This window comes from Hylobates moloch, unplaced genomic scaffold, assembly GCF_009828535.3.
Source record: "Hylobates moloch isolate HMO894 unplaced genomic scaffold, HMol_V3 SCAFFOLD_5, whole genome shotgun sequence".
NCBI classification, from domain to species: domain Eukaryota; kingdom Metazoa; phylum Chordata; class Mammalia; order Primates; family Hylobatidae; genus Hylobates; species Hylobates moloch.
Genome location: NW_026652280.1, coordinates 117221280 through 117365458, shown reverse-complemented (window position 1 = coordinate 117365458; position 144179 = coordinate 117221280). Strand labels below are relative to the sequence as shown.

The 144179-nt window shown below is 43.1% G+C and overlaps 3 protein-coding genes, 1 long non-coding RNA gene and 1 other non-coding gene across 10 annotated transcripts; 3 read left to right on the top strand and 2 right to left on the bottom strand.

Moving 5' to 3' along the window:
* The first annotated feature begins 798 nt into the window (after window positions 1–798).
* LOC116468361 (cytochrome c oxidase assembly factor 5-like) lies at window positions 799–1023 on the top strand. Its single transcript, XM_032151972.1, has one exon. It carries the CDS (start codon window positions 799–801, stop codon window positions 1021–1023), a length of 225 nt encoding a protein of 74 aa, XP_032007863.1.
* Window positions 1024–29245: 28222 nt separating this feature from the next.
* Window positions 29246–85243, bottom strand: LOC116469634 (uncharacterized). The gene is made up of 4 exons (XR_004248305.2): window positions 84873–85243; window positions 64476–64593; window positions 35258–35378; window positions 29246–31448 (listed from the first exon to the last, which is right to left on the bottom strand). It is a non-coding gene; the product is annotated as an uncharacterized LOC116469634 (long non-coding RNA).
* On the top strand, window positions 36139–36245 carry LOC116469941 (U6 spliceosomal RNA). Its single transcript, XR_004248392.1, has one exon. It is a non-coding gene; the product is annotated as a U6 spliceosomal RNA (small nuclear RNA).
* Window positions 85195–124459, top strand: RBM15 (RNA binding motif protein 15). Of its 6 annotated transcripts, XM_032155058.2 has the most exons (5): window positions 85195–88146; window positions 91404–91514; window positions 92172–93746; window positions 101710–101865; window positions 105935–106262. In XM_032155058.2, the coding sequence occupies exons 1-2, from the start codon at window positions 85284–85286 to the stop codon at window positions 91472–91474; spliced, it is 2934 nt and encodes a 977-aa protein (XP_032010949.1). In that variant the 5' UTR covers window positions 85195–85283; the 3' UTR covers window positions 91475–91514; window positions 92172–93746; window positions 101710–101865; window positions 105935–106262. The 6 variants fall into 6 exon arrangements, with proteins under 6 accessions (XP_032010949.1, XP_058295464.1, XP_058295463.1 ...); XM_058439481.1 differs by lacking the exon at window positions 105935–106262 and adding an exon at window positions 124449–124459 and having other exon boundaries at window positions 91404–93746; XM_058439480.1 differs by lacking the exon at window positions 105935–106262 and adding an exon at window positions 109896–110651 and having other exon boundaries at window positions 91404–93746.
* On the bottom strand, window positions 109031–135689 carry SLC16A4 (solute carrier family 16 member 4). Its single transcript, XM_032155056.2, is given in 9 exon segments — window positions 109031–109969; window positions 109972–110019; window positions 121602–121695; window positions 123039–123250; window positions 124928–125431; window positions 127038–127199; window positions 127724–127867; window positions 128889–129021; window positions 135564–135689. Coding segments are annotated over 9 exon segments (1515 nt in total). The 5' UTR covers window positions 135651–135689; the 3' UTR covers window positions 109031–109838.
* Between the last annotated feature and the right edge of the window lie 8490 nt (window positions 135690–144179).

Sequence of the window (144179 nt, the reverse complement as noted above, 5' to 3'; positions counted from 1 at the left end):
TGGCCACCCAAGAAGCAGTCTGGAAGCTGCTCAGGGAGGAAGGTGGCAGGGCCATTTTGTAGTAGAGGCCAGTTCTGGCAAACACCTAGAACACAAGCTCTGCATGAGGCTGGGGGAGGCCGGGTCAGTCCTGCAGCCATTAGAATTACAGTAGCCCACTCTTCTGGGTGGCACTGTACAGGACCATCTTATCCTATTCTTGCTATCATCTGGGGAAGCAGCCAAGACAGGTGGCATGATCTCCACTTTCCTCCTGCATTCAACAAACATTTCCTGTGTCCCTGACACGTTAGACAACCGGGATGAAAACCCAAGGCTCCAAGAGGCTATGAAACCCACCTACAGTTACAAAGCTATTAAGGGTGGAACCAGAGGAGCACCCAGATCTCTCCAGTCCATGGATTCAGAGGGATATGAGCCCAAAGAATCTTTTAGAGAATATTTTGTATCACCCTCACGCTTCAGAGAAAATAAACTGAGGCCCTGAAAGAGCACATAACTTGGTCACTCAGAACTTGTAGTGGAGCAAGGCCAAGATTCTTTTGCCCACTCTTCCCATCACCCACAGCTCTTTCCAGATGTTCCAGCTTTTACTGAACATCACGCTGTGTGAGGCAGTGGATCAGCTAAGAATTACATTTAGTTGTGATTAATGAAGACCTGACCACAGTGACTTAAACAGGGGCTTACGTCTCACTCATAAAAGTCCAGAGGCGACGGGGGCCTTGCTCGCTCCCGGCCCGGTCGCAGTGGTTACAGTGGAAGAAAGATGAGCCGCAGTGGACAGGAAGCGCTGTCATGCCCCAGTATTACAAGGACAAGCTGGGGGGCTGCGTGTGTGCGGGTGTGAAGGAGGACCTGGGCGTGTGTCTGTTGCAGTCCAACTGTGTGGTCCAGGAAGGAAAATCCCCTCTGCAGTGTTTGAAGGAAGGATACTGCAAAGCTTTGAAATACTCATTTTTTGAGTATAAAAGATCAATGTTGGATACCAGGTCAAGAATCAGAGGAAGAAAGGGATATTGATACATTATGTAGAAGCCAAGATGAAAACAACAAAGGATTTTCTCTGGTTATTAACACAAAGAAGCCAAAACAGGAAACATACTTTTTACTACATCTGTTTGGTTGGACCAGTTTTCCCCTCCGTGGAACACTGAAGAAAATGAATGAGTTCTGTTTTTGAATATGTATAAAGTAAATGATTCTCTTGATCCAAGTTATTTTTAGAAGAAAAACCTAATTAAACAGTTATGGGTTGGGAGCATAATAAATGTGTTTTGAGAATTGTTCTAAAGCACAGAGAATGGAAAGATTGTTATTTGCAAACTTGACTCTTCAGTCAAATTACACAATTTGTACAGGCCACTGATGTGACTGACACAGTTGATAACATGGAGCCTGTCCAGAAGATGTCAATTGGGAAAGTTTAGGGTAAAACTTTTTCTTTAGTTCAGCCTTTCCTGTCTAGTTCTAAAATAAATTGTGTTTGATTCCCTTCCCACCCCCCCCAAAAAAAAAGTCCAGGGGCTGGGTGCGGTGGCTCACGCTTGTAATCCCAGCACTTCTGGAGGCCAAGGTGGGTGGATCACGAGGTCAGGAGATTGAGACCATCCTTTCTAACATGGTGAAACCCCGTCTCTACTAAAAATACAAAAAAAAAAAATTAGCCAGGCGAGGTGGCGGGCGCCTGTAGTCCCAGCTCCTCAGGAGGCTGAGGCAGGAGAATGGTGTGAACCCAGAAGGTGGAGCTTGCAGTGAGCTGAGACAGCGCCACTGCACTCCAGCCTGGGCGACAGAGCGAGATTCCATCTCAAAAAAAAAAAAAAAAAAGTCCAGAGGCAGATGTTTCAGGGCTGGTATGGCAGCTCTAACCAAGTCATCAGGGATGCAGCTTTCTTCTAGCTTTCTGCATCACTGTGTTTTGCACACAGCTTTAACCCTAAAATGTCCAAGACTACTGCTGGTGTTTTAGCCATCACATCCACATTTCAGACAGGAAAAGTGAGAACAGAAAGGAACAAAAGGACATGACATGCATGCCTGACCTGTCTGCCCCGTTAGGAGTCTTTCTGCAATCCCATCCAAGTTCTACTTATAATCCTTTCACACTTGCCAGTAAGGGAGGTTAAGAAATGTCGTCTTTTACCTGGGCACATTGCTCTGCTAAAGGGATTTGAGCTTGTGGTAGGAATGAAGAATGATATTGGGAGCAACCAGAAATTTCTGCCATAGACACTTTCCTAGGCACTATATGGAGATACTATTCATGTATCTAGAATCTATATCTAGATTTGTATTTCTCTTAAGATTTATGAAGGGTTTTTGTTTCCTGCTTCTTTCTTTTTGAGACGAAGTCATGCTCTGTTGCCAGGCTGGAGTGCAGTGGCGCGATCTTGGCTCACTGCAACCTCTGCCTCCTGGGTTCAAGCAATTCTCCTGCCTCAGCCTCCTGAGTAGCTGGGACTACAGGCACACACCACCATGCCCAACTAATCTTTGTACTTTTAGTAGAGACGAGGTTTCACCATGTTGGCCAGGATGGTCTCGATCTCTTGACCTCATGATCCACCCGCCTCGGCCTCCCAAAGTGCTGGGATTACAGGGGTAAGCCACAGTGCCCAGCCATTTCCTGCTTCTTAAAATTGTTCTGTACTTTCTAAATTTTCTTCAGCATGTATGTGTTGATTTGACAATGAGAGAAAAAAACCCATCCATCCTCCTTCAAATCACTCACACAGATGACTATTAACCCTGCCCAGAGTCACCTAGGCTATGCTGCTTTTACGAGGATGGCACAAAAATTCTTAAAACAGGATTTGAGCAAAATATCAATTCTATTCAGCTTGAATGAAATCTATCATATTACCCTTTGAGGAGGCATGGAGCAGAAGTGGTGAATCCTCCAAGGTGCTGATGAGAATCACAGCTTCATGCACAGCCAGCTCCCCAGCCCTCAGCCTCCCCTCCTCCTGCTCCCATCTCCTCTTGTCTGGGAGCACCTCCCACACAAGGTCTTCTCCACACTGAAATCCAATGCCCTCAGGGGCTGCTGGGCTGCATGCCCATCTGGACTCAGAGCTGAATAGCAGGGGTGGATGCTGTGGCTCTGCGGGTGAGGCTCAGCCTTTGCACAGGCTGTCACAGATGGCTCTGTTTATTTGTGAATCGGAGGCGTCCTCCTCAAGCACCCAGAAGGTAGGTCAAGGACCTGGAGGAGTCTCCTTTTCCCCACAGTAAACCAAAGGCTGGGCCCAGGCATCATGACCCCTACTGTCCCCAAGGAAATTGTTCAGGAATGAATCATAGGCCAGCTCAGCATGTGACTAGGGCACACGGGGAACCCACCGGAAGACTTTCTCTCAGTGTGCTGCTTGTCTAAGGCATGATGAACAGGTGTTTGAGAGGGGACGGTGGACAAGCAAGGATCAGTCTATTCCATATGGAATTGAAGCATGGGTGCTTAATTCATGAGATGAGCCCAGACATTCCTCCTTATTCCAGAATCTTTCTTCCCCTTCATCTTACTAAATGGACATCAATTTTATTTGGGGCTGTAATGTGCTCAGTTGATACCTGATCTCTCAGACTCTCTTGCAGATGTTCACAGTGCTGGACCATGAAATGTAGGTTCAGGGCTCTGGGAAGGGTATGTGTGCCGCAGAGAAAGGCCCAAGAGGCTGCATTTGGCCTCACCCTTCCCCTTCTTCCCACCTGGAGGAGAAGATGCCTGGGAATGAAGCAGCTGTCTCACACTCCTGAAAAGGAAAGCTCCATGCTAGGATGGTGGGGCAGGAAGCTAGAAGGATCTGAGGTTCTTCTTGACTTTCTTGACAACATCTCTGGACTATCTACTTCCTGATTTCTTGTTACATGACACGAATAAAAGCCTCATTTGGGTAAGCCAGCATGGTTGGGTTTCTAGTACAGGGAGCCAAATACAATTTTAAGTGATGCCTAAAGATTGTCAAAGAGGGTGCCTTTTTGTGTGATTGCAGACCCGCCAACCAATGTGCATTTCCTGTCCAGGTTCTGTCCTCAGGCTCACTTCCTCTTAGGTTAGACCTGGCCAGGCTGTATTGTCCCGGCAGAACGCCCAGCAGGCCTGGGCATGCATCTCAGATGAGGCTGAGCTCTTTGACTGTTCATCTGTATTTATCACTATGGGGGAAAGTGAAGAATAAAATACCATGGATTGTTTTTACTCCTCTCAAGAGACAATGTGGCATACAAGAAAATACATCTTGGCTGAGAAGTCCCTGAGAATTAAAAATTTGATCCTCCTGAACTAGGAACAGGGGGGCTTTTCCCTCGCTTTATCAAACCATTTATGGCATAAGGGTGCTTCCCACTGATAGCCCCATGGATTGCAGATCTTGAAAATCCTTTGGGATCTGTAAGATCTTAGGACTTTGTAAAGAGGAATTGATGATCTTAAACTAGATAGCATGAGAAAAAAAAGGAAATGATGAATATATCATCTATCAGGTTTCAGGTTTTTCTCAATCAACCAACATCTTTTCAAATGCCTACCATGTGTCTATATAACTTTCACAAAATGAACAAATGTCTTTAAAAGATTCCTGCAAAGAAATTCGGGGTGGAGATAATATCAATAGTAAAAGCATAAAAAACAAAAAGAATATTTCTGGGGTGACCCTTTTCTTTCTTTATAAGTTCTTTGTTAGCCACTTTATAAGGCAAAAGCAATGAGAATCCAATCAGATCTGAAAAGAAGTTAACAGAAAAATGCAACATTTAAAAAACAATTCTCTCTTTGGGAGGTAGAAGTGGGTGGATCACGAGGTCAGGAGATCGAGACCATCCTGGCTAACACGGTGAAACCCCATCTCTACTAAAAATACAAAAAAATAGCTGGGCGTGGAGACGTGCGCCTGTAGTCCCAGCTAGTCGGGAGGCTGAGGCTGGAGAATCGTGTGAACCTGGGAGGTGGAGCTTGCAGTGAGCCGAGATCACGCCACTGCACTCCAGCCTGGGTGACAGAGCAAGAGTCCGTCTCAAAAAAAAAAAAAAAAAAAGCAAAAACAATTCTCTGAAACACGGTTGCCATTTATTATTGTTAATGAAGGATATTGTCCTAAGAGTTTTTGTTTTGAGATATTAGCTAATAATAGCAGAAAATTTCCCAATTAGTAAGATATTTAAAAATTAAGCATCTAGACCATGAAGAAAAACTTTCTCAATTTTTTCATTGATGCTTAAAGTCATTACAATGCTTAATCCGGTATTTAACAACATTTCATTAAATCTAATGATAAACATATGCATGAATCCTTTAGTGTTCTTAGTAATTGCAAAACACAAAAAGCCATATGCCTTTAGGGAAACACTTGCTTTTTCTACCATGAAAAATGGCTGAAATAAGACATGAAAAACAATATGGCAATAAAAAAGGCAATCTATTGTCAGCAGGCATTATTGAAAGATGCATAAAAAACATTGCTGAAAAAATTTTAAATGAATATTAGGACAAAGTATGCCTGATAGGAAATCTGCTATATATTTGATTTAAAGTATAGAGATTTCTAACATCTCAGTTAATGGGATTTGCTACATTTTGTTGAAATACGAGAATTATATGAGAAAGCACTATTTTTGAGCCACTAAAGGGAAGATGAGTGGGAAAAGAGTAAATGACTTCCTTAATAAAAATGCTTTATAGAAAAAGTATTGACTGGAATAAAAAGAGGGATCTGGTGTGGTTACAAAGATAGAACCATACTTAATATTCCTCTACGGGGCAGCAAAGAAGTTAAAGCCATATGTGCACAAAACGCTGTGTTGTCATTGATGATGTTAATTTTATAAAAAGAAGGCCTGTAAAATACAACAGAATTTTTATAACACTTTGTAATGGGATATGGAGTGACCAAGGAGGTCTTTTGATTCCCATAAAGGTTTACCAATTTTCTCATGGCAAGTACTTAAGATTTATCAAAATTAAAAAGTTACTTGTTTTTCTTATACAAAACAACAAGCATTCCATTTTAAAGGTGACACTTTATCATCTTTTAAAAATTGACGACATGCTAAGGAAAAAACATTTGAAAACAGATGTTTAGATGTTTCCATCATTACACAATTTTGCCCAAAGCACTGTTTTGTAATATCTTTAAATCTCTCATACCTGTACACTTAAAAAAGGATTGGAAACAAAATTTTCTACCTTATTTTAAAATCTTGTGAATGAGGCCATAGGTTTTGATTCCATTTTATTAGAACTATAAAGACATAATTATATAATAAATGCTTATAAAATATAAAGTTATAAAAATATTTCTGTTTGCTTAAAAGAACAGACTCTGGGTGCTATAGCAATTATGTGATGCTTATTGTATACTGCCTTAGACCTCTGGCTTCTTATCTTGAACGCCTGACCTCAAGCCATCCTTGAGTGCTGGGATTACGGGCATGAGCCGCTGCACCTGGCCAACCTCTGGCTTCTTATAGAGTACTTTGTCTTTTGATGCAACTGGGAGTTCAGTGACTGCTTCTTCTTCTTTCTGTGCCTTTCCTCTTCCCTAAATTCCCCAACCCTACCCTGCCCCCGTGCCTACCTCTTCGATCTGCAGCCGCTGCATTTGTGAAAGTGAATTTAAAGTTCAGGCCAATAGGGAGTTTCCAGTTCTTGTATCATACATTTTAAGGTCCATTTACTTGACCTACTCTGGCTCCCAGAAGCCCATAGGATCATCTCTAATTTCTTAGCAATACAGCTGTCCTTCTGCCTCACTGTCTCTAGCAACCTTGTCAAACCCATCTTTCCCCAATACTTCTCCAGAAGCCCTTCCTCTCCCCTACTAAGTGGAGGTCTAGATTTGTGACAAGGTACTTCTTAGGTCCCATTTCTTCCGCCCTGACCCCCTCCTTTTGGTCTTTTCCTCCTCTGAGGGCTTTCCTATAGTGCTTACCTGCACAGTCAGGACTGATAATCAGCATTTGTCATGATGAGGATGTCCTGTCTTTCCCGCCTGTCAAGCCTTGAGCACCTGTGGTGAGACTCCACGTAACCCCATCACCTAGGATAGCCCTGCGAACAACAGAGGATGCTGTGCACAGGCCCTGTCAGGAAATGCTCATTGGTGACAGCATGACCTCTGGTGTCTGTTTCATAACCTGTTTGCGTCTGCCACTTGCACATTTTTCTATGGTGGAGGGAGTTGCCATGTGCTGTGGTTCTAGAATGGTTGCCTGCCTGGTGGCAAAGGGGACATGTGGGGTCAGCAGTGGTGGGGCTTTTCAACCTGTTTGGGGGGCAGCCAGCTATCCTGAGCCCAGGAAACTGAGGGCTGGATGCTGGCTCATCCCTTGGGTAAGAGATACGGTAATAACAGCTGTTCTGGGCCAAAATACATTTAGTGACATCCTGGGAGATTTTGGTGCATGAGCCATGCTTTAAAAATACATGAGAATTTAAGGTTTTTTTTCCACACCTGCTGGGGAAACATGTCCACACATCTAGGCTAATATTAGTGCTGTTGATTTCCGAGGGTTGACATTTCCTTGACTAAGATTGCTGCTGGATATAGAATGACCGATATTCACTTTGGCATCCTTCAGCCAGAAAGGATGATCAAGGTTAAATAGGAGCACGTCTGGGCAACACAGACAGACAGACACCCAGAAATATGTAGGCCACTCCAAACAGGGTCATCATCTGACCCACAGTGTTGCTGGGGCTCAAAGTGGCCCTTACATAAAGGACTCCAGTTTAGAGAGTACATTTCATATAGGAGACTGATTGATAGGTTCAAAAATCCAGTTTTATACATAGAATAAGAAACAGCTCTTCCCGTGGGAAAGACTACTTTGGGGAACAAATTAAGGCCTAGAAGGCAACCAGCCTTCCTCTCTAGAAAAAAACAAGCTCTAGCAAGCTTTCAGTGAGGGGGGGAGCTGAATGGGGGTCTCCATTTGGGGAGAGTCCTTCTCAAGCATCTCTACCTCTAGGCTTTTTCTCTCCTCTGGGTACAAAGCTCCCCCATTCTCCCTGGTCAAATGGATGGGGTGGGGGAGTCTCTTTCCTGTGTTATTCTTGGTACAACTGAGGAATTCCAAAACGGACTTTGCATACAAAAAAAAGAAAGGGTGTTTTTTTAACTGAACAGCTGTCTTCTGGCCCCGGGCAGTAAAGCCAAACACTGACATTGGGACTGCAGTGAAAGAAACCGAGGCATTTATTGTAGGGCACCAAGCAAGGAGAATTGGGCCACTAATGCTTAAGCCCTGAAGTCCTCAGTGGCTTACAGGTAAGAGTTGTTAAAGGCAAGGAGACAGAGGTTACAGGCAAAGTCATAAATCAATACATATAGTCTGTGCATTGGTTTGACCTGAAAAGGCAAGACATCTCAAAGTGGGGGAGAGAGGAACAGGTCATAGGTGGATTCAAAGATTTTTTTGATTTGTGATTGGTTAAGGAGGCTTTGTCTAAAAATTTGGGAGCAGCAGAGAAGAATATTAGCTCTGGTTCATGGGCATGACCTCCTCCAAGCCCTTCAGGAAGAAATTTAGAAGAAAGAACAGAGGTCAGAGTTCAGTCCTTAGTTCCCCCTTATCTGAGATCGACATGCCAGCAGATCCATTTAGTAGGGGTCCAGGTTTCTGAAAAATAACTCAGGGACATATGTTCAGATGTTATCTTTAGTTTCTAAAGGGAACCAAACATGGCTCTAACTTCCTCGGCTATTGTTTTAAGTCACTGTTACCTTCCTGCTTACCAAGTTGCTTATTTACTTCTCAAGGCTAGCTAGGAGCCTGCAATTTTCCTGGAAGGAACTCAAGATTTTTCTTTATTTAGACCCCTAAGAGGGATCCCTTCTCGTCTCTGGAGAAGGAGGGGGCGAAAGAAGGGAGAGAGTGGGCCGGGCCGGGTGCAGTGGCTAATGCCTGTAATTCCAGCACTTTGGGAGGCCGAGGCGGGTGGATGGCTTAGGGTCGGGAGTTTGAGACCAGCCTGGCCAACATGGTGAAACCCCATCTCTACTAAAAATACAAAAATTATCCAGGCATGGTGGCACACACCTGTAATCTCAACTACTCGGGAGGCTGGGGCGGGAGAATCACTAGAACCCGGTAGGTGGAGGTCACAGTGAGCTGAGATTGTGCCACTGCACTCCGGCCTGGGCAACAGAACCAAGACTCTGTCTTGGAAAAAAAAAAAAAAGATGGGGGAGAGTGAAAGAAAATAAAGTACAAAACCACTTGCAATCAAAACAGAATTTATTGATGCTATACTAGTAACTTCTTTTACCCTGTCCTTCCTCCACACTCTTTGAGCATCTTCAGAGAAAGATCTCCTTTATAGTGTTCAGGTTCTTCCTAGGCTAGAAGCCTTGGAAAAATAAGTTTACAAGTGGCTGATGAGTGAACAGTAGAACTTTCAGGCTCCCTGAGTTTCCAGCAGCAGAAATAAAATATAAATAAAATAAAATAGAATAAAATAAAATAAAATAAAGTAAAATAAAGTATTCTCCACCCAGAGGATGGCCCCTAGCAGTCAGGTTTTAGGCTGCTAGAAGAGGGCTCCCAAAGGAGCTTTTAGAGAGGGCTGGCCAAGAAGCCATCCAGGCCCCTGTTCCCAGGCAACACTGAGGAACTCTGCACTCCTCTGGGCTGCTTGAGTTTCTTGCATTACAACAGTACTTAAGTCAAAATGTTAACCCTCTCTGGTTTGGAGAGAAAGCCCCAGTAGTCATCATCTTCCATTTTAGCACCAGGGAGCCTGTTGTGGGGCCCCGAAGAGGAACTCAGAGCCAGGGAAGGGGCCCTTGGATTTGGGTAGGACAGGGTAGGTCCTGCCCAGCACTAGACCCTCTCCTCCTGAAAAGACGGAGAGACTGGGCTGGTGGTGCTCCAGCCCCAGAGAGGCCCTTGGTTCCTTTGTTGACCCTCCCAAGTGACTTGTTGCACCTACCTTCCTACCTTGTTTGTCATTTGTTCATTCATCCATTCTTTCAGCACAGATAGACCCAGCCTACCATGTGATAACATTAAACCTCAGAGCACCGCAGGAATACAAAATAAATACCTGTAGCCTTGTTCCCTTTTCACATAGAGAGCTAGGGACAGGTGGGGACTGCCTCTTGAAGTTCCATGAAGGCGGAAGAGGCACTGTGGAGCATTTAATAGATGCAGCCATTCTTCTGCTTAAGTATAATTCACCCAATTCCCCTGACAGCCCTGGAAATAGGGGGAGAAACAATGGGCAGGGAAGCAAGTTAAGTGGCTGATCAGGGACACCAGTACTGGCTTTGTGGCAACCAGATTCCAACACTGTTGCATGGGGAGAGAGTCTCAGCTGACTGAAAGGATCGGATATTGAAACGTTCATAGCCACAGCACTGAAACTGCACCCTGGAGAGCTGAGTGAGGAGGGGAGGGGCTGGGGTGCAGAATAAACCTGGTCCCACAAATAAATCCAGCCCCAGGACATCACTTTCCTAATGAGAAGCAGCAAGAATTTCTGCAAGGTTCTCGGAAGATCCTCTGGAAACAGTCACTCATTGTTGGTAACTCTCACTGAGTCCTTAGGAACAGCCAGGCTTGCTCTAAGCACTTTACATGGGATAACTCCTTTAGTCTCCCTAGCAACCCTAGGAAGTAGGTACTATTACTATTCCCATTTTGCTAATGAGGAAAGGTAAAATGACTTGCCCAAGGGCACAGAACCCATAAGTGGCAGGGCTGGGATTTGGACCCAGCCTAGCTCCAGCCGCTGCTCCTAGCTATAAGTCTGCCACAGCTGTTGTTGCCATCTTGACCCAGATTGGCCCCCTTGCTCTTCATATGGGCCCCATTTCTTCCCCTTAAGTCCTTGACATTTGTACCCCAAGGGACCCGAATACCAGGAGAGACCTAAAGTCTGTATTCCCCGGACCTGAGGACCCCATGCCTTGATGTGCCATTGTCATGGGGATGTTTGCTCCTTCTGATGTCTCCTTCTTAGCTCCTGGTTAGTTCTCCTGAAGCATCCCACTTTCTCACTTTGGCTTGCGGGGCAGGCTGAGCAAACACCATCTGCCAAGGGGCCTGCAGCAAAACAAACTGCAGCAGCCCCAGAGGTCTTGCAGCTTCCATTTAGCAAGCAGCCCACACGCCTCTGTGGGCAGATCCCTTGGGGAGAGGGCTGCTATTCATCACTTGTTTGGCTGTGGGAGGCTCAGGAGTCTGTGTAGGGTGGGCTTTGCTGGGGAGAAAGGTGCTGGTTTTCTGAGAGCTGAGGAGGCCACTGGGAAGGCTTGGGGCCCCGGAGGGCTGCTGCTGGACTCCAGGTTGCTCAGGACCAACGTCTTTTCTCCATGCTGATGCAGAAGAACGATGTGCTTGCTTGTTTGCTATTTATACTGCAGTTGCTGTCTAGGGGTTTTCTTTGAGGGGAATGAATAGACTCTGAGGCTCTAAGTACGTTTCTGGCTCAGTGCTGTGCTGCACACACCTCAGTTCAGCTGATATGAGGCCCGTCCTTATTCCCCGCTGCCTCCATGTCCTTCTGGAATCCGTACATTCCAGATAGCGCCACTCCCCCAATGCCTCCACCGCCCACATGAACACACTCCTAAGTACATTTAGAATCTGGCTCCTGCTTCCTTCCCTGGCCAGCAAAACTTCATTTCAGGCTCTCTTAGGATTAGGTTATGCCCCTAGCCATCAACTTATTCTGTTGCTCTTAGCAAAATGCGACCCTCTACATTCAGTCATTCTTAATCCTCCTTGCCCCACTTCCTACGTATCTCACCACCAAGAAGGGACTGAAATCGCCTTTGCAGAATTATGAGTAATGAGAGAAATCTAACATGACGGACTCCATCTTGCTTCTAACCTCACAGGCTAAATTGGTTTTTTGCTTATTCTAGTCGGGAGGCCAATATAACTATGAGAGGAATTTTAACTTTCAGTGAGCCGAGATCGTGCCACTGCACTCCAGCCTGTGTGACAGAGCAAGAGTCCATCTCAAAAGAAAAAAAAAAAAAGAGAAAGAAAGAAAAGAAAAAAAAGAAACCCTAGCCTTGGAATTCTTGGGAAGACAGGCTTGAGAAGCTTCTCTCGTTCTGCTCGTGTGGCTGGCCCTGAGATTATTAAACTCTTTCTTTGCTGCAACAACCTGCTGTTATTGTTTTCTTCAGGGCAGCAGGCAAGAAGAACCCATCAGGCTGTGACAGGGCCATCTTTTCAGAAAGCAAATCTCCCTGGGCCTTCCTGTAGCCTGGTATTTTGTTTTTTTCATTCAGGTTTATTAAAGTGCAATTTACACCAAGTAAAATACAACTCAAGATTTTTGACAGACACGTCAGTTGAGTAACCACCACCATGATCAAGATACAGAACAATTCCATCACCCCAAAACATTCTCTCATACACCTTTAAAGCCAACAACTTCCCCCATCCCCAGCTTCTCACAACCACCGATCTAATCTGTGGTGGTTTTATTTTTCTCCCCTCTGGTTTTGCCTTTCCCAGAATGTTACATAAATGAAATCTGGAGTCTGGCCTCTTTCACTCAGAGAGATTCAGCCATGTTGTTGCAGGCAGCAGTAGTCCATTGCTAGATAGTATTCTGAAGTGTGGATGTACCACAGTTTATCAGTTCACCATTTGAAGGACATTAGAGTTGTTTCAAGTTTTGGGCAATTATGAATAAAGCTGCTATAAACATTCATGTAGAATTTTTATGTGAACATATGTTTTCATTTCTCCTGGTAAACACCTAGGAACGGGATTTCTGAGTTGTAAGGTAAGTATATATTTAACTTTTTTTTTTTGGTTACCAGATCTCAGGCAAGAGGATATATTTAACTTTTAAGAAACTGCCAAACTGTTTTCCAAAGTGGCTGTATTATTTTGCATTTCTCCCAGCAGTGTGTGACAGATCCAGTTATTTTGCATTTTTACAATGTCAGGTATTGCCAGTTTCCCCATTCCAACCTCCCTCCATTCTAAAGATGTGCTACATGGCACTTTTGTGATCTATTTTTGTGCTTCTTTTTCTCAAGTGGCAGTCCTAGAAGGCAGGAAATGGGATTTGTTTATTTCTATATTGCCTACACAGAATATATCGGGGTAGGAGCTCAATATATCTTTAACACATATATGAATGAACACATGAAGCTTTCTAAGTTGCTTGGCAGTTTCTAGAGGACAGAGCTACAGATGCTCCATCTTTCTCACCTGGAAAAACACTGATGTCCAACCGGCTTCCCTTGGTCATGAGCAGTTCCTGATCTACTTCTGTCTTCATCCCTTCTCGAAGTCATGCCGCCCTCAGACTCTCCTCTCTGGGTCTTTTCTGTTTGGATGTTGCCTGCTGCATTGGCCTCATTCCTCTGGAAATAAGCTGAATGCAGAGAGGACCTTCCCCTCCAGTACCAGGTTATGGTCAGCAGATCCCCCAGGGAACAAGCTACTGGAAAGATTTAAGGACTGCGTGATTAAGAGAGGGAACAGCCATGAAGAACAGTTGCATCTGCCTGAAGATCAAACCAAAGCTAAGGAGTTGGATGAGGCTATACTAATAACCTCAGGGTGGACTTAGAGGCAGCCTGATGACCCTGTCCACACAGGCACTGCGAGTCCTACAAGTTGTCCCCATATGTGTCTACTGAACTTCTTTAGGGAGATAAGCTGCTGACTGGAGGGTGTGAGCACAAACCAGGAGGCTGAGCGAATGACCTTCAAGAAAGGAACAGGTGCAAGGGAACTGGTTGTGAGGAAGATAAATAGAAGCAGTATGTGCGGGGGAAACAAGGCTACAAAGGTGGGAAGGGATTGCCTCCAGAGTGGGCCTGGCTCTTCTCACCCAACCACACTGCATCAGAGGTGAGCAGCCTATCAGGGCCTGAGGGTCTGAACACAGGATGCCTGGCCTACCCTCTCAGTCACATTGCATTTTTCAGCCCCTGCAGACTGGTCTGCGGTGTCCTCAATTCAGAGGTACACATTCCAGGACATTGGAGGAGTCTATTGAGGTGGAAGATCAGCTCTTCAGTAGCTTTAGATCCTGGGGGGCTGAATGGAATCCTCTTGAAAGATCTTTTCAGGAAGGCTTGGAAGCAAATGGAAGGATCCTGAGGATGACAGTTCTGGAGAGGGTAGAAATAGAAAACAAACAAGCAAGGAATGACTCTCCAGAGTCAAAGGCATGCAATTCTCCTTGTGTGAACTAGCAAGGGCCAGATGCCACTCAGACCCTGGAGAAATTGAGCAAAGAGAAAAGAGAGGTTAAACCTTCAGAGGTGGGAAGGTTGTGAGAGTTCAGGGCATATTCCTAGAGGTGAGGACAGCTGAGCACTGACGGTGTGGTTGGGTGAAAGCTGGGTAACAGAAGGTCAAGAAGAAAAGAGCATTAAAGATCATCTACCCCAAATTTCCTCTTTATACAGGGGAGAGATCTGAAGCTTAGGGTGGGGAAGGGATAGCCCAAAGTTACATTACTAGTTAGTAGTAGAGCTAAAACTGGAACCCAAGTCTCTGGACTCTTGAGAATAGTTTTGAATCCTGGCAGCTCATTAGAAAAATCTAGTCTAGAAAATTTCTCTTAAAGAGCAAAAAGCTAAGAATGGGAAGCAAGACTCATGTGAACCCAGATCTGTTTGGACTGGTTTATTCCTATCCCAAATACCTGCACTTGTGTAGCCTCTGATTACAGGGGCTTAAGCTTGTGAGTTCAGTGCCAGCAGACAACTTTCTCATTCTTTAGAGGGCCATTCCAACAAAAAGTGGGCTAGCTGCCTCTGGAAACATTTAGGTCCAAACATTTAGGAAGCAAACAATCATGTGGGGGCTCTTTCTAGTGCAGGGTAGGGAAGAAGGGGGTTGGGGAGGAGACTGTCCCCATCGCATGCTTTGGGAATCTTCCCTCTTGCTGCCAACTGTACAGTGACTCTGAAAAGCAGCTGAAAGAGGAGGAGGAGGAGGCTCTGTTCACACATGAAAGGCTAAGAGTCACTTAGGTTATAACACACACTTACCCATAATTACCCCATATTCCTCTAAATTGTCCACACCATGATGGACAGATCCCCCCTTCCTGCCACAATTTTCCCTAAAGTTGTGGACCTTTGATGACCTCGAAACTGATCTAACATAGTAATTTTGTTCTGGGGTACCTGGCCCACTCCATCTCCTTCTGTGATCTCTCTTGGATTGTAAGCCCTACTGAAGGGACCAGCTGGACTGCCTTATGTGTTCTATGTGACCATCCAGCTACAGCTGGTTGGACCAGAATCAGATCCTGTCTCAATGTTGAACAATCTATTTGCTGGTCAGCAGCCAATCAGATTCACCCTCTTGAGAATTTCAAGTATGTGCTGCACAGCCAGAATGCAATCAGAGCTCAAAGGTTACTGAGAGTTGGGAACTTTACCTACAATCAATGCTGTAAACAGGCTGAAGTTATTAAGAGGCAGACATGTTTCTTGAACAAGCCGCAGAGAGAAAAATGGCCCAAATGTATAAACAGATGAGACTATAGAGACACCATAGAGGCCCCAGAGAAAGAGAATCAAAGAGAGGGACTATAAGTCCTTTCAAAGAGGGCTTGGATGGCTATGAAACCAGAGCTCTTAAGGTTATATTAAGATTGAAATTTTCCATAGGATGCTGTAGTCACACAATAGTGCTGTTTTCTTGAGGAGACAGAAGACTTAGCCACTCATAATCTTGACATTTCATTCATAATAATCCATGATTGGAGGTGTGGGAAAGTCAATAGGTATCTCACAGTTTAAAAAGGGAGACAGAGGAAAAGAGAAAAAGAGGGGGTGGGGAGAGAGAGAGAGAGATAGAGAGAGAGAGGATACCTTGAGCCCTAACAGTTCAGATTTCCCAGATTCAATTTTCAAAAGGAGACCCACTGCACTTTATTTCCACGAGCTGTCTTAGAACTTTACAATGACTATCTCATTCATTTTGGTTTGCTTTTCTGTCCTTTGCATTGCAGTAAATTCATCCTAAAATTCATTTATCTTCATGTAATCTGATTTCCTTCTATTATAAAAATGCTCACTCCCAAATCTCCAAGGGATAGTCCTGGAGTTGGTTGTGGTGTCTATCTAAATCTCCACAGATCCCCTGACAATTGGCCTTGGCAGAATGAAAGACCATTAAGAAGCTGAGCAAGGAGAGGAAAGAGGAAAGCTTCATCTCTGTAACTGCATATAATGTTTCCTGGAGAAAATGAGCCCAGGAGCTGAAAGAGGGCATCTAGTTAGAGCTACAGTGTGCCTTTCATTGACCTGGTGTGGTCCCTAGAGAGAAAGTGCTGTGTCTTTCCTCAGCTGGTTCCTTTACTCATTTATTGTACATAGATATAGGCCTGACCCTGGACTTGTTGCTAAGGAAGCAGATAAAAACAACACTAAACCTTCACTAAGTCATGAGTTTCTTCTCATGGTTTAGTGTAGATACTTTGGCATTCTATTGGTACTGCAACAAAACGCTCTGCCTTCTATGAGAGTTATTCATCTCTGTGTCAGTCTCTTCTTTGAGACAAAGAGTCTGGAAAGGACAGGGACCCTGGGTTATCATCTCTCCTTCCCTCCGCTGAAACAAATCCCGAGCCTGGCATTCAAAAAGTGACCGGAGAATTGGCTACCAGGTTTGGGCTGTGGATTTGAACTGTGTTGCTCCACCCTGCCCACTGATGGCGACCCTGTCCCTCTCCAGCAAATCATGGAACTATGTGCTCCTGGTCACAGTGGGAGGCTAAGGAGCATTGAGGAATGTGGGTGAAACCACTTAAATTCATTTTGGGGGAAGAGCTCAAAGCACATGCCCACTGGAAATGGGTGAGTGGTGTCTGTAGGGAGGTGCCCTGGAACTTATAGATAAAGCCACTCACCTAGGAGTAGAGCAGGTAGCAAAACTCGTTGTCCTAAGTTCTCTGGATGCCCTGAGTTTTCTGAGGGAGTCATCCAAATTTCAGAGTCTGCACTGGTGGTAGAGAGGACTCAGAACACTCCCAGAACCAACCCAGGAACATAAGGAGCTTCCTTAGGACTAAAATGTTATTAAGAACTTAATGTGGAAGTCATAACCAGAGCAATCAGGCAACAGGAAGAAATAAAAGGCATCCAAATTGGAAAAGAAGAAGTCAAATTATTTCTGTTCACTGATGATATGATCTTATATCTAGAAAGCCCTAAAGACTCCTCCAAAAAACTCTTAGATTTGATAAATAAATTCAGTAAAATTTCAGGATACAAAATCAACATACAAAAATCAGTAGCATTTCCACATGCCAATAAAAGTCAAGCTGAGAAGCAAATCCAGAACACAATCCCATTTACAATAGCCACCGAAGAAAAATTACCTAGGAATATATTTAACCAAGGAGGTAATACTATTCAGCCATGAAAAAGAATGAAATCTCAATGAGGAAAACTACAAAACACTGATGAAAGAAACTGTAGATGACATAAACAAATAGAACAATATCTCATGCTCATAGATTGAAAGAATTAATATTGTTAAAATGACCATACTGCCCAGAGCAATCTACAGATTCAACGCAATCCTTATCAAAATGCCATTGTCATTTTTCACAGAATTTGAAAAAACAAGCCTAAAATTCATATGAGACCTAAAAAGAGCCCAAATGGCCAAAGCAATCCTAAGCAAAAATAGCAAAGCTGGAGCCATTACACTACCTGACCTCAAATTATACTACTGGGCTATAGCAACCAAAACAGCATGGCATGGGCATAAAAACAGACACATAGATCAATAGAACAGAATTTAAAAACCCAGAAATAAAGCCACATATCTACAGCCAACTGATCTTTGAAAATGTCAACAAAAATATACACTAGGGAAAGGATAGCCTTTTCAATAAACGGTGCTGGGGAAATTGGATTGCTATATGCAGAAGAATAAAACTGGACCCCTGTCCCTCACCATATACAAAAATCAATTCAAGATGGATAAATACTTAAATTTAAGGCCTGAAACTACAAAAATACTAGGAGAAAACCTAGGGCAAACTCTTCTGGACATTGGTCTAGGCGAAGAATTCATGACTAAGACCTCAAAAGCACAAGCAATAAAAACAAAAATAGACAACTAGAACTTAACTAAAAAGTTTCTGCACAGCAAAAGAAATAATCAACAGAGTGAACAGACAACCTGCAGAATGGAAGAAAGTATTTGCAAACTATGCATCTAGCAGGAGACTGATGTCCAGAATTTATAAGGAACTCAAACAACAAAAAAAGCAAAAAACAACCCCATTAAAAAGTGGACAAAGGAAATGAATAGACATTTTTAAAAGAAGACATACAAATGGCCAAGAAGCATATGAAAAAAATGGTCAACATCACTAATCATCAGGTTTTAATGCAAACTAAAACCACAATGAAGTATCATCTTATACTAATCAGAATAGTTACTATTAAAAAGTCAAAAAACAGATGTTGGTGAGGATGCAGAGAACAAGGAATGCTTATACACTATTGGTGGGAATGCAAATTAGTACAACCTCTATGGAAAACAGTATGGCTATTTCTCAAAGAATTAAAAATAGAACTACCATTTGATCCAGCACTTCTACTACTGGTTATCTACCCAAAGGAGAAGAAATCATTATATAAAAAAGATACTTGCACTTGTATGTTTATCACAATAGCAAAAACCGGGAATCAACCTGAGTGTCCATCAATGGAGGATTGGATAAAGAAAATGTGATATGTATATACCGTGGAATACTATTCAGCCACTTAAAAAAGAATGAAATCGGCTGGATGCGCCTGTAATCCCAGCACTTTGGGAGGCCGAGGCAGGTGGATCATGAGGTCAGAAGATCGCGACCATTCCGGCTGACATAGTGAAACCCTGTCTCTACTAAAAATACAAAAAATTAGCCAGGCATGGAGGCACATGCCTGTAGTCCCAACTACTCAGGAGGCTGACGCAGGAGAATCACTTGAACCCGGGAGGTGGAGGTTGCAGTGAGCTGAGATCACGCCGCTGCACTCCAGCCTGGGCTACAGAGTGAGACTCCACCACAAAAAAAAAAAAAAAAAAAAAAAAAAAAAAAAAGAATGAAATCACGTATTTTTCAACAAAATGGATAGTACTAGAGACCATTATCTTAAGTGAAAAAAACTCAGAAACAAATACAAATACCACATGTTCTCTTATAAGTGGGAGCTAAATAATGTGTACAGCGGGACACAGAGTATGGAATGATAGACATTGAAGACTCTGAAGGGTGAGAGTGGAGTGAGGGATGAGAAATTGCTTAATGGGTACAATGTACATTATTCAAGTGAAGGTTACACTAAAAGCCCAGACTTCACCACTACATAATATATCCATGTAAAAAAACTGCACTTATATCCTTTCAATTTATACAAAAAAAAAAGGACCTTAGTGCTCTGTGACCTTTATACGTGAATAATGGGTTAATAGAAATAGCTGGGTTTTCACGGTGTTCAGGCAAACAGGACACCAGGACCAGGGAGAAAGAGAATTTCGGTGTCTCCAGCTTTTTCAGAAGGAGAGGGAGCCCTGACTAGCCCCCATGGGTACCTGGACTTCTTGGCAGGACTTTTTCTGGAGTGAAGACATAGGTACCTAGCTCCCATGGTATAATATATTGACCATCAAAAGCATAAACCAACCTCCTATGCCCCACATTCTGCCTCAGGACCATCCAGTCCAGCCTGTTTGAGTTCTATTTCTCATAATACTTCTGATTTACCATCAATCTCTTAGGAGGCTCATTGGCATGTGTTAGTCCTATAGTGCATCTAAATGCAAGAGCATCATCTTCAGGCAGAGAGAGCAGGACATTTTGTATTCAACACATCTTAGAACGGCCCCAGGAGCTTAGCATCTCATGCAGGAATAGTGTATCATGTCACCAAGCCAAAAACAAACTAAAGACTGACAAACATGGACCTTCAAGGGGAAGACTGCAAAAGTGAGTTGATCACAGACAGTTGCCCCCAGAAGTTCTCAACAGTGCTGAGAGCTGGGTCATATGTATATACCAATACCACCCACACATTTTTCATTATTAGAGACTCAAATTTTACCAAATTGCAAAGGACATGTAAACTGTCTTCTTCTGAAGCCTCTGCTTTCAGCATTACCTTCCACCCCACATCCCGCTGAAATCTAAATTTAGCCATCTGTTTTCACCATTCCAATAATCACAGGGACTTTGGCTTACTTGATAGGGGTGATAATGTAAGTGAAGTCAAGAAAGAACACACATCATTAAAAATGTTCAGGGCCAGCCAAATGCCTTTGAAATCACTTGCTTTTTAGCTGGAAATGTGAAATAGCATAGCAGCAGCAGGTCTTGATTCCCTCATCAGGAAGATAATAGAAATGTAATGCTATCCCCTGTGTCACTTTTAATGCCACGGGCAACTCTGGGCTCTAACAAATTAGCATTGGGAAGTCCTTTTCTTTAAGAAGGAAGAAAATAAGTTTTATTGGTGAAATGGACAGCCCACCACATTTCTTATTCCATCACCTTACCTGCCCCTGAGATAGCTCATCTGCTACCAACCTTGGAGCTCTTCCTCTCCAGATGAAACTTAGGGCCTTCGTCTTCCTTCAATACCAAGATCTATAAAGTCTGACTTGCAAGTCAGTGGCACTGCCATGGGAGCTGAGAGTGACAGTGCTTCTCTCTCCAAAACCTGGTACACTCTGTTCTAAACCAGATTCCAGGAAGGTTGGAGTGGGAAGTAACATCATAAAAGGCCCCAGACCAGTACCCCCGGGACAGGGGACAGGAGCACAGCCTTCATCCAATTAAATGTAGGCTAACTCTAAAAGGTTTTATATAGCTGTGCTATAAGTTGCATGATCTCACTAGGTGCAGATTTATAAGACCCTTTCTTTTTGTGTGGGGTGTTATTAGAAGAATTCTTGGGCTGGGCATGGTGGCTCATGGGCCAGGCACACTGGCTAATGCCTGTAATCCTAGCACCTTGGGAGACTGAGGCAAGATTGTTTGAGCCCCGGAGTTTGAGAGCAGCCTGTACAACTGGCGAAACCCCATCTCTACAAAAAATACAAAAAATAGTGGGTGTAGTGGCATATGCCTATAGTCCTAGTTATTTGGCAGGCTGAGGCAGAAGGATCACCTGAGCCCAGGAGGTCCAGGCTGCTGTGAGCCATGATCGCATCACTACCCTTCAGCCTGGATGACGGAATGAGATCCTGTTTCAAGAAAGAAAAGGAAGGAAGGAAGGAAGGAAGGAAGGAAGGAAGGAAGGAAGGAAAGAAGGACGGAAGGAAGGAAAGAAGGAAGGAAGGAAGGAAGGAAGGAAGGAAGGAAGGAAGGAAGGAATGGAGGAAAAAAAAAGAGAATTATCCAGGGAGAGATCCAAGAAAGATTACCTTTCTGGACCTCAGTTTCTTTATCCATAGATTGAGATGATATGAGTCAGTGGTTTTGAACCAGGGGTGACTTTGCTTCCTGGGGACATTTGGTAGCATCTGGAGATGGAGGTGTTTTGGGTTGTAACAATGAGAGGGAGTATGCAGTGCTACTATTATCCATGGATGCTGCTGATCAGCCCACAATGCACAGGCTCTGTGTGCCCTAACAACAAGCAAGTATTTGGTTTAAAATATCAATTGTGCCAAGTTGAGAAACCCTGGAGTAGATGATTTCAAAATTCTCTCCCAGCTATAGGAATATCTTCCCTTTGGTGTGAGTATTAAAAACCCACATGAACATGTATAATTGGGATCCCTGAGTTTTAATGGCAAGGCCCAAAATTTATTTCAGATACCAGGAAGGTGCCCTGCTTCTGTGCCTATGTCCTGAACTCACCTTCCTAGCCAAGCAGACTCAGGGCCATCTGCTGCCATCGTATCTGTCACCCCAGGGTCAGCAGAACACCTATCATCATGGAAGGCATTCCCAGCTAGAGAAGCTTGATGGGAAGTGGGAACAGAGGTATCACTTGTGACTGGGCTTTTCTCACTGCCAGGTTCCTCTCATTATCTGGTGAACTCTGTTCCTGTCAGCATGCCACTCAGGGGCCCAACTGCAATCTTCCTTCTGTCTCATGTCTATTTCTTTCCTCTTCTGGGACTTAGGTCTGCCAGCTCTGAAGACTCACCTTCCCCAGGGGTGGGGAAGCTCTTCATCACTCCACCCCCCAGGCTTGGATTCATAGTCCTAAAGAGATTCAAGCTGTGGGCTTTTCTTCCAGGATATAAATGCAAGGAAAGGCTTGATGTGCATATCAGTGAAACATCTGTGCCACTTCTCTTTCCTGCACCCATGGCAGACATCACTAATCATCACAAAACTTTTCCCCATTGAGCTGGAGCATGGCTAAACATGGCTCTCTACAAAGCCACTTCCAGTTGATAGAGACGGCATTCTGATTTTAACTAACTCGCCATCCTGTTCTCTGAACCATCCAAGTGAAGATAATAAGGGTTGGGAGACATAATGAATGAAATGAGATTCTCAACTAGATTGTAAGTTCTTTGCGGGCAAGGGCAAGTTCTGTCTCATTCACTTGTCTGTCCCCAGTATAGACAGGAGAGGCCCAATAAACATTTGTTGAATGAATGAAGAGCCTCCCAGCTTGTGGTCTCCCTGAGATGCACACTCCCCACCTGGCTCCCTAAAATTGGAATGGACTCCAATTCATAGCTTGCCATCTGGACTAATGCTGGATAGAGTGATCCTGGGAAAGGAGAGATTTGAAAGAGCAAAGATGATATAGTGAGCTCTGCTCTCAGGTGTAAAAGGGGAATGCAGGACTGATGCTTTCCATTATTTCTAAAAGTGTGATAATGGCTGTGAGAGAGAGCTTTGAAAGAATCTGGTACCTGTGTCACTTCCCCATGTCAATTTTTTTTTTATTATCCCCTTCCTGGTTCCCTGTGGGCTTTCGGATTTTTTTTTTTTTTTTTTTTTTTTTTTTTTATTTTGAGATGGAGTCTCACTCTGTCGCCCAGGCTGGAGTGCAGTAGCACGATCTCAGCTCACTGCAACCTCTGCCTCCGGGATTCAAGCGGTTCTCCTGCTTCAGCCTCCCCGAGTAGCTGGGATTACAGGCACCTGCCACTACGCCCAGTTAATTTTTTTGTATTTTTAGTAGAGATGGGGTTTCATCGTGTTGGCCAGGCTGGTCTCAATCTCTTGACCTTGTGATCCACACGCCTTGGCCTCCCAAAGTGCTGGGATTACAGGCGTGAGCCACCACACCCGGCTGGAATGTTTAGGCTATCATTTATTGAGTGCTGTGTTCCATCAGCTTTGTAAACATTGACCCACTAGATGACCACAATAGGTTGGTTCTCTTTTTAACCATTTCACAGAAATCGAGGCACAGAGGGGTTAATTACATGCCTATGATGCCCAGCTAGAGCGTGACTAAGTTCAGATTCATACCTAGGCCAGTGTGCCTCCAAAGCTGGTCTTCATAAAGCCCTTCAAACAGAGAGATTCTGCATGCTTGTGCTTGGTGGCCACAGGGTGGGAGAAGATTGTGTCTGTCTCTCTGCCAAGGTTGAAGACAAAGAGACTCTGGGGGAGGGAGTGGCAATGGGAGAAGCTAAGGGAAGGTGTCTTCCCTGAGACCTTAGGGAAGGCGGAAACAAGTCCCGTGAAATTGGCCTGGATAGGAAACAGGTCCTCAGTCTACAACTCTGCGAAACCCCTGAGGAGAGAGGCCCAGCTCAGAGGCCCAGGTGAGTCTAGCCTGGTCCGCTGCCCACAATCCCCTAATCTCCTGCTACACCATCTCCTAGTTATCTCCCCCAACATTTGGGTGGCCAGATTTAGCAAATAAAAATACAGGATGGCCAGGTAACTTTGCAATTCAAATAACAACAATTTTTTTTTCAGTATAAGTATGGCATATTTGGGACAAATACTAAAAAATTATTTGTTGTTTATCTGAAATTCATATTTAATTGGGTGTCTTGTATTTTATGTAGCAATTCTATCTACCATCCTTGGCCACCTTCCACACCATCCCTTGGTCTGCTGCCCTGCTATTCCCAGTGGAAATTCCTGGCCCCACGTAGACCAAATTGCTGTGTCACATTCCCTACCCAGAGCTGCCCAGTGATCTTTACCCAGCTTAGTTTCTCCAGGAGCCCTCCTCGAAGCAAACAGTTGTATCCCTGAGGACAGGACTGTGAGCATCCTGCCCCAAGTCACTCAGATCCTCCTGGGGGTATTAGGTTCAGGCTCCCTGTAGTGGTGGCGGTGGTGGTGCAGGGGCTTCTGGATAGCGAAGTAAAGAAGCTAATGAGACAATAAACCTTGCCTCATAGTTTGGAAAACTTCATCACTTCTCTGGCTCTGGGCCAAAGCAATCATTTTAAGGTGGTTGGAGCGGGGAAGGGGGACTGAGAGGAGGGTGATTTGCTGTGGGTTTCTCCTCCCAGACTTGCCAGCTGCAGACAGGATATGGTTAATGAGCTGTGGAAGCAGAATTCACCCAGGAAATGATGTGGGGCCACCCTACACCTGTTCCCGAAGGCTGTGGTGCTCCAGGCTTGGAATGAGTGAAATCTGAAAACTTACTACCTATTTGGGGGCTCCCACTCCTCTCTTCAGACGTAAATACAGAGATGGGAAAGGGCTTGGCAGGAACCCATGGATTGAGGAAGATAGCAATGGGGGCGGGAAGGGGGAAGGGGAATTAGAGGAGCTGTGCTTTCTTTATCTGACTCCCCACATATGTAAACACACACACACACACACACACACACACACACACACACACACACTGCACTTACAGCTCAGGAGCTGGGGAGCTGAATTCTCATGCCTATCCTGTGGCTCATGGTGAGCCAGTTGCTTCCCTTGTCTAGGCCTCAGTTTGCTCATCTATGAATTTTAGGAGAAGGGCTAGAATCTCTCCGGCCCTGCCTGCAGAGGTCCAGGAATTTGGTATCCCCACCTAAGTATGAACTCTCTGAGAGCAGGAACTTGGCTTCAATCTCATGGATGACTGATCACCCAGAACCCAGCCAGCCTCAGGGAGGGTCCAGCAATGCTGGCTTCTGCTGCAGCTGCTGTCCCTAGACCTGAAGACTGGCCAAAAACCAGAGGCATTTCCCAATGTGTGAGCCGGGGCCTTCCCAGGCTGCACTGGCAGAGGCTGCAGGGGAACCAGGAGCCTAAATTCCCAAGCAGGCAAATTACCCACTGAGCACCCTGCACCCTAGTGCCTCGGGACCAGTCCAGGAGACAGGGCAGAGGAGGACACATCTGCCAGGTGGCTCCCAGGGTCCCACCCCCGAGTCATTCTCATACTCAGTGCCACTGTTAATGCCTTCCGCTTTAGCTTAATTAAGCCATCTGCCCACATTAAATGGTAAATTATCTCAATCACTTCCTAGATCCCAGAGGGGAGAAAGAGATGAAAGGAAAATATCATCCCTTGAGTGGAGCTGGAGGACTCTGCCCCACCTGTGATGACTTCTCCCTGAGTGAGAGACAGCCTCCAGTGTTTACAAATCCTTCTGTGTCCTTGAAAATCTAACTCCACCTGTCATCTCTCTGCTTCTTTCTCTTCCCGTAGGGAGGAGTGAGGCTCTTACATGTCTGACCATGGGTAGGAAAAAAGATGAGAGCTTTTCTGTTTTTCCTCTACTTAGGGCTGCTTGAGTGTCTGTAATGTTGCTCTCTTCCAATAAGCCTGTTATTTTTGCACCCCCGTCAGCTCTCAGTTCTGCTGAGGAAGCCCTGTGCTCCCACTGAAGTGAACTGTGAACACCACTCTGCTCTGCAGGCACGTGGCCAGAGGCTGGAGGATGGAGGGATCTCATTACAGGCATCTGTGGGGTAAGTGAGGAGATGTCTCCCAGGGTAGAAGCACCTTCTTCGAAGGGTTGCTATGGACCAGGGGATGGCCCTTGCTTGGCTTTGCAGTTCCAGACATGGGATTTATAAGCATGCTCGTAGTTGTTCAGGTTCAAGAACCATTGACTTACAGTCACTAAATCCCTAAGAGACTGATGAACCTGAGTCCAGTAAAAAACTGGGGGACATGACTTAAGAGAGATTGACTCACAGTCACTAAACTTCTAAGAGACTGAGTGTCTTAGTTCATTTTGTGTTGCTATAGCAGAATACCCAAGGCTGAGTAATTTATAAAGAAAACAGGTATATTTAGCTCATGGTTCTGCAGGCTGGGAGGTTCAAGAAGCATGGTGCTGGCATCTGCTTGGCTTCTGTGTGGGCTTTCTTGCTGCATTAAGACATGGTGGAAGATCAAAGGGGAAGTGCACATGTGCAAAGAGGTAAATTTCAAGGAGTGTCCTGGGTCTATTAAAGCCCACTCTCAAGGGAACATTCCTGTGAGAACTAGTTCAGTCTCACAGAGAGCAAGTGCTGACTACCACCAAACCATTTATGAGAGATCTGTCCCCACCTGTCACTGGGCCCCACTTCCCAACACTGCCACATTGGGGATCAGTTTCAACATGCATTTTGGTGGGGTCAAACTCAAACCATAGCACTAAGGAGCCCAAGATAAATGTAAAATGGTGACTATTCCTACCAAGTATTCCCTTTTTGGTACCAAGCTTACCCAGAAAACTAATAATCAGAAGATTGCTTACTGAGTTCAGAACAAAGAGACTTTAGGTCAGGGGATAGGAAATTGTGATTAACGATGTCTGGTCCAGAGCCACTTGTCTCTCTCAGTGGAAGTGGAGACACACTGACTGGTTGTATTATTTGACTGCCCCTTTTCTGGACGCCTAGCAGACCCAGATCTTCAGTTGCCCTATGCTTCCTTCAGTCAGACTGGGGACTACTGACTGGGCCCCAGCTCTCTTTAGCTACATTTAGTCCTGATGACCTTTTTTGGACTTGGGTACTTCCCAGTCTCTTCATAATGCATTTACAAAGCATCATTTAGAGTGGGTCTTTTCTATGAACTGTTAATGCTTAGCTGTTGTACTTTCTTGAAAATGACTTAAGTCCCAGGTTCTGTCAATCTCTTTCTGTAGCTCCCTAGCTACATAGTTATTTTATGAATCATAAGTCATGCCCCTGGATCTCAGACAGACTTCATATGCTATTTCAGGACACATTGGGCTTCTGCTGAGGCATCACTCAATGGAGCCACTTGCTAACTGTGTTACTTTGCGCACAACACTAAGCCTCCATGAGCCTTGGTTTCCTTGGGATACAATGGGGATATTAATGATGATTTCACAGGGATACAAAGATCAAGGGAAATAGTCAAGTGTTATATCTTGATCATATATCAAAATGGGCTGTGACCTCCTTACAGTGACTGTCATCAGTCAGGAGCCTCAAGGGATGCTTTCCCAGACAGAAATAGCCTTGGGAATATGCTTAATTTGTTTATTCACAAAACATTTATCAAGCACCTACTGTGTGACAAGCATGGTACTTGCAGTGAGAGAATAAATTTTCTTAAATGCTGAAATAATTACTTTACCATGAGAGGTGAGGATAGTACGTTGACAACTAATATTGGGAACTTATTGTGTGCCAGAGAGGGAACTAATTGCAGGTATCATTTTATTGAATTCACACAATAGTCAAATGAGGTAGACACTTTTTACTACCCCCATTTTGCAGATTAGCACACTGAGTTAATCAAATTCTTTAAGGTCAGACAGCTTGTATGTGGTATAATCTGAGTGGCTGCAAAGATCATGCCCTCAACTAAACTCCAGAGAGGGATAGATTACAAGTGCAAAATCAAGACTGGTAAAGATTAGACCCTCTTGCAGTGTGTGTGTGATTTTCTTGCATGGTTATTAAATGTAATGTGTTGTATTCAAACATGACTGTGAGTTTAAGGCCACAATGTTTGGGTGGGTAAAAGGAGGCTCTCCTTCAATAGGGTGAATAGTGATGAAAGAGCCCATAATGGAGACAAAGAGGATTCTCAGACTATAATTCAGGAAGCAGAGGGAATGCCCCATGTAGGTGTGGCCTCCTGGAAGGTTAAGTGCAAAGGCAGCATCCACCACTTTGAGGTAAGCAGGAATCAGGAAGTGGGAAAGGGGCGGTGGGCCAGGGAGACCTGCCATCTCTCTTAATGAAATCCCAGACCTCCAAAACCAGCACATAAGCGGACCTGGGCCTCACTGCGTCCAACCCAGGGATTCATACTCCCCTCAGGGATGTTCTGACAATGACTGCTGCCTCTCTCATTGGGCTTCATGTCTAAAGGTCCAGCCCTTCTGCCTAAAGGACAAAAGATTGTCTTTAAAGCCTATTGCTGAGTGGGCAGGGTGTCTTGAAGTCGTGTTCTATGGTCATATTCTATTGCCTGCATTTATTTTTTCTCTGTTATTCCTAAGCCTTTAGTCAAGTCTCATATAACTGGCCCAGCCTGATTTCACCAGACAAAAAGAAAGGTCTTGTGCTCAAGCTCTAATTGGAGCATTAAAAAGATTGCAGGCTCCCTTCAGCCTTGTGGAGAGAATGTATTCCAGGTTAGAGTGTCATCTGCATCCTCATCAGGAGATATGCTGGAATGGCCTTGTCACCACAAGACTGCCATGAAGCCTGTGAAGTTCATGGAATCACTTTAAGGCCCCAACCCACCCTCAGGCCCCAGCAGCTGATGCCCCTGCTCTCAGATTCCCATAATGGTTCCAGGTGGTGACCATTACCCAGTACCATACTTTCCAGACTGTGCCCATCTCAGGGGCCAGCTTGATAAATTCATCCCTAGAGTTTGTCAAGAATGCAGAGCCTCGAGCCTACTCCAGACCTCCTGAATCAGAATCTGCATGTTAACAGAGCCCAGATGATTCAGAAGCACATGGAAGTTTGAGAAGCACAGATCCAAGGCAAGAGCTCTTAATCTGGGCCCATGAACTCAATGGAGGAAAAATAGTATTACATCTTTATTTTTTTATTTTTATTTTTGAGACGGAGTCTCGCTCTGTCACCAGGCTGGAGTGCAGCGGTGTGATCTCGGCTCACAGCAACCTCCGCCTCCTGGGTTCAAGTGATTCTCCTGTCTCAGCCTCCCAAGTAGCTGGGATTACAGACACACGCCACCAGGCCCAGCTAATTTTTGTATTTTTAGTAGAGACGGGGTTTCACCATGTTGGCCAGGATGATCTCGATCTCCTGACTTCGTGATCCGCCCATCTTGGCTTCCCAAAGTGCTGGGATTACAGGCATGAGCCACCGCGCCCGCCCACATCTTTATTTTTACCAATCACTAATGAAACATTAGGATTTCCTTCCATTTTAGATGTAGGTTGCAAATCACAGAAGTATTCACGATACTTTTGACTTTGTCACCGATAGAAATTATGGATATTTTTGTAACACATTACAGTTGTTTTAGACATCTCAAAAATAGCATATATATTCACCACTACTTCAAAATAACAATAGCTATTAGATATGAAGTTATATTATACTATCTAATAGTAACCAAACTTACTATATCACAAAATTTGAAAAATGTTTTTGATAAGGATTTCAGAAGACTTGACTTCCCTTATTATCCCATGTGTTTTACTTTCTGCATTAGAAACTTTATTCTGAGAAGGGCTCACCAAGTTGCTGAGGGATCCATTACACTAAAAAGGCAAAGAACCTCTGCTCTAAGAATCACAGCAGGGCCAGAATAGTGTTTGGAGAATTTCAGACATGTGGGTTGAGCATTACTCAATCTGGAAAGCCCCAGAAGTCACATGCCCCCACAGATAGGCAGCCTTCAGAGCAGACCTGACTGGCAGCTAGAGGTCTGCTTCGATGGCTTCTTCATTCTCCCTTCATTAAAAAGTGGGTTTGATAAGGCCCACGCTAAGGAATAAAACCAAGATTCCAAGTAGGGAAGATTGCTCTTGTCAGCCCAGCAAGAAAATCAGCGACCCAACTGAAAGAATATCAAAGATTATTCCTTTTATCAGCCCCTCTCGATTTCCCTGCAGTGATCCACAGAAAAACGCTTAAAAGGAAAACCACCTGTGTGTCTGTCTTTAGGGGCAGAAAAAGGAAGGAGCCAGTAGGGACACCAGCTCCCTTTGCAGCCAGAGGGGTGAGGAGAGTCCTGGGGAATGAGAGTGGGTGGTGGTAGCTTTAAAAAGAAGATCCTGGCTGGGAGCAGTGGCTCATGCCTGTAATCCCAGCATTCTGGGAGGCGAGTGGATCACCTGAGGTCAGGAGATCGAGACTAGCCTGGCCAACATGGTGAAACCCCATCTCTACTAAAAGTAAAAAAATTAGCCGAATGTGGTGGTGCACCTGTAATCCCAGCTACTGGGAGGCTGAGGCAGGAGAATCACTTGAACCCAGGAGGTGGAGGTTGCAGTGAGCCGGGATAGCGCCACTGCACTGCACTCCAGCCTGGGTGACACAGTGAGACTCCATGTCAAAAAAAAAAAAAAAGAAAAAAAGAAAAGAAAAGAAAAGAAATCCCTTTATGCTGTGTTAGGCATAAGTAAAACATAAATAAATAAAAATAAAAAGAAGATCCCATGGTGAGGGAGCAGCATCCCTAGACCTGAGGGAATGGTGGGGGTGTCTGGGTGAGATGTGACCCTGAGGCCAACAGCAGGCCTGACCTCGTTGGTCCCCAGAATTCTCTTGAGGAGAGGGAAGTGGCCACCCCTGAAAAAAGCTCCTCTGGCAAGAGTGTAATGGAAGGGATAGCAAGATCGGGGTCAGTGCTTCTCCCTGGGTCCTCAGCTGGAGGCAGGGTGGGTACAATGAGCCATTCCAGGAGCTGGGATGGACCAACAGCCCTGTGCTCTTTGGGGGCCTTGAAAACATGGTCCTATAGGGCTCCTGGCAAGATGCTTTGGGCCAACAATGGGGCTCTCTAGGGTAAGACTAACCTCACGCTGTCCTTTATGAATAATGATAGTAACTTCACAAACTGTTTAATATTTTAGAATTTTCAAAGTTGCCTTAAGGCAACCTGATATGGTAGTGGAAAGAGACCAAAACTGAAATCTACTTCCTCCCATGAAAAAAAGAAAAAAGAAAGAAAGCCATAGCCAAATTTCTTTGGCCCTCTTGAGCTTCAGTTCTTTCCGTCTGAAAGGTGGGGATAATAATAGCTGAGGAACCTGCTCAGTGATTTGTGTGCAGATCAAATGGCGCATGGGCACGAAAGATGAGGGCTTTGCCATGGAAGTGGAAGGTCCTGTTTCATCTGAGCACTGTCACCTCCTGTATGAGTTTCCTAGTGCTGCTGTAATAAAGTGCCACAGTCAGTGGCTTAAACCACGGGAATGTATTGGCCGGCTGTTCTGGAGGCTGCAAGTCCAAGACCAAGGCATTAGCAGGGTTGGTTCCTTCTGAGGGCTGTGCCTCTTCCTTTGCTTCTAGTGGTGGGCTGGCAACTGTAGGAGTTTCTCAGCAAGTAGAGGCATCGCCCTGACCTCTGCCTTCATCTTCACATAGTGTTCTTCTTGGTAGGGTGTCTATGTCTAATTTCTCCTTTTTATAAGGACACCAATCATACTGGATTAGGGGCCTACCCAAATCTAATAAGACCTTATCTCAACTAATTACATCGCAACAACCCCATTTCCAAACAAGGCCATAGAATGAGGGAGGGGTGGGACTTCAGAATTTGAATTTGGGGCCAACACAATTCAGCCCATTACACTCCGTTAGCCCACTGATGCTCCTTGGCCATAGGTAGCCCAGAACACACAGGTCAGGTACAGAGGTTAGAGCAGGGTGGAGAAGTTCCAACTCTTCTAGGCAGATTCTGCTCTCAGATGAATTGAGGTCTCCCACCACCTCTTTTATTAAACACTTAAACATTTATTAAACATCTACATTATGCCAGATATAGAGAATATAAAATGAATAAATTATTGTCCTTAACTTCAAGGGAAAAGAGAGATAGACATGTAAACAAATCATTGCAAGGCAGCATGATTCATACAATGAGAGATTTATGTGGCAAAAAAGACAGAGTCCAGGACAGGATTGTCCAGGAAGGCTCCTAGGAGGTGGTAACATTGGAACTAAATATTGAAGACAACTAGGGATTTTCCAGGCAGGCAAAAGGCAGAGACATTTCAACTAGACTGAAAGCACCACAGCACAGAAGTGTAAGAGCCTGGCATTGGGTAATAGTTTGGCTGGGCTAGAGATGGGAGCAATGGGAGACAGAAGTCAGAGGTAGGTTAGGGCCAGGTTAAGGGGGTTATCCACCAACCTAAAGAATGTAAACTTTAGAATGGAAATCCTATAGGACCGCCATGGAAAACTTTCTATGCTGTAAGTTCTGAAAAGTCAATGATCTCATTGGTTGTGGGAGATGAGGCCAGAGTACTAACATAGCAGACACTCAATATATATGCAACAAACACATGAATGAATGAGTGAATTAATGAATGGTTTTAAGCAGCAGAGTGGTATGAGAATCTTAAGAGTAAGGTGCATATGGAAGCAGATAAACACAGTCAGGATAATTTGCTGTACACCAGGCAAGTGCTGTGAGGGCCTGAATAGCCTCCAAGAAGAGCAGAAACACATGGCCTTCAATGGGATGGGAAAGGGGGGAAAAGGTGAAACTAATGGTACATCTGTAGGGGTCTTAAGATGGGATTTTTTTTTTTGAGACAGGGTCTCACTCTGTTGCCCAGGCTGGGGTGCAGTGACATGATCTTGGCTCACTGCAACCTCTGCCTCCTGGACTCAAGCAATCCTCACACCTCAGCCTCCTGACTAGCTAGGACCACAGGTGCACCAAGAATACAAAAATCAGCCACCATGCCCAGCTAATTTTTGTATTCTTTGTAGAGGTGGGGTTTCACCATGTCACCCAGGCTGGTCTCAAACTCCTGGGCTCAAGGGATCCTCCTGCCTCGGCCTCCCAAAGTGCTGGGATTATAGGTGTGAGCCACTGCGCCCCGCCTTAAGGTTTGAATTTGGAGGAATTCCTGCCCCAGACCTCAGCCATCTCTGGGGTGCTACTTCCCAAGGGAAAGGAAAGAAGAGGCTGTAGGAGGCGTTCTTGCTGAGAAGCACTGAAACCAGCAAAGAGCAGGAGGAGCTAAGAACAGAGCTCAGCTGCCCCAAGGCCAAAAGGGAGATAGATGCCCGACTGTGGGCCTGAGCTAAGCTTGGGGAATTTGGAATGCAATAGAAGGAAAAAGGGGGCTATAGTGGGTTGAATAGTGTCTCCCCAAAATTCATGTCTACCCAGAACCTTGAAACGTGACCTCATTTGGAAACAGGGTCTTTGCAGATGTGAAATGAGATCATAATGAATTAAGGTGGGCCCTAAATCCAATGATAGGTGTCATTATAAGAGACAGGAAAGGACACAGACACACAGGGAGGAAGGCCATGTGAAGAAGGAAGCAGAGATTGGAGTTGTGCTGCCACAAGCCAAGGAAGGCCAGGAGCCACCAGCAGCAGGAACAGGCAAGGAAGGGTTCTCCCCCAGTGCCGTCACAGAGAGCACGGCCCCACCAACACCTTCATTTTGAACTTTTGGCCTCTGGAACTATGAGAGAATACATTTCCCATTGTTTTAAGCCCTTGAACTTGTGGTACTTTGTTATGGCAGCCCCAGAAAACTAATACAGAGTCAGAATACAAGGGGCTGGTGAAGGTTAGCTCAAATGGTCAACCATGGAGTAGGGACCCAGGCAGGAAAGGAAGGGACATCAGGAGGGACTGGTAGTCTCACAGAGGTTTAGGGCTGAAGGTCTTGAGGAAGAATGACAGGTTTGGGGAAAAGCTGAACGAACAGATTTCTATCCTGAGGGTGGTATATTTAAAATTAAGATTTTAGATGTATCTGTTGGACAAGAAGTTGTAAAAAAAAAAAAAAAAAGATTTCAGAGGTGGAACAGTTCCAGGTGATTATAGATGTAATCAGATTAATCTCTTTTTTAGTGGAGAAAAGCTACCTGACCAACAGATTTACCCAACCTGGCAAGACAATTTATCCTCCTTGGAATCTGCATTTTAAATCCAAGGACTAAAGAAGGGCCTATGTTCTTCTGAGAAATTACTATTAGCTCCCTTCATGTCGAGGCATTTCAGATACTGCCTGGGAGATTTTTGTTTTAGGAAGGTCATAGGGGTAGGGGACAAGGTCTCAAATCTCAGCCTGTGTGTGAGTCTTCCCAGGCCTGGCCCAGGCTTTCAGAGAAAGGCACTCCCCAGAGGTTCTCAGAAAGGTATGCTTGTCTGGAGACCCCTGGGACATTAGATGGCGGAGAAAATAAAACCCACCAAAATGGCAAGGCAAAGCTGGGCCATTTGAGGAAATTCAGAAGGAAAAACTCCAAACAGAATCTTAAGGTAATAAAGTGACACCTCTAGTGCAAGCAAGAGAAATTCTCAGAGTTGCCCTGGGGCCAGGAATTACTCAATTAAATAGCAAAAGCCCAAAGGGAAATGGAGAAACAGTACCTCTTCCTCCTTTACCTGAAGCTCTGCTCCCCCTATTCCCTTCACCCCATATGCCCTCTGCTAGCAGCTTCTCCCCGCAGGCCCTACCCTTAGACCAGTCTGCCATCACATCCCAGCTGTCAGTACGTTCCTCCTTGCCCGCGAGGACATGAGCACTGATGGATCTTCTCTCCTCCTGCTCCTCTCTGGCCCTGGTCCAGGCTGTTTCCTATCACTTTCTCTCGGGAGCTTTCTAGCTGAGCTTTCCTATCACTTTCCCCCGGGGCGGGGAAGGGTCTCATTTCCACCTTCTCAAGATATTGTCTCCTATTATATATTTATTTTTTCTTTTTTAGCTATCTCCTACCGAGAGGGTGGTCTCCTACTATTTAAACAGAAAAGAGTGTTTGTTTTGAGGGAGAGTGGACAGGCAATAAGGAAGCTACATTTCTTTCCTTACACAGCGCCTGAGCCAAGAGGACTCTGGCCCTAGTGTCCACGTGACCAGAGCATCCTCATGCCTGCCTCTTCAGCTCCTGCACTGTCCCCCAAAGGCCCTTGCATTTGCCAGCCCAAGACTGCCAGGGGCATAACCCTCTGACCATATCCTCACACTCTCTACCTTTAGCTCACTCTCCTCTCCCTGTGGCATCCTGGGCACCACTTCTTCCTCTCCCTCTCCCTAGCCCTTTCTCCAAATCCCCCAAGTGGGAGGGATAGGTTGGGAGCAGAAGGCAGTTTAGCTTTCACAAGCCCGGTGCAAGGATCTGCTAAGAGCTATTCCAACGACCATGTTTTCCAGAACAGATTTTCTATTTAATCAATGAAGGTGTTTCTCTCCCAGCAGACAGCTAATCTCCAAGAGCCTCACATTCATCTTCTCTTGGTATTTACTCAGATGGGAAAAGTGGCTCCTCTTACCCTTACTGCCTGAAGATCATTCTTCCTTTCCCCAGCTTCTCCCCATTCACATCGGGGAATTGTACTATTCGACCAGCTCTCTCCTGTGGGAAAAGTCAGAGGCGAGTGAGAGGATGGTGACCTGGGGAGGCAAAGTGACAGAATATGTCAAAGAGCAGTGACAGTCTCTAGGTTGTAAGCTGCCTGGGATGGCATGGGGGATGGTGATTATATTGAGTCACCACTGATGAAATATTTATTGAGCTGTGAAGGAAACACTCCAGGGTAAAGCAGAGAAGCAGTAACTGATTTAAGATGCAGAAGTTCAAGTACTCACACCATTGCCTCACTGTGCAGGGACAGCAAGTTCTTTACCTTCTCTGGGTGTCAGCTCATAGGCCTGGGCTGTCAGGGCTGGAAGGGAGCAGAGATAACCTTTATTGGAACCTCACCTATTAAAGATGGGGCATTGGTGGGTTGCTGATGAGAGAACCTGAAAAAACCTACTCCTCTACAGCAGGTCAAATTCATGACCTGAAGCTGAATACTTCCAGCATGTTTATTCAGGGTGTAGATGGGAATAAAATATCTTTGCAGTGCTCTGTTCTCTCTGTCTTCCCAGACATCTGACACCCTAAAAGCCATCCACAGCTATGGAGCCTGAGTGACACCTTGATTTGTGTTGTCACTTGACCAAGCCTAAGGACCTCCAGCTCAGTCCCCCACCTTCATCCCACCCCCAGATGATAAAATTCAGACCTCTCTCCTGAAAGGCAGACGTTAAACATTCAGGACTGTTTCTGGCCGAGGACTTCTTCCAATTAAAACCCCCACCGTGGGCTGTCTCCCCTCATTTCATTTTTCTAAAGGGGCAGAGGCTCTTTTAAAAAATAATAAAATGCGTGCTCGCTTCGGCAGCACATATACTAAAATTGGAACGATACAGAGAAGATTAGCATGGCCCCTGCGCAAGGATGACACGCAAATTCGTGAAGCGTTCCATATTTAAAAAAAATAAAAATAAAAATAAAATAATAATAATAATAATAAAATGCAATTTATGTGATTTACTTTTCTGATCTCTTTGAGAAACAGAGAAATATAAAAGTGTGTTCTTAACTCCAGAACCACTCTTTTTGCATAAATACCTCATTGGGCAGCTTTCTAAGTGTGATTTTTCTGAGTCTCCCTTTATTGGATCTGCCGGAAGACTTGTCGGGGAACCTATAGTGAGGGTACTTCTTCCTATTTTTCTTCTGTTTTTGGAGGCATACACATTATGCATAACCAAAACAATGGCTCAATTGTGTTTAACTTTGTATTTTGATTGTTGAGAACAAAAACAAAAAGTATCAATGTGTATGTGGCTGTTTGTAGTGAATTCATTGCAGAATGAGGTTGTCCGCGTCCTTTACAAGCTAAGGGGCAGGAGGACCCTCTCTTATTCTTATTCCCTCCTTCAAGAGCAGTAGAGAATTTAAGCACGAGCCTATTTGTGAAAGAATATTTTGCTTAAGTGCCATTCACCTTAGTCTTGGAATTCCTTCCCAAACATCAGGTGTTCTTTCAGCTTCCAAACTAGCATATGTATCCATTAGTCTGACAGATCACCTGAACACCATTAAGAGGTGTGGTGTTTTTGCTTTCATTTCTCCTGCTGGGGTAAGTGGCGGTTCATGTGTCATTCAGTATCTCACATACTCACACGAGGCAGGGGGGAGGGGGAAATGGGGAACTATAGCAATATTTAAAGATGCTTTGGAAACCAACCATGAACACATCAACACCACGACGTCTACGATTACTTGCTATTGGCCCTCGGACACATTTAAGAGAAAGAGACAGTCACTCTTTTTTTCTTAAATGATATACACATAGACAGTTATTTTTATTCTATTATAATTGTCTTTTATCTTTATCTAGTGCTATGTGGAAAGAGTTTGCATCATAGATTTTTCCCAGCCTTATAATATACCACAAGCTCCTACTTCCCTGCTCCTCTCTAATCAGTATCCTTTCAAGAGTTCTTTGGTGAAGCCATCTATCTGAAACTAAAATGAACCAAACCCATAATTCACTGGTGGTTGGAGAAAACCATGGCTAAAATGATTGTGGCAGGTCTCAATCTTGGGAGTTTTTAAGAAGGAATGTGCCAGAGGCCTTTCCCAAGAATGGAGTTTTGTTTTGTTTTGCAGAGGCACTCAATGTGTCTAGTGCTTGCTGGCCACAGCAGTTACTACCACAGAGCCTTCTGGGAGGGGCCGTTGTGTTGAAGGAGGCTCCTGCCTGAGGGACAGCATCAGGCAGTAGGCTCTGTAGAGTGAGAACCAGGTGGACGCTTTCTGTGCCCAGCTCAGAGTCCTGCACTACGTCAGGACTGCCCAGGCCAAGGGCTACTGGCGCAAGTTCCACTCATTCCACTCTGTGTGGGGGGCCTTGCACCTCTCCTAGAAGGGCTCTTGGAGAAGGAATTGGAGTTATGTACAAATGACCTAAATGGGAAGCTTTTCTTTCTTTTCTTTTCTTTTTTTTTTTTTTTTTAGACGGAGTCTTGCTCTGTCTCCCAGGCTGGAGCGCAGTGGTGCCATCTCGGCTCATTGCAAGCTCCACTTCCCGAGTTCACGCCATTCTCCTGCCTCAGCCTCCTGAGTAGCTGGGACTACAGGCGCCCACCACCACGCCCAGCTAATTTTTTCTATTTTTAGTAGAGATGGGGTTTCACCATGTTAGCCAGGATGGTCTCAATCTCCTGACCTCATGATCCGCCCGCCTCGGCCTCCGAAAGTGCTGGGATTACAGGTGTGAGCCACCGCGCCCGGCCAATGGGAAGCTTTTCTAGATGAGACTGGATTAAATTCCATGTGATTTCTCTTTCCCTTTAATTCAGGTTGGGACTCGTTTCTTTCTGGTGGATCACAGCTGCCCAGATGTTGCAATTGATTTTTATGTTTCTGTAGAGAAGTATGTTTCTTTAATCTTCAGGATTTTTTTTTGCCACCAAAAGAAATCATGGAACTCTGTGTTTCCTCTTGATTGTGTCTTCCCAGTGTTGACAGTTAAGTCCTTAGTGTTGTAGGTCCCAGCCCACCAATACTATATCAAACACTGTTATGCACATAATGCAGCACCATGATCTAAGTTAAATACTACTTTTTTATTATTTATACTACTATGTGTAATATACATCAACACTTTTGCTATATAACCTAAGTGATAACCCTCTTTTAGTTACCTGCCAAACTCTGGACTTGGTTTATATTGCAGTTAACACAGTTACAAAGTCTTAATGGTGTCTTTTTTTCCTTTGTAATGGAATGTGTAAATCAACGTATATACATTGTGTGGTGTTCCTCTTTCTGGAGTTTCATGAAGATTTACACATGGCATTCCGTGTTCTGTATAGATCTGCATACCTTTGTGAATTCATCTGTTAACCCCTCTTCCTTCCAGAGAGCACTGGCGATGGTGGTTAATTCCTTGTATTTTCTCTGTCTCCTAGTGGTTATTCTTTTTGGGTTTTTTTTGGTTTTTTTTTTTCACTCTGTCGCCCAGGCTGGAGTGCAGTGTCGCAATCTCGGCTCACTGCAAGCTCTGCCTCCTGGGTTAACGCCATTCTCCTGCCTCAGCCTCCCACTACTGGTTATTCTTGAATTAAGCACAGACTTGTCAGCTCAGTTGCTTTATCATGAATAATGTGTGTGACCTTGCAGTTCTTCCACAGTTCAGCAAACAAGTGCTAGCTTCACTGACCAAAAATTAAGGAAGGAAAACACAGTTTTAAAAATGATCCATCTTTTAACAGCTGAAACCGATGTGTCTACAGTGCTGCATCTTGCTGTTGTACTTCTGAAATCAGACCTGTGTGAATGATCATTTCTGACTTAACTGTGAGATGCTCACGAGTACCCTTCCTGTTGTTTTGTTAGTGTCGAAATCAAGACTATTTATCTGGAATATATACAACAGTGTTTTTCCACTGTATTTCATTTGCAAAAGTTGAGAACTGCTTTCTCTACCTTTTGCAAAATAATTGATATTCCATATTGGATTCTCAAAGACTTCAATATGGTGAACCTATTAAACCTAGAAATTTTATTCATCCTTTCATTACTGTGGCCTGAGTTCCCCAGCCCCTCTCCTCCTTTTTTTAGATGAGATTTAGCACGCTCTTAGTTATTTAAACATGCAACATTTCTTGAGTGTGTATGTTGTGGCCATCTGAGCTCATAGCTGATTCAGTAACCAGTTTCATGCTGTGTCATTCACACTACTTAATACAGCCATGGTGAAAATGTGGACAAAAAATGTATCCATGTGTGTCTGGGAAGCATATACACTTGTACGTTTTCTCTGATTCTGTAACATTTCTGAGTTTTGTTTTGTTTTACAGAAAAAAAGTGATAAAGCAATCAGAAGACCAAGAGGTTTACTATTGATGCTTAGGGTCGTCTGACCTTGGCTGGCCAATAGACCTACACAGCCAAATTAATTTATGAGAGTAGTAATTTTTCAAAAGCCAATTTTTTTTCTGTATTTTCTTTATGAAACTGCCAATATCATGAATAGAAAGGGAGAATCATAAAGGAGAAAGAATGTGATGTTCAGTTATGTTCGTGTGAACCTAAAGAAACAATGTGGAGGCAGGTGCCATCAGCTGAACTCTAGGGACTTGATGGTGTTGCTTGAAAGGCATCCATACCTGCACTTTGCATTCTTTGTATGTAATCATACTACCAAAGACAAACTATTTCATCATTTATTGTAAATAACACCCTTCCCCAGATCTACCATAAAGTTTCTATGATGTATTGTCTTCCAGTTGCAATAAAAATTACAGAATTGCATTAATTGGAAAAAAAAAAAAAAAGATGGGGCATTGGACTTGGAGAGGCTGAGCTGCTCCAAACTGTAATTCTAGATGGATGGAGGCAGGGACAGCATCAAGAGCCAGCCTCCAGTCCCTGGCCACTGTCCTGTCTATCTGCTAATTAGTTTGGGAAAGACCTGAACCTGTTTGATCAGCAAAGAAGCCATTAGCCTTCCTTCCAAGTAGCTCCAAAAGGAGCAGCTCAGATGAACATTAGGAGGCTGGGTGAGGTCCCAGCAGGAAACAGAAGGATCCTCAACTGGGATTATGAAGGTAATTGCATAAGAGAACCATTTGCAGAAGTATGGCAAGGTTAAGGGAATCAACAAGGAATGCTGAGACAGGTAGGGACCAGCAACAACAGGAAGCTCTTCCTACTCAGCCTGAGGAGATGCATGGAAGAATGGAGTCCTCAGGACCCAGAAAGTGTTGGAGCCATGCAAAGGGGCTGCCCAGAAGGAGCTGTAGTCGTAGAATTAAAGCAAGGCAGGGAAGGAGGGAGCAGAAGAAACACCCTGGCCTGTCTCATGCCTTTGATCTCCTGCCAAAGCTTCCTGTTAATCTAACCCAAACTTGAAGACAGAAGACAGGAGAGCCCTGTGATACTATCCACAGAGATTTGTCTCCTGGAGCATGGGGGAGGCAGAAAATGGATCTTGGACTGGGAGCAAAGCAAAATTGCAAAACCAGCAGATGGGTTGTTGTAGATGGTGCACCCCAGTAGAAATAACAAGTCCTTGGAAACCAGCAGTCAGTATGAATCCTGAGTTTCCTGCTTACTAACTGTGTGATCTTGGGCAAGTCACTTTACTCTCTGAGCCTGGGTTTTCTTCTTGGGGCTAATTATACCCTGTTGATGGAGCAGTTGTGAGGATTAAATGAGACACCTTATGGGAAAGTGCCGACCATGTACAAGGTTCTTATAAAGATTATTTTTCCTTCCCTTCAGAGCCCCCCTTCCAAACTCTGCTGGACTGGAGGCACTGGAGTAGAGTGGAATGAAAGAAACACACAAACTTTGGATTCAGACCCTGGCTCCACAGCCACCAGCTGCATGACTTTCCACAAGTCACTTAACTGCATGACCAGGGGCAGGTTATATATCCTCTCCAACTTTGTTTTCTTAATGGTAAAAAGGGACTACCCAACTTATAACATTGTTGTGAGGATTAGAAATGATGTAAGGCACCTACTTCATTGAGAGTCTTTGCTGGAGAAAAGCAAGTAGGGAATGGGACCAGGGGAGATAGCTAATTCAGAGGGGATGGGTTCATGGCATAAGGATGGCTCAGCCTACTTGGCAAATGCCTTTGCACACACATCCAGACATGAGGTGCAGTTGAACACTCGGCCTGTAACTCTTTGGCCTTCCCCTATCAGGTTGCCCAAACAAGAGGATGGCCTGTCCTCCAGCTTTCTCACCCTCACCTTGGGCTGCCTGATGCCATGTTGAGACTGACTGGCTTTCAGTTAGATGAAAACAGAGGGAAAGGGGGAGTGTAGAGTGTGTCTAGACCTGACACTGTACGCCCCAATCATAATTTGCTGAACCCTTATTATGTGCTAGGCATTGTGGAGACTTAACATAATTAGCTCACATCAATTTCGGCAATATCTGAAATTAGCCAAATTGAAATAGTAACATTAGTAGTACTGGAAGTTAAAGCTCAGAGAGGTTAGGGAACTTGGCCAGCATCACACAGACAGTAACTGGCAGAGTCCACATTTGAAATCAGGTCTGATTGTTCCCAAAGCTCAAGCTTGGGCGGCCATGCCAGGTGGCCTCCCGGAAGGATGGCTCATATGTTGAACATCAGTGCAAGGGTTTAGGGAGAGGATGGGAAGACAGGAGTGAGGAATGAGCCTGGAACAGATATGAGAACAGCATTGTCTGCCATTGCCGGTCACTTCCCTAGGAGGCTTGGAGACAGAATTTCTGAGGCTCCTTTCCCTCTGATATTCTGTGAGCCAGACCCTAACTGCCAGGGTCCTGGAGAAGAGAGACAAAAATCCCGCTTCCCAAGGCCCCAGAAGCTGGCCTCTTTCCCTCCTCCCCATCCTAGTTCCTTAGGGCTCAGATCACCTTTTCCTACCCTGAGCTGCAGAAAGCCTCTTAGCTAATGGTTTAGTGTGCCCCAGAGGGTGCCTAGAAAAAGACGGTGGACTTTCAGATGGGGGCCAGGAAGGAGGGGGCTTTTCCTTACATCATAATGCCCAGTGCTTTTGAGCCCTTAATCTGTCAGCCTCTCAGGCGAAATCTGTGGTCGTAAGTGTAAATGGACTGGCCAAAGGGTTGTGGGGAGCAGCAGCTGGACTGCTACAGCCTCTTTTGGCCTCTTCAGAGCATACATACTCTTCTTGGGACTTCTGCAGCCAGGAAATGTAGGAGCCCAGAGCAGTGAAGGAGCTTAGCCATGGGGTGGGGGAACGCACAGCCCTGGGTGCCCCTCAGAACTGGATCCCCCAGGATGTTCATTGGTTTCTTCACGGATTCCACAGTTTTTGAGAATTTATTTTAGGTGAGCACTGTGTAGGCAAAATCAGATAGTGTCATGCCCTCGAGTTGCTTAGATATCGTAGGGGAGATAAAACGTGCAACACAAAAATACCAAAGCACTGGGCACAGTGGCTCATGCCTGTATACCCAGCACTTTGGGAGGCTGAGGCAGGAGGATCACCTGAGGTCAGGAGTTCAAGACCAGCCTGACCAACATGGTGAAACCCTGTCTCTACTAAAAATACAAAATTAGCCGAGTGTGGTGGTGCACGCCTGTAATCCCAGCTACTCAGGAGGCAGAGGCAGGAGAATCACTTGAATCCAGGAGGCGGAGTTTGCGGTGAGCCGAGATCGCGCCATTGCACTCTAGCCTGGGCAACAAGAGTGAAACTCTGTCTCAAAAAACAAAAAACAAAACAAACAAAAAAACAAACCAAAACAAAACCCAAAGCGTGGAATGTTATCCAAACCTCTTCTTGGCATTTATAAGTGTTTAAAGGGATCAGAAAGACAGCAGGTAGGGGGAAGGGGATGCTTCCATAGCACTTACTATATACCAGTCACTGTTCTAAATGCTTTGCATACATTAACTCTCATAATCCTCACAACCACCCCATCATTTTACAGATGAAGGAACAGGCATAGAGAGGCTAAGTGACTTTCCTCAGCGCCTAAGGCTGGTAAGTTCATTTTACCAAGGCTGTGTGGCTCAGAGTCTGTGCTCTTACCTAGGTTATTGTGCGGGGCTCCTGCCTTGCCCTCAGGTCTTATAACCTGATTGTTAAAACACAATGATAAAAAACAAGCACTAATATTTTCACCTGTATTATGCTCAGTTGTTAAAAATCAGTATATCTGCAACATGTTAATATGTGTCATTGTTAGATTATAAGCTACAAAGAATCTCATTCAGCTATACTCATTGAGTGTCTGCCAACAGCCAGGCACTGTTGTAGCTACTTAGCATATTCTAGGTCAATTTACTTCTTGCAACAGCCTTGGGAAATAGGTAGCAATTTCCCCCTGGGTTCCAAAGGAAGAAAATGAGAGACAGACAGCAAAGATATTTGCTACACCAGTAACTCCTGGAACTAAGCTTTGGACACAGTTCTTTTAACACCAGTTTTAACTTTTACTGCTTTTAATTTTAAAGATGAATATTAATATGGTTAATCTTCATTATAAAGAACCACATACGGTGTAGCCTATACCTAGTATTTTTTTCATTTGTTTTTGCATGTGAAGTAAGCTTTATGTGAATTTTTTTTTTTTTTTTTTTTTTTTTTTTTTGCACCAGCGTCTTAACTCCTAATATTAAAGAGCATGGAATTTGGGCTTTGAGTTTGGCTCTGAGTTCAAGTTTTCTGGTTGTCGGTATAAGGATATAAACTTGGGCAAATCTCCTCAAATCTCAGTCTCCTCATCTATAAAATGGGGATTATAATAACCAACTCCATGAGGTTATTGTACGGATTACATTAAATTTCACACAGAAAGAGCCAAGAATTGTGTATGATACCCTATATACCCTATAGACTCTCAGCAAACAGCAGCTATTCTTTATAGACAGCTACATAGCATGGGTCCAATAAATATGTCATGGAGTGATGGGTCTTACGTAGTCCTCTAATACTCAGCTTCATTTCATCCCATCAGTATCGTTGGGAGATAGATATTTTCATTTCAGAGATAGATATCCCGCATCTAGTAGATGATGGAGCAGAATCTCAAATGCATATCTCCTAACTCACCATTCCAGTGACCTCTCTGCCTTCCCTCATCTGTTCAATGGAGACAATGGCAATGCTAGTCTTACTGTCCATTGTGAGCCTGGGAGATTTGCGTGATGGGACAGTTGCCCAGAAGGATCACAAAACATTAATGGTGACCATATGGTGCTGCCTCTCTGATGGTGAAGACAGGTGAGTGCCTCCAAGGCACATGTACCAAGGTACTGTCCTAGAAATATCAATCCTAAGAGGTGTTAAAGCCGGGCGCGGTGGCTCACGCTTGTAATCCCAGCACTTTGGGAGGCCGAGGCGGGCGGATCACGAGGTCAGGAGATCGAGACCACGGTGAAACCCCGTCTCTACCAAAAATACAAAAAATTAGCCGGGCGTGGTGGCGGGCGCCTGTAGTCCCAGCTACTCGGAGAGGCTGAGGCAGGAGAATGGTGTGAACCCGGGAGGCGGAGGTTGCAGTGAGCCGAGATCACGCCACTGCACTCCAGCCTGGGCGACAGAGCAAGACTCCGTCTCAAAAAAAAAAAAAAAAAAAAAAAGGTGTTAAAAAAAGTTTCTTAGCCAAATTTGTTGGCTATGGCCACTGGCTATGGCCAGTCCTATCTCAGGAAGCCCCTATTTGGTGAATAAGTCCTGACTTAGAAAATTCCTAGGTCTGCAGCTTAGTTAGAAATTCAGTATCTGGAATCTGGCTGTTGCAACCAGGTGTATGTGGTTTGAGTGAAGGTTTATTGGTTAAGATATTGATGATGGCCCACTACCTCCTTGGGTTGAGAGGAGATAGACACCTAAGAGAGAAGAGACTCCTGTTCCCCTCACCCTATGGGACCCCCATTTAGCATTAGCTGTGTGAGCCCTGTGATTCAGAGTGTATCTGTGTGAGGTTGGATTTACTAGTTGATCTTACTCTAGTCTTTGTCTAACCAGTTGCCTTCCATCCTACACTTGGTCTTCGCCGAAAGACCGAGAAGCAATGCCTTCTAACCTTTATCTGAGATAAGTAGATGTTCTCCACCATCCGGAGCACTATCTTAGTGTTCTGTATCTGCTTGCCCTAAGCCATGTTGACCTTGAGTTCCCATACCTTTCTTCTTGGAATATCACAACATTCATTAACATATTAGGGCTGTAAGAAATGTGCTTTAGTTAATCACGGGTCTCTTTATCCTACAACACCTATTAATAGCCTACAGCCCATAGAACACACTTTGGGAAACACTGTCCTAACGAAAGAGAACCCAGGTTCCATTGCCTAACAGAAGGGAACCCAAATTTCACACACCCCTTCATGAGCCTCCACTTCTGAGTAATCATTAAGAAGGCATTAAAGCTTACCATGTGCAGGGGTCTGTGGGAGAGCATGGAGATGTGGGAGGCTACAAAGCTGTGCTGAGCCCCCAAGCCTGCTCTCGAGGAATCCACAGCATGATTGAGAGAGATAAAACACCCACACAATCAAGGCTGAAGGAGGCCGAGCGTGGTTTAGTGCCAAGAATGGTGTAGGGAGGGCATCAACGTTGCTCTAGGAGAATTCACCCAGGGAGCAGACCAGAGGAGAGAGAAGGAGTTGGGAGGCAAATTGATGATAGTCCTGGCACCATGGGGGTTCTTTCAAAGGGGAAGTTGGTCCCAACTTGGAACCAAAGAAAGCAATCCCAAGTGAGGCTGAGAACCCGGCCAGGTACGCCATCAGGTGTGGAGGAGGAGGCTTGGCAGGGCTCTGGCTGAGCAAGCAGCAGAGCGGTGGAGGAGCAGCCACCACCAAAGCCCTGCACAGCAGGAGCATCCATGAATCAGATGTCTCGGCTGCTCATGGGGATGGAGGAGGCTGTGGAAAGTGGGTCCCAAGAGGGCAGTCCAGAAATGGGGGAGAACATGTTGGCCCCAGCTTTGGAGTCTCTGACTCTAGGTTCATGAAGGGCAGAGTGGGTAAGGAGAAAGGGCATACGCCAGTTGTCCATGAGACTTCTTTGCATGGCTCTGTAGACCAGAAAACAAAAAATAAAACAGCGAGACAACGAAATTGAAGTCTGAGCTCAGCTTCATCCAATAACTATGTATAGAGCACCTACTCTGTGAAAGAGACTGCACCAGCCCCACCTGGGTCTCTGCCCTTGAGAGTAGAGGGCTAGGGGTAGAGGCCACATGTGGGAAACAATAGCTTAATACCAATTTGTAAAAAGTGCTTGGTAAACTCTACCAACTGTAGGTCCTGCATTCATTCCCTCATCTGGCTTTGGGCAAGAGAAAGCTTCCTGGGCTGGTGACCAGGGTGGACTTCATTCCATTTAGCCAAACTGATATGAATGAACCCAACATGTGCTGGTTGCTAGGAGTGGGTTCAGGGACAGATAAGGAAATTAAAATTGTAGGCTTCACTTAGGTGCTGTGACAAAACCAAAAAGATCCTACAAGTGTTTGATAGGCCCTTTTTGGTTCTGTCAAAGCACCTACACCTGGCGTTAGGGAGACAACGGCTATGCCACAGAGGTAGTATGCCCGAGCAGATCAGAAAGGCAATGTGGAGTAAGGGCGCTGCCTGGAAAGAAGAGAAATCGGCTCACGGGGAACTGTGAATAATCTTGGCCAAGCCCAGAGGATTAGGCCTTCCATAGGACCATCACAGCTCAGTGTGGAGTAGAGGAGAAAAGGTGAGTATCCCAGCCTGGTTAGAGTGTGGGCTGGAGAACAGGAACAAGCATGACAGATCTTCCAAGGCATGCTAAGAGGTCTGGCCTATACTGGGGAGCCATTGAACATCCATTGGTGGATGTTGCATGGGGCAGGATACCATTATCTTTGCCCTTTAGAAAGAGCTTTCTGGGCTGGGTGCAGTTGCTTATGCTTGTAATCCCAGCACTTTGAAAGACTAAGGCAAGAGGATTGCTTGAGCCCAGGAGTTCTAGACCAGCCTGGGCAACATAGCAAGACCCCATCTCTATAAAAAATACAAAAATTTGCCAGGTGTGGTGGCACGCACCTGTAGTCCCATCTACTCAGTAGGCTGAGGTGGGAGGATCTCTTGAGCCTGAGAGTTTGAGGCTGCAGCAGTGAGCTATGATTGTGCCACTGCACTCCAGCCTGGATGACAGAGTGAGACTCTGTTTCAAAAAAAAAAAAGAAAAGAAAAGAAAAAGAAAAAGAAAAGAAAGGAAAAGAAAAGCTCTTTCTGGTGCCTCAGAGAGCTGGTTGGTGCTGCCAGAGGCAGAGGACTCTGGTGAATCTTAAACTGGGACCTGAGGGTGGCTTCAGTTCTGGCATATGGAGGGAGTGGGTTAGCTTTCAAGGCTGGGAGAAAACCCTGGCCTTAAGGAAATGTTGACTCTGGGGATGGAAGTAAGAAGCAGGCTAGACCCCACTTGGCCCCTGGTCCACGGCTCCCGTAGCCACACTGTGCTCCATCTCTTTTCTATCAACTTCCTTTCACCACTTTCAAATACTGTTTTGGGACCAGCCAACCTTGTATCCTGTAGAGAGGATGAAAGCCAGCTGTCCCCCAAAGGGGAGGGAGGATAACAGAGGAAAGAACTATGAGTCAACAGAGGAGGGGAAGGATTCAGTGTAGGTTCTGCCCCTCTAGCTTGGTGCCTGGGCCAAGAGGTGGGTGGGGGGAAGTCTCAAGGGTAAAGCAAGCTCCAGGGACTCAGATGTTGGCTTTGAAGCACTGGCAAGGCAGCCCTGGGCCTAAAAGTCTCTCAGGGACCAGAAATGGACAGTCACGTCTGTTGATAATGTTCTCCTTCAATATTTTGAAGTGACAAGAGGATGCAAGATGATGACAATAGGCTTCGAAGCAGAGCTGATTCAGCTGATGTGGGAACCACATATTAACATGTCAGAGATGACATGTTAGATTCAAAATGAAGCAGGGTCTCCAGGACACCGGATATTAAAGCATTTATAGTGTAGGTAGTCTGGGTATGGAGCAAGTGAGTGGCATTAGACAGTCTGGGCATGTAGTAGGTGAGTGGCAGATGAAATTACATTTCTCATCCTTGTGTTATGACACTTTTCCCCAAGCATCTTGCAGAATGCTACCACATCAGGCCTCAGTGCCTCAGGTCCTCCTACTGATAGTGGGGTGGTGCCAAAAGCCCTATGCCTGGAAACCAAGGGCAGAGAACACAAGGCTCAAGCCCCTTTTGAAGCTGCAGAACTAGGACCATGAAGATTCAGTAATGCTTCCTGGCTGCCTAGCACTCTGCCCAGTCTCTCTTCCCTACACTGTGCTGCTCAGTCTCAGAGACCCACAGGGAAAAATGAGAATCTCAGAGTCCAAAATCTGCCCAAGCCCAAGGGTAGAACTACATTGCCATCCACCAAGGTTCATCCACAGGGCAAAGCTGGAATGAAGCTGAGGGCCCAGGAGTGGTAACAGGCAGAGAATGAGGACATTCAGCTGAAATGACTATCAGCTACTCTACTTCTACTGGGCTGAAACTATGCCTGTGCTGTCTAGTACAGTAGCCACTAGCCACATGTGTCTGATTGGATTTAAATTAGTTAAAATTGAATGCAATTACAAATTCAGTTCCTAAGTCACACTAGCCACACTTCAAGTGCTCAGTCGCCACATGTGGCTAGTGGTTACCTTATTGGATAGCACAGGTGGAGAAGATTTCCATCACTGCAGAAGGTTCTGTTGGATAGGTCTGTGGCACTCCAAAGTAAGATCAACACTAAAATCAAGCCTCACCTCTTACACCATGTACAAAATAGGCTTTTCTGTCTCCATTTCCCTTTTCTCATGTATAGCCCTTCCTCCTTTCTTTCTCTGGGCACCTCCTCCTCAGATGCCTAGGGCTCCCTGCTCCATTGTGGCCAGACCTTTGCAGGCAGTGATATTCCTTGCCTGCTGACCTCTCGGTTAGCTCCTCCTCCTAGACCTTGGCTTCCTGGCCCCCTTCCACAAAAGTGGAGCACAGGAGAATTGCACACGGGGCATTGCAGTGTGGAGTGTATGTTCTGGGCCCCTGCCTTTTTTCCTCCCCTGGTGACTTGGGCTGGACCTAAGGTTGCCTGAACCCACCTCATCTGAGCCCAGAGCTGGCCCTAGGTTACCAGGCCTCTCTTCAGAGGGTCCTCTAGACCTTGAGAGCACCCTTCCCCTTGGCCAAGAGCTTCCCAGTTCTTTGAGCCTCCAAGTCAAATACTCCTAGCACTTCTTCCCTGCAGGACACCATGCTCCTAAGGTGAGGAGATGGGTGCCTACTAATGCTACCCCATGGTAGCATTGGGATGTTGTCCAAGCTCCCCGTGTCTTTTCCATCTGTTCCGTTCTCAGGTGCTTCTTCCCAATCCTCTATCGCAAAATGTCCTCTGTGCTTTTAGGCATGTGACAGAGATTGCTGATTGATCACCAAATCCATCTCACCTTCTCTGGCATACGGCTAGGCTTCATTTCCCAGGCTGCCTTGCAGGTTAGCTGTGTTCTTGGGAATGAGTTTTGGTCAGTGGAATGTGAGGTGATGTGTGCCACTTTCAGACCTGACTATAAAAACATCCCAGTGTGGTCTCAGTGTTCTTTCCACATCTGCCGGACACCAAATCCCAGGGCAGCCTTGGTTGGAGACGGCGAAACCATGGCCACCTGGGTCCCTGAATAACCGAGTAGAGCACAAGCCCATGCTACCAACCCGGACCTGCCCTGGAGTGAAAGGAGCCAGGAGACAAGGCACACTGACATGTATACATATATGTGCACAGGCTGTCATCACGTCCGGTTGGGGGTGCTCCTCTGGGCTCCTGGCCTGGTACTATTTCTAGTTAACAGGCAGGGCATGTTTGCCTCAAGGATCTGTGGATGACGGGCCTTCTGCTTCCCCAGACACCTTCCTGTCCATGTCGCCTTTCAAGTTAGTCCACAAATTGCTTTGGACAATCTTGCTCAGATCCTGAGGCCAGAAAGAACATTTCTTTCCCTGCAGGCTGATGACTTGGCTCTTGCCTCTTGGCAAGCTTCTTCCTCTCACTGTGGAGAATGGGGCCAAGTGATGGTCAGAGGAGGGACCAAGGACTCCAGCTGAGACCAGATCTGATTCTAAGTGGTCAAAGGAGCCCGTAACCTTGGCCTTCCCTGCATACCTCTTGCAGATAGAAGCCCCTGTGTCAGCAAATTTTGATTTAAGTTTCAGAGACTAGATTTGATGCACAGAAAGACCCTGCTCGATTTACCAAAGAGGCACAGGACAGAAGGCCTTCCTCAGGCTGTCTCTGGCAATTTCCCGCGGTCCCACCCTGGGGATGAGAGGGGCAGTAGTCTCCCCAGACTGTGTCCATAGGTCTGGGGGTCCTTCCACTTCCACTACTCTGTGATGCCTGCTGGGTGGGGTCTTCGGTGAGGCACATGCTCCAGCTAGTCTAAACTGCGTTAAAAGTAGTTTCTTAAACTACCTTAGTCAAGTGCTCATCAAGCCACAAATGAACAGCTGCCTCCTGCCTTGAGCCCGATGCCTGGATTATTCATCCTTTTTGGCTTTCAGATCCTCTTTTTGGATCCAGACAGATACTGCTCCTTCCACAGCCACCTTAGTTTGTAATGTCATCTTCCCAGTCACCCCCTCCCCACTCCTGGCCCTTTTCTCTTTTTGGTTGGGCGCATCTACCTCTTCTCCAGGCCCCTCCTTTCATCCTGGATAGAGTCTCTGGGGCATGGCTCCAGGCTTCTCTTGCTTCTAATCGGTTCCTTTCCCCCTTATCCCAGCAGCCTCACATTCATTTTTTTGGCTCCTCTCCATTTTACTGAGCTTTCCTTAAAATATCTCCTTCCTTTTTATCTATCTCTGTTCCATCCCCTTGGAAGTGTGGTCTTTAGTAGGCCCTTGTTTCTCGTGCCTCCTGGGGCTCTTTCCTTCCTCATTATGACCATCCACCTTGTCCAGGCACCACCCTGCAGCTACTAGAATACATATCACTGATGGAGTGTGGAATATGTGCCAGGCACTATGTAAATGCTTTGCCTGCATTTTTTCACTTCATTTCCTCACAATAACCCCTTGACAGCAAATACTATCACCCCCTTTTAGAGTGAGGAAACTGAGGGAGAACCACAGAGGTTGAGTAATTTGCCCAGAGCCACAGTCCGTGGGAGGAGGAATTCCAATCCAGCTCTCTCATGCTCCCTGCTCACCCTGCCTCCCACACACCCCAAGTCAGCAGATATTTATGAAAAGCCTACTGCACACAAAGTGCTGTGGGTAATAGTTATGTGGGGAGGAAACAGAAAGAAAACAAGAGTCTGTCTATGCCCTCAATGAGCATCGCCTAGGGTAGGAGACACGCATATGTATGTATAACACTACATGGAAAGCCTAAGGGTTAAACATAAGCACAGTTTCTGAGCGCTTAGGAGAGGGAGTGGCCTAGCATGAGAGATGGGAATCTCCCTACCGGAGGCTCTTGCTTCCTTGAATCAAAAATCTAAACATGGAACGAGAGTGCATTTCAGGCAGGGATGCTCCAATCACGACAGGAGAGCAGGATTTGTTGCAGAGCATCTTAGATGTTCAGTACTTGAGCTCTGCATCAGATTCCTGATCACGTTGGCCTTGGACAAGGAATCTAACATCTCGAGGTATCAGTTTTTCATGTGCAAATTGGAGGATGCATACTACCTGCGTCATAGGAGTGTTGGGAGGATTAATTGAGATAGCACATTTTGAGTAAAGAATTGAGCATAATAACGGGTATGTTTTAAGTGCTCAGTGATTATCATTCCCATAACCTTTCTTCTGGCCACAAAGTTTCCCACTCCTATGCAGTGAAAAAGGGCATTTATTGAATATCTCCTTAGAGTGAGGTGGCTTCACATGGGTTAATTCATTCAATTCTTAGAACAAAGCTGTAAGTTTTGTTTGGTGTAGTTGGTTGTCATCGTTTTAACAAATGAGGGAACCCAGGCCCGGAGGGCTCAGCAATTTGCTCAAGGTCATCTGGTTAAGAGAGCCTTCATCAAGACTCCAGTGGCTCTGCGTGGCTCTGCAAGGCCATGTATTTTCCCTCTGCATGAGTCACCAAAAAGTCCTGGAGTGGAGTCACCAAGCGGAAGTGGAGGCATGAAGATCCAGGTGGACCTCAGAGTACATCAGGCCCCAAGATGTGGGCCTGTGGAAGGAGAGAGCCTAGAGGACTACTTTAAGTTAACATGCTGGGCATTCTCCTGGTGACCCTGTGAATACTGAGCTATTTTCCTGCTCACAGTGGGGATAGGAAACCAGAGCATCTGGTTTTCCCTGAAAATGTCTACATTTCCACCAAAATCTGGCCAGTCTGCATGTGGTAAAGGTAGGAGGATGTTGTCTATCCTTGCTACAAGGTAATAGGAGGACACTGGGAGTTGGCATCTTGCTGTAATAGACACAGGATTCGAAGATAGATAGACATGGATTCAAATCTCAGCCCCAAGCCTTGGAAGCTGGGTGACCCTGCATGAGGCACTTCTGACTGGCCCTTGCTTTTCTGTCTCTAAACACGGATGATCATAATCATACCAGTCTCCACTGACTCCAGACAGTGGTCATTAGAGCCAATGAGTCAACACATGGGAGTACACTTTACAGAGTCAGTTATAACCGGGCATTAGCTGTCAAATGAATGAGTTGGGTATCTAGGAGAGTTCACTTCCTGAGGAAGGAAATCCGACCAATCCCCTGCCTGAGAGCCGAGAGCAGCCAGCTCTAAGGCACCTCCTGGGGGATCTTGCAGCCCTCTGGCACTGAGTTCTTTCTTTTCCAACTTCCTACCCCCACATGTTTATAGTCCACACCACATCTAGTTTTCACGGTTCAGAAAGTCCTCCAAGCCAGCCCATCTGAATCCTTTAATGACACCCCCACAGCTGTTACCCAGCGCCACACACAGAGCAGACGCTGAATCACTGCTTATTGACTGAATCAGCAATGGGGTACCTGCTTCTGCCCTGTTTGCTTTCCTTTGCAGAGCCTCCTTCTATCAATACTTTCCCCCTCATGTGGAATCCATCCTCACACAGGCCTTTCAGGAGGAAACTTCCCCTGGGTCCCTGACCAGTGTTTCTTTTCAGAGCTTCATCATTTCCCAGGTGGCTGAGGTTGTAGATTTCAAAGCAAGGCCACAGAATGTAAGCTCCAGGCTGGTTTTCACTGCTTCTGCCAGCCCTGCTCCTTACCCTCACACGTCCCTGAAAAGCTTTGGCTGGAACCAGATGCCAATAGGCTAAGGTCCCTGTTGCCTGGCCCTCCACAGCATCCAAACCAGCAAACCAGGGGCTTCCCTGGGGCCGAGTGACCTTCTCTGGGAAGTGGGCCAGAGCTCAGCAAAGTGCTGCCTCTTCAGCCACTGTGACTGTGTGAGGCCTGGGCTGAATCCCAAAGAACAAGGGCCCAGCTCTGCGGCTGAGAATCTCAGTAGGGGCAGGGCTACAGGGACCTCCATGGTCAGCAAGCTCAACCTTGTCATTGTCCAGAGGAGGATACTAAGGCCCAAAGAGACTTGGCAATGTGGATAAGGTAGCAATCTGAGAGCAGAGATGTGCTAGGCCATGGTCCCCTCTCCCGCCCAGGGCTATTTACACCACCCAACAGCTCCTAGTGCCTGAACGAGAAGATTCCAAAGCCCAGCTTCCAATTCTTTCCTTTTTTTAAATTACTATTATTATTATTATTATTATTATACTTTAAGTTTTAGGGTACATGTGCACAATGTGCAGGTTGGTTACATATGAATACATGTGCCATATTGGTGTGCTGCACCCATTAACTCGTCATTTAGCATTAGGTATATCTCCTAATGCTATCCCTTCCCCCTCCCCCCACCCCACAACTGTCCCCGGAGTGTGATGTTCCCCTTCCTGTGTCCATGTGTTCTCATTGTTTAATTCCCACCTATGGGTGAGAACATGTGGTGTTTGGTTTTTTGTCCTTGCGATAGTTTGCTGAGAATGATGGTTTCCAGTTTCATCCATGTCCCTACAAAGGACATGAACTCATCATTTTTTATGGCTGCATAGTATTCCATGGTGTATATGTGCCACATTTTCTTAATCCAGTCTATTGTTTTTGGACATTTGGGTTGGTTCCAAGTCTTTGCTATTGTGAATAGTGCCACAATAAACATACGTGTGCATGTGTCTTTATAGCAGCATGTCCTTTGGGTATATACCCAGTAACGGGATGGCTGGGTCAAATGGTATTTCTAGTTCTAGATCTCTGAGGAATCGCCACACTGACTTCCACAATGCTTGAACTAGTTTACAGTTCCACCAACAGTGTAAAAGTGTTCCTATTTCTCCACATCCTCTGCAGCACCTGTTGTTTCCTGACTTTTTAACGATTGCCATTCTAACTGGTGTGAGATGGTATCTCATTGTGGTTTTGATTTGCATTTCTATGATGGCCAGTGATGATGAGCATTTTTTCATGTGTTTTTTGGCTGCATAAATGTCTTCTTTTAAGAAATGTCTGTTCATATCCTTCACCCACTTTTTGATGGGGTTGTTTGTTTTTTTCTTGTAAATTTGTTTGAGTTCATTGTAGATTCTGGATATTAGCCCTTTGTCAGATGAGTAGGTTGTGAAAATTTTCTCCCATTTTGTAGGTTGCCTGTTCACTCTGATGGTAGTTTCTTTTGCTGTGCAGAAGCTCTTTAGTTTAATTAGATCCCATTTGTCAATTTGGCTTCTGTTGCCATTGCTTTTGGTGTTTTAGACATGAAGTCCTTGCCCATGCCTATGTCCTGAATGGTATTGCCTAGGTTTTCTTCCAGGGTTTTTATGGTTTTAGGTCTAACATGTAAGTCTTTAATCCATCTTGAATTAATTTTTGTATAAGGTGTAAGGAAGGGATCCAGTTTCAGCCTTCTACATATGGTTAGCCAGTTTTCCCGGCACCATTTATTAAATAGGGAATCCTTTCCCCATTGCTTGTTTTTGTCAGGTTTGTCAAAGATCAGATGGTTATCCACCATGATCAAGTGGGCTTCATCCCTGGGATGCAAGGCTGGTTCAACATACGCAAATCCATAAATGTAATCCAGCATATAAACAGAACCAAAGACAAAAACCACATGATTATCTCAATAGATGCAGAAAAGGCCTTTGACAAAATTCAACAATACTTCATGCTAAAAACTCTCAATAAATTAGGTATTGATGGGACGTATCTCAAAATAATAAGAGCTATCTATGACAAACCCACAGCCAATATCATACTGAATGGGCAAAAACTGGAAGCATTCCCTTTGAAAACTGGCACAAGACAGGGATGCCCTCTCTCACCACTCCTATTCAACATCGTGTTGGAAGTTCTGGCCAGGGCAATTAGGCAGGAGAAGGAAATAAAGGGCATTCAATTAGGAAAAGAGGAAGTCAAATTGTCCCTGTTTGCAGATGACATGATTGTATATCTAGAAAACCCCATTATCTCAGCCCAAAATCTCCTTAAGCTGATAAGCAACTTCAGCAAAGTCTCAGGATACAAAATCAATGTACGAAAATCACAAGCATTCTTATACACCAATAACAGACAAACAGAGAGCCAAATCATGAGTGAACTCCCATTCACAATTGCTTCAAAGAGTATAAAATACCTAGGAAACCAACTTAGAAGGGATGTGAAGGACCTCTTCAAGGAGAACTACAAACCACTACTCAATGAAATAAAAGAGGATACAAACAAATTGAAGAACATTCCATGCTCATGGGTAGGAAGAATCAATATCGTGAAAATGGCCATACTGCCCAAGGTAATTTATAGATTCAATGCCATCCCCATCAAGCTACCAATGGCTTTCTTCACAGAATTAGAAAAAACTACTTTAAAGTTCATATGGAACCAAAAAAGAGCCCGCATCGCCTCGTCAATCCTAAGCCAAAAGAACAAAGCCGGAGGCATCACGCTACCTGACTTCAAACTATACTACAAGGCTACAGTAACCAAAACAGCATGGTACTGGTACCAAAACAGAGATATAGATCAATGGAACAGAACAGAGCCCTCAGAAATAATGCCACATATCTACAATTCTTTCCTTTTGAGTTGCTCTTTGGCTTTCCCAAGGAATAAGATGGCTGTTTAATTTATTCATCCTTCCAATTTCAGATTAAGAGGGACTGGAAAGAACAGGGGCTATAAGGTAAATACTATTATTGTCCCTATTTTATAGATGGGGACACTGAGACTTGGAGATATCAAGTATCTTGCCTAAGGTCCCACAGCCTGTACATGGTGGTGCTGGAATTGCAATGCAGGTGACTGGCTCTATCACATTATGCTGCCAGCACTACACACCTGGTGAATTACCCCTCAACCTGAGAAGCACTTGCTGCTCCTTGGAGCCCTAAAGGTTAGGCCGGAGTGAGGAAAACTCTGTCTCCCACCTGGGGTTGGGTAACATAAGCAGTGGCTAGAGTTTAGTAGAGAGGATGTAGCCAAAGAGAAATCCCCAAGGAGGCAGAGAGACTCCAAGATTTGAGCAGCTCACCATAGGGATCCAGCCACTTTATCCAGATGGTCACAGATGAGGATTCTAGCAGCAATTGCAAATGACAGGAACTTTCCTTCTCCTGGTTCCACTGTTCTCTGAGCCTTGGTTCTATTTATTTTTTAATCAGTGAAACTGGGAACTCAAATTACTTGTCCAAGATTCCTTCCTCATCAATAGCAAACAAGTATTGAGCAAGGTGCTGAGCCTTTACATAGCAGCATCAGCACCCACCATCCCTCCTGGACAGGAGTGGGCAACAAAGTCCTTGCTTCAAGGTCTTAGATTAGTTGAGAAAACACATTTTGAAGAGTGCATAAACTGGTCCTTGACTGCAGGTTCAAGGGGCCCTTCTAAGCGTCAGAGTCCATAAGGGGAACAGGAATTTGGGGAATGGCTCCTTCCCATTCCATCCTCCAGTTTCTTCCCATTCCAGGCCTAGTTCACCTCCCTGATTTCTTAACCCTCAGACTTCAAGAGGCCACGTGAGCCTTCACATACTTCACATCTTTCTGCAGCAGGACTCTAGGGGGCCAGAGAAGCCTGGGGAGAGGTGGCCCCACGTGCTTTACCCAGAACAGCATTCCTTCAGGTTGAGTTCACCCTGCCCAGACTGGCAGCATGGTGGGCATCCACTCCTCACTTCCATTCTCAAAAAAACATCTGCTTCAACTGTTATCCCAGGCACACAGTCCCCCGACCAGGATGTGAGAGAGCTGGGAAGGAGAAAGAATCGCAATCTGCACACTTGCTTCATTATTCCACTTAATACTCACAGTAGTGCCACCAGTTTATAGAAAAGGAAATCAAGTCTGAAAATGACTTACCCAAGGTCCTATGACATATAGATGGAAAACCAGGACACAAAGGCAAATCTGACTCCAAACCTGCCTCCTAACCACTCAGATATCAGATTTGGCATTCACCCATTCATATCCAGCGAGTTAGCCTTTTATGCACTTCCAAATGGGGGTTTCAGCCCAGCCTAAGGAGAGCCTCAAACTCCTTTAGTGAAGTCCGGGCATTCTCTGAAGCAAACGGCCCCACCCATCCACCGTGACAGGCCTGGCCTCCCAGGGCTCCTCTGTGACGCATAGACTGGGCTGTCCCTGCTACTTGAAACACTTTGCTGGGAAGAGATCCCTCCAGCCTTCTCCCTGAGCCATTGCATGGTATCAGCCTCATCCTTCCTTCCTTCCCCATGCAGGAGGGAGCGACTTTGCCAGTCCAGAGGTCTGAGGTCTCAGCCTTGCCAGGTGACATCGGGGGCCTCATAGCCCTTGCTGGAGAGGCCCAACATGCCCACAACCCTCGGAATGTTTGCAGCTTGGCAGAACTGAGTGACCCAGTTTCCCCGGCGAGGAAGCTCACTTGGCTAGTGAGCTGTGCAGGGTTTGGCATCTGCACGTCTCTCCTGCCCTCTGCTGGTCACCAGGCAGGAGGCTTGCCAGGGCAGGCAATCCCACGCTGCGTCCGCTGTGGGAATTGACTCTCAGGCCTGTAAATATTTGCTGAATTAACTGAATGAATGAGTGTATTGTGTACAGTTCTAGGCTTTAGGGCCTAAAGTGGCCGAAGAGACAGGAGCTACTCTGGGAAAAGAGTGAATTCTGCTGAGCTGGGCCTGTATTCCCAGCAGGCCTCCCCCTATATTTTCCTCCTGCCTCCCTGCATAACCAGCCCTCTGCTCCCTCACAGGCCCTCCCCTCCCTTACAGCGTGCTGCCATCCTAGGATGAATTAGATCGTCCCAGGCCCAGGTGAACTAGTTTCATCACCACCTGACTCGTTACATTTCCTCTACCACATTCCCATGGAGTGGTCTCAAATCTCTGTTTGAATGCCTCCAATGGCAGGCACTCACTATCAGGTAGCCCTTTCCACTTTCTGAGGGCTATAATCAAAAGAATGCTCTTCTTTCTTCACACTAAATCAGCCCTGACACTTCCACTTAGAGACCCAGTTCTTACCTGTTGGTCACTCAGAAGTCTGACCAGGCCACCCTGTGACAGCCTTTCAACTCCTTGAAGACGGCAGTCATATTCCTGAGACTTCTCTTCTCTCCCCACAAACACACTGGGCTGTCTACTTCCTGCCATTTATCTTAGTAAGTCTGGAAGTCTCAGACAATGACTCTCCAGTGGTGGAATTCTAAAAGATGAAGTTATTTCGTCTTCTGCACTTGAACTTAGCCAAAAGGCCGAGAAGCGAGTCTGAAGACCTTCTGAAAGGCAGCTTTCTGTCTACTCTAGGAGAAGTCCTAAATCACAAAATGGGATAATTATTTGGTCACAGCTTGCAAATTTACAAAGCTCTTTCATAGGCCACCATCTCAGTGTGTAAAAGTATTTTCATCCCAATTTTAGGGATGAAAACAGCAAGGCCTTACAGATGAAAAATGCTTTACTGGTGATCATACAGGAAGCAAAAGCTAAGTGGTACTCAGACTCAATCTTCTGATTCCAAGTCTACTATTCTTTCTACAAAGGCATTGCTTCTTCTGCCTTTTGAGAACATAAAAAGAAAAAAAAAAGGCAGATAACAAGTATTGAGCCCTTACTATATGCCAGACATTGTTCTAAGGGGCTTAATATTTATTAACTTCATGTTCAAAATGACGTTGTAAGGTATGTACACTTATCATTATTCTAATTTTATTTTCCAGGGTTAGTAAATTCAAAATCCAGGACACTAACCAGTGCAATTCAGCTCAGAACTGACACTTAACCACATCACCATGGCTCTCCATGCTTGCTTAAGTTTATACATACATCCATCTTTGTTTCTCTCCTTGTCTCTCATTTATCTGAGCAATGATACTGTGGAGAAAGTTAAAGAAGAGATCCCCAGTGATGGGAGTGGGGAGACTTTCCTTCCTTCCAAGGCAATGAACCAGAGGCAGTGAATCCTAGCTCTGCCACTTTTCAGCAAGTGACCTTGGGCCAAGTTATCCAACCTCCCTCCTCTCCTTGGTTTCATCATCTGTAAAATGGAGGTGCCACCAGCACCGACTTCACTGGGTTTCCGTGAGTTATGAGTTAATGTTTTTGTAAAGCGGTTAGAGAAGTGAATTTCTATTACTAAATTTGGACCTTCGGCTGTTTGAGGTGACTGGGGCAAAGTCTAGAGGGTGGGTGAAAGCAGGCACCGTCCTGTGGGAACACAGAAGGAAAGAGCCATGGAGCCCAGACGGAGGATGGGCTGGGGGAGGTGGAATGGAGAGAGAAACTGATGGAGAACCGGGATGACTTTTGGTGGGATCTGACCCTTTCATGGAGTCACAGTTTCTCTGAGTTAAAAAGTATCTTTCTAGGGCATCGAATCCAGCCAAGCAGTGCAGCAGGCACAAGTCTCCAGTCTCAGCCAGAGGCCTTGGAAGATGAAGAATTCCATTTCCTAAGACTGGGGGCACACTGCATTAAAATAAATGACACTTGGCAGGCTGGAGTTGAGGGAGGTTCTCTCCGGCCTCTTGAAGAAACTAGACAGCAGGGATATAAGGTCCAGATGCCTTTACACCTGGCCTCAATTTGGTCTCATATTCTGTTCTCAGGAACAATACAAATCTGCAGCAGAACTGCATGAGTTCCAAGCTGATGGCACACTGATAATAATAGCTAACACTTATGAGGGATTCCCATGCACTAGATGCAATTCTGAACGCTCACTTGTGTTAACTCATTTAATTTTTACATCATTGCTTTAACGGTATTAGCCCCACTTTACCCAGGAGGAAATGGATGCACTGGGAAGTTCAAACACGTGATCATCATCGTGCAGCAAGCTGTGATCCAAATCAGAGGATGAGAACCAGACCCTCTGACTCCAGGAGCAGTATTCTTAACTATTATAAAAAGCCAGCCATAGGCAGATCACTTGAGGTCAGGAGTTCAAGACCTCCCTGGCCAACATGGTGAAACTCCATCTCTACTAAAAATACAAAAATTATCCAGTCGTGGTGGCAGGCACCTGTAACCGCAGCTACTCAGGAGGCTGAGGCACGAGAATTGCTTGAACCCGGGGGGCAGAGGTTGCAGTGAGCTGAGATTGCACCACTGCACTCCAGCCTGGGTGACAGCAAGACTCCATCTCAAAAAAAAAAAAAAAAACCAGCCATTATCCTCATTTCAGAAATTATTGAAATTGTGTATTAAAGAATATTCATTTTGAAAAAGTAACCAAATCTTTAAAGGCTTCAGAGAAGAAGATTTCTCTTGTAGCTTGTGGCACCATTTTCTCAGAACCGGACGGGGCCACCAGTAGCGTCCTTCACTCCTATAGCACATATCCGGGTGCTTGTTCCATGCAGGCATGGTATTAGGTTCTGGGGATGCTGACACACACTCAGTCACTGCCCTAATGGGGTTTTACAACCTGGTGAGGCAGAGAGATACTGGTCAAATAGTCACACCAACATATAATCCACAACTACAATAAATGCTATGAAGGAAAAGTCTAGAATGCTCTAAGAGTGCATTATGGGTAGCAAGAACTGCCCTAGACTGGGGAGCGGGGTCGGGGAGGGATGTGTCAGGGAAAACTTTGCCTCTAGGTTTTTATATAAAAGAATGTCTTTGGGCTGGGTGCAGTGGCTCACGCCTATAATCCCAGCGCTTTGGGAGGCTAAGGAGGGAGGAATGCTTGAGCCCAGGAGATTAAGACCAGCCTGGGCAACATAGTGAGACCTTGTCTCTACGAAAACAAAAAATTAATTAGCCAGATGTGGTGGCACATGCCTATAGTCCCAGCTACTTGGGAGGCTGAGGTGGGAGGATCACTTGAGCCCAAGAGGTTGAGGCTGCAGTGAGCTATGATCAGCCACTGCACTCCAGCCTAGGTGACAGAGTGAGACCCTATCCCTTAAAAAATATATATTTTTTTCTAAGATTATTTCTGAGTTAGTGTAAATAATGGACATGGACTCAAGTTTCACTTAGAGTTTCAATACTTAGACACAGGAAATCTTCTCCAAGAAACTTCTGAGACTGCATAGTCCTGGGGTAAAGAGGGTCAAAAATGCTTCTGGGGTGTCCATAGTGAGCTGGCATGAAGGAATCTTCATTGATCCCAGGAACTTACAGTGCTCTGGCTCTTGTTTCTAGAAATGACAATCCCCACACATTCACAGCATGCCCCACCCAGCCTTTAGTAACAGAGTGATGTTAGGAGCCCTGGCTGGCTCTGGAGCTAGATGGACATGTGTGGTAAATTCCTTAATTTCTAGAGTCTTCAGTTTCTACTCTATAAAATGGGTTGATAATAATATCTACTTCCAGGGTTAATGTGAGACGTAAATGAGATAAGACATAGGAAGTACCTGAGAATTATGTGGATTGCAGCAAGTGTTCAATCAATGTTAGCTAGTATAGCCTCCAACTCTAACTACAAATGGGCAGGATAGTGAGATGAACCTGTATTTATCTCAAGATGTAACATGGAATTTCATTTCTTTCTAAGCAAACCATTGCTTATTTCTACACCATTGTTTCCTTCTTTTCTTCCTTTCCTATTTACCTGCCAGTTTACATTATCTAATTTTATAAACCTTCATGGGAAAAGGTCACATGACAAAAAATTGCTTGGTATTTCCTATGTGAAAAGACAAAAGAGAATCAATATGGAAACTGAATTCCGTTCAACATTCCCAACGGTTATTTATAAAATTTACCCAGAGGGAGAGAAAGAATTCTAAATATAAAAATCACATAGAAATTTCCATTTAGGGAGCTCCAAAATACTTTATTTTTAATGTATTATTATGATTGCAGAGGCTATTGTTAAATTTCAGATGCTGCAGTAACACTGTGGGGGTGGCAAGAAAACCTGCAGGTGGATTTCTCCCACAACATCTCTGGGGCCCGGGGAAGAGGGGGTCTTCAGGAGTGGCTTTCAGAGCTCAACCACACTCTAAGAAGCTACCTTGATGGTGGCTTCGGGCAGTGCACTGCAGAAATGCTTTTCTCTCTCCCCAACTTGGAAATGAATCTATAAAGAAAAATATGACTCCTCAGGGGATTCCTGCCTAGGTGTGTCCTATGTGTGTGTGAAAGCTGCATCCAGATTCCTGACCCTCTGAGGGCAGGAAAGCAGCTTCTGCTCCCCCAGTCTCTAATAGAACACTCTATCACTTATCTCCCTCCCTCGACAATGGCTGGAAGGCTGCCTCTCCAGGCAAAAGTAATTGCTAACCATAATTATACTTGACATTTGGACAACACTTTATAGCCACTAATTAGTTAAATGCACACAGCACCCTGTGAGAACCAGAAGGATCCCAGCTCTACTTCGTGGAGGGGAAAGGCTGGGTGGGGAGTAGGACCTCAGGTGCAGCTCGAATCAGAGAGGCAATGTTTCCAGGCCCTGCTGCCACTCCCTGCCCAGCACCACGAGCTCCGGGCAGCTATTAATAACAAGGATGTTAGGCCGGGCGCGGTGGCTCACGCTTGTAATCCCAGCACTTTGGGAGGCCGAGGCGGGCGGATCACGAGGTCAGGAGATCGAGACCATGGTGAAACCCCGTCTCTACTAAAAATACAAAAAAATTAGCCGGGCGTAGTGGCGGGCGCCTGTAGTCCCAGCTACTCGGAGAGGCTGAGGCAGGAGAATGGCGTGAACCCAGGAGGCGGAGCTTGCAGTGAGCCGAGAGCGCGCCACTGCACTCCAGCCTGGGTGACAGAGCAAGACTCCAACACAAAAAAAAAACAAAAAAAAAACAAGGATGTTAGTTTTCTTCTCCCTCAGAAAGACAATGAGGTGAAGGTCCCCTAAAGTATTTCTTCTGCTATGGTAATGGTAATACAAACAGTACAGTCAGCAATCTCTGCATCAATCCGAAGCCCTGGTTAACTGACTACCAAGCACCTTTTGAGCTCTGACCATACATATATCTGTACTTCACCTGTGCTGAACATCGTGGGGAAAAGGCAGGCCTCCATTCCTTCCCTCAAGGAGCTCATAACCTAGCTGCACTGGAGTGGGGCAAAATAGCGGCCATGAAATAATCAGAGGGTAAGTCAACAGGAGAGAATGATGTGGAACGAAGTTTGCTGAAGACTGAATGAAGGAAGGACTTGTTGCTCCAGCTCCTGGGAGTGCCGTGAGTGGACAACCAGCAGCTGTCAGCCACTCGGGGATTTCCTCAACTGCAGAGAGCTGCCTTGCCCAAGCTCATGCTCCTTTCCATGGTGGCCCATCCAGTGACTGGACAATGCAGAAACATAAAGGCTCATCCATCTTAGCCCATTGTGGGACAACTCTGAAGGAACATTCTAACTCCAGAGCTCCCGACTGAGTCAGCTGAGGCTGTGTTGGGCCTGTATTGCAGCTCCACTTTTTATCCTTCCCAATTCTAATTCCTTCTCTTCCCTGCCACAGGTGTCCATCTCAAAGTAACCCCTTAAGAAAAACCCTGCATGCTAAGCTCTGCATCAGAGTTCACTTCCCAGGGAACCCAATATTAGAAATTTAGATAAATGGACCTCAGTTAGGGGCCCACTCCAGAATTAGGGAAGTGGGATGTGGAACCAACATAAAGGAAGAAGAAAAAATAGGATTTTGTAGCAGATTATTTTCAGAGAGAGAAAAGTCAAAGATAAAAGGTTTTAGTCAGCCTGTGCAACACAGAGAAACCCTGTCTCTACAAAATATACAAAAATTAGATGGGCATGGAGGCATGTACCTGTAATCCCAGCTACTCAGAGGGCTGAGGTGGGAGGATGGCTTGAGCCCAGGAGGCAGAGGTCACAGTGAGCCGAGATGGCACCACTGCACTCCAGCCTGCGTGACAGAGCAATTCCCTGTCTCAAAGAAAAAAAAATAGAAAAATGTTTTAGTCTGTTTTTTAAAAAAGTTATATTACAATAATAATAATAATAATAATAATGGGATGGAGGTTTATTGTGATAAATTCTCCTTTAGACTTGAGTTGACAACAAAACTTCCAAGTGGAGATATCTTGGGGGCAATTGTGTATATAAAATAAGTCAATTTGGGAGCTATGTCGATTGTTTTTTCCCAAGATGGCCACAACACGTGTTCCCATCCCACATGTTCTTCTATACTGTTAACTGACCATTGCCCTCATCAAGAAGTGGAGTCTAATTCTTCCCACCCCCCTTGAATCTGGACCACTTGAGACTGCTTCAACTAATTGAGTACAGTAGAGGAGATGTGTGACTTCTGAAGCTAGATCAGAAAAGGCCATGCAACTTCTGCCTGGTTCTCTTGAAATGAAGCCATATGTCATGTAAGAAGTCTGACTACCTCCAGACTACCCTGCTGGAGAGGCTGTGTACAGCAGATGACAGCTGGAATCAACTGCCAACCATGCATCTTTATTTATCTTAGCACAGACAAGATAAATAAAGCCCCAACCAACATCCAACTACAACAATGAGGGAGACCTCAAGTGTGAACCACCCAGCAAAGCTCTTCCCAGATTTCTGACCCACAATTGTTTTAAGCTACTAAGCACTGGAATAATTTGTTATGTAGCAATAGTAAGGGGGAAAGGGTCATTAGCAGAGAAAAGAATAGAACCTCATCATTCTGTCCTGCACAATACCTTCCTGTCTTCCAGTCTTGCTCCACCCCACTCTGCCCTGCTTCATCTACCCTACCCTATCACTATCTACCTTCCACATAGCCACCAGGGATCCTTCTTCAGCAGTTCCCAGGTAATCTGATCAAATCACTTTTCTTGAAAACCTTCCATGGTCCCTAACGGCCTGTAAAGGTCCTCAGATTTCAGTGTGCATTCAAAACCATCTATGTGATACACAGTATGTATCAGTAATCATCTGTGTGATGGTTAATTTTTGTGTCAACTTTATTGAGCCACAGGGTGTCCAGACATTTGGTCAAACATTATTCTGAGTATGTCTGTGAGGGTGTTTCTGGGTAAGACTAACATTTGGCCGGGCGCAGTGACTCACACTGGTAATCTCAGCACTTTGGGAGGCCGAGGCAGGCAGATCACTTGAGTCCAGGCGTTCGAAACCAGCCTGGCCAACATGGTGAAACCCCATCACTACAAAAAATACAAAAAGTAGCCAGGTGGGCATGCTGGCAGGTGCCTGTAATCCCAGCTACTCAAGAGGCTGAGGTATAAGAATCGCTTGGACCTGGGAGGCGGAGGTTGCAGTGAGCTGAGATGACACCACTGCCCTCCAGCCTGGGTGACAGAGTGAGGCTCTGTCACAAAACAAACAAACAAACACCTAACATTTGACCTAGTAGACTGAGTAAAGCAGACTGCCCTCCCTAATGTGGGTAAATCTCATCTAATCAACTGAAGACCCAAATAGAACAAAAGAGCTGAGTAAAAGGAAACTCCTTCTGCCTGACTACTAGAGCTGCACACGGGTCTTTTCCTGCCTTCAGATTCCCACTAAAAAATGGGTTGTTCTTGGGTCTCAAGCCTGCCAACTTTCAGAATAAAACTAACATTGAGGCCAGGCACAGTGGCTCACACCTATAATCCCAGCACTTTGGGAGGCTGAGGCGGGCGGATCACCTGAGGTCAGGAGTTCGACACCAGCCTGACCAACATGGAGAAACCCCGTCTCTACTAAAAATACAAAAAATTAGCTGAGTGTGGTGGCACATGCCTGTAATCCCATCTACTCGGGAGGCTGAGGTAGGAGAATCACTTGAACCCAGGAGGCGGAGGTTGTGGTGAGCTGTGATCACGCCATTGCACTCCAGCCTGGGCAGCCAGAGTGAAACTCTATCTCAAAAATAAATAAAAGAAACTAACATCATCAGCTCTCCTGAGTCTCAAGCTAGCTGATTGCAGATCTTGGGACCTCTGAGCCTCTATAATTGCATAAGCCAATTCCTTATAATAAATCATATACATATGTATACACACACACAGAGTCATGAGCCACATAATGACATTTTGGTCAATGATGAATACTGTTTTATAGGACAATGGCCCTATAAGATCATAATACTGTATTTTTGCTATACTTTTTCTAGGTTTAAATATGTTAGATACGCAAATACTCCTGTGTTACAATTGCCTACAGTATTTAGTACGTTAACATGCTGTACAGGCGTGTAGCCTAGGAGCAATAGGCTATCCATATAGCCTAGGTATATCGTAGACTATGCTCTCTGGGTTTGTTTAAATACACTCTATGATGTTTACAGAACGATGAAATCACCTAAAGACGCTTTTCTCAGAATGTATCCCTATTGTTAAGTAACACATAGGCTCCAGGAATTTGCTTTTTAAAACAAGATCCCCAAAACAAAAACAATAAATAAATAAAAATAAAATAAAATGAAAAAAAAAAAAACAAGATCCCCAGGTGATTTTGATTTTGATTCTGACACCAGTTGACAAACCTTAACCTACAGAATACAGTCCTTCAAAGCCCATTATTCTACACCCCCTTTTGTTAAACATAAAAATCTCACTACCATCCTCAAGAAGACAATGGCTTTGCTGCAGAACCTCTGGAACTTCTATTTTTACCTATATTTGTCCAGTTTTCCTAGTTTGAGCTTTAATTTCTGTAATTCATATCATGAAAACAATAATTTTATTCTCATTCTTGTTATATAAATGTATAAAATTGAATCTATAAGTTAATATTTTATGTAATGTGGTTTTAAATATGCATGTTTGTAAAATTTATAAGTTAAATTGCAACAGTAGGAATACATTTTTCATATGCAATCCCCCTTCAGATACACGTTGTTCCTTTCACCATCACCTTCCATGACTCCAGAGACTGTAATACTCTGCCTCACTGGGTTGAAAACCACTACTTTAGCTAGTGAAGGCTCCCTAGAGATCCCTGTTTGTGCTATTATCTCCACCTAGAAGACTACTTGTTTCTTTGACAAATATTTGTTGAAAATTTAGCACATGCCAGGCATGGTGCTATGCAATACCCCCTCCCTGCATAGAGAAGTAATCGATTCTTTCTCTGAGGGCCACAGGCCCTGAGTGTGCACTTCTATAACAGCCTCTCCACTCCATGATATAGTTAGCTGACTCCTTCACTACACTGTGCAGCCTCTAACATCAGGGACAACATCTTGTTCATCTTTGTATCCTGTCACTGGCACAGTGCCCAACACCCAGTAGGAACTCAATTAATGTTGATGGATGAGTTAATAAACCAATGATGATAGTCCAGTGTCTGGCACCGCATAGATGACCAATAAATATTGGTTGAAATGAAATTGCATTGAAAGTGCAGGTCACAGAAACAAAGGCAGGAAGAATTTAAAGAAAGAGGAGTTATGACACTGTCAAAAAGATACCAAAAGATCAAAGAGGGTAAGCACTGGGGTGAAAAAGAAAGAGAAAACATTGGATTTGACGAAACAAGTTAATATTAAGTCCTAGCATTAGCAGCGACGGACAAAACATTTATCACAAAACCAACAAGATCAGTATTTAATTGTCTTCAGCGTATTCGTGGTACTTCTTTAAATCCAGTTACTAGTTATGTAAGTTCCTGTGAATGCTGCAGGTTTATTATGCCTCACTCTTCACTGCATAGCCAGTTAAAATGCTCACACACAAAGATCTTCTACTCACACTTGAATTTTAGATTTAACAATATAATTGTATTTTCTATGAAAAGATGAGACCACCAGCTAAGGTGTGATCGCCCCAGATACTTTCTCTCTCCATTCATTCACCAACAAATGTTTACTGTGCTACATACTGTGCTGAGTAGAGTCCATTCTTCAGCTAACTGTGCAGGTTCTATTTGTAGAACTTGTTTGTGCTTGTGGCACCATTTAAAACATCTTAAATCCTAGACTTGCCTGGATTCCCAAGGCAGCTTGACTCTTGGGAAATTTCTCTCTCTCTCTTTTTTTTTTTTTTTAAAACAGAGTCTCACTCTGCCACCCAGGCTGGAGTGCAGTGGCGTGATCTCGGCTCACTGCAACCTCCACCTCCTGGATTCAAGCAATTCTTGTGCCTCAGCCTTCCAAGTAGCTGGGACTACAGGTGTGCACCACCACACCTGGCTAATTTTTGTATTTTTAGTAAAGACGGGATTTCACAATGTTACCCAGGCTGGTCTCAAACTCCTGACCTCAAGTGATTCGTCTGCCTCGGCCTCCCAAAGTGCTGGGATTACAGGCATGAGCCACCGTGCCCGGGCAATTCTTGGGAAATTTCTCTTAGTACACATTTAGAACACTTCCTGCCATTTGCTGCTTCCAGAAACAGCACTAGCATTGGCATCCAAGTTGTCTTTCTTGAGTAGAAGTGTTGCCCCCAGTATGTCCTGGTTTATATCCTGTGGTCAAATAAGTTGAGGGCTTCTTTAGTGCAGGATTTGACAGTCTTTTATATGAAAATATGTGTAGGGGGGGTAGAGATGGAGGCTTAAATAATATGTTATAAAGTGTTTTCTAAAGTCGTTTGACTTTTTACTCAACTTCATTTTATAGGATATTTGAAAATATTATCATAGATTACATTCATTCATTCACTCAGCAACAATTTTTGTTTGCCAGTTATGTGCCTGGCAGTGTGCTGAGACTGGATAAAATGGTGACTAACCAGACATACTGTCCTGACATTATGAAGACTTGGGGGGAGATACACATGAATCAAATGCACTAAACTGTAAATCAAATAATCATAAGAAATATAAAATTGTAATTTTGACAGGTGCAATAAAGAAAAGTCACATTACATGGCCAAATGAGAGCCTATAATAGGCAGCTTCAGTCTGGTCAGGGAAGGCTGCTCTGAGGAGGTGACCTGGGGCTGATATCTAAAGTATGAGTAGGAGTTCACATGGGGATGAGGGTGGAGAAGAGTATTTGCCCCAGGATGGGATAGAAAGAAAGCCAGTGAAAGAATGGAGAGCAAGATGAGGCTAGAATGATAGAAAAGGCCACACCATATAGGGCCCTATAGGCCATGTTGGGAATTTGTTTTTATCCAAGGAGTATGGAAGCCGTTCGGATTGCTGAGTGGAGAACTCATCAGAGGTGAGCCAGAGTGAATCTAGGTGAGCTATTTAAAAAGCTATTGAAGTGGTTCAGGATGGTGGTAACTTGGCCTAAGATGATGGTGGTGGAAGAGATGCTGAAAAAAAATCAATTCATGTGTCTAGATCAATCCCTCTTCTACAAAGCAGTTGAACCCACACAGAGTTGGCTTTGTAATAACTCGTAGATACCCATTCACTTCTCCAGAAATCTCCCCTCTGTATCTAAAGGATTGGGAATGGGGAAAGAAGTGGCCTGCTCTTACCTCAATTAATTCAAGCAAAGCATTGTGTAGAAACATGTCTTAAAATGAGAGATGTTCTCTGGAACATCTACTATTAGGATCCAAAATGAGCCCCAGGACTCTCTTTCCAGCCTAACACCCACCTGTAACCATGCTCTTTGGGGCCTACCATTTACTCTTCATGACTGCAAGTTTGATTTATGTACCTGGGAATTTCAAAGCTGGGAGAGATTATAGAAGTCATCATCACCCTCAACCATAGGCAAAAATTCCTTTATTTCTGAAAAACGTCTCAAACAAGAGTCAATTCATTCTATTCCCAATTATACTAATTATTAGAATCCCAAATACAAGTCTTTCATCCTGTCCCCAAGCCTCTGGGGTCTTTAGAGTTTAAGCATCATCTCACAACTGCCCATAGCAATTCCTGACATTCTTACAGTTACCTACTCTCTTATTTACTCACAACAACTCCAGTTTACAGAGGGGTTAAGTGCCATGCCCAAGGTTACACACTAAGGACACTTAGAGTCAGCACCCCTCATAAAACATTGCTTGGAATGTAATCAGAATTCTATACTGTGCATTCTGTACTGTCTGGAATGTTACAATGAACACATATAACTGGCCTGGTTTTCCCAGTCTGTGCTGGTCTACTTTCACTAAATTTTTACACTTGACAATTTTTTTTTGACAGATAAAAGTCTATGTATTTATCGCATACAAGATAATATTTTGAAGGCTTAACTTTTAAATATTTATATTTTAGTTATTCATTGACTAATTTTTAAGTGTACCTGGTTTTTGTCCCCATATAAGCAAACTCTGGGTAGGAATCATATCATGATTTTCTCCCTGTATTTTAACTGTATTAGGCACATAAAATATAATTAATAATGATTAATTAGTTGATTTATTAAAGGAAATCACTTTTTTTTTTTTTTTTTTTTTGAAACAGAGTTTCGCTCCGTCACCCAGGCTGGAATGCAGTGACATGATCTTGGCTCACTGCAACCTCTGCCTCCTGGGCTCAAGCGATTCTCCTGCCTCAGCTTCCCGAGTAGCTGGGACTACAGGTGCCCACCACCAGGCATGGCAAACTTTTGCGTTTTTTGTAGAGACGGGTTTTCGCTATATTGCCCAGGCTGGTGTCGAACTCTTGATCTCAAACAATCCCCCTGCCTCAGCCTCCCAAAGTGCTGGGATTTGAGGTGTCAGCCACCATGCCCTGCCTGGAACTCACAATTTAAAAATTACATGGCAATACTGCTTTTACTCATGCTACACATATATAAACATTTGCAGAAATCCACTTTTTTGCTTTTTTTTTTTTTTTTTTTTTTTTGAGGCAGCGTCTCTATCTGTCGCCCGGGCTGGAGTGCAGTGGCTCGACTCAGCTCACTGTAACCTCTGCCTCCCTGGTTGAAGCAATTTCTCCTGCCTCACCCTGCTGAGTAGCTGGGATTACAGGCACACACCACCACGCCTGGATAATTTTTGTATTTTTAGTAGAGACAGGTTTCCCCATGTTGGCCAGGGTGGTCTTGAACTCTTAACCTCAAGGAATCCACCTACCTTGGCCTCCCAAAATGCTGAGATTATAGGTGTGAGCCACCACGCCCAGCCAAAACTCCACTTTTTTTCTACTAGATGATTTACAGCTGTTTCAAGAGGCTGGATTTCTCTAAACTTGGTCTCATCTCGCTAATAGTGGGCTCACAGAAATAGCTTGTGAGATCTCAGAAGTTGATTGCATTTGTGTGACAGACTTGATGTGCTAAAACACCCCAGAAAATATCTGAATCTACCACGTTTTGTCCAATTGAAACACAGTTGGCTGGGAGCAGTGGCTCATGCCTATACTCCCAGCACTTTGGGAGGCCAAGGCGGTCTTCTATTTAATTAATTTTAAAACCATAAAAAAGAAGAGGAAAAAGAAAAAAGAAACACAGTTGGTAACAGATGTACTCATATTCTATCAACTTTATAACCATACCAGTTTTTATAGGTGGGTGGAATTTCAGATGTGAGAGATAGGAAGACTACATAGAATATACTCTCAAGAGCTCTTTAAATTAATATATCCACCAGACACTAGAAACAGCCAGAGAATTTTGCCTAATACCCAATAAACAGCTGAAAATCAAACTTTTATTGTCTCTGACTGTAGACGCTTTGTCCAATAATTGAGAGTCCCTGAATCTCCATCTCCTTTGCAAGACACCTAAATTTTGCCTCTAAACTGTCCACAATCAAGTGAAATACTCTCTTGTGGTTGCTATAAACTATTGAGGTTAAAGTACCATTCTTCAAGCAGGCAATTAATAACATAGTTACTGTATATTTCTACATTTTACGTTTCTATAGAACTGTCTGCACCACTTGTTATCAACTTTCCCCTGTTAAAATATTGCACTTATTCACAACACAGAACAGGAGAATGGATATTGGTTATGCAACAAGCAGTGTCATCCACAATATGGAAGGATGACTTAAAATCAAATACTTTGCACAGACTGTGGTGGTGGCCAGGGGACCAATCAGGGTACACATATTATTCTTCTTAAATATTTGTAAAATATATTAGATCTCTAATCCATTTTCTGAAGGAAAAGGGATTATAAGCCTACCTGTCTCCTGGGGTTGTTGTGAGGGTAAAGTAAGCTAATGTGAGGAAAGTTTTAGCTGAGTGCCTGGCATGTAGTATGTGCTCAATAAAGGCTGGCTTTTATTTGTCAGTGAATGAATCATGTGATGATTTATTTGTTCACATTTCTACTTTGGGAAGGAGAGGCAGCTTCTCAAGACCCATGTCATTTCCAACAACCTGTTTCACATGGGATACAGTGGAAAGTGTCCAGTGGTGGCAGTCAGTGGACTTGAGTTCTGTCCCTTGCAGACTTATGTGCCAAATTGGGAAAGTCACAAAACATAGAATTACAGGACTTGACAGGGAGAGATTCTGTCTAGAGAATCTGGGGCTCCTGAATGGTGCTACTGCTCCTTTCCCTTCAACTCTACTGCCTCCCTCTTTAAAAACAAAACAAGGAAGGCCGGGCATGGTGGCTCACACCTGTAATCCTAGCACTTTGGGACGCCGAGGCGGGCAGATCACAAGGTCAGGAGATCGAGACCATCCTGGCTAACACAGTGAAAGCCCGTCTCTACTAAAAATACAAAAAATTAGCTGCCATGGTGGCGGGCACCTGTAGTCCCAGCTACTGTGGAGGCTGAGGCAGGAGAATCGCTTGAACCCAGGAGGCTGAGCTTGCAGTGAGCCGAGATCACGCCACTGCACTCCAGCCTGGGCAACAGAGTGAGACTTCATCTGAAAAACAAAAAACAAAAAACAAAAAACAAGGCTGGGTGCAGTGGCTCACGCCTGTAATCACAACACTTTGGTAGGCCGAGGCGGGTGGATTACCTGAGGTCAGGAGTTTGAGACCCGCCTGACCAAAATGCTGAAACCCCGTCTCTACTAAAAATACAAAAAATTAGCCGGGCGTGGTGGCAGGTGCCTGTAATCCCAGCTACTCAGGAGGCTGAGGCAGGAGAATCCCTTCAACCTGGGGGGCGGAAGTTGCAGTGAGCAGAGGTCGCACCATTGCACTCCAGCCTGGGCAACAAGAGCGAAACTCCATCTCAAAAAAAACAAAAAAACAAATACCAACAACAACAATCATAATTAGCTGAATTTTAGTTTTCTAAATCTGCAATTTAGTTTTCTAATCTGCAATTAAGATATTAATATTTGTCTTTACTCATATGATTATTGTGAGAATTGAATTAGATAATGTAAGTCAAATCATGAAATGACATGCTATAGTTGAATCCTATTAAGTACCATGGACTTTACATGCATTGTGTCATATAATTCACCCAGTATGGAGTTGTGGAAGAAACTGCTGGTTGGCCCCAGTGTCTGCTCTTCCCCTTTTCCTTAGATATAAAACCTCTGCTTTTCAACTGGGCTAAAATAAATTTAAAAATACACTTCCCAGCCTCCCTTGCAGCTAAATGTAGCCAGATGTCTATGTTTTGGCTAATGAGATATAGGTGGAATTTTAGTGTGTCACTTCCAGGTAGTGTTGTAAAAGGAGCTGGCATGCTGCTGTTCCTCCCTTCTTTCCTGTTGGCTGACTGGAATGCTTATCATGGCTGCAACTTGAGAAGCCACGTCAGATCATAATGCAGTAGAAGTGCAGAGCCACAAAATAGAAGGAAATAACCTGTTCCTTGAAAGTTTTCTGAGTCATTTAGAGGAAATTGGAGATATCCCTTTACTTTACCCTTTGTGAACCGGAAGTGTCTGAGACAGGTCTCAATCAATTAGAAAGTTTATTTTGCCAAAGTTAAGGACGCATGCCCATGACACAGCCTCAGGAGGTCCTGACAACATGTACCCAAGGTGCTCAGGGCACAGTTTGGTTTTATACATTTTAGGGCGACATGAGACATCAATCAATACATGCAAGATGTACCTTGGTTTGGTTGGGAAAAGTGAGACAACTTGAAGCGGGGAGGCAGCTTCCAGGTCATAGGTAGAGAAGAGACAGATGGTTGCGTTCTTCTGAGTTTCTCATTAGCCTTTCCAAAGGAAGCAATCAGATATGCATTTATCTTAGCAGAGGGATGACTTTGAGTTCTGTCTGTCCTTTGTCTGCAAGGAATTTCCCTGTGGACAAATTGTGAGTGAGGTATGTAGCTTTTTTATCTTAGTAGCTATCTTTTTTAGGAATAGAATGGGAAGCAGTTTTGCCCTAAGCAGTTCCAAGCTTGATTTTTCCCTTTGGCTTAGTGATTTGGGGATCCCATGATTTATTTTCCTTTCACACCTTAAGTATTTCAGCATGTGTTTCTGACCTTAAAAGCATTATCTTAATAACCCCAGAACACTGATCAAAATCAGGAACTGTAACATTGGTACATTACTATTAACTAATTCATAATACATATTCAAATTGTATTAATTGTCCCAGTGCAGGTTGAGCATCCTTAACATGAAATTTCAAATGCTCCCAAACCCAAAACTTTTTGAGTACCGACATGAAGCCGCAAGTGGAAATTTCCACACATAAACATTAACACAAACTTGGTTTCATGCACAAAATTATTATTACTTTATTTTCTTTTGAGACGGAGTCTTACCGTATTGCCCAGGCTGGAGTGCAGTGGCACCATCTTGGCTCATGCAACCTCTGCCTCCCAGGTTCAAACGATTCTCCTGTCTCAGCCCCCCAAGCAGCTGGGATTACAGGCGCATGCCACCATGCCTGGCTAATTTTTGTATTTTTAGTAGAGACAGGGTTTCACCATGTTGGCCAGGCTGGTCTCGAACCCCTAACCTCAGGTGATCCGCCCGCCTTGGCCTCCCAAAGTGCTGGGATTACAGTCATGACCCACTGTGCCCAGCCAAAATTCTTTAAAATATTGTATAAAATTATCTTCAAGCTATAAGGTATATATGAAACATAAATGAATTTCATGTTTAGACTTGGGTCCCATCCCCAAGATATCTCATTATGTATATGCAAATATTTCAAAATCCAGAAAAAAAAATCTGAAACACTTCTGGACCCAAGCATTTTGGATAAGAGATTCTCCATTTGTTTTGTGCTTTATAGCTTCTTTTCCCATCTAGGATATAAGGTAGCATTAGGCATTGATTTTATTGAGATGTTTCTCATTTACTCTGGAAGAAATTCAACTTCTATAATTAAAAGCTTGATAGCTAACTGGAATAAAGTGAATTTTCTTAAGGTAAGGATAATAAGAAAACAAACAAAATGTGTAATAAACATCATCTTAAATGGAGAAACATTAGAAGTCCTCCTTTTAAAATTAGGAATAATAGGCTGGGTGCAGTGGCTCACACCTGTAATCCCAGTGCTCTGGGAGGCCGAGGCGGATGGATCACCTGAGGACAGGAGTTCAAGACCAGTCTGACCAAAGTGGTGAAACCCCGTCTCTACTAATGTAGCAGGACAAGCCGCAGACAAAATCCCTCAGACACCAGGTTAAAGAAGAAAGAGGCTTTATTCGGCTGGGAGCATTGGCAGAATTGCGTCTCAAGAACAAAGCTCCCCAAAGAAAGAGGTCCTGGCCCTTTTAAGGGCTTACAACTCTAAGGAGTCCATGTGAAAAGGTCGTGATAGATTGAGCAAGCAAGAGGTGTGTGACTATGTCCACAAACGCTAGCGGTGGGGGTAAGCAAGGCAAGTATTTCTCTATACCATTGTCTGTGATCCATAGATAGCACGAGCAGTTAGGGTGGGGATTAATCTTTTTTTTTTTTTTTTTTAAGACAGAGTCTTGCTCTGTTGCCCAGGCTGGAGTGCAGTGGCACAATCTCGGCTCACTGCAAGCTCCGCCTCCCGGGTTCACGCCATTCTCCTGTCTCAGCCTCCCGAGTACCTGGGGCTACAGGTGCCCGCCACCATGCCCAGCTAATTTTTTTGTATTTTTAGTAGAGACAGGGTTTCACCGTGTTAGCCAGGATGGTCTCGATCTCCTGACCTCGTGATCCGCCCGCCTCGGCCTCCCAAAGTGCTGGGATTACAGGCATGAAGCACCACGCCTGGCCAGGATGAGGGTTAATCTTTAACCTACAGGCCTGGCCAGTGGCGCTGATCAGTCTATTATTTTTCAGTTTTTACTTCCTCCTTTTCTTTGGAGACAGGGGACAGTAGGAGAAATGGCCTCTCTCCTCACTAAAAATACAAAAAATTAGACAGGCGTGGTGGCGCTCAGGAGGCTGAGGCAGGGGAATCACTGGAACCCAGGAGGCAGAGGTTGCAGTGAGCCAAGATCATGTCATTGCACTCCAGCCTGGGCAACGAGAGCGAAACTCTGTCTCAAAAAATAAATAAACAAAAAATAAAATAAAATAAAATAAGGAATAATAATGCTTACCATCATTCTTTCTATGTAACATTCTATCAAAGATTCTATCAGTCAAAGTCAGCACAGTAACACCAGAAAAGCAAAATCATAAGGATTAGAAAGGAAGAAATACTCTTACTATTTGTAGATGATATGACTGCCTACATAAAAAACTAAAACGGGTTCAGGCACAATGGCTCATGCTTGTAATCCCAGCACTTTGGGAAGCCGAGGTGGGGAGATCGCTTGAGCCCAGGAGTTCAAGATCAGCCTGGGCAATATGGTGAAACCCTATCTCCACTAAAAATACAAAACCTGAGGTGAGAGGATCACCTGAGCCCTGGGAGGTCGAGGCTGCAGTGAGCCATGATCACACCACTGCACTCCAGCCTGGGCAACAGAGTGAGACTCTGTCTCAAAAAAAAAAAAAAAAAAATTTTAGCAAGGGGCTGTATTTCGAATCCTGACAACAGACAAATAAAAAGCATAATTTAATTTAAAAAGACACCATTACCAATAGTAACAAACCATACTAAAAGAGATGCAAGAGTACTCATCAAGTATACAAATTTTGCTGAAGGAAACGAAATAAGACCTAATTAAATGAAAAAAATCCATATTCACTGAAATACTTTTTTAATAAGGAAAAATAATTTTTTATAGGGAGACTTTTTTTTTCTTTTTCTTTCCTTTTTGTGGAGAACGGAGTCTCGCTATGTTGCCCATGCAGATCTCAAACTCCTGGGCTCAAGCTATCCTCCCACCTCTGCCTCCCTAAGTGCTGGGACTACACGTGTGAGCCACTCTGCCTTATAATTTATAAGAAAGAACAAAAATTTAATATAGTCAAATACTGGTGGCAGGGTTGGGGGAAGTGATGAGGATTTCTTAGACAAGATACAGAAAGTGCTAACTATAAAATGTTGATAAATTCAATCTTATTTGAATTAAGAATTTGTTTCTTAAAAATCAGCTTAAATTGTGTGAAAAGATAAGCCACAACTAGAAAAAGATGTTTGCCATACATACACTCTATAATAAAGGACTAGGATCAAGAACATGTGAAAAACTCATATACCTATAAGAAACATACAATTCAATAGAGGAGCAAAGTACATGAATAGATAGTTCATAGATGAAGAAATATATATGGTCAGTAAACTTATAAAGAGATATGCAAACTCACTAGTAATCAAGGAAATAAAATATCAAAACCACAGAGACATGCTATTTTATGTCCATTTGATTAAAAAAAGTTATAAAATGTTAGTGACATGGATCAATAAGATCTCTTATACACTACTGATGAGATTGTAAATTGCTAAACAACACTTTAGAAAACAATTTGACATTATCCTGTGAAATTGGACATTCAATGTAACCTTTTTTTTTTTTTTTTTTTTTTTAAGAGACAGGGAGGGTCTCACTATATTACCCAGGCTGGCCTTGAACTCCTGGGCTCAGGTGATCTGTCCACCTCAGCCTCCTGAGTAGCTGGGGTTACAGGCCAGCTTCAATATAACTTTTTAATCCAGTAATTCCACTCCTAGGTATCCTTCACCTGTCCATCCTATCCCAGGGGAATTCTTGCATGTGTGCCTCAGTACATATGAATAAGAATCTTCATCACAGCACTGTGTTAGGCCATTCTGTGTTGCTATAAAGGAATACACAAGACTGGGGTAATTTATAAAGAAAAGAGGTTTTAACTGGCTCACAGTTCTGCAGGCTGTAGAGGATGCATGGTGCTGACATCTGCTCAGCTTCTGGTGAGGTTTTGGCCTGCTTACAATCATGGCAGAAGGCAAAGGGGGAGCCAGCATATCACATAGTGAGAGTGGGAGTGAGAGAGAGTGGAGTAACATATACTTTTAAACAACCAGAACTCTGGAGAACTCACTCACTATCATGAGGACAGCACCAAGCCGTGAAGGATCCTCCCCCAGGATCCAAATGCCTCTCACCAGGCCCCACCACCAACACTGAAGATAACATTTCAACATGAGATTAGAGGGGACAACACTCAAACTATATCAAGCACTCTTCATAATAGCACAAAAAGTAAAAAATATTCATAGCCCAAATCAAAAGAAGAATGGATATATTAGTAGTAGTATATTCAATATCATGGAATATTTTACAACAATGGAAATAAACTATAGCTACTATGTATGATAACATGCAAGAATCATAGTAACACAATAAATGAAAAATGCACATCTCCAGAAAATTATATATAGTGTGTTGTTCGAATACAAGTTTGTATAAAATTCAAAAACAAGCAAAACAAAAAGAATATACTTTTAAAGTATGTGTGTGCACACATGTGCAAGCACACACACATGAATTCTTTAAAATTCCTTCAAAAATTCTTTTATAAGGCAAGGATTGTTAAATGCTAGATTCGCCGGGCGCGGTGGCTCACGCTTGTACGAGGGGGGGATCACAAGGTCAGAATCGAGACCAGGTGAAACCCCGTCTCTATAAAATACAAAAAATTAGCCGGGGTGTGGGGGCCACCAAAATAGGAGACTGGGGGAAACTGCGCAAGACCCCGTCAAAAAAAAAAAAAAAAAAAAAAAAATGCTAGATTCAGGATATCTATGAAGGTGGGCAGTAGACAGGATAGAGGAACAGCATTTAAGTAGATGTAAATTACTGATAATTTTCTATTTGTTTGAGTGCTGGATTGAGTGCTGGGTTCAAGGATATTCATTATGTTATTAATAAATAATAAACATTGAAGGGCCCATATGTGGACCGTTGATGATTGTATACCATGAATTAAGGATTACAATTAATCCAATTCAAAGAGAAAATATATTAACAATAGCAATCATTTATATAGTGCTTACCACGTGCCAGGCACTGTTCTAAGCTCTTTATATAGTTTAACCCATTTAATTTTCCCTGTGAGGAGAAAACCAAGGCCCAGAGAGGTTACCAGTAACTCTTCTGAGGCCCATAGCAGAGCTGGGATTTAGTCTAGGCTGGCAGCCTCCAGAGTCAGTACTCTTAATCACTACCCTGTAAGGTGTCTAAATAAATAAAAGAGATAATTATATTAGGGCTTAGTCATGAAAAAGTTATAGCAGAGTGCTTTCTATAACAATATTAAAGGAGGAACCACATGGATAGCTCTGTAAGGATACTAAAACCCCCTGAATTGTATTACTTTGAATGGGTAAACTTTATGGTATATAAATTATATCTTAATAAAGCTGTTAAAAAAAAAACCTCACAGACCACAAATAGTGATTTTGTAACACAAACTGGGTCCTGAATGATTGTTTGCTACTTGTGGGATTTGATATTTGCCTAAGGGTAAAAAGATACACTTTTTCTGCAGACCAAACAAAATAAACCTCACTGTCAAGACACCACTCACTTTATGAAGGAAGATGAAATAGAAAATTTTAATCTGCTATTATTGATGGAAAAAAATTTTCAATTCCCAGCTTTAGCCTCTTTTTTGCATCTGCCAGGAAATTGGATGGCTCTCAAATCTCAAGATAAATTTCATATTGCAGTTGTAATTTTTTGTGTGTATATTGAGGATACACAAACAATAAAACCTAGGAAAGATGAGGGTGGAAAGAGGACATTTGATTGAAAACATACACGTAAGTTTAAGATGCCAGTATGTTTTCAATCTTTATTAAGCTTAATTTATATACCATAAAGTTTATGCATTTAAAATATACAATTCTAAAATTAGCTGGGCGTGGTTGTGCATACCTGTAATCCCAGCTACTTTGGAGGCTGAGGCAGGAGAATCACCTCAACCCGGGAGGTGGAGGCTTCAGTGAGCCGAGATTGCATCACTGCACTCCAGCCTAGCCAACTGAGCAACACTCCATCAAATAAATAAAAATAAAGTATACAATTCAGTGGCTTTTTACTATCCTTACAGAGCTGCTCTGATGCTCAGGGAATCTACTGGTAACTTAACTCTGTTTTCTTTTATTTTTTTCTTTTTTGAGACGGAGTCTTGATCTGTCGTCCAGGCTGGAGTGCTGTGGCACCATTTCAGCTCACTGCAACCTCTGTCTTCTGGGTTCAAGCGATTTTCCTGCCTTAGCCTCCCGAGTAGCTGGGATTACAGGCGTCTGCTACCAGGCCTGGCTAATTTTTGTATTTTTAGTAGAGACACGGGGTGGGGTTTCACCATGTTGGCCATGCTGATCTCCAACTCCTGACCTCAAGTGATGGACCCTTGGTCTGGGATTGGTCTGGGATTACAGGTGTGAGCCACTTCGTCCAGCCCTGTTTTCATGACCACCGAAAATCCTCCTCACCTAGGTCAGCTCTCCTCACAAATCTGGCCATTGATCACAAAGAGATCAAATGAAAGCTCGGGTTGCACCTTAACAATTCCAACATCAACAGCAAAAGAAGGGTTCAAAGTCCTGGCCAACTAAACCATGGGTCACTTTTATCCACTTTTACACATGTGCTCTCTCTAAAGCACACATGTAAACGGAGGATAAAACCTAACTTGGTTGGGTGCAGTGGCTCACATCTGTAATCCCAGTGCTTTGGTGAGGCTGAGACAGGAGGATCACTTGAGGCCAGTAGTTTGAGATAAGCCTGGGCAACATGGCTAGACCCCATTGCTACAAAAAATTAAAAAATTAGCTGAGTGTGGTGGTGTGTGCCTGTGGTCCTAGCTACATGGGAGGCTGAATCAGGAGGATTGCTTGAGCCCAGGAATTTGAGGTTGCAGTGAGTTATGACTGCACCATTACACTCCAGCCTGGGTGACAGAGCAAGTCCCTGTCTCTAAAATAAAAACAAAAACAAAACAACAAAAAAAAGAAAAAACTCACTAAGCAGCTTTATGCTTTAAAGCAGGGGTTCCCAGCCCCCAGGCTGTGGACCAATAATGGTCAGTTGCCTGTTAGGACGTGGCTGCACAGCAGGTGAGGGGCAGGGGAGGGAGTATTACTGCCTGAGCTACGCCTCCTGACAGATCAGCAGAGGCATTAGATTCTCAGAGGAGGGCTAACCCTATTGTGAACGGAGTATGTGAGGGATGTGGGTTGTGTGTTCCTTATGATAATCTAATGCCTGATGATCTGAGGTGGAACAGTTCCATGAAACTGGTCCCTGATGCCAAAAAGTTTGGGGACCACTGCTTTAAAGAACACAAACGATTTTAAGGTAGTATCTGCTGGAAGCCAGGGGAGGGGGTAATTTTGGGGGCAGTAACACAAAGGAAATGTAAACAAATCACTTATTTTAACTACAGCATGGATCCAACTTATGTCATTCATTTGTTGTGGAAACACACACACACACACACACGTACACACATACACATCGCAGGCAATATTTTGGCTGTTACTCTTAATGGAATCTAGGCCTTTTCCATCTAACCATAAAACTTACTAGTACTCTTGGCTCCAGGCAGATTTCCAGTCCCTCTAGGCAAGCCTTTGTACTATAGCCAGCTGAGGGCAGTAGCTTCCATGAAGCTCCCTGGTATTTGAAGTGGCAAGCCACTAAGCTTGGCATGCCTCTGGTGCATGTTCACACAGACTGGGTGTCTGTTTATCTCCCTGAATTATTTCTCTCAAATCTTGTGCTCCCTCAACCCCTATCATGAAGTTTGGAAAACTACTGATTTGGTCATTATCTTTTTCTTTGATCAGTGAGTCATATTAGCAGGTCAATTTAGGTTAAAAAGTCACTCTGGTGCCTGGTTTATTATCTCGATTGGCTATTACATTGAGTAATCAGATAATGGCTTAACTTCAATTTCCATTTGTGGTCTATTAATACAACCTTGAAACAGATTTAAACCCAGGTAAAACTTATTTCATGCTTTTACAAATAATGTGTTCATATGTTTTTTATCCTCCAGCATCCAGGTTTTTATCTTTAAATACCATTTCCCACTAAAAGGAACCAGAGATCTCTGGAGAAAGGGCTGATTGCACAACTGGGGCAGAAAATGTATCAGGTAAGTCTGGAAGAAAATAATGGAGAAAGGAAGAGTGGGAAGAGTGATGCAGATGAAACAAGATTGACATGATTTGATAATTGTTGAAATAGGGTGTTGGGTACACATGGGAGTTCTTTATAGTATTCTTTTATATATTTTAAACTTTTTCCATAAAAATAGTTTAAGGAAAGTTAAAAATGTTATTTTTTAAACTGAAGGAGTAACAGCACCTTTGTAGAAACAAAAGATTTCTACAAAGAAAAGTGAAGTCTCCTTCCTACTCCAGACCGTCGCACCCCTCTTCAGGGCAATCCTAGTAACAATTTCCCATGTATTTGTCAAGAAAGTTTCCATGAAAATATATTTTTTAAATGTACATACTCATAAATACAAATATTTTTAAAACCACAAATGGTAGCGTATTATACACATTATTTTATGCCTTATGAAGTTTTATTTCCCATTTTAATACAATGAATATGTCTACATATTACAATATTGTGGATTTTTATGCTTTACAGTTGAGCCTCTTCCTTCGAGTTTCTTTGATCTAATCAAGAGATGAAAGGCCTACAGCTTCACATTCTTCAGGATTATTTACAAAAACGATGGCTCAACCAAGGCTAAATTTAGGTTACAGTCCCTAATCTTAACACAGTTTTTAAGTTTAGGTTTCAGCTTTTGGGATATTATTGTTACCTTGAAAAATGTCATGTTTAAAAACACCTCACACCCTCTACTATAGATTGGATCTTGGGAAATAGGGTTGAGGACCGGATCAATACAAGAATCCTCATAACCTCCGCCCCGGCGCATACCTGGGAGGGCTGCAGACAGTCTAAAGGCTGTGTTGACCTCAGCGCTGCGTCCCTCCAGCAACCGGCGAGTGCTGGGGCACAGGCCATACCCCCCTAAGCTCGGCATCGCCTGCACCTCTCACAGGTGCTCTGTCCGCCACAGTAACGCTCTATGGAAAGTTGTACGGCGAACGACTGAGGGAGCCAAACGAGGTGGATCTGGAGCGGCCGCAAGGTGCCTGTGCTGCTGGCTTTTAACACACAATAAGAGTGCCAAGGGATTACAAGAAGCCACAGGGGGAAAAACAAGTGACATATCTGCATGCAGCCTAAATTTCGCTTGGTGATTTTCACGGCAGAAGCATTACATATTAAAAACAAACATTGCTATTTTACGGGAATACAGAATTTAAAAATCCACAGATTCGCAACATAAAACATGCCGCCCAAAGACACGTCCGCTGTGTCTCGACAGTTCCGGCTCCGCCCGCGGGCCACGAGGCGGGGAGCGACGGTCACTCCACTCGGTTACCCGGAGTACTTGGGCGGGAACGGGGAGCGCCCGGGAGAGACGGGCTCCTGGGCGAGAGCCGCGTCTTAGCCGCCCTGCTTCTTAGCTCTCGAGGTCCCGCGTGTTACGTGTTAGCACCGCCCCGGGGCGTCAGCATGACCCGAGGCTGCAGGAACCGTGAACTCCCTGCCCCGAGGGCCCGGGTGACTGCGGGCGGCACTCTCCCGCGCGCGGGGGGCGGGATTTCCCCCGGCTGTTCACTCAGCGACCACAGCGACATAAGATGGTGTCCGCTAGGCGTCCCAGGACGGCTTCCTGAGGGACTGGAGGGCCCCGACAGCCGGAGAGCCTGCCCCGCCCCTTGGCCGGCACAGATAGGACGGCAGGGAGCTCAGAAGTTTCGAACTCCAAGGGCCGAAGCACAGCCAAAACCCCACGGAACTTAACAAATGTTTGTGGGGAGAACGCTGAAAACGCGGGGAGGCGGGGCTGGCGTACAGTCACCCTCTCGCGACATCTAAGTGACTTCGCACAGCAAGCACGTGTTCTAGTCTTTCACCTTCAGTCAGCCTCCTCCGTTATACGGGCCTACCCCTTTAAGCGAGTGATGGACAGTTATTTCAGCCTATCAACTTCCTTGCCGAGATCCAATCAGATTTAAACTTCTTTTAGCCGCCGGAGGAGTTGGAAAAAGGGGGTCGGAAGAGGGAGCTCACCGTCTCTCGCGATATCGCTGTGAGCCTGCCTCTCTGGAAAAAACGCCGAAACTGATGGCCCGACCTCCCAAATAGTGGTTTACAGGACGGGTTTATAAGCCAATGAAAGGGATGAGGAGGTGGGGTTGCTGCTTTCACTGAGCAAGAAGTACCGTTACAGGGCAGACTTTTTGTCCAATCAACACCTCCACACTTTGGGTCACGTGACCGCAGAGTGCGAGGGGCGGAGCTACAGTCTGGCGCGAGGAACCGTTAAGATAGACAACAAATGTAACCAATGAGGTACTCTGACTAGGGGGTTGGGAACCCAATAACAGTGGTTGGGCGGGCGCCTTCCTGGAGCGCGGGGAGATGTAAAGATAGACAAATAATTTTCCCAATGAGACTGTAGAAGAGAGAGCTAATTGGCCAATGAGGACTGCGGGGCGGGACCCTGTGCCGCGGCGGAGTCCAAGATGGCGGCGTGCGGTTCCGCTGTGTGAAACGAGCGCGGGGCGGCGGGTTAATCAGCTCCGCGGAGACGACCTCCGACGACCCGCAACAATGAAGGGAAAAGAGCGCTCGCCAGTGAAGGCCAAACGCTCCCGTGGTGGTGAGGACTCGACTTCCCGCGGAGAGCGGAGCAAGAAGTTAGGGGGCTCTGGTGGCAGCAATGGGAGCAGCAGCGGAAAGACCGATAGCGGCGGTGGGTCGCGGCGGAGTCTCCACCTGGACAAGTCCAGCAGTCGAGGTGGCAGCCGCGAGTATGACACCGGTGGGGGCAGCTCCAGTAGCCGCTTGCATAGTTATAGCTCCCCGAGCACCAAAAATTCTTCGGGCGGGGGCGAGTCGCGCAGCAGCTCCCGGGGTGGAGGCGGGGAGTCACGTTCCTCTGGGGCCGCCTCCTCAGCTCCCGGCGGCGGGGACGGCGCGGAATACAAGACTCTGAAGATAAGCGAGTTGGGGTCCCAGCTTAGTGACGAAGCGGTGGAGGACGGCCTGTTTCATGAGTTCAAACGCTTCGGTGATGTAAGTGTGAAAATCAGTCATCTGTCGGGTTCTGGCAGCGGGGATGAGCGGGTAGCCTTTGTGAACTTCCGGCGGCCAGAGGACGCGCGGGCTGCCAAGCATGCCAGAGGCCGCCTGGTGCTCTATGACCGGCCTCTGAAGATAGAAGCTGTGTATGTGAGCCGGCGCCGCAGCCGCTCCCCTTTAGACAAAGATACTTATCCTCCATCAGCCAGCGTGGTCGGGGCCTCTGTAGGTGGTCACCGGCACCCCCCTGGAGGTGGTGGAGGCCAGAGATCACTTTCCCCTGGTGGCGCTGCTTTGGGATACAGAGACTACCGGCTGCAGCAGTTGGCTCTTGGCCGCCTGCCCCCTCCACCTCCGCCACCATTGCCTCGAGAGCTGGAGAGAGAAAGAGACTACCCGTTCTATGAGAGAGTGCGCCCTGCATACAGTCTTGAGCCAAGGGTGGGAGCTGGAGCAGGTGCTGCTCCTTTCAGAGAAGTGGATGAGATTTCACCCGAGGATGATCAGCGAGCTAACCGGACGCTTTTCTTGGGCAACCTAGACATCACTGTAACGGAGAGTGATCTAAGAAGGGCGTTTGATCGCTTTGGAGTCATCACAGAAGTAGATATCAAGAGGCCTTCTCGCGGCCAGACTAGTACTTACGGCTTTCTCAAATTTGAGAACTTAGATATGTCTCACCGGGCCAAATTAGCAATGTCCGGCAAAATTATAATTCGGAATCCTATCAAAATTGGTTATGGTAAAGCCACACCCACCACCCGCCTCTGGGTGGGGGGCCTGGGACCTTGGGTTCCTCTTGCTGCCCTGGCACGAGAATTTGATCGATTTGGCACCATACGCACCATAGACTACCGAAAAGGTGATAGTTGGGCATATATCCAGTATGAAAGCCTGGATGCAGCGCATGCTGCCTGGACCCATATGCGGGGCTTCCCACTTGGTGGCCCAGATCGACGCCTTAGAGTAGACTTTGCCGACACCGAACATCGTTACCAGCAGCAGTATCTGCAGCCTCTGCCCTTGACTCATTATGAGCTGGTGACAGATGCTTTTGGACATCGGGCACCTGACCCTTTGAGGGGTGCTCGGGATAGGACACCACCCTTACTATACAGAGATCGTGATAGGGACCTTTATCCTGACTCTGATTGGGTGCCACCACCACCCCCAGTCCGAGAACGCAGCACTCGGACTGCAGCTACTTCTGTGCCTGCTTACGAGCCACTGGATAGCCTGGATCGCAGGCGGGATGGTTGGTCCTTGGACCGGGACAGAGGTGATCGAGATCTGCCCAGCAGCAGAGACCAGCCTAGGAAGCGAAGGCTGCCTGAGGAGAGTGGAGGACGTCATCTGGATAGGTCTCCTGAGAGTGACCGCCCACGAAAACGTCACTGCGCTCCTTCTCCTGACCGCAGTCCAGAATTGAGCAGCAGCCGGGATCGTTACAACAGCGACAATGATCGATCTTCCCGTCTTCTCTTGGAAAGGCCCTCTCCAATCAGAGACAGACGAGGTAGTTTGGAGAAGAGCCAGGGTGACAAGCGAGACCGTAAAAACTCTGCATCAGCTGAACGAGATAGGAAGCACCGGACAGCTGCTCCCACTGAGGGAAAAAGCCCTCTGAAAAAAGAAGACCGCTCTGATGGGAGTGCACCTAGCACCAGCACTGCTTCCTCCAAGCTGAAGTCCCCGTCCCAGAAACAGGATGGGGGGACAGCCCCTGCGGCATCAGCCTCTCCCAAACTCTGTTTGGCCTGGCAGGGCATGCTTCTACTGAAGAACAGCAACTTTCCTTCCAACATGCATCTGTTGCAGGGTGACCTCCAAGTGGCTAGTAGTCTTCTTGTGGAGGGTTCAACTGGAGGCAAAGTGGCTCAGCTCAAGATCACTCAGCGTCTCCGTTTGGACCAGCCCAAGTTGGATGAAGTAACTCGACGCATCAAAGTAGCAGGGCCCAATGGTTATGCCATTCTTCTGGCTGTGCCTGGAAGTTCTGACAGCCGGTCCTCCTCTTCCTCAGCTGCATCAGACACTGCCACTTCTACTCAGAGGCCACTTAGGAACCTTGTGTCCTACTTAAAGCAAAAGCAGGCAGCCGGGGTCATCAGCCTCCCTGTGGGGGGCAACAAAGACAAGGAAAACACCGGGGTCCTTCATGCCTTCCCACCTTGTGAGTTCTCCCAGCAGTTCCTGGATTCCCCTGCCAAGGCACTGGCCAAATCTGAAGAAGATTACCTGGTCATGATCATTGTCCGTGGTGCGTCCTAAAGTCCATGTGTAACTTGTATTTACTACTTTGAAATGGTTCCTGTTTTGTGATGTGTAATGGGATACAGCATCAGATGCAGTTTTCTTTTTAGTTGTTAGTTGTAGCATTTTCTTTTTTATATTTTTATAAACGTCTTTAAAATAGAAATCAGGACAGTTTAGCTATTTTTTTGTTTAGCTATTATTTTAAGTGAAAGGGATGCCCTAAAGGTAGCAGGCAGACAGATTTGCTTTAATTAGGAGTTCCCACCCTTATGAGTAATTTTTTTCCTCTATTCAGTTGTTTTTTTTAATCTTGAGCTTAAAAAATTCTCAGTTACAAAACCAAAATTTTGAAAAGTCAGAATTTGGAGAAAGGAGTCCACTGACCATATAAAGAGAGTAATACCCACCTAAAAATGACTCGATTGGTGTGTAGGTAAATGATTCTTTTACCAGAAATGTGTGTGACTGAAATTTGATCAGGGATCTCAAAGATATGCTAGTAAATTGTATAGCGATGTAATTATTTTAATCAGGTATTTGAGTATTTCTTAAGATACAGTTTATTCCCAGAGAGTTTGCTTTAACATGCATTTTTTAAATCATTTGTTCTAGAGTTCTGTATCCCATATATGCACTTTTGGTTTGTAGCAGTAACTGTTCAGTAAAAATTAAGGACTATGTTACAAACCATATATGTCTTATGCTTACACTAGTATGCAAGAAGTGAGTAGGTGCTTTTAAAATCAGAATTCTTTGGTCAGTTATTGGTGTGTGGTGGTGTTTTTACTGACTTTTTCAGAGAGGTGTGGCAGGTACAGTTCAAATTGTGCATATTTCAAAACTAAGTGTTCTTCATCAAAGATGAGTTTTTGTTTTTGTATCAGTTCAAATTTCTGGTTTCAATAACAGAAAGAAGAGTTGTCTGCAGGCTCATAGTCATCTTTTATTTCAGTGGGTGTTTAAATCAGCCATATTTGGATTGCAGAATTTCTTAAAAAGTCATCATAAAATGCCTTTGATGTGCTCTTTTAAAATTTTGCTTGTCTTTTTATTTTCATATTTAAACAGTAGTGACATTACATTATTGGAAATGTTTTGAACATCTTGGAAATTTTATGTTTAATATTCTCAACTGCTCTCCAGCTACGGAATTGAAATGTCAGTGTAGGAAAACCTTTTTTAATTGTTTTATTTTCCCAGATACCTGGAATTAATACAGGATCGTTTAACTTAGCCTCACAGTTTTTTTTTTTTTTTTTCCAAAGGTGAGAATGATATCAAGTTCTCAACAAGGACTTTTGCTGCTTAACAGTAATGGATTTTTTTTTTTAATCTATCTCCTCTGTCCCACCCCTAATTTGTCAGGTCATTAGTTAAGTATATTTTTCTCCCTTGATTTAAGTACTGAAGACTTCAGCTAAGGCCCTTGATATTTAATTATGATTAAGAGACTTTTGGACCTTCTGGATCATGGTCATGTTTCTGTTCTATGAAAGTGACTTAACTTGAAGCCTGGCAGAACCCAACTGTTTTCTTTCTGTTATCAAAGCTGGTAGTTTTGAAATAGCACCAATAATAACCCAGGGAAATGTCATGTAATTTTTATTTTCCATTATGACAGGTGTCTAATGCATGTCAGCACGAAAGTGTCATCACTGCTGTGTCATCCCTCTTGGTTTTCACTATGCATCTATAATTTTTTAAGTTTGCAGGTTTTGTGGGGGGTTTTGTTTGTTTGTTTTTAAACTGGAAAAACTAGCCATTTTGAGAGAAGGAAGGTTCTGGGCTATGAGCATGAAGGTCCTTGTGCCTCTTAGGAAAATACCTGAAATCCTATAATGAAGACTTTTGATGCTTCTTGCTTTCAAAAAGCTGTGCTTGGTTTGGAGTAGACACCTGTTCAGAAACTAATGCAAGTGTGGAGTCTGCATATGTGGGCTCATAGTATAATTTGTGGCCAGCTACATTTTTCCAGTTTAAATAAACTCACTAACCATTAATTTTTGAATATCTTTTGTTGAGATAGTTGGACAAATGATTTTGCTCTTTTGAAGAGTGAAGTCCATGACATCTAATTTTACTATCATCCAAAATGTGTGTTTTCTTTTCTTTTACTTTCTTTTTTTTGTTTGTTTTTTGTTTTTTGTTAGTGTGACAGCTTACAGAAGAGTACTATGTTTTTGCTCCATGTTTGTTTGAATCTTTACCTGACATTGCTGCTTTTGTTAGGTCTGGGCAATTTGTGCTTCAGTGTTTTTGAAACAATGGCTTGATACCATTTCTAAATGTATGTATTATAAAAAACTAATTATGTTTAGTTGGTCATTACCTACAGAGTGCCATAGTCCACATGAACCTCTTATTTGTACTGCCCATTCTTTTGTGCAGGTTCATAATATCCATAAAGTATCTAGTTAAACCTTAAGAATTCGAATGAAAGCAAAAGTCTAAAACCGGTTCTACTTCTCATTAGCCAGGATTTAATAATCCCAACGTTGAATGTTCTTTGTGACAACCAATTTTTTTCTATCTTTCTTCTTTAATTATTTCAATGTAGTTGATTTTTCTGGAACTCAGTTAAAATGAATGGAAAGAAAACTTCAGGATATCATTTAATGACTATTAAGTATTACTGGTAAAAAGATGAAGATAAGACTTTTAGATCACAGCTTCAAGTTTTATGGAAAATTAAGCAATCAATACCTAGTCAATAGTTCTGCTTAACTTTCTGGTTAAGTATTTTGTTGGGATTCCTATCAATAATTTTTCACACAAATTTTAAATTTCTGGTGTACTTTGACTCTCAACTGAGAGTGGATAGAGTTTTTCTTTTGAGGATTACATCTTAAAATGTCCATCGCCTGGCTGGTTATAAGCATTTGTCACCTTTTGAAGGTAAAATATACTCTGGCTCTTCTTGACTCACTTACAGATCATTTTAGGTCTAGTAATAAGAGTCAGGTGTTTGGTTATTGCTTTCAGAGTCAGACATTGTTTAGGTTTATTTAAAAACTATTAGCAGGTTTTCACTGACAATGCTTTTTTAAAAATAAAAAATGTAAATCCACTTTTTTAAGGTAGATTGTTCATTATGCATATACAGCTTGAACTATAGTTTGGGTCCATATAGGAACCATTCACCAAAAACTCTGGTAACAGAATTAGGAAATCCTCTTGAGAAGAGGGCCTTAATGACCTTTTATGTGAAAAAAAATTTTGGAGAGAATTTCTGGACATTTTTTTTTTCTGTCTCTGTCACAGGGTTTGGTTTTCAGATAGGAGTTAGGTATGAGAACAAGAAGAGAGAAAACATGGCGCTGACCCTGTTATAGTGGTTATAGTGGTGTCCCTAAAGGGAGAAAATGATTTCAGGTAACTACAGTGAAATGTTAAACTTAATGAAGAGTTTTATATGTATGGTTTAAACAGAGTTGAAAAGTGAGATTCCTGAAGTGTTCTTTGGCTGTTTAACAATTATTTGTATGAGTGTTTTCTTAAAATAACGGCTGCTGTCTTTGGTAACATAGATGAGGGTGGATTTTTAAATGGCTTTGTATCGACCCCTTTCTACAATAATGGAGTAGTCTATGTTGCTCCATATAAATTACAGAATGAAAATAGATGGGGCAAAAGTTTGACTAAACTTCACCTTTTTATAGTTTCACTTTTTAAGTTATATTTAGAATATATTGATAGATTATAAATTGATTGTGAAACTTTTTTCTGAATTTTTCCGACATGTTTTACTCAGTTACATGAGTATAAAGGATATTTTCAGTCCTGTTATCTTCAATTGCAGTCTTTAAAAAAACCCACCCTATTGTTCTACTTGTTATATGTCTGTTCATACAGTAAATTCATTTCAAAGTTTATGCCAATGGGTATTATTGGTGCTTTTTGAAGTTGAGGTGAACCATCCAGGAAGGTCTTGTTAATGTTATGTTCATCTATAATGGCATAGGGGAAATATATATATTTTTAATATTGTAAACATTTGTACTGAATAACCTTTTTTTCCCCCCCCGCAAGCAAAACTGGTTGAACAGCGGATGAAGATATGGAATTCAAAGCTCTAATGGACCTTTTTGAAGAGAAGTTGTGGCTTATGTGGAGTTTACATGGGCCTCTGATGGAAGAAAGCTAATCTGTTTAGTATTTGTGCATTTTACTAAAATGGCAGCTTAAAGTTGTGTATCTGCTATTGTGATGCCAATGCCGGTGTTTTAAGTGGAAAAAAATGACCTCTTTGCTTTGTGCTGTGTACACAAGATTTCTGGAAAAGTAAAGAAAAACCCTTTTTATGGCTCACACAGCTTAAGAGTAGCTGTCTCAAACGTGCGCTCACAGTTGAGCTGCTTTTGTTTTATTCTAAATAAATTGTTTCTTTTGAGGAAAATGTTTTTCTGCCTGGAAGTGAATTGACGGCAAACCTTTGACCCCTTTGTTTGCAGCCGAGGGGGTACTTGCTGCTGCTCAGATCTTGTATGTCTTGAGCAAGAAGCAGGGAGACCATCAATTTCATTTTGACTATCACGGTGTGTCAATTCTGAAGGATCACTAGTGTTACTGTTGACCCCCTTTGTTTGCAGTGAAGGGGATCATTTGCTTCTCGGTTCTCAACGTGATGAGGAAATGGTGCTGTTTGCTGGCACGCAAGAAGCCGGGGCAGGCACCCTAAGCCTCACCACAGTGCCTGAGTCGGGGGCTTTTGCTGGTTTGAAGAGCTGGAGTTGCTGAAATTTAAGTTTTGATTTATTTTGTTCACCCATCACGTTTGGCCTTAGTTTCATTTTTAATTTGAAGAAAAGTTTGAAATTGCTTTATCTTGCACTTAACATTTGCACCAAATTGCCAAAAGAAGGAGAAATGCTCCGTTTGCTTTTTAAATGTTAATGATGATGTTAATAAAGCCTTTCCTGACACATTTGAGGAGCTCCTCCGTCTCCAGGGGCTTCTTACCAGAGTTATGCAGTGATGGGTTTAGTTCTGAATGGATGAAGAGTTCCTGAGAGCTAGCGTTTGTAATTAGAACCGTTACTTGGTATCTGTGCCTTATTTGACCTTTGGTTCCACATGCCTTGGATGTGCATGCACCGTGACGGTTTCATAGGTACGAACGCACACTCAGGCCCAGTCACTTCGGTTGGTAGTACAGATTGTGAGGAAAAAGATGGAGGCATCCTTAAGGAGGAAAAATGTTTGCCTTTAGTTCCTGCATTATCCTGTACAGGGGCTCCTGAGTTTTGGAAGCCTGTTCCCAGTACAGGAGAACAACTCCCCTGTTTGCAGCAGGAGACTTCAGTGCACGGTGACAACGCTGGAGTTCAAGAGGAAGCCAGCAATGCTGCACCATTGGCTTCAGACACCATTGTTGTTGTTTGCCAGTTTTAAACTTAACTAGTTGCAGACGAAGACCACCTTGAAATGCAGGCTTGTTGGGCTTGTTTTGAATTTTAACCTCGGATGGAAGAGCCCTAGTGCTGTCTGTCTCCATGCGGGATGATGATTGCTAGGCAACAGGTGATTATCAACAAAGGATGCCACGGTTATACTCTGCAAGGTGGTGTTCCAGTGGCAAACAGCTGTATAAACTCTTGTAAACAGGTAAGAGGGTTTTTAGAGGTCAAAATGCATTATAATTAATAGGGTGAGGGCTTTTAATGTTTTGGGTCTGTTTCTCTGGATGGAAGCCTTAAGGCACTCTGCTGCCATTACTAGCTTCCTTCACCGAAGTGTCATATTTCAGGTCAGAACTTTTGTTCTACTTGATATTTTTAAATTTATTTTTAACATTAAAAAAATACTTTTAATGTGGGAGCCAAAGTTTTAAAATCTTGGTTATGGATTTGGTACCTATAGCTTTTATGTCCTTTAAAATTTTGACATTTGCTGTTAACCTTGGCCTTTACCCTTAGTCATGATTTAATGATGCAGGAGGACTTACTGCTGTAAAAACATTGCTTATTTACAAATACTGATTTCTAAACTTCAGAGTTAAGACATTACAGTTTATAACAGCAACAAAAGAAAGTATGCCATCAGATTGTGAATGATACATATTTTAGCCAGGATTTTTTTTTCTTTCTTTTGTCCCACAGAGAGATTATAAAATTAGGCAACCTTAACTTTAGGGAAATTAATAAGCAGTGTTGAGAAGTCTGGCTTTTGTCTCCCCTTAACATTTTCAGTATTTATTTAGTTTTACCAGCCTTCTGAGCCCTTCTTCCCCACATTAATCAAGTTTGAAGCTTTGGCAACTTAACACAAGCCCAGCTTTGTTAGTATATAATACAACTTAGGTTTCCTTGCTTTATTTCAAATGGGATTAAAATTTTTGAATAGAATTGTTATTTTTTCATCTCTTCTAGAAGACATCCAGTATCTAGTAACTACAATAGCTGATCTATACTAGCTACTTTTTCCACAAGATAGAGCTCCTTGGATTGTTTTGCTAGGCAGCTTATGTACCCATACTTTGATATGGTAAAAGGGAAAAAACGAAGTACAGTGGAATTTTTCAGGTTCTCAGTGTGTCATAAGAATTTTTAAAACAGCTGGTTATGAGATGATGGCTGCCATCTGAGACTTTTCTAAATGGTCTCTCCCCTGCATTTCTTTAAACATTTTATACTTGTTGGAAATGTCAGTTTTCAGTGTGTTTTCTTTTTCTTGCTAGTTCACACCATGAGCCCGCTGAGTGGTTTTTTCCAGTTAGTAAGCAAATATTTTAAATCACTATGGAGATTTAGAAAGATTATGTTACACTTTCTACATATTTCTATATGTCTGGTATCTTTTTAAAGTCTCAAGCTTCATCTCTCTAGTAAGAACAAGAAAAAAAAGTTGCAGACAGGGCATTTGTTTATTTGTGTATAAAACCATGTCATACAAAATGGGGAAGGTACACAGCATGACAATTTTTTGAAATTACTCATGAAATCATTTTATTTATTCCCAGCTGCACTGTGAAAAAAATTAACTGGATTGAGTGTTAGTGTTCTGGTTTTATAAATTGGAAACTTCCCTTTTGAAGTATTTGTGTGGTTTCCCAGCATCCTTCATATGATCTAAATTTACGGTTCTGTAAAGGAACTACTTCCAGGAACACCTCCAAGTTGACTTGGGCTCAATTTGAAAAGCTTTGTTGTTAGTACTAAAATTGAAAATGAGGATTACCCTGATTTCAGTAAAACAACCTAAATTTTATAAATTGCCACTTCCATAGCTTAAGTTGTATAATTGTTTATAAGCTGTTTATCTGAGGCAATATATTTAGTGTTTACAGCTTACAGAGCATCTATTTTTCTTCTGACAATAGTATATCTGATTATGGCTTCTGACCATCACCTCTATCTCCCATTTCAGTTTAGTCTTTTTGAGCTTCCCTGTTTAAAGATCCTTTAACGTAATAACTTGAATTATCTAGTTTTAAAATCTTGGCAGAAGAATTTATTGAATAACAAAATTCCTTCAAACCTCAGACAAGTTTGGTCTTAGCAACCAATAAGTTATTTTGATCTGTCTATTCTCTTTAGCAACTTGTATTCTTAATTGGAGAAACTATTAAACAGGTGAATAGTTAATTTCTAATGATTTTTTTTTTTCCTGTCACCCAGGCTGGAGTGCATTGGCATGATTTTGGCTCACTGCAACCTCTGCCTCCTGGGTTCAAGCGATTCTCCTGCCTCAGCCTCCTGAGTAGCTGGGATTATAGGTGTGTGCTGTCACACCTGGCTGATTTTTTGTAATTTAGTAGAGACAGGGTTTCACCATGTTGGCCAGGCTGGTCTCGAACTCCTGGCCTGAAACAATCCCCCCACCTCAGCCTCCCAAAGTGTTGGGATTACAGGCATGAGCCACTGCGCCCTGCCTCTAATGAATTTTTATAGGTGATATAGGTGTATAAATGAGCATATGAACAAGTTACTTGAAACTGGGATGGTCAAGAAAGGCTTTACAAAATAATTTGTTAGAGTAGGACATGGAATGGTGGAGAGAGGCCGGGGTGGACGTGTCAGGCAGACAAGCATAAGTAAGAATATAGCAGCTTGTGGATTGATGGAAAAGATAAGATGCAAACTGAAGCCTGGAATACTAGTAAAATGATTGGGTCAACAAAAATAGGGAATCCTGAAGAGTAGGCCAGTTTGAGGGGTGGAGAGTGGAAACAGATCATTTGGGGCACATTGATAGCAGTCATTTATTGACTGTCTACTTCAAGCCAAGGATTCTGCCAAGTACTATACGCACGTTGTCTCATTTAGTCTCACCACAGACCATAATTTGACAGTTTAGTGACAGAGCCACAGTTCTAACCAGGCCTTTGTCCCAGCTAAGGCTCTCTTGGTTACCGTACTTGTGGAGGCTAGGAATGAGGTTAAAGCTGCAAACCTGAAAAAATGGGCAGTGGATTTCAAACTATAGTTTATGAACATTGGCAGTACTTGGGAAACGTACAGGCCCTTGGTACCTCCCCTAGACATTCTGGAATTTGTTAGGACCAGCATGACCTCAGGAGTCTTTGTTCTTTTACAAACCCCTCAGGTAATTCTGATATATTCTGTGGTCAGTGGGCCATGTGTTGAGCAACACTGGCCCATAGAGAGTAGAGTACTAAGGTAAACTTAGGATAATGTCATATTTGAGGCATGGGAAGAGAAGATGGTGCTGGAAAAAAGCCTAGATAGGAAAACAAGAATTGTGTTGTCTCAGAAACTGAGAGGAGCTTCTAGAAGATAACTTTAAAGCTGTTGCAGCAGGCAAGGAGAACAAAACTGCAATTGCCATGGAATTTATTACTTAAAATTGCCACTTAAGTAACATAACAGTTTTCTAGTCATGTAATTATTTCTCCAAGAAACTCAATTTAGATTACTATTTAATTTTGCCTCATAACAGTCCTGAAGATGGGCCACTGTTTTGTTTATGAAATGCTAAAGGGACACCAGAAAAGTTTTGTGATTAACTGAAGGATACACAGCCAGGAACTGATTGAGGTATCTTTGAGTTTTCAGATGTCTATCTAAAAATACTGTGACTATAGTCTTAAAATTGAAAGTGATGCTGGGATTGAGTGTGTACACATGAAACTTATTTCCATTAATGGACCATCACCTATATCTACTACTCCTAAGTTACCAATAGGATTGAGACAAAGGCATTATAGGTAAAGTTGAGAGTATCTTTGTCCTGTAAATGATTATCTTTGTCCTGTAAATGAATTACAGTATTTATACTGCATTTGTGTTTGATAAGTGTAGCCAATGAACTATTCAAATATTTGAGTACATATTATATATCGGACATTATTCTAGATCTTGGGAGTATATTTGTGAAAAAAAAAAAAAAGAGACGTTTTTCTCTTTTCTTGTGGAGCTTACAGTCTGGTGGAAGAAAGGAGGTGGTAAGCTATAAATTAGGGCCTTTAGGCTCCAGACAAAGAGTTTGGATTGTATTCTAAGTGCTGATTGCTATGGGAAGACATTGTAGGTTTTAAGCAGAGAGTGATGTGATTTGATTAAGATTTGACTTACCTGTCTGAGGAAAGTAATAAATTTCCTTCAGATGCCAAAGAAAATAAGTTATTAGCATTTCACAGATTCTCTGTCAGACTGTAAATATGTTCCTGTTCAGAGATCAGCACTGTTCTTTTATTTAAATACAATAGTAAAGATTTTATTTCTTTTTAGGGCTCATAGTTGTTGACCATCCTGAACTTTCAAAGCAGTCTTCCTTCTGAAGATGCCTCATTTTCTGAATATGCCTCTTCGTATTTTCTGCTTTCAATAAACTGTCATGACAGTTTCCACTGTAGTCATATATATGACTGATATAACACACTGACCATGCTTTCTATATTTCATAACTTGCAGTTTTTCTAGTGATATTTAACCAAATTCCCTTGCTAAAAAATAATTTAAAGGGTCTTTTTGTGAAATGGCTGTTATCCTATGCAAATAAGATACATGTGTGTATACAGTTTTTAAGTGCTGAATTTATCTGACCTTTCTCAGGTAACCAGCAGATCCTAGGAAAAGGACTTAATGAAAAATTTTTGTGCATAAGCATAAGTTATTACACCAGTGTCTGCAATATAATTATTATTACAGGTAAAATTATTTACACTTTGGGATGCTGTATTCGTGTATATTTTTTATTACACAGTTTAAGACCTACTGGGAAAATTAATGTTTCATAAAATTGATTTTCATTTTCGCATATAGAAATTGACTATCAGAGGCCAGGCGCAGTGGCTCACGCCTGTAATCCCAGCACTGTGGGAGGCCAAGGTGGTTGGATCATGAGGTCAGGAATTTGAGACCAGCTTGGCCAACATAGTAAAACGTGTCTCTACTAAAAATACAAAAAATTAGCCGGGCATGGTGGCACATGCCTGTAATCCCAGCTACTCGGGAGGCTGAGGCAGGAGAATCGCTTAAACCTGGGAGGTAGAGGTTGCAGTGAGCCAAGATCACAGCATCGCACTCCAGCCCCAGTGACAATGCAAGACTCCATCTGAAAAAAAAAAAAATTGCCTATCAGGCTGGGTGCTGAGTCTTGCACCTGTAATCCCAGCACTTTGGGAGGCTGAGGCGGGAGGATTGCTTGAGCCCAGGAGTGCAAGATGTATATCTTTAAAAAAAAAAATTGAGTATCAATAGTTTCACCTAGCTCCCAAGATAAGTATCTTTCTTTCTTTCTTTTTTTGTGATGGAGTCTCGCACTGTCGCCCCGGCTGGAGTGCAGTGGCATGATCTCGGCTCACTGCAACCTCCGCCTCCTGGGTTCAAGCGATTCTCCTGCCTCAGCCTCCAGAGTAGCTGCAATTACAGGTGCCTGCCACCACGCCCGGCTAATTTTTTGTATTTTTAGTAGTGACAGGGTTTCACTATGTTCGCCAGGCTGGTCTTGAACTCCTGACCTCGTGATCTGCCCGCCTTGGCATCCCAAAGTGCTGGGATTACAGGCATGAGCCACCGTGCCCAGCCTATGATAAGTATCTTAATATATGCCTTTTGTGTATATTCTTTATGTACAGAAACACTTCAGTAAACTAGACCCCTTAATTGGAATTTTTCTGCGTTCTATGGCAGCGGTCTCAACTCTGGCTGTACAATGGAATCACCTGAGGAACTTTAATACCAATGACTGGGGCCCACTCTCAGAGATTCATATAAATTGATCTAGATTGAGTGGGTTTCTGCAAAGGCCCAGGTTTGTTTTCATTTTGTTTTAAGTGCTCCCAGGTGATTGTAACGTGCAGTCAGGGTTGAGAACCACTGCTCTAGAGACACATTTTATACCTACAAACACACACAATCAGCCTTTTAAGGGTTGTTTGAAAATCAAAACACAAAACTTTTGAGAATGTAATTTGGGTTCAGTACAGTATGTATATTGCTCAGTCTTCTAGAATCTGTTATTGAAAGTGTGGTCCTCAGACCAACAGCATTGGTCTCAGCTGGAAGCTTATTAAAAATGCAGAACTGCAGGGCCTTACCCCAAACCCACTGAATGGAACAAGATCCTCGGGTGATTTGTACATATATTAAAGTTTGAGAAGCAGTACTTTAGATGTAGATATAAATGTTCTGTGTGATAAAAATTGATAATTAGAATCTTCTTCCATGTGCATAGGATTCTTAGATTTGTGCATTAGTCAGTGACATTTACTGTAAAGCATTTTTAAAAATACTTTCAACAAGAAAAGTAGAACAAAGGAGTTCTTACGTAGTGAGCCTCAGGTGACCAGAAAATTACCAGAAGTCTCTGTCACCAAGGTAGGGGAAAGGGTTACTATTTTGCCTATCCTAGTTGGTTGGTTCTTGATTACTTTGCTATGCTTATCTCTTTTCTTGCCTTCCCTTTCTATCCTCATCACCTCTCTTTATGAGATAGAAAATGTTACTGTTTTACAAGTACAGGTACGGATATTGGAGACACTCTGCTAATAAGGTGCTGCAGGATTTAGGAAATTTGGTAGTGGTAGGTTTAGAGCTTTCTGTGAGGGGATAGATATGGGCAGGATTGAGGAATGGTTCCTAATTGCCTTTGTTTCTTAAGTGTAATATACTAACTTCATAAATCAATTTTCCTTACGTAACGAATCAAATACCTATTAAAGTACACAGTGACAAATAATGTAGTATTAAGATTCATATGTATTGAATGGTTCAGTATGAATGCTCAGAGACAAATAATGTATTAAGATTCATATGTATTAAAGGGAATGGTTCAATATGAGTGTTCAGATAGTACTCTAAATTGCAGTGTATCAAATTAGGTTCAGGAATGACATTTTTACCTTTTTTTTTTTTTTTTTTGAGACAGTCTCTCACTCTTGTCACTCAGACTGGAGTGCAGTGGTACAATCTCAGCTCACTGCAACCACCTCCAGGGCTTAAGTGATCCTCCCACCTCAACCTCTCAAGTAGCTGGGACTATAGGCGTGTGCCACACTGGGTAATTTTTGTATTTTAATTAGAGACAGAGTTTCACTATATCACCCAGGCTGGTCTTGAACTCCTGGACTCAAGCAATCCACCTGCCTCAGCCTCCCAAAGTGCTAGAATTACAAGTGTGAATCACCGCGTATGGCCAGGAATGACTTTTTTTTTCTTCTTTTTTTTTTGAGACAGAGTCTTGCACTGTCGTTCAGGCTGGAATGCAGTGGCACCGTCTCGGCTCACTGCAACCTCCGCCTCCCAGGTTCAGGTGATTATCCTGCCTCAGCCTCCCAAGTAGCTGGGACTACAAGCGCGAGCCACCAAGCCTGTATAATTTTTGTATTTTTAGTAGAGATGGGGTTTTGCCATGTTGGCCAGGCTGGTCTTGAACTCCTGACCTCCTGCCTTGGCCTCCCAAAGCGCTAGGATTACAGGCATGAGCCACTGTATCCGGCCTGATACTTTTAATGTGTAAGTTTTTCATACTCAGAGGCACATGAAGAGATAAAAATAATGTGTAAATTTTTATGATAGAAGAATCTCAAATACATTCACCAAGCAACCATGTGGATATCAATTGAAAAATTGTACTCAATCCCACAATTTTAAAATTTCTAAATTGGTATATGTGACTTAGAAGGATTTTTTTTCATCAAGCACAACAATGCCAACATCTCTAGAAGACTTTTCAAAGGTTCATTTGTAATTTATAGATTTCTCCTAGAAATGAGAGGTTTTTAGTGGAGACTTAACCTATGCCATCATTTCTCCTGACAAATTTCATTTGTGAAGTTTACCCTTTGCAGTGCTGTAACCTTACTGAAAGTTCGCTCCACAAAAGCAATGGATTCATCTGAACTTTAAGGTTTAGTGATTGAAACTAATGTGTGAGTGCTTTTTTCCTTTAATGTAGTAGTTTAAAAGGGTTTTGGACCTTCAGAGACACCCTCTCTTTTGTTTGCTGCTCCTTAATTTTAGTATAGTCTGAAGCCCTAATAAAAATTTTTTTAACATGTGGTTAAAAAAATTTAACCAATTTTTTTTAAAGCCAATTTTAAAGGGAGCATTTCTAAGTACAGTAATTGGTTAAACATCTTTTTTCCTCCTGGGTTTCTTTTTAGGAACTACTGACAAAAACCTATAGTCGACTTTGGGATCTGACTTTATTATTCAGCAACTCAAAGATGAGTTCTAATTGGCAGACTTCTGGCACTGGCACTTGTCCTCCTGTTTCTATAGAAACTGGGTTGGAAGTCAGAGCTGCACAAAGGGAAAGGGTAAGTTTCTTTTAATTCCATATTTATAAACCCATATCTTATTAACTGTGACATGTTGTCAGTTTTCACATAAGAATATACATCCTCGAACTAGAACTCAGATATGTACTACTGATTTTCACTTGAGTGGAAACTGACATCAAGTCACTAAATATAATAGGAGGGTTTAAATATGGATTTATTTTTCTTGTGACTGACTTCACATTTCTTGAAGCAGTGAACTCAATGTCAGTTCTCACTTTCAGCTATTTTTAATTTGGGGGTCATAAAATTGGTTTTTATTATCTTAGATAATAAAACCATTCTATTGTACTATTCTCTTGTACTTTTCTGGTAAGTGAAAATTGGACATTTTGAAAGTCTGCATGAATTATAAAATCTTGTAGCAAAGTCTGATTATTCTTTCCATTATAAAGTACTATACTACTGATCAGTTTTTTTAGTCTCTCTACTCTCTTAGCCAAGCAGGATGAGTTTGTCTGTTGGGGCACATACATTTGTTTTCATCCGGGCAGACACCCATTATTTGTAGAACCTAAGACATCTGCCAGTTGGTGAGTCATCTTATTGCTATGGTTCAGAGGACTGCTGTACAGCTGGAGTATTTAGGCTTGAAATTGTTTGATTAGGTATGATAAGCACATTCCTCTGATTTACAGGTTGCCATGTATAAGTAACTTATATTGAACTGTGACTAGTTTTGAGATAGTGGAAGGAAGGCAATATTTGCTGTTGCTCTTTAAAAGTTGTCTCACTTATTTCCTTGGTCCTGGCATACTACCCTTAAGGGATGGACTTATTTTTTTCCTGCTAAAAGACATAAGATTGGTTGACACAAGTCAAAGGGTGGAACACCTTCTGCTCAATCTGTCACTTTTAAAAATAGTTTAAAAGCTGGAAGCTTGTCAATAGGAAAAGTAAACTCATTTTTAAAAATTTATTTTCATAAGGCAAATAATGCCTTAAAATGGCTTCTCTTTTTTAAAATTTAATTTAATTTAATTAATTCTACTGTGATGAATTCTCATTAAAAGTGTTGTGCCTCCTTTGTTGGTTTCTGTTTTGCTCATTAGTGCTTGCACAAGGTAAAAATAGAAATGAATTTGTGGATTTTTTTTTTGTTTGGAAGGTGGCTAGAAAAAACTTTAGTCTTTCATTGGGTGCTATCAAGTATCCAGACGTATTCTCCACTACTTAAGGAGGAGCCAACTCATCCTGGCTTTAAAACTGAAAGTCCTGTGTCTCAAGAACTCCTTTGTTTCTGTCTAGACCCAGACAGTCACCTTAATCCTAGTTCACTCTCTGTATCCCTAAAAAGACCTCACTAAGTTGTTATTGATTATCATTTTGAATGGAAGGGATTTCACAATATACTAGCTTCTGTCAGAATGTATCAGGGATTAGGTTCTTTATTTTTATTTTTATTTTTTTGGGGGTCAGAGTCTCGTTCTGTCTCCCAGGCTGGAGTGCAGTGGTGCCATTTCGGCTCTCTGCAACCTCCACCTCCCAGGTTCAAGTGAGCCTCCTATCTCAGCCTCCTGAGTAGCTGGGATTACAGGTGCCCACCACCATGCCTGGCTAATTTTTGTATTTTTAGTAGAGACGGGGCTTCACCATGATGGCCAGGCTGGTTTCGAACTCCTGAGCTCAAGTGATCCACCTGCCTCAGCCTCCCAAAGTGCCAGGATTTCAGGCGCCAGCCACCATGCCTGGCCCCAGGTACTTTTTTCAAGAAATGACTTGTCTCTGATCCTAAGTCATGCCAGTTTAATTCTCACAGAAATAAAACATGAAGAATTTTAAATGGATTTTAAAAGTTGCTTTCAAGCACTTTAGTTATTTTTTGTTTGTGTATATGTTAAGAGCATAGATGACAAATATGAAACAATTGAGTAGATATTTGTGGCAAATGAGTAGCCACATGAGGCAAATATAGAGATATAAAGCCTCATACAAGGTGATTCTGCCTTAAGAGAAACACTCAAGGCTTTTAAAAAGTATTGGGCTTTGGGCCAGTTGTGGTGGCTCATGCCTGTAATCCCAGCACTTTGGGAACCTGAATCAGGGATCACTTGAACTCAGGAGTTTAAGACCAGCCTGGGCAATGTGGCGAAACTCCGTCTCTACTAAAAATACAAAAATTAGCCGGGTGTGGTGGTGTGTACCTGTAGTCCCAGCTACTATGGAGGCTGAGGGAGGCTGGGGCAGGAGAATTGCTTGCGCCTGGGAGACAGGTTGCACTGAGCTGATATTGCGCCACTGCACTAGAGCCCAGGCAACATGAGTGAAACCCTGTCTCAATAAAAAGTATTGGGCTTTGGTTTTATATGAGGTCTTCAGAGAAACCACCGTCCAAGTTTTGCACTATGTCTCTCTTAAAAACAATTAAAATAATAGTATGATTTTTTTTTCCTCACATGGAAAAAGCTGTTTTTACAGTTAGACAAATGTATTTACTAAACATATTTTGCAAACAGGACATAACACATACCTCAATTATTTGAAAAAAATCACAAAAGTATCATTTCAGTCCGTGTAAGTATAATTGCTTTTGATAAAGTTAAACTCCTAGAGAATCATTAAAGAAGAAAAGCCAGGGGCCATGAGCTAATTAATCAGCACCAGTAATTAGGTTTTAAAATTGGCTTTCTTAAGGGCTAGCTTTAAGCAAATAACTTGTTCTTTTTTTTTTTGTGACGGAGTCTCCCTCTGTCACCCAGGCTGGAGTGCAGTGGCGCGATCTCGGCTCACTGCAAGCTACGCCTCCCGGGTTCATGCCATTCTCCTGCCTCAGCCTCTCGGAGTAGCTGGGACTACAGGCGCCCGCCACCACGCCCAGCTAATTTTTTTTGTATTTTTAGTAGAGACGGGGTTTCACCGTGGTCTCGATCTCCTGACCTCGTGATCCACCCGCCTCGGCCTCCCAAAGTGCTGGGATTACAAGCGTGAGCCACCGCACCCGGCCTATAACTTGTTCTTAATTGCTTTTGTTCCTTCTATATAAAATAGAAATAATAATAATACTTATCCATACTTTGTCACAGAATTAACATGATGATAATGAGGTAATAGATGGGAAAGAACTCCAAATAGTTAACAGTACCATAAGGTAGAGTTTTAGTGTCAGAAGTAGTATTTTACAATGACATATATGGAAAATTCCTTCTTTTATAATGATGGAAATATCCTAACAGTTTTAAACATAACCCGAGAAGTAGCAGAGAAAAAAGTATACTGAAGTATACTGAACTTTTATGTTCAAATTACCATAGCTCTACTAGATATGTGTATATATTTTAAGGCTTACAATTTGTAAACACTCCAACTATTAATAATAACATATTAAGGAATTATAAGTGGCCCTGTACGTAGGCATTATTTTCTCTTTAATCAGGTTCACTGAGTATTGGGAGACCTAAGAAAATTAATTGTCTTAACAACTACATTATTATTGCATTGTAGCAGATGTATTTTGTGGTTTTAATTTTGACGGAGGTGGAGGATGGGGGGTGGTTCTTAGGTACTTTGCATCTTTGCATTCTGTTTTGTTTTTTTTTTTTTTTTTTTTTTTTGAGACGGAATCTTGCTCTGTCGCCCAGGCTGGAGTGCAGTGGCACGATCATAGCTCACTGCAGCCTCCACCACCTGGGCTCAGGTGATCCACCTGCCTCAGCCACCTGAGTAGCTTGGACTACAGGCGTGTGCCACCATGTCCAGCTAATTTTAAACAATTTTTTGTAGAGATGGGGCTCACTGTGTTGCCCAGGCTGGTCTTGAACTCCTGATCACTCAAGTGATCCTCCCACCTCAGCCTCCCAAAGTGCCAGGATTACAGGTGTGAGCCACCTGGCCCGCATTCTCCTTTTTGTTTCAATATAGACATTAAAATTTTAGGCCAATTTGAGATAGATTTTTATTATAACTGCTTTCAATTAAATTAGCTTCATAATCTGTTGATACTGCCAAGAAGCCAGAGTAATGTAAAGGAGAAAGAGTAGGGTTTTGTGTTAGATTGTGTTTGAATTATTACTCCACTACTCACTGGGTATTTAATTTCTTTGACCTTCAGGCTGGGAACGGTGGCTCATGCCTGTAATCCCAGCATTTGGAGAGGCCCAGGTGGGCAAATCACCTGAGGTCAGGAGTTCAAGACCAGCCTGGCCAACATGGCAAAACCACATCTCTACTAAAAGTACAAAAATTAGCTGGGCCTGGTGGTGGGCGTCTGTAATCCCAGCTACTTGGGAGCCTGAGGCATGAAAATTGCTTGAACCCGGAAGGTGGAGGTTGCAGTGAGCCCAGATCGTGTCATTGCACTCTAGCCTGGGTGACAAGAGTGAAACTCCATCTCAAAATAAATAAAACTGAATTATTTAAAAAAATAATAATTTATTTGACCTTCAGTTTCTTCATTTGTAGAATGGGCATCATAGTATGGTATCTCTATCTGCTTCTGAAGGTTATCATGAAGACTAAATAGGATATTTGTCGGCTGGGTGCGGTGGCTCACACCTGTATTCCCAGCACTTTGGGAGGCTGACGCGGGAGATTCACTTGAGCCTAGGAGTTCTAGACCAGCCTGGGCAATGTGGCAAAACCCCATCTCTACCAAAAATACAAAACTTTGCCAGGCATGGTGCGCGTCTGAGGTCCCAGCTACTTGGGAGGCTGAGGTGGGAGGATCACTGGAGCCCAGGAAGTAGAGGCTGCAGTGAGCTGTGATTGTGCCACTGCACACCAGCCTGGGTAACAGAGCGAGACCTGGTCTCAAATAAAAATTTTTGGAAAGAAAACTTTTTTTTTTTAAAAAGGTATATGTCTACCTCAGTAACTGGTGTATCATTAGATGTTGAAGGAAAGTTATTCACCACTCTACTGCCCCAAGCACACTTAGTCATATGTAAGTTGTGTAATATTTGTTTCCTCTTTGTTTTATGGAATCTCTTGAGGGGGAAGAAAAAATCAGCAACTATTATGCTTTTCTTGAAACTCCATATTTAGCTGGGATGATATTCCTGCATTATGGATTCCTAGAAATGTTTTATATGGCATCTTATGATATCGTCCACAAAAATGACAACATAGCAGTAAATGAACAGGAACATCATAAGTTAATTGTTAATATGATGAACGCATTAGTTATAGAAGTCGTTAGCTTTCTGTAGTCTTAGGATTCAGGCTTTCTTAATTCACACCACCCAGGTTTAGAGGGCCTATTACCGTTGAGTAGGATAAAGAACTTCTCTGTCGCATGAGATTCATAAAACCTAAGAATTCAATTTGGAGTTCTTTAGTTGGTCCTACTTAAAATGTACAGCTTGCTTAGACAGGAGGAACACAGAAGGTTTCTCTAGGTAGTTGAAGTCTGTTTTAAAAATAATTGCTACTCTAAAGAGAAGGAAGAATTAATGAAAGTGGTTCATAAAATCATTGATTTATTTTATCTTTTGTTTTGACATGAAAGCAGAATGGACATTAGCAGCTACTACATATGAAGGGCATTTTGCCTGGTATAAGTATATTTTTCTTTTTTTTTTGAGACAGAGTCTTGCTGTGTTGCCCAGGCTGGAGTGCAGTGGCATGATTTCACTGCCACCTCCGCCTCCCGGGTTCAAGCAATTCTCCTGCCTCAGCCTCCTAAGTAGCTGGGACCACAGGCATGCGCCACTGCGTCCGGCTAATTTTTGTATTTTTAGTAGAGACAGAGTTTCACCATGTTGGCTAGGCTGGTCTTGAACTCCTGACCTCAAGTGATCCACCCGTCTCAGCTCTCAAAGTGCTAGGATTGAAGGTGTGAGCAACCATGCCCGGCACAAGTATATTTTCATGGGTTTAGTCCTCACAGTATATCTGTGAGGTAGGTTGGTGGTATTTTCATTTTACAGAGGAGGAAATTAGGTCTCAGAGAAGTTAATTTTAAGTAACTTTCATGAGGGCATGTGGTAACAAGTGGCAGAGCTGATATTTATTATTAACTATTTTTGCTGTTTGTATGTGTAAGGGGGTGGTTTTTTTTCATATTTTCTTACATGTAAAATGTAAAAATATTAGACATCCACATCTAAATGTAAAAATGACATTTTTTTTTAAGTCAGAAAACTGGTTTTCTTTTTTCTTTTGCTTTACTCAGAAAGTCATAAAAACCATATTTAAATAGGATCAACTACTGTTTTTTAACATAACTGAGATTTGAACCCAGATTAATTTGGTTCCAAAGCTTATGCTAGGCCTTGGAGAATACAAAGATGAATGAATCCCCATTCATCTTGTTGATCTTGCAGACTAATGGAAAGGATTGACATGTGAGTTCATGTAGTACTCTGTTAAAAGTTAGATGGGATTCCAGATGAGAATGACAATGCTGGGGAAGATTTTTCCAAAGGAGGTAGCCTTTGAGTGAGTCAGATAGTGAAAAGTGAAATGGTGCCTGGTAGAGAAGGCATACATAGGCAGTAACAGGGTATGGAGCTAAACCAGTCTTCTAGAGTTTTTCTCTGTAAGGAATTAATACACATTTTAAAGCAGAGAGGAATGGAAGAGTGGAATAACGATGATGGTAATAGTTTAAGAAGAATTTTGGACCAGGCGTGGAGGCTCATGCCTGTAATCCCACCACTTCAGGAGGCCGAGGCGGGTGGATCACTTGAGGTCAGGAGTTTGAGACCAGTCTGGCCAAGATGGTGAAACTCTGTCTCTATTAAAAATAACAAAAATTAGCTGGGCATGGTGGCCGATGCCTATGATCCCAGCTGCTTGGGAGGCTGAGGCAGGAGAATAGCTTGAACCCTGGAGGCGGAGTTTGCAGTGAGCCGAGATCATACCACTGCACTCCAGCCTGGGCAACAGAGTGAGACCCTGTCTCAAAAAAAAGAAAAAAAAAAAAAGCATTCAGAAGGAGCAGAAGGAGATGCCAAGGGAGGTTGGTGGTATAAGAAACATCTTTTAATTTAAACATATTTCCCATTAAAACCACCTATTCAACTTTCATGTAAATCTTATAAAGAGATGTTTCAATATTTAGTGTGAATATTTTGTTAATTAGATGTAGCAGAAAAATAACGCTTTGATGGGCAAAATTGCTGTTCAGATGATCTTGAAATAAAGTTTTTAAAGCAATTTTTATATGCTTTTTATTATTTAGCAATACATGTTTATCATAGAAATTTAAGAACCTAAGTAATACAAAGAAAATAAGGATTACCTTTAATTAAGAACCTAAGTAATACAAAGAAAGTAAGGATTACCTTTGATTAATAAACAAAGATAAACTTTTGGAGGGAGCATATACCATTCCAGTCACTAAGTAAGGTTTTAATATTCAGATTCCAGAATTCTGATCAATCAATGGCTATGTTTCACACTTCTTTAAATTAAGAAAAAATTTTCTATCTTTACATATTTTAGTGACTGAATTACCATGGTGTAATTGAGAGTTTGGATTTATTATGGTACATTCCAATTTCTATCTAATATATAAGGTACCTGATTAAAATTTTAGCCTATTTGATTAAATACTAACAATACAGGTTGCTATTACTCTTGTCTTACTACCAATTAGACATTTCTCAGAATGCTAAAGCAAGAAGGAACCTTAAAAACTTATCTGGTTGGCCGCGCCCAGTGGCTCATGCCTGCAACCTGGAAAGGTGCAGCACTTTGGAGGACAAGGCGGGCGGATCACGAGGTCAGGAGATGGAGACCATCCTGGCTAACATGGTGAAACCCCGTCTCTACTAAAAATACAAAAAATTAGCTGGGTGTGGTGGCGTGTGCCTGTAGTCCCAGCTACTTGGGAGGCTGAGGCAGGAGAATCGCTTGAACCCGGGAGGCGGAGATTGCAGTGAGCCAAAATTGCACCACTGCACTCCAGCCTGGGCAAAAGAGCGAGACTCCGTCTCAAAAAAAAAAATTGTTTTCCTTCTCATGTTACAAATGTAGATGCATTTCTTCCAAGCTTTTGTTTCCAATGACTATCAGTTTAGGTTTTCTTTCGTAAAGCTCTCACTTGATTGCAGTCTTCTTTCTTTCAGGTCAGACTGTTTTTCCATCTTTCGGCCAATGGTACAAAAAAAAAGGAAACTGAAGAGAGGAGATAGCATATGCCAGAGAAGTAGAAAGAGCCGTTGTATGTCTGGGTATAATCATATAACCAGCCTGGAAGGAAGGAATGATTTCGGTTAGGGAAGGAAATTTTGCCATTAGTAATTCTCAGCCATGAATAGCTCCTCAAAGCAAGGAGCCTCCTGTATTGTGACCCATTTGAACTTAGTGAAGCTTCTTAGTTGCCCTATTTTTCACTGATAAAGTTGAATCAGCTCCACCTGAGTTAGGGACTTACACCATCTCCAATCTTACAGTGGAAGTTGGAGAAAATTAGGAACACATACCATTTTATTTTACCATGAATTTTATTAGAAGACCACTATTATGAAGAAAATAATCATAACTTATTATTTTCCAAAGAAAAAAAGAGAAGTGATAATAATCAGTTTTCTTTTTTTTCCTTTACTAAACAAAGGCTTGAGTACTTACTATATTCCTGTTAATATTGCTAGGTATTGAGGATAGAGTATTGAGCCGAAACAGATATGGTCCCTGCCCTCACAGAACTTTAGCGGGGAGGTAGGTACCAACCACATAAATAAATAATATGTGATAAGTGCTATGAAGGGAAGGTGCAGGGGGCTATGAGAATGTATGAGAAGGAACTGACTGCTTGATCACGTGGGTTAAACAATGACAAGTTCCCCCCTGAAATCTAAATGCTTTTTTTTTTTTTTTTTTTTTCAGACAGAGCCTTGCTTTGTCACCCAGGTTGGAGTGGTGTAGTGGCACGATCTCTGTTTTGCTTACTGCAACCTCCACCTCCTGGGTTCAAGCGGTTCTCCTGCCTCAGCCTCCCAAGTAGCTGGGATTACAGGTGCCCGCCACCACACCCAGCTAATTTTTGTATTTTTAGTAGAGACGGAGTTTTGCCATGTTGGCCAGGGTGGTCTCGAACTCCTGACCTCCAGTGACCCGCCCACCTCAGCCTCCCAAAGTGCTGGGATTATAAGCGTGAGCCACTGCGCCTGGTCCTAAGTGCTTTTTAAAAGCGTAAGTTGGAGGGTCCTCAAAGTCTTTTGGCTAATGGCACATACTAAAACTTAAGCGAAACACTTTTTTTTTTTTTTAAACTGAGTAGGTGATAGCAAAGAATATTTATGCTAAGGCACATCATTGCAAAAGTCGACACTGAAAAAGGCAAATAATATCCTTAGTATTATCATGACAATAATTTTGGCCTCCTGGACTTCCTAAAGGGTCTCAGGGATCTCTGGGGGTCTGTTGACCTCACTTTGAGAAGTTCTTTTCTAAAGTATAGTATGTGTATTATATCTGATCACTTATTCAAGAAATTTCAGTGCTGTATGGCAGCACAGGTCTGGGTTCGAGGGATATACCCCTGAACAAAATAGATGAAAATATCTGCCCTCATGGAGCTTACATTGTGTCTTTGATTTTTCCCTTCTGTCTTAGATCATGATGCCTCACTGGATATGTAGAGTATACCCTCCCCCACCTTTTTCTTCTGGTCTGCTTCTCTCATCTCAAGCATTTTCTCTTATGGACAAAGAGGAGATGAGACAAGCAGACCAGAAAAAATTGACTTAATTTATTTTTGTTTTATAGCTCTGTGTTTCCTGTTGTTAATGTAAAAAATAAGCGAATAGAATGTTTTATAACCTCTTAAGTTCAACTAACTTTAAGTTGCTTTTTACTTACTGACTCCTGTTTGATCAGTGACCTGTATTAAATGTTTCTTGGAGTTACTAGAGTGAAAACAACTAGGACAAGTCTTTGTGTTATGTTGATTGTTATTGACCTATAGATCTCTAAGAAATAGGTGACTAGTGTCTGAACTCTTGTAGACATTTCTAGAAAGGAAGGAGTATAGAAGGTAGCAGTTCTTACCCTCCCAGTCCCTTGTCATTCTTGCCTTAGTCCCACCAACACAGCAAATGTATTAAAGTGTATGTGTCTGTGTATGTATATGGGTATATATAAGACCTGTGAATTATAAAATAGTGGTCTCAGAAGTAACACTCTGGGGAAAGACTAGGAATTCTTGGACAAAAAGGTAGACAGTGCTACTAAAATGTCAGGTAGGCACAGCTAAAAATAGTAAAAATGGATTGAAGAGAAAAACTGTTTATAAGCCTTTTCTTTCTTTCTTTTCTTTGCTTTTCTTTTTTTTAAATTTCTTGTAGAGACTAGGTCTAAGTTACCCACGCTAGTCTCAAATTCCTGGCCTCAAGTCATCCTCCTGCATTGGCCTCCCAAAGTGCTGGGATTACAGATGTGAGCCATCATGCCAACCAAGCCTTTCATTTTATAAACACACACACACACACACACACACACACACACACACACACACTCTCTCTCTCTCTCTCTCTCTCTCTCTCACTCACTCACTTTTTTTTTTGTTTTTTTGAGACAGACCCTTGCTCTGTCGCCCAGGCTGGAGTGAGTTGCGCAATCTCGGCTCACTGCAACCTCCGACTCCCAGGTTCAAGTGATTCTCTTGCCTCAGCCTCCTGAGTTGCTGGGATTATAGGCACCTGTCACCACACCCGGCTAATTTTTTTGTATTTTTATTAGAGACAGGGTTTCGCCATGTTGGCCAGGTTGGTCTCAAACTCCTGATCTCAAGTGATCCGCCTGCCTCAGCCTTCTAAAGTGCTGGGATTTCACTCACTCTTAGAATGCTGTTTCTGAAACATTAAGTATTAAAATATAGTCATGTGGCACATAACAGGACAGGCCTCATGAGGTTATGATGTGCATTTTTACTGTATGTTTAGATACAAAAGTACTTTGTTTAGATACAGGAGTATCTTTCTATGTTGAGATACAGTTGCCTACAGTACTCAGCACAGTAACATGCTATATAGATTTGTAGCCTAGGAGCAATAGGCTCTACCATATAGCCTAGGTGTGTGTAGGTATACTGCTCATATGACAACAAAATCATCTAACAACACATTTCTCAGAATGTATCCCTGTTAAGTAACTCATGACTATACTTAATATATTTTCTTACCAGGGCAGGGAATTGTTTAGCATGTTTTAGAATTATTTCTATGTATTTCCATGCAAAATTAGGTGAAATAAAACCTAGATGAAATAATTGTTGTAAATCTGTTTCTCCCAGTCATATTTGATCATTGAGATATTTGTGTTTTTTAGATTCTAAATTAAGATCCAGTTGCCATGCAATAGGATAATAGTATACAGTTGAGTATTTAGTTTTAGGATGCTGTTTATACTAGCAAATATGAGGTAAAATGTAGGATGCAGAAATATACATATGACTGATGATTTTATGAAAGTATTAGTTGTTATAATCAAGCTTATATTTAAGTGGCTACTAGGTAAGTTAAATTTTGAACTTCATTGGTATTGAAACATCTACTTTATTTGATTGGAATAACTAGCCATTTTCTACTGCTAAAAGTAAAAGGATTGGCCAGGCACAGTGGCTTATGCCTGTAACCCTAGCACTTTGGAAGGCCAAGGCAGGCAGACCACTTGAGCCCAAGAGTTCAAGGCCAGACTGGGCAATGTGGTGAGACCCTATCTCTACAAAAAAGAATAAATTAGCTGGGTGTTGGCCAGGCGTGATGCCTCATGCCTATAATCTTAGCACTTTGGGAGGCCGAGGTAGAAGGATCACTTGAGCTTAGGAGTTCAAGACCAGCCTGGGCAACACAGTCAGACCTTGTCCCTATTCTATCAAAAATTAAAATTAAATTTAGAAAAATATTGGAAAAGAATAAAGAAAAAGTTAAGGAAAAAAAAAGCCAGGTGTCATGGCACGTGCCTATAGTCCCAGCTACTCAGGAGGCTGAGTTGGGAGGATCACTTCAGCCCAGGAGGTTGAGGCTACAGTGAGCTGTGATTGTGTCACTGCCCTCCAGCCTGGGCAACAGAGGGAGAGCCTGTCTCAAAAATTTAAAAAATATATATATATAGAGAGAGAGAGAACGAGTGTATGATTTTATTAGATCTCTGTATTTTTTTGGTAACAGTATGAAAAATCTGTTCAGATGCACTTCGGACCCTAAACGATTTAATGCTTCTAAGTAAATTATTATTATTATTTTTTTTTTTTGAGAGGAGTCTCACTCTGTCGCCCAGGCTGGAGTGCAGTGGCGCAATCTCCACTCACTCCCAGCTCCGCCTTCCGGATTCACACCATTCTCCTGCCTCAGCCTCCCGAGTAGCTGGGACCACAGGTGTCTGCCACCACACCCGGCTAATTTGTTGTATTTTTAGTAGAGACAGGGTTTCACCATGTTAGCCAGGATGGTCTCGATCTCCTGACCTCGTGATCCGCCCGCCTTGGCCTCCCAAAGTGCTGGGATTACAGGCGTGAGCCACTGCGCCCAGCCAAGTAAATATTTTTAAAAGAAAGTATTGTTGATAGTTCAGAAGCCACTGTATTCTCACCATTTTAAATGGAAGCACACACGTAAGTTGACATTCAAAAGACTAGATTCCTTTGTGGTCATAGCATAAGCATTGTGAATGTCAGAGAAAGACAAGATTACATACCAGTTATAATCTAGGGTAATGTGCGTGTATCTGAATGTTCACTCTATGACTGGTATTACTGTATGTAGCCAGCACTCTGAGGAATAAACTGGCAGCTGATGCAGAATTATTAAGCTGAAGACCTCTGTAAGCATTTCCTTCGTGTCTACAGGCTACTTGCATCAGATTTACCTGAGATGCATGTTAATAATGCAGATTCATTGGATTCTGTCAAGCATAACTCCATCCTGGGTGGCACTCAGTTGATTCTTATGCACAGTAAAATTATTATTTAACAGGAATAATTATTGTATTTGAAGTTATTAGTCCAGACTCTTTTCTTATATCTATGGCTATAGGACTTGTTTTAGGCAGAAATGTCTAATAATGTTTCCTGTGATAATTTAAAACAAATAGGAAGATTGGGCTGAGCTTCTTTAAACACTTGTGCAAACCAGTTTTTTTTTTACAATCAGTTAAAAAGGAGTAAGAATAATCATTCAAGTTAGATATTTAATATAGGATTCTGAATTCATTTTTTAAGTGTTAATATTTTAAAACTATTCCACATCATTTTATGTGTTCGGCCATACATGTTTCAAAAGGAATTTAGCATCCTGTCTAAAAAGTATTCATACCTTCAGACATCTCAGAACTTGATTGTTAAGCTAAGTTATGAATTTTTTTTTTTTTTTTTTTGAGATGGAGTCTCACGCTGTCGCCTAGGCTGGAATGCAGTGGTGTGATCTTGGCTCACTACAACCTCCACCTCCTGGGTTCAAGCGATTCTCCCGCCCCAACCTCCCAAGCAGCTGGGATTATAGGCACGCACCACTACGCCTAGCTAATTTTTGTATTTTTAGTAGAGACAGGGTTTCACTATGTTGGTCAGGCTGGTCTTGAACTCTTGACCTCGTGATCCACCCACCTCGGCCTCCCAAAGTGCTGGGATTACAGGCGTGAGCCACCGCGCCCAGCCATGAATCATTTTTATTAGGATTGCTATGTAAGTTTACTATTGGTCATCTTATTGAAACTTAACATGGCCGGGTGCAGTGGCTCACACCTGTAATCCCAGCACTTTGGGAGGCCGAGGTGGGCGGATTGCATGAGCTCAGTAGTTGGAGACCAGCCTGGGCAACAAGGTGAATCCCATCTCTACTAAAAATAGAAAAAATTAGCCGGGCATGGTGGCACACACCTGTAGTCCCAGCTACTCAGGAGGCTGAGGTGGGAGAATCACTTGAACCTGGAAAGGTGAGCCAAGATTGCGCCACTGCACTCCAGCCTGGGTGACAGAGGAAGACTCCATCTCAAAACAAAAAACAAACAAAAAACTTAGAAGGTCCTTAATTCCAAAGTTTCTTGGTGCTAGTTCTAAAGTGGTTAAAAATTCTGCAGGTGACTGGTCAGAGTTGAATCAGAACTCCTGTGGTTGGGTTGTAGCATAGTGGCAAATTTCCAAGGTGTGCAAAGACAATTTTCCTCTCATCCCTGGGGCCACTGGAGCCACCAGCTGGCTATTGGCTATCTTGTTCTTTTACTTTGGGTGTATTGTGCAAATATTTTCTATATGTGCCATGATCGGAAAAATCTTGGGAAACTTGGCTTAGCAAATTTAAATTTCAGGGCCTTTTAAGATGGGAACTCAGTAAAGTTTCCTTGATAGAAATTTGCAATAAGATTTACTAGGAATGCTTCAAGTATTAGCTCTGTGCTGTAAGTTTTATTAAGAGGATTGTGGTGTCTATTAGGATTTGGAAGCTGGATTCTTTGGCCTTGCAAAGTGTGTTATATAAGGGAAGAACTCCTCCTCTTCTTAAACCACAGTAGAGAGCTATTTGGAATTTATTTTTGATGCTTTGTAGATATTCATCAATCTTAGGGAAACTGAATCAAAGTAAAAATCTGTAAGGCTTTGTAGTTTATGGGGAAAATAATCACTAGATACATAAAATATTTACTTTTTTTTTTAGCCTTTTTTTTCCCCACAGAACGTATAGAGGACAGGGCTTTGCTCTGCCTTCTCACTTTCTCCCCACTCACGCCCAACCTCCAGAGTGTGTTTTCCAAGTAAAATTTTACACCATAGAGAAATTCGCAATTGATAGGCCAAGGTGACTGATAAAACTCTAGACGTCAGGATTGGTTTTAGTGGAGCGAGGACAGATGGAATTTTTGTTTAATACTGTATCTGAAATTGAGGATGGGCTAGATAGGAAATGACCTATCATTTCATGAGGAGATGACTTTTCTGTGATAATGGGACAGAGATGAGCTTAGATGGATGAATATATATTTTAGCACTTACCTTTTTCCATAAAACACAAATAGACTTGGTGCAAAATTACCAGTCTCACTCCATGGTATTTCTGCTGAGATCGGTAAATAATAGAGACATACTTCTTTAGGAGCTAGTTGACTTTAACGTATGCTGGAGTACAATTGGCTTACAACTATTTGGCGTTAGAAATGATTTTTCTAGGGCTTGGTGGGGGAAAAACACTTGTGAAATACCTGCTTGACTTAAACTTCAACATAAAGTCATTTTATTATCCCACAGCTCAGAATGTCTTCAATTAAAGGTAAGAAAATAAGGTGATGGGCTACAGTGGCTTAATCAGGTGTTCAGTTAATGAAGTAGAAGAAGGATACAGATTCTAATAATTCACAGTTGTAGAGGTTCTAGACTGTTCTTAGTATGAAATCCTGTCAGTGTATGTGGCAGAGTGAATACTGTTTCACGACCTGGTGAGTCATGTGAGGACTGTGAGTAACTTTTATCTTCTGTGTGTCCCACATAGCGTATAACAGTACTATGCTAGTGATTTGCTTGACAGTTATTGAATGAATGCTAAGTTTTAAATATTTATTTGATAGTTACTTGATTACCAAGTAATCAAATAATTACTTATAGTGTTTTAGGGAGTTTTCAGAAGATATTTGTGATTAATTTAAATAAATGATTATATATGTATATTAGCATACCGTATGCATTTGTCAGTTGGGAAAGGGGGGAATATGGAGAAGTGGGGAACTGCATTCAGTTTTTATTTTACAGGCAACTAATATGGTCCCTTGGTTTTATTTTAAAATGAAACTGAGCCTTGAGCATTTTGAGCTTTCATGTCAAATGCCTTGAATGGAAGAGTAGGAATTTCATGTAGGTAGCTTACATCTGCCCTGTATGTTGAAGAATGTGATTAGATATACTTTTCTGCCCAAGGCATTATTTTTGTATTTATATTGTTTTTTGCAGGTTTACTTTTGTTAACAGGGGTCTATGAGAAATAAGGCTTAAAATATCAATAATTCTCATTTTTCCACAGCCTTCCAAGGCTTCCATCTTTGTGCCAGTGTGTAATTCTGGGTGCCATCTCACCCCAAAAGCAGCAGTTGGGTTTGGATGAGCTGTGTGACATTTGGCCTATAGGTCTACTCACCACCCTGGTCAGGGAACCTGGAACAATCCTAAAACTCACCTACTCTAATGCAGGCCATATTTTTTAATTAAAATTGAAATTGTCACTGAGTATTGGAATAAGAAGGGACCTTGGGGTGGAGTGGGTGGGCAGGGCATTGTCTTACAGAGGAGGTGTGGGGACCGGTAAGTTTTAACTTTCATCCTTTCAATCTCTCAGTTTCAATAAAGATCTTATAAAGAATTTTGTTGCTACCATTATTTCTTAAATTCATGAAGGAAATGTAAGAAATTGAGGTGTATAATTTTCTTGCCCATATTCTGTATATTAAAAAAAATAAGAATAGTGTATATGGTTCTATGAATTTCTTGTGCTATTTTTGCTTTCCTTGAATTACTAAAATGTGTTGCATAGAACTAATATTGTTTTCTTTTTTATTTTTATACAGGAAGGAGAGAAATATTGTTCATGTAATGTGTTACCTTTTTTTGTCTGTGTGATCTATAAGAGCATGGCTAAAATGTTACCATTTTTAACTAGTGTTTTGACTGAAGATTATGAAAAGTTTTACTTTTGTTAGATTCCTAATTAAAAATGCCTATACTCTTTTATAGGAGTTTCAGCTTTTGCAATTTGGTAATAACAGATTTAGGTAAGTAAAAAATGAGAATCTCATACAGTTCTGAAGGTCTAAGTTTGGTTGAGAATTTAATGTTTCATCACCAGTAAACCTTTTGATTCAATTAAAGACTCAGTTCTGCCTACACCTGCAAGAACTGAGTTGATCTGTACATCAACATTTCTGATGTTTCTTTGGTAGTTGCTGCTGGAGTCAGAAGTTAGGAACAAATCTAATGGCCTTTGTAATGTCCTCTGTCATTTCACGGAGGAATGACTTAGAGGAACAAAGCTTTCCTGTAATTTCTTTCTTCAACAGATGGCTAATGGCAACGCATTGCAGTTAGAATCTTGTTTAAGATACTAGGAGCACGTCCTGGACTAAAAATTTCTACATAAGCTTTAGCAACAACCTTATAGCTTCCTTTGACTTTTTTGTAGAGCTTACAGAATGTAAGGCTGCCTAAGTAATACTCTCTGAATTAATGGGTAAAAAATATGAGTTTTTTATCCTCACATATGGTGCTAGGATATACTGGATTTGGGCTAACAAAAGCTTGTTAACTTTTTTTGTCTCATTGACAGAAGTATTTTATATCTCATATTTTACATTACACAGGTGTGTGTGTGTATGAAATAAAAGTTTGAAAATAAAGTGATATACTCTTTTTTAATCTGCTCTGTGGTAGTCTATCTTTTTTCATAAAAACAATGAGATCATGACCCAACAAATTTATTTCAGAACTCACATATATACCTGTAGCTTTTTCTTTTCAGGTAATGGTCTTCAGAAAACTTGACTTGTCTTCTCAAGTATTGAACTATTTAAACATTTTATTTTAAGAAGTATACAAAGACATATAGGACATTAAACATGTTATAGTTTTGTTGCCTGTCTTTTTCATTTGAGTAAGATGCCCTTTTGTGCCCTTGTATTTGTTACTTCCTTGTACTTTTGGCCCAATAGGCTTGAAAAATTCCAAGGCACTACTGGGACAGCCAGTGAAGAAGGATCAAGACTGAAAAAATGCATCAGCAAACTGTTTGAGCTCTGTTTTCTGTATCTCACTGTCCTGGGTACTAGCCATAGAGTAGTTGTGCAAGGTACTTCTGGTATTTGGCCTCCTTTTACTAGTCCCTATATAACAATTCTGGGCTTTACTTTATAATTCTAGCCTGCTTTCCAGGTATGAAACGTAGGCTAAGTGTTAGATAGCATGGGAAGGGGTGTGTTCATAAATGCAAATAAGAGAGTTGGTTGCATATTTATATAAATTTTTTCTTTAGAATAAGTATGCCTTAATTGAACCTCAGCTATTGGCATATTTTTTGTTCCCAGTAATAATTTTTTTTTTTTGAGACAGGGTCTCACTCTGTCACCCAGGCTAGAGTGCAGTGGCATAATCAAGGCTCACTGCACTCATTCCTGGGCTCAAGCAATCTTCCTGCCTCAGCCTCCCGTGTAGATGGGACTACAGGTATGCACCATCACACCTGGCTGATTTTTAAAATTTTTTTTGTAGAGATAGTGCCTCACTATCTTGTCCAGGCTGGTCTGGAACTCCTGGACTCACACAATCCTCCCACCTTGGCCTCCCTAAATGCTGGGATTATAGGCGTGAGCTACTATGCCAGGCCCTCTCAGTAACAATTCTTGTTATCCTTAGTTTATATTCTCCTTCTTTTAATATTTACTTTTTCCAAGTCTTTTTTTGAGATGAAGTCTCGCTCTGTTGCCCAGGCTGGAGTGAAGTGGTGCAAAGTAAAGTTGGCTCACTGCAACCTCCATCCCCCAGGTTCAAGCAATTCTCCTGCCTCAGCCTCCCAAGTTAGCTGGGATTACAGGCGCCTGCCACTACACTCGCCTAATTTTTGTATTTTTAGTAGAGACCGGGTTTCACCATGGTGGCCAGGCCAGTCTCGAACTCCTGACCTCAGGTGATCCACCCACTTCGGCCTCCCAAAGTGCTGGGATTACAGGCATGAGCCACTGCGCCTGGCCCCTTTCTTAGTCTTAAGAGGTATAAACTTAACATCATTATGAAACTTAATTTTTAAAAAATGATAGTGGGACAAGATCAACTCCCTTCTGTCTTACTTCAGGACTAAAAGAAGCAAAAGTAAGTTTTAGGCTAAGTTCTTTTTTGTGGATGATTAGAAATGTCATAGTAATTTGTACATTGAAATACATTGAGAACCTGTGGTGTGTGAGAAACAAGTTTTAGGTCTGTGCCCTAGAAATATTTCTGTGTGAGTATTCAAGTTTGTAATAGTATTAGATTAAATGTTCGGCAAGTACAGAATGTCCAGTTAGGTAAAAAGTGAATGTAAAACTATAATTTGAATCTTAAAGTTAACTTACATATCAGAACTCCCCAAATGTTTACTGTACTTGTGTATAATAATTTCCAGTGGCCCCCAATATCCTCTCCATAGAGATGGGGCCTTTAGGCCAAGTATCCTCCCATCCTTGGTACCAACAATTTGAAGGGCCTCTTTTCAAAGAGAGATACTTAAAGAACAGATAACAGGCAATCTTGGACATCCATATGGCACATCAGAAGAACAAAAGTGTCAGGCCTATACCTTTCAAGCTCTATAAAAGTGACTCATGTTTAGATACAAGATGCTAGTCGTTCATTGTTTTTTTTTGTTATGTTTCATTTTTTATTTTATAGAGACAAGGTCTCTCTGTTACCCAGGCTGGTCTCGAACCCCTCAGCTCAAGTGATACCCCTGCCTTGGCCTCCCAGAGTACTAGAATTACAGGCGTGAGCAATTGCTCCCAGCATTTTTTTTTTTTTTTTAAGCATCATAGGTCTTTGAGGCTCTGAAAAAAAAACTGGATTGTCTCCCCAGACAAGTAGACATAGATCCAGTGTCTGCCCTACAACTCCCAAGAATGTAAGAATCTGCTTAAGGCACATCTTAAGATAATACAAGAATCTGAGCCTTCGGATTTTCCTACATTGGTGATGGAGTGAGTAGATATAGGAAAAGTGGAAATAATCTGTTTCTTTTAACCTGATACTGTCATTACATGTTACCATTAATCCTGGATCAGTGTTTCCCTTTTATTGCTATTGAAATTTGTCCAGAATGTGGTGAAGGTGTTACCTGCTATAGGTGGTCCAGAAAGGACAGCCATCCCAGCAAAGAAACTGGCAAGTCCCAAAAACCTGTTTACTGTAGAATTCCTACACAGATCAACCTGTAGGAATTAGAATTTAGTGTTAGCCATATTAAGGGTGAAATTCTATAGAGACCTATGCCTGAAAAGGACAAATACTATTTATATCATCTCAAGCTACGAACCGTGAGACTTCCTCCAATATTGTGAAAGAGCTGAGGACTAATAGCGAACAGTAAATGCTAGGTAGGCAGTGTTTTCAGTTTATTAGTAAGAACACAAGTTTTTATTTTCATTTTAATTTTTTAGGAGGTTCATGGGTACTTCTTCCCCAAACCTTGCTGCTTTTCTCTATTAGGAAATGATATTTACAATATGAATTAATAGTGATATTCTTTTTTTTTTTTTTTTTTTTTTTTTGAGACAGGGTTTCACTCTGTCACCCAGAGTGGAGTGCAGTGGTGTGATCTTGGCTCACTGCAACCTCCACCTCCCAGGCTCAAGTGATCCTCCACACCTGGCTAATTGTTTTATTTTTCGTAGAGACAGGGTTTCACCATGTTGCCCAGGCTGGTCTCCAACTCCTGAGCTCAAGTGATCCACCCGCCTCTGCCTCCCAAAGTGCTGGGATTACAGGTGTGAGCCACCACACCTGGCCAGACGGTGATACTCTTGAATCCCCTAAGGCTAAGTATCAACCATTGGTTGTAAGTAATCAGATATCACAAGGAGTTAATTTCAGCTTTAGGAAGCTTGATTTTTGCCTGTGCTTCATATAATAACTTGTAGTACTTACGCTAATATTGATAGAACAGAAGTTTTCTAGGAAATCTGTTCCAGAATGTTTAGGACCTGGTTCTAAGGAGAACCCATGAGATTCCCAGGGGTTCCCAGAACACCGAAGTGTTTGCGTAAGTATTTTGGTTCCATCTGGGTCGAGGACTTTGAGTCAGTTTAGGGTAAAAATGGAGAGGAAGTATAAAACAATGGCCCTGTGAAAGTACACAGGACCAAGGCAATAACTTCAAGAGAGAAACCACACTGGTCAGGAAATCCGTTTTTCTCTTGAAGTGTTCTCAGGGATCTCTTAAGATTGTCTTAAAAGGAGCCAAACAAGTTTCTGGAGCTGAAGGAGAGAAGTGAACACAAGCCTAATCTAGGAGACTGATAAGTAAAAAAGAATCCTGCTGATCCCTTTTTTGCTTTAATTTTATTCCTGTCCCATGTGGATAGTCCTCTCAACATCCCTCCCCTCTCACACACAAGATGAGTAACTGGACAGGATATAGCTGCAGAATTTCTAAGGTCTTTGAAATGATTTTTTAAGTTACAAAATTAATACAAAATATGTATTTTGGGGAGATTGTTACTGATACTTGCTTTTACTAAATGGTTTAACAATGTTAATGAGTGTGTCTACTCACCAGTACAGGCAGTATCAATGCCAGGTAACCACCAGCAAAGATGGCAAAGCAGATGGTGTAGGTCATAAGTAGTGGAAATGTGGTGGCTAAAGGAGCAAGCAGGTTAGTGATGCCGCAGAGGATGAGATAAGACTTGTGGTAATGATACTTCTTAATCCAGTTTTGATCAGCAACCCATCCAGAAATAATCTGACTGACCGTCTCAAGGATACCTGGAACAATATTGAAATCTTTTTATTTTCCTGGCCCCTTTGAAAAATGTGAATGCATACGGCATCATTTCCCAAGTAATATGACCTCATCCTGAGGCCAGGATATGTGAGGAAAAAAATGATTTTATTTGTGTACCAGTAAGCTCTTATTATTTACTTACCTATTCCAAATACATTTAATAAAATAGCAAAAAAGTCTCCGCTAGAGTTGTGTAGAAGACCCATGTAGTTAGTGTTTTTTTCTGATTGTGTTTGGAAAGCTTACATACTACAGTGGTAATCCCTGGTTACAGAGGACCCTGGGCACACAAGGCCATGCAGTCTCTTCGTTTAAGAGGTCCTGCAAGTGAGAAAATGAAGTTTCCAAAAGACAGATAGACCTTCAGGTCAGGGTCTTGGGGAAGTCATATTGTAGAAGATTGGAGTATAAATAAGTCTTCTGTTAAAAAGGAGATGTTGGGACTCAATTGCATATGAAGTTTTAGGAATTAAGTCCTCCAAAGTTTATGCTTTATTTGAAAATATGTAGGCAGTCTGGAAATGGGAGATCATATTTTGGACCATTTCACCTGGCCAAATCCCTCTCTCCTAGATCAAGCATTCTGTCTTTAAACAGTTTTATGAGTAGTCAACTAAAATAGTTGTTTCTATTTATTTATTATTATTTTTTTTTAAATGGAGTCACGCTGCATTGCCCAGGCTGGAGTGCAGTGGCGCAATCTCGGCTCACTGCAAGCTCTGCCTCCTGGGTTCATGCCATTCTCCTGCCTCAGCCTCCTGAGTAGCTGCTACTACAGGTGCCCGCCACCACGCCCGGCTAATTTTTTGTATTTTTAGTAGAGATGGGGTTTCACTGCATTAGCCAGGATGGTCTTGATCTCCTGGCCTCATGATCCACCTGCCTTGGCCTCCCAAAGTGCTGGGATTACAGGCATGAACCACCACGCCCAGTTAGTTGTTTTCATTTTTAATTTACATTTTAACTTATTTTAAATATCAGACAATCCATAAGTGACTAGCCTTAAAAGTCATATTTATCTGTTTTACTATGAGTTCAAGGGGAAAATTCCTTAGCTACAAATAATAAAACATTATTGAATGCTTACTACAGGCCAGGCACTATTCTAAACTCTACATGCATTGCTTTTTTGATCCTGACAATCTTATGAGGGTAGATACTATTATCCCTATATTACAGATGAGGAAATGAAGGCACCATGAAGCAAAGTAACTTGCTGAAGTTCCCACAGTTAAGAAATACAGAGCAGGAGGCTGAGCCAGAGAAGTCTTGCTCCAGAACCAATCCTTTGAGCCACTGCACTGTGCTGTCTACCTGGGGTTTTCTGTTCCTTATAGTGGCTATTGCCACTGAGCATCAGCTTTTTGAAATTTCCGCATTTATCCAATAAATAATGTCTGTTGTGTCAAACACTGTTATATGAAGATGAATAAGACTTGATTTAGGGTCCACTGTCTAGTAGGGGAGCCTGTGTGCAGTGACAGAGATCTCTTCCAGGGAAGTGCCCAGGTGCTCCATCTAGCCTCGAAAATTTTACTTTCTCTGGCCCTTCTACAATTCCTCTTTTGTTTTTCTTTAGCTTTTTATTAAAATGTAATAAATTGTAAAATTAAGTTGATCTTTCCTTTTGGGTAGGAGGCTGACATAGGCTATCTTACCTGCTACAGAAACGAGGTAAGAGGCATCCATGATGTCAATCCCCAGTGTTTTGGCTCTGGCTACCAGGTGAAAGGTGGGGATGAAGTATGCTAACTGACTGAGGAGAAAAGACCAAGTAAATATGTAGAAGAAAGGATTTCTAAAGAGAGAAATATCAAAGAGTTGTTTGCAGCTCCACGAAATAACCTTATCACTTTCTTCATTACTTTTTAATAATAGTCTGTTCCTGTTAGGCCCATTGTAGAACTCTTCACTTTGATTTTGTGAGACTATTAAATTTTTGCTAGGTAGTCCAGCCTTCTGCGTAGTACTGTCCTTGATGGTAGACTCTTCTGTCTCATTGCAGTGTGTTTCTGTTGCACATGCCTCTGGACCATGTGCAGACAAACTGCTGCCTTTATCTTTAGTACCAGAATTGTTCTCACTTTTGATATGGATGGGTCTTAAGAGCATACTAGAAGGCACCAAATTCAATGCGATAGCTCCAAATAATATAAGGGCACCTAAATAGGAGGGAGAGATTGAGCAATTAAAAACAGCCTTTCAGTTCACAATACTGCTTTGTGTTCATAGGCTCAGAAGAGGCCCCACTGGCATAGCCCATTAATTCTTGAAAACATTACTTTGTCTCCGATTTGACTTATTAGTCATATACACTGCTGTATCCATATAATAATGTAGTGCTTTGGAGATAGAAAACCAGAAAGCTGCACCAATAGATGGGATAAAAGGAGAGATGGTGGCTATTTGTGCTAAGGGGGAGTGGGGGGAGCAAGTGTTTGGAGGGAGAGGAGGGTGTTTCAAATGCTAAAAAATTAAATAGAAAATTTAAATATCCTGAAGTGAGAGTACAGATTTAGGTACAGAAAAAATAGAATAAGATGAAAGAAATCATTTGGAAACAGCCTTAGAAGAGGGGACAGCTGGCCAGGTGCTACGGCTCATGCCTGTAGTCCTAGCATTTTGGGAGGCTGAGGCAGGCAGGTCACTTGAGCCCAGGAGTCCAGGACCAGCCTGGGCAACATGGTGAAAACCTGTCTCTACAAAAAAATTAACCTGATGTGGTGGTGTGCACCTGTAGTCCCAGTTACTTGGGAGGCTGAGGTGGGAGGATCACTTAGCCTGGGAGGTGGAGGTTGCAGTGAGCCGATATCATGCCACAGCACTCCAGCCTGAAGGACAAAGCGAGAGAGCCTCTCTCAAAAAAAAAAAGCGGGGGGAGGAAGGCATGGATAGCCTTTCATCCCATGATATTTTTTAGATCTTCCTTAAAAGATGACAGATGCTAATCTTGCCTTTGAAGCTGAATAGTTGCTTGCATTCAGCATGTCCTGATCAAAGCTATGACTTGTATGGTGCTTCTAAAGATAGAATGGGCTATAGGTTCTGCTATCCTATCATGGGTTTGTCAGCTGGTCCCATTCACCATGAGACTACTGAATAGTTAGGAAAGATTCAACAAAACTGCCATGTAGATAGCAATAGGCATATGAATACACACATATACATATATTTTTCCAGTAGTTTAAGATTATTTTAATCCAAATGTCTTGGTTACAAAGAAAATTGTGAGATGAATCATTTTTTATTCATTTGTGAAAATTTATAGTTGACATATAAACTATTAAGGAACATACTCTTTTTGCCAAAGTATTTGTTTCTTTTTCATCTATTTTAGTGAGTCCGATGGAGGAGCGTTTTTTAAATGCAGGTTTTTGTCTTAAAGGGAAAATGGGAAAAGTGAGTGTTTTTGATGGGGCGGGCGGGGCGGGGAAGGGGGAAGCCTTGTTTCCCCAGAAGTATTGCTTTTACTGCAAGCTGTTTCCAGCTGCACAGAATGCCCTTCATCTCCTCAGACATTGAGCCCTATGGTGAATTCTGAGTGGCTTGTGTGAGCTGGCAAAGCCTGCAAGTATTTCAAGATCTCTTTTGCGTATGTATTCTCCAGGGAAGAGAAGCATGTTTACTTTAGAAATTATGCTCATTTCCTCTCTTGCAATACCTTGTGAAATCGATTGCTCTAAAAGTCTTAACTTCCATTTCTCAAAGGGAGAAAGCTGAACGCTAAATATTGCACAGTTGATAGTAAATAAACTTAGAATGACTTACCTGTCCAGTCATACAGATCTATCAGGAATTTTGTAAAGGGTGCCAACAGAAAAGTCAGTCCCATCCCAGAACGGGCAATAGCTGTAGAAAGAGCCAATCGTTTTTTGAAGTATTTAGTAGTTACCACAGCAGCTACTTGGTATAAGAAAGCAGAACCCAAACCTAAAAGAAAAACATAATAGTTTAGAATCACTGTCACATTAAGTGGCTTGGTACCAGAAAAGATAATCTCCTGGATCCGAGATAATACAACTAGGCCTTTTGGACCCAGGAACAGTAGAAGGGAAGAGCCCTGTTCCATCTTCTATCTTCTATGGATGGATGCATACACACACACACACACACACACACACATATATTTTGAGACAGGGTCTCACTTTGTCACCCAGACACTGTCACAGGAATGCAGTGGCGCAATCTCGGCTCACTACAGCCTCAGCTTCCTGGGCTCAAGCAATCCTCCCGCCTCAGCCTCCCAAATAGCTGGGACTACAGGCATGTGCCACCACTGGCCTGGCTAATTTTTGTATTTTTAGTAGAGACAGGGTTTCACCGTGTTGCCCAGGCTGGTCTCGAACTCCTGGACTCAAGCAATCCACCCGCTTTGGCCTCCCAAAGTGCTAGGATTACAAGTGTGAGCCACCACTCCCGGCCTTCTATGGTCACATAATTAACAATGGACTCACCAGGTAGAAGTCCCATAGTCACACAAAGAAAAGGAATACTTGTGGCCCAGCTGCTGATCAGATATCCACCAGTAACAAGGAAAGCCCCAAGAATGGAGGTAGTTTTCTCTCCAAGTATGTCACAAATAATAGCAACCAGGGGACCTTAAGAAAGAAAGGCAATTCTTAAGTAAATATGAAATGGCATCTCTTATCCTCTGATGGCGATTTAAATGAATGACAAGGAAAGCAAGAGGACTGTTTACTTTGAAGTATTACGTAGTCTTCAAAAATTTTTCATATCGGGTTTCTTAATATCACTAATCCCACACTATTAGTTTTTGGAAGGGGAGTTTAAAAGAAAATGTTGATTGCAAATAAGGTTTGGAGGGGAGGTGTTTTGAAATGCATTATAGAACCTCCACAAAAAGATTGCATCTAGTGTTCAATGACTAGAATAAGGTTGAATCACTTATCTGCTCTTTCACCCTGTTACAGCTCCAAATAAAAGGAGGAGAAATTGGTTCTATAATTCGCTTTGGGGATGGACGCCGTGGCTCTTTAATCCCATACTTTGGGAGGCCAAGGTGGGCAGATCACCTGAGGTCTGGAGTTTGAGACCAGCCTGGCCAACATGGTGAAACCCTATCTCTACTAAAAATACAAAAATTAGCCAGGCATGGTGGTGGGCGCCTGTAATCCCAGCTACTTGGGAGGCTGAGGCAGGAGAATCGCTTGAACCTGGGAGGTGGAGGTTGCAGTGAGCCGAGTGCACCGCTGCACTCCAACCTGGGCAACAGAGTGAGACTGTGTCTCAAAAAAATAAATAAATAAATAAAATTGTTTTGAGTACACTTAGATAACTAGAACTTCATGGCCTAACTTCCAGGTTGATGGCCTTAATCATTGAACCTATATTAAGGCATTAACAGACTGGAAAGGCAATGCATGAAATACTGAATCATGGCATTTAATAATTCTTCAGCTTTCTTTGTTTGAATGCTGATTCTCCCAACTTTGTTACTAAGTCAAGTGGAAGCTAAATATTGCAATTCCTTACTTTCTCAGCGTTACATATCAGTAAATGAACCTGAATTTTAGAAACGCTTCAGTCTTGAATAGGAATCTTGGAATTGCCCCTTGTGGTTCTTCTCCTTAGACAGCAAGCTTATTGCCAGCCTTATACCTGCACAAAAACGAAGAGATGACATGATGGATCCAATCCAACCAATTTGCTCTGAGGTGCCTTCAAACTCTTCTTGAAAGACCACAAAGAAAATTGCAAAAGTCTTGGTCATCCCCATCACAAACACATTCACCTAAATCAAAGCAGACCAGAGTCCAACTCAGGTGGTAAGTGAGCCATTACAGAGGCAATTACAGCTACTAGAAATTATGATTCCCTCAGCTTACTACTATTTACCAGTTTGCCTTATTGGTTGAGCCTCATTATACATCTTATATTTTGTGGGGGAAGTCATTCCTTTTAAAGTAGCTAAGCATTTTTAAATGGAAACATCTCATTTAATCCTCATTTCATGGCTTTGGAATAGGCATGCCAATGTTGTATACCAAATAATTTATACCAAATAAACCACCCAATGGGTTCACCTTGCCTGCTGCCTAGATACAGCTGATTTATCAAGACAGGGATTGCAATAGAGAAAGAGTTATTCACACAGAGCCCATTGTGCAGGAGACTGGAGTTTATTATGCCAATCAGTTTCCCCGAGCTTTTGGGGATCAGAGTTCTTAAGGATAATTTGGTGGGTGGGGGACCAGTGAGTTGGGAGTGCTGATTGGTTGGGTCAGAGATGAAATTCTATCAAAGCTGCCCTTTTGGGCTGAGTCACTTCTGGGTGGAAGTGGGGTGGGGGGCCCACGACCAGATGAGCCAGTTTATTAATCTGGGTGGTGCCAGCTGATCCATCAAGTGCAGGGTCTGCAAATTATCTCAAGCACTGATCTTAGGTTTCACAATAGTGATGTTATCCCCCGAACAATTTGGGGAGGGTCAGTCTTGTAGCCTCCAGCTGTATGACTCCTAAACCATAATTTCTAATCTTATGGCTAATTTGTTAGTCCTATAAAAAGGACCTATTAAACGGTGTTTTTTTGTTTTTGGGGTTTTTTTTTTTTTGGAAAGGGCTGTTAGTTTCTCTTTCAAAGTTAAGCTATCAACTAAGTTTCCCCCAAAGTTAGTTCAGCCTACGCATGGGAATGAACAAGGACAGCTTGGAAGTTAGAAGCAAGATGGAGTTAGTTAGGTCAGATCTCTGTCACTGTAATAATTTTCTCAGTTATAACTTTGCAACAGCAGTTTCAAGATCAGGAAATTGACGTTTAGAGAGGTAAAAAGTTGCTTAAAATAGGGGTACTGGAACTGAGATTTGAACCCAGATTAGACTGACTCTAGACCCGGCACTCTTTTACTGCCCTCAGTGGCATCTGTTAAAGACAGCTAATTCCAGTTACCTTTGTGGGAGAAAAGTGTTTGTCCAAAAGAGGAATAATTATTCCTGTCAGTTCTTAGATTAGTTTTGATTTAACTCTGTTGCTGAGCTGAGTACCTTCCTTCACTTGATATTTAAATAGGTTGACCATATAATGTATCATCCAAATTGACATACTCGAGTGAAAAGGGGTGCTTAATTTTGGATTAACTGGGATGTATGGCCACCTTAAGGTTGGGCCAGGTGCCCCATCCTTTTCTTTCTGCCCCACCTAATCTTCCTTACCTGCACTCCACTAGAATTGCTGCTTTGGAGATGAAGTTTTCTTTCTGTGGAGTATTAACTTTTATTTCTCAGAATTGTAGTTAGCCAGGGGGCTGTTAAGTGCTATTCCTACTTTCCGTTTTTAAGTAACGGTCATACTTTATCCCACAGGGGTCTATGAGGGGAACCTAGCCAGGGTTTGCATTCACTCTCAAAGCCCAGGAGCCATGTGTACTGTCTCCAGGGTCTTCCTGGCTTCCCCTTTTCCTTTCCTTGTTTCAGCAGCGTTGGCTTTTCAAGGCCACTTCTGCTTTCAACCTGGCCATGCATTGCTTATGAACCACAAAACCAGCTGGGCATGAAGGCTCCTGCCTATAATGCTAGTACTTTGGGAGGCCAAGGTGGGTGGATCGCTTGAGCCCAGGAGTTCAAGACCAGCCTGGGCAACATGGCGAAACCCCATCTCTACAAAAAGTACAAAAAATTAGCTGGGCATAGTGGTATAACACCTGTAGTCCCAGCTACCTGGGAGGGTGAGGTGGGAGGATCACCTGAACCTGGGAGGTCGAGGGTACAGTGAGCTGTGATCACACTACTGCACTCCAGCCTGGGCGACAGTGAGACCTTGTCTCAAAATTAATAATAATAAAAGAACCACTAAGCCTTCATTAATTCCACTTTCTCAGTCCACCTGTACTCATCTCGCTTAATACCTGCTCCTGGACAATCATTCATTCTCAAGGTTTTAATGACCACCTGCATACTTATGGTGGTGTAGCTGAATAGGGTTCTGCAATCAGTCTGCCTTAACTTGCATCCAGGCTGTGCTTCCTACTGGGGCGTGACCTTGGGCAAACTACTTCGCACGTCATGTAGGTTAAGCTTCCTCTTTTTATGATGGGGGAGGCTTTGGGGGGATGAAAATATTACCTAGCTCATAAGACTGTGAAGATTAATTGAGAAAATTCTGATAAAGTACTTAATATTTGGCACTTAACACTCAAACAATTAACTGTGATTTCCATTCTGCTTTCCCGAGAGCTTCAGACACCTAATTGTCTACCATATCTTTATAACTTCTGGTCAACTTGTCCAAACATAAACTCACATTTCCCTTATCCTGTGCCTACTCTTTTCAGTTTTTTCTATTGGTACCATCCACCCATTCATTTGAGTGAGAGGTGCTTTCTCTTGGACACCTCCCTCAGCCCCTGCTTTTAAATAATCGTCAAGACCTGCCCCCTTCTTTTCACCCCATCACTATTGGCGACGCTCAGAAATTGCAAAAGTGGTAGTGGTGAGGAAGAAGTCTCTTAATATACTTTTTCCCATTCTGATTTGATAAAAGGAACAAAACTTATTTAGAATGAACAGTGCTATAAACGCCAGGACTATGTATTTGAAAGTTAAAAAGACATTTTATCAGGCTCCCATTTAGGCAATTTATAACCATAATTTTCCTCTAAGGCACTTCTGTCAGGCTAGAAATTAGGGTAGAAAATATACACAGATCTCAAATGACTTAGACTTTCTTCTCTCAGTTCATAATAATGTGGTGATTGTGTCCTCTCATGAGCAACGAATACTACAATGCATCATTCTGTAAAATAAATTTCCTTTTGTTCTGTGGATGTAGGTTCTATGCCAGTGTCTAGAGGATGTTGATCTTTATATTCTTAGCTACCTAAATTTAGCTAGCTACTGGTCCCCCAGTTCAGAGCTTTTCGTCTCTGGTCTGTCCTTGGTGTCTGGGTGTAGCAGCAGTGAATGGTTAGGACTTGTCTCTAATAACTGGGTTCGTGTCCACTGTGTATCAAGAAGACCAAGGGCAGAGCCTTTGCACCTACCATGCTTCCCGTCCCTTAACTTGCAGTCTTCCAACTTTGTTTCAGTTTTGACTCAAAGATATTAAAAATCTCTCCTAAGGTCTAGGTTTTTCCTTAGTTAATTTAGCAGACTACATAAATCTGCATTATTCTACATAATCCCATGTCTTAGACCAGGCTTGGTGGGTTTCAGTTCTGTTACCAGAGTCCACATCATACATTGTAAATGGCTCACTCCAAAATAAAGCAGAAACCCTAGAACTTCTCCAGTCCCCTCATTTTCTTTTTGTCTTTAAGAGCAGTTAATTGGGTTGAACCTGGCAGGAACACCTTAAGCAGGCCTTCCTCCACACCCCACCTCTAGTAAGAGCCTCCTCACTAGATCATTTTAATTATTGTCTTGGGAAAGGAGTTGGATCAGCCTCAGTGACTTATTTTCAATACAGGCACCAGGCATTGTCAGAGTTAGTTTTATCTAATAGCAACTTCTTATCCTGCGTCCCTTTCAAGTATCACCCTAGCTCCTCCTGACCTTCACAGGCAAGCTTCTGTAAAAAATAGTCTATTAGGTATCTCCACTTTCTGTCATTCCACTACTCTACTGAAAACTAAAGTTCACTACCTTTGGCCCCCACTGCTCCACTGTACTAGCTGTTATCAAGGTTATTAGGACTTCTTTGTTGCTAAACCAATAGACTCTTGTTATTTCTCTCCTATTTGACCTCTCAGTAGCATCTGCTCATCATATTTCTCTGAAATGCAAATCTATCACATCCCTGCTTAATTTTTCTCATTAGCTTCTCATAGCCTCAAGAGCCATTCTCATCTCTTCAGTTTCATCAACTATCCCCTTCATCCTTATTTGTTTATTCATAAATATGTGCAGCTATCAATTTATCCATCCATCCATCCAGCAACAGTATTTTACTGAGTGCCTACTACGTTCCAGGCTGTATACTGGCACTGGGCTTACAGTAATGAGCGTATACTCATGAGCAATGCAGACATAGACCCTGCCCCCACGGAACATTCAGTCTAGTAAGACAGACTGAATACAGAAAACAGTCATACAAATATATAAAGTGTGGTAAGTTGGTTAGAATGAATCTCTCTCTGTCTTTTTTTTTAAGTAGGAAGCTCCCAAAGAACATTGTTATTTTTCACTTACTAGGAGCTCATCTGTTATAGAAAAGAACACTTGTAAGTCATACAGAAACAAAAGCACAGTCATTCAAGTATCCACATTACAACTGTGGGGGGATTGGTCCCTGAATTTATTGATAACATTTTGAGGATCCAGTGCATTTTTTGTGCTTAGTAAGCAGTATCACACCCTAAAACTGGGACAGTGTTTATTAATCTGGTTATTAGATGGTTTTTCTCATCAGCAACTAAATTGGTCAAAAGCCATTCTATCCTCAGAGGATAATGTAGAAAAAGTCAGGGTAGTTACTGGGGAGAAAGGCAGGAGAATTAGAGATCCTCATCAACAGTGCCCATTCTGCAAAGCCTATGATTTAGAGAGGTGGCCCGGCCACAGGAAGGGCTCTCAGACTTAGGGCATCCTTTAGTTTCCCTATTAGTAACATTTCTGGGGGGAAAATGAGATTCTACATTCTTTAGTACTGAAGCTAATGTTTAGCAAGTACTACTATTATGTGTTAGGAGTTTTGTATTACATAAATCCTGGCTGGGGACCTCTGCCCCTATCTTCTCTAGCACTAGGGAGGAGGCCTGATGTTTTCCCACCATCCTATTTGTAGAGTTCTTAGTTGTCTGCACGTGAACTATAGGATTATTAGAAGGCACCAGAACCTGTGCTACCCTTCCCTGTGAGCTGCTTACTGTAGGGCTGAGTAGGGGAGAAGTGTCAGCAAGAAAAGGGTGTTTTTTTGAATGCCTCTCAAAGTTAATAGAAATCAGGAAACACTTAAGAATTGTGCAGCTGGTGCCACTCTCTGGAGAGCTGTGTGGGGCATAGCTGGGATTCACCGACATTCCGGAATGGGCATGCTGATGATGCAGATCACCACTGTCACACCTCAACCCCTGGGAGGGTGAGGGAAAGAAGTCAATTTAAAAAATGGAATGCCTAGTCTAGTTGCTTATGGGTGAAGGAGAAAAATCAGGCCCCCCCTTCAAAATCCATGTCCTCCCTTTCCGAACACATCGGAAATATAGATAGCATAAACTATAGTTAGTGCGGATGGACTGGGAAGTAGAGAGCAGGCCAAACAGAGGAAACGTACCCACCCCTTATCAGTGGAAGGGGCTGTGCCCACAGTGTTCTATCTATGCTGGGCTGAACTGGGGAGACCACCCCCAGAGCACTTTTTAGCACCTCCCAGTGCTACTTTTGGGATGGTTAAAAGTATGATTGTCCCCAAACCCTAACTGCCATGCAGCCAGTACAGAACTGCTGATTGTGAATGAGCATTCTCAGGTTTAAGAGGTGGTAGACAGGAGGCCAGGCGCAGTGGCTCATGCCTGTAATCCCAGCACTTTGGGAGGCCAAGGCGGGCGGATCACGAGGTCAGGAGATCGAGACCATCGTGGCTAACACAGTGAAACCCCATCTCTACTAAAAATACAAAAAATTAGCCGGGCAAGGTGGCGGGCGCCTGTAGTCCCAGCTACTCGGGAGGCTGAGGCAGGAGAATGGTGTGAACCGCGGGGGCGGAGCCTGCAGTGAGCCGAGATTGCGCCACTGCACTCCAGCCTGGGCGACAGCGAGACTCTGTCTCAAAAAAAAAAAAAAGGTGGTAGACAGGAAAAGTAGATGACTGGATTCAGGAACACTTCTGTTTGTTTTGAGAGAGTCTCTCATGGTTGCCTAGGCTGCAGTGCAGTGGCACGATCTTGCCTCACTTCAGTCTCCACCTCCTGAGTTCAAGCAATTCTCCTGCCTCAGCCTCCCAAATAGCTGGGACTACAGGTGCACGCCACTGCACTCAGCTAATTTTTGTATTTTTGTAGAGACGGGGTTTCACCGTGTTAGCTAGGCTGGTCTCGAACTCCTGACTTCAAGTGATCCACCCACCTAGGCCTCCCAAAGTGCTGGGATTATAGGCGTGAGCCCCCACACCCAGCCCAGGAACATTTCTGCTTTCGCTCTAAGGGCATTTTCAGCTTTCTCCTGGGTTCGGCATGGGCCTCTGACTTTAGCAGTTTCTGGCAGCTCCTGGCCTTGTTCCTGCCCACCCCTCCAGTCAGATGCCAAAGTTTTCCTAAGTGATCTTATCTGTAGGCAGCTCTGAGCCTTTCTCCAGAAAGCCTGATTTTAGGCAATAGGAAAGGGGGAAAAAAGCAAATTCTTACCAGGAAAAAATGAATCACAATCATCCATCCCCATCCTCCATCCGGGGTTTTAGTGTAAGGTCGGGCTTTCCCCTCCCTCTTCAGCATGATGCCTCTTCTATTTTAAATGCAGAAGATTCCTGTGATAAATCCAAGGCAGTTGATTCAGTGGACCAGAAACTAATCTCAACTTTTAAACTTTTTATCTGAAAGGGAACGTTCATACATTGTTGGTGGGAATGCAAATTAGTTCAGCCATTCAGCCACCGTGCAAAGCAGTTTGGAGATTTCTGAAAGAACTAAAAATTGAACTACCATTTGACCCAGTAATCCCATTCCTGGGTATATACCCAAACGAAGATAAATTGTTCTACCAAAAAGCCACATGCACTTTTATGTTCACTGCAGCATTATTCACAATAGCAATGACATGGAATCAACCTACGTGCTCATCAACAGTGGGTTGGATAAAGAAAATGTGATACATAGACACCATGGAATACTACACAGCCGCCATAAAAAAGAACAAAATCATATCCTTTGCAGCAATATGGATGCAGCTGGAGACTATTATCTTGAGCAAATTGATGCAGAAACAACCAAATACTGCATGTTCTCACTTATAAGTGGGAGCTAAACATTGGGTACATATGGACGTGAAGAGGGGAACCACAGACACTGGGGACTACAAAATAGGGAGGGAGGAGAGTTGAAAAACTCCCTATTGGGTGCTATGCTCACTACCTGGGTGCTGGGTTCAATTATACTCTAAATCTCAGCATCACACAATATACCTTTGTAACAAACCTACACATGTACCCCCTGAATCTAAAATAAAAGTTGGAATTTAAAACAAAACAGCAAAAAAACCTTTTTCCCTATGACATAAAACCACTTGTAATTTTTTTTTAAACCCCTCAGTTACAGATGAAGTCTGCCTGATGCAACTAAGGACTTAGTTACCTGGAAAGCCTGACCTCAGTGACTGTGGGGTGGCCACTCCTAGAACTGTACTCAGTGTCCCTCCCCAAGGTCTGCAAGCCAGTTTCTTGGAGAAGCTGTGCGTCACCCTGCTGGTCCTCTGGGTGAACTCTTAAGAGAAATAGAAAGGGAAGGGGAGCCTTGAGTTTAGGAATTCTCCTTAGAAAACACTTGCTAAATGTAAATATTTTTGGAGCTAAACAGACATGGCAACGAAATGCGATACCTGCTCATTGAATATATCCTAGATCAGAAAAAAAAGTTGTAAAAGACAGTTTGTGGGGACAATTGGGGAAATTTGAATATGGACTGTATAATACAGAACACTGTACCAAGGTTAATCTCTTGGATATGATGGTGATCTTGTGGTTCCACAAGAGAATATTCTTAGGAGACACATGCTAAAGTATTCAGGAGTAACATGACACCATGCTACCTTCTCCCAATCGGTTCTGTAAAATAAACAAGTATATATAAAGAATGATAGCAAAAAGAAAATGTAAATGTTCTGAGGAAGGGGGAACAGTACTCATTAGTTCCCCTGTCGGGTGGAAGGCTGACTGTTTCTAACTGGAAAGGAAAGTCAGCTGGCAGGGTGTGTGGAATGGCCATCTGGTGAGCAGGCTGGGTGGGGAGAGATGCCAGTCATCGCTAGAAACCAACCCAACACACAGTCCCATTCCCATCTTACCTTTGATGTGGTGTTCAGCAAAGAAATCCTCCACAGATGGGGCAATTAAGGAAGAAAAATAAATTACACCGTTTTCTGGAATGTTACTCTTTTTCTAAGGCATTTCATTTTGCTGCACTGTGAAAACAAATGAGCATTGTAAGAGCCAAGGAGGGCTCAGACGATTTAGGCCCTCCTGCTAGTGGACTTTACTTCCTGAGGGGAGGAGGAAAGACTGTGATTTGATGTCATCTCAGGCCCTCCCTCTACCCACAGTCACTCAGAAAGTAGAATATTTTTGCCGCAGGCTCAAAAGCAAGCATGAAGTAAACTAAGTGGAAAGTCCTTTTGGCGACTATGCTCAAAGCAGGGGGATGGGGTTCCAGAGCTCTCATACACTTGTCTTCAAAGTTCCTCAGGGAACTTCTCACGACATGCTTATTTTACAGGAGAGTATAAAACTCCTGGATGGGTGGCGAGAGAGGCATTTCCTGGGCCACAAACAGTAATCTTCAGTAAGCTCAACCCATTCGTGTGGCCTTTTGTATATTGACTAAAGATTCTGGTTATTAATTTGGGGTTTCAGACCCCATTTTAATTGCATTTTTGAGACCTGATTACCTCAACCACCTCCTGCAAAAGACCGTATGCTCGTAGTAATTTTAATGAGATTGTTTTTTATTATATTTTGGAAATGGTTGAGGCTGAGACCCCTAGAAAATTACTGGGATAATTCAACTTTCTCTTCCCACTTCCTCCCTCTACTCTACCCTCCACATAAGACAAAACAAAACAAACAAGTCAAATGGGAAATTGTCTTTCGTCTCCCACACCAATATTCCAGATTTTAAACCAGAGTATATTTTAGACGAAAGGATGTGTTTTTAGTTTTATCTGCAAAATCTGCACATATTTATGCATGTTCCTTTTTAAAAAGCAAGAGGCTTCTCAGGTTCTTAAAATCAAACTCTATAATACTTTTTGATTAAAGTGCTTGCAGAAGGACAGCTTAGTGGTTTGGGAGGGTGCCCTGTAAGTGTAACCATGGAAGGATTATGCAGTTATATGATGCTGGTGGCAGGGATCAAATAAACATTCAGCAGAAGGAGAAAACCCAAAGAGAGAAGGCAAATGCTTTTCAGAGAGCTGTTTGTAATTATGAATACATTCTAGACAACTTTTTTTTTTTTTTTTTGAGACAGAGTCTCACTCTGTCACCCAGGCTGGAGTGCAGTGGTGCAATTTCAGCTCCCTGCAACTTCTGCCTCCCGTGTTCAAGCGATTCTCCTGTCCCAGTCTCCCAAGTAGCTGCGACTGCAGGCGCACATCACCACGCCCGGCTAATTTTTTGTATTTTAGTAGAGACGGGGTTTCACTGTGTTGCCCAGGCTGGTCTCAAACTCCTCAGCTCAGGTAATCCGCCTGCCTTAGCCTCCCAAAGTGCTGGGATTACAGACGTAAGTCACAGTGGCCAGCCTGAAAACATTTTTTAGTAAACAAGACTGATTTATTTATTTTTTTGGTGGCACACTTGTTGCTCTTTTAAAGCAGGGCTATGATTTCTTTTTTTCTTGAGACAGGGTCTGCTCTGTTGCCCAGGCTGGAGTCAGTGGCATAATCATGGCTTACTGCATGCAGCCTTGACCTCCCCAGCTCAAGCAATCCTCCTATCTCAGCCTCCTGAGTAGCTGGGACTACAGACATGCACCACCATGCTCAGCTAATTAAAAAAAAATTTTTTTTCTTTTTTTTTTTTTTAGAGATGGGGGTTTCACTCTGTTGCCCAGGCTGTTTGCAATCTCCTGGGCTCAAGAGATCCTCCCATCTTGACCTCCCAAAGTATTAGGATTACAGGCATAAACCACTGTAATGGGCCAGCTATCTATAATTCTAATCACAGGATGAAATGAGGCTAGACTTTATATATATTTTTCTCACACACACACACACAGAGGAATATATATATACACACGTATATACATATAGGAACATATACAACTGGGAACTTAGATTTCAGGAGGGTTCCTACCATTCCTTAGATGATAATAGTGAATCATTGTGCCTAAACTATGTAAACAATACATATATATGTGTGTATATATATTCCTATTCATCTTTGTCTTATAATAGGCTTTATATTGATAGAGAACTCTGATGCTAATGCCTGGGGTCAGATTTGAAATGCAGCAGAACAGGAGAGGCCAAGAGGGCAGCAAAGTAATCAGAGATGAACTCCTTCGAACATATGTTTCATAGAGGCACATGAACAGAAATGCAGGCTTGGTGATAATCTCAGTTTTATCATTTTTTAAGCCCATAGACTCTGGGCAATTTACTCTCTTTGAGTCTGTTTCTAAAACTCTAAAGTGTAGCTAATATTTTACAAGGTTGTTGTGAGGATTAACAACATATAATGTAAGATGACTGCACATTGGACCTACTATTGGTACTTGGTTCATGAAAAATAATTTGTTAGTCAAATGAGGCCTAATAGCAAGAAGAAAGAATTCTTAAGCCACCTTTGGGATACTAGTTAACATTTTGGCATCTGTACCCAATTGCCTTAATAAAGCCTATAGGGTCTTTAACGAAACATAAACAATTCCCTCAACTTCTAACCTTTTAACTCTTGGCCCTAAAGCTATTCAGCAAGAATGCAGCATGATTTGGCAATCACCACTATTACCCTCATCCCACTGTCAAACATAGCCAGCCCAGGAATAATTTTTAACACTTATGGATTTAGACTTTAATAAGCTTTACCAACTAGGATTAAGATATTTTATTTTTAGTTGACTCTCTCCTTGCCCTCATTCAATCCTTGTGCAGAAAAGAGTTAACATCGCTGGCCTGAGATTCCTATTCTTTGAAAGGCCTGTTTACATGGTTGGCCTCTGGCTGGCAACTGGGAACTTAGATTTCAGGAGGGTTCCTACCATTCCTTAAATGATAATAGTGAATCATTGTGCCAAACTACGTAAACAATACAATTTTTATGCTGAACATTTGCTTTCTTTTCGGGAGCCTGGAATTTTGATATGTGCTAGGCAGAGAGGGTACTTTGGTGACCAGCCCCCTTAGGCACTGAGTCTCTACTAAGCTTTCTGGATTGGCAACATTTCACACATGTTGTTACAACTCATTGCTGGAGGAATTAACTGCATCCTGTGTATCTTCACTGATAGACGAATTCTTGCAAGCTTCTGCCTGGTTTCTTCTGGACTTTGCCCCATCCTCCTTTTGCCTTTGTTGAGTCAGCTTTGTATCCTTTCACTTTAATAAACCATGTAAGTACAACAACTAAATGCTCAGTCCTGTGAGTCATCCTAGTGAATTATCAAACCTGAGGGGTTGAATGAGTCTGGGTTCTCGAGAAAGAATAGAATATTCTCCAGAGCAAGAACCAGTGATGAGGGAGGAGATATTGAGGTTGATTTACTATGAGAATTGACTCACATGATTATGGAGACTGAAAAGCCTGCACTCTGGTCAGCAAGCGGGACACTCAGAGTTGATGGTGTAGTTCCACTCTGAGTCCAGAAGCCTGAAAAGCAGAAGTGCTGATGGTGTAAGTTTTAGTTTGAGAGGGCCTGAGAACCAGCCAGGAGAGCCATTTGTGTAAGTTCCATTCTGAGTCTGAGTCCAAAGTCAGGAGAAGACTGATGTCCCAATTCCAAGACAGTCAGGCAGTGAGAAATTCTTTCTTAGCCTTTTATTCTGTTCAGGCCTTTAAGGGATTGCATGAGTTCCACCCACATTGGGGAGGGCAGTCTTCTGCAGTCTACTGATTCAAATGCTGATCTCATCCAGAAACACCTTCACAGTTACACCCCAAAATAATGTTTAGCCAAATACCTGAGCATCCCATAGCCCGGCCAAGCTGACACATAAAATTAACTATTATAGAAGTGTCCTGGGACTCCCTCATACAAGCATACTTTAGTTTTGGCTCTGTACAGACTAGAAAATAAGCCTTTTCCAGCCTCAAGCTCTTTCCAGCACGTCTTGTGTTTCATTGATAAATTGGATACATTATATCCTACCTCAAAGGGTGCTCTGAAAAATAAATGAGAATGTATGTTCATTTATTTCATTCAATAAAAACAGTTGCTTCCTATGTGCCAGACGCTGTGCCAGACAGGGGGGGATATGTGGTAGACACAGGGTGGCATGAGATGTGGCTCAAGGGGTTAGCAGGGGCTAAATCATGCAGGGATTGGGAAGTCACGGTTAGAACTTAATTTTTTTTTTTGAGACAGGATCTCACTCAGTCACAGCCCAGGCTGGAGTGCAATGGCACGATCTCATCTCACTGCAACCTCCGCCTCCTGGGTTCAAGTGATTCTTGTGCCTCATCCTCCTGAGTAGCTGGGATTATGTGCACCACCACACCCAGCTAATTTTTTTGGATTTTTAGTAGAAATGGGGTTTCACCATATTGGCCAGGCTGGTCTCAAACTCCTGACCTCAAGTGATCTGCCCATCTCGGCCTCCCAGAGTGCTAGGATTACAGGTGTGAACCACTGTGCCCAGCCATAATTTTTCAATTCTAAATGCAATGGGAGGCTGTTCATGGTGGCTCACACCTATAATCCCGGTGTTTCTGGAATTGGTGGGTTCTTGGTCTAACTGACTTCAAGAATGAAGCCACGGACCCTCCCCATGAGTGTTACAGTTCTTAAAGGTGGCGTATCTGGAGTTTGTTCCTTCTGATGTTCAGATGTGTTCGGAGTTTCTTCCTTCTAGTGGGTTCATGGTCTCGCTGGCTCAGGAATGAAGCTACAGATCTTCCCCGTGACTGTTACAGTTCATAAAGACAGTGTAGACCCAAAGAGTGAGGAGTAGCAAGATTTATTGCAGAGTGAAAGAACAAAGCTTCCACACTGTGGAAAAGGACCAGGGCAGTTTACCACTCACTGCTGGCTCAGGCAGCCTGCTTTTATTCTCTTATCTGGCCCCACCCACATCCTGCTGATTGGTCCATTTTACAGAGAGCCAATTGGTCTGTTTTACAGAGAGCTGATTGGTCCATTTTGACAGGATGCTGATTGGTGCGTTTACAATCCCTGAGCTAGACACAAAAGTTCTCTACATCCCCACTAGATTAGCTAGATACAGAGTGTCGATTGGTGTATTTACAAACCCTGAGCTAGACACAGAGTGCTGACTGGTGCATTTACAAACCCTGAGCTAGACACAGAGTGCTGACTGGTGCATTTACAAACCTTGAGCTAGATACAGAGTGCTGATTGGTGCATTCACAATCCCTTAGCTAGACGTAAAGATTCTCCAAGTCCCCACCAGATTAGCTAGACACAGAATGCTGATTGGTGCATTTACAAACCTTGAGCTAGACACAGAGTGGCCATTGGTGTATTCACAATCCCTTAGCTAGACATAAAGATTCTCCAAGTCCCCACCAGATTAGCTAGATACAGAGTGCCAATTGGTGCATCCACAAACCCTGAGCTAGACACAGGGTGCTGATCGGTGTGTTCACAAACCTTGAGCTAGACACAGAGTGCTGATTGGTGCACTCACAATCCCTTAGCTAGACGCAAAGGTTCTCCAAGTCCCCACTACCCTCAGAAGGCCAGCTGGCCTCACCCAGTGGATCTTGCACTGGGGTCGCAGGTGGAGCTGCCCGCCAGTCCCATACCATGCGCGCACACTCCTCAGCCCTTGGGCGGTCGATGGGACTGGGTGCCGTGGAGCAGGGGGCGGCGCTCGTCGGGGAGGCTCAGGCAGCGCAGGAGCCCACAGCCGGGTTGGGGAGGTGCGGGGGAGACTCAGACATGGCAGGCTGCAGGTTCCAAACCCTGCCCCGCGGGGAGGCAGCTAAGGCCTGGCGAGAAATCGAGCACAGCTCTGGTGGGCCAGCACTGCTGGGGCACCCCGTGCACCCTCCACAGCTGCTGGCCTGGGTGCTAAGCCCTTCACTGCCCGGGGCCGCTCCAAGCGTGGGGCCCGCCAAGCCCACGCCCACCCGGAGCTCTAGCTGGCCCGCAAGTGCAGCGCACAGCTCCGGTTCCCGCCCTTGCCTCTCCCTCCACACCTCCCCGCAAGCCGAGGGAGCCGGCTCCGGCCTCGGCCAGCCCAGAGAAGGGCTCCCACGGTGCGGCGGCGGGCTGAAGGGCTCCTCAAGCACAGCCAGAATGGGCGCCGAGGCCGAGGAGGCACCAAGAGCGAGCGAGGACTGCGAGGGCTGCCAGCACGCTGTCACCTCTCACGGGCACTTTGAGAGGCCAAGGTGGGTGGATCAGTTGAGGCCAGGAGTTTGAAACCAACCTGGCCAACATGGCGAAACCCTGTCTCTATGCAAAAATTAGCCAGGTGTTGTGGTGCATGCCTGTAATCCCAGCTACTTGGGATGCTGAGGCATGAGAAGCGCTTCAACCTGGGAGGAAGAGGGTTGCAGAGAGCCGAGATGGTGCCACTACGCCCCAGCCTGGGTGACAGAGTGACACTCTGTTTCAAATAAATAGATAAATAAATAAATAAATAAAATGTAAATGCAATGAGATGCTCCTTAGGGGAGGTTTAGCATTGTGCCTGGTAAACAGCAAGCACTCAGCATATGCTTGCTATTAAGGATTACCACCAAGATGCTCTGTCAACATCTAAAATCAAACCCAGTCATCTTTTTGCTGTTATTGAGTTCACTGCTTTTTTTTCTAAGGCACCCAGTTCTATCACCTAGACTAGAAAATTCAATCATCTTTAATTCTTCATTCTCCTTTATTCCCTTTCTGCCAAAGTTTTTTATTTTATTTTTTTTGAGATCGCGTTTTGCTTTTGTTGCCCAGGCTGGAGTGCAGTGGCACGATCTCACTGCAACCTCCCCCTCCTGGGTTCAAGCGATTCTCCTGCCTCACCCTCCCGAGTAGCTGGGATTACAGGCATGTGCCACCATGCCCAGCTAATTTTGTATTTTTAGTAGAGATGGGGTTTCTCCATGTTGGTCAGACTGGTCTTGAACTCCCGAC

Excerpts from the sequence above, each read along its gene's own strand:
- LOC116468361 (XM_032151972.1), top strand. The coding sequence starts at position 799 with ATGCCCCAGTATTACAAGGACAAGCTGGGGGGCTGCGTGTGTGCGGGT.
- RBM15 (XM_058439481.1), top strand. The coding sequence starts at position 85,284 with ATGAGGACTGCGGGGCGGGACCCTGTGCCGCGGCGGAGTCCAAGATGG. Across the intron at positions 88,147-91,403 it reads GGTCATGATCATTGTCCGTG|GGTTTGGTTTTCAGATAGGA; the intron begins GTGCGTCCTAAA and ends TCTCTGTCACAG.